The 144,179-nt window shown below is 41.2% G+C and overlaps 4 protein-coding genes and 1 long non-coding RNA gene across 5 annotated transcripts; 1 reads left to right on the top strand and 4 right to left on the bottom strand.

Annotated features, from left to right (window-relative positions):
* Positions 1–653: 653 nt before the first annotated feature.
* On the bottom strand, positions 654–6,074 carry zgc:112294 (transmembrane protein 17A). The gene is made up of 4 exons (XM_061816053.1): positions 5,966–6,074; positions 5,084–5,190; positions 1,368–1,481; positions 654–962 (listed from the first exon to the last, which is right to left on the bottom strand). Exons 1-4 carry the CDS (start codon positions 6,072–6,074, stop codon positions 654–656), a joined length of 639 nt encoding a protein of 212 aa, XP_061672037.1.
* Positions 6,075–7,244: 1,170 nt separating this feature from the next.
* Positions 7,245–10,817, bottom strand: selenoe (selenoprotein e). The gene is made up of 4 exons (XM_061817687.1): positions 10,431–10,817; positions 9,377–9,453; positions 8,376–8,454; positions 7,245–7,698 (listed from the first exon to the last, which is right to left on the bottom strand). Exons 1-4 carry the CDS (start codon positions 10,536–10,538, stop codon positions 7,555–7,557), a joined length of 408 nt encoding a protein of 135 aa, XP_061673671.1. The 5' UTR covers positions 10,539–10,817; the 3' UTR covers positions 7,245–7,554.
* A 7,231-nt stretch (positions 10,818–18,048) lies between these two features.
* On the bottom strand, positions 18,049–64,016 carry gak (cyclin G associated kinase). The gene is made up of 29 exons (XM_061816948.1): positions 63,610–64,016; positions 61,369–61,430; positions 61,229–61,288; positions 61,023–61,137; positions 57,107–57,249; positions 55,955–56,080; positions 48,889–48,978; positions 47,370–47,505; positions 46,628–46,740; positions 43,857–43,962; positions 42,406–42,523; positions 36,916–36,965; positions 36,681–36,829; positions 33,377–33,499; positions 33,161–33,294; positions 32,895–33,089; positions 30,575–30,692; positions 30,203–30,282; positions 28,121–28,314; positions 27,891–28,055; positions 25,456–25,622; positions 24,168–24,369; positions 22,909–23,082; positions 22,700–22,837; positions 22,251–22,337; positions 21,872–22,123; positions 21,635–21,783; positions 20,170–20,346; positions 18,049–19,049 (listed from the first exon to the last, which is right to left on the bottom strand). The coding sequence occupies exons 1-29, from the start codon at positions 63,749–63,751 to the stop codon at positions 18,948–18,950; spliced, it is 3,867 nt and encodes a 1,288-aa protein (XP_061672932.1). The 5' UTR covers positions 63,752–64,016; the 3' UTR covers positions 18,049–18,947.
* A 13,525-nt stretch (positions 64,017–77,541) lies between these two features.
* aacs (acetoacetyl-CoA synthetase) lies at positions 77,542–137,986 on the top strand. Its single transcript, XM_061818070.1, has 18 exons — positions 77,542–77,994; positions 79,031–79,134; positions 79,810–79,930; positions 81,367–81,480; positions 86,686–86,783; positions 88,891–89,005; positions 93,320–93,401; positions 97,375–97,528; positions 102,771–102,851; positions 102,980–103,104; positions 113,374–113,438; positions 118,225–118,347; positions 129,112–129,225; positions 129,642–129,767; positions 131,733–131,802; positions 133,724–133,782; positions 134,428–134,630; positions 137,342–137,986. The coding sequence occupies exons 1-18, from the start codon at positions 77,865–77,867 to the stop codon at positions 137,477–137,479; spliced, it is 2,022 nt and encodes a 673-aa protein (XP_061674054.1). The 5' UTR covers positions 77,542–77,864; the 3' UTR covers positions 137,480–137,986.
* On the bottom strand, positions 136,603–142,585 carry LOC133499756 (uncharacterized). Its single transcript, XR_009794728.1, has 3 exons — positions 142,468–142,585; positions 137,279–137,445; positions 136,603–136,943 (listed from the first exon to the last, which is right to left on the bottom strand). It is a non-coding gene; the product is annotated as an uncharacterized LOC133499756 (long non-coding RNA).
* Between the last annotated feature and the right edge of the window lie 1,594 nt (positions 142,586–144,179).

Below are 144,179 nucleotides of genomic sequence, written 5' to 3'. Positions count from 1 at the left end.
CCACCCGCGGTGGTGATGTATGGTGACGGAGATAGAGAACAACAGAGAGCAAATGCTGTTCTATTGCATGGCAGAAATGACTCATGTATTCATTCTTTGTGACATTTTCTTACAAAGTATTCACCTTTCACATGGTAGCAACACAGTTATCCATCCATCCATCCATCCATCCATCCATCCATATTTCACATTAATCTATGTTACTGTCTGTTCTTTTGGTAGCTAGATGAGTGAATGTTATCGTATGTTAGCATATGTTAGCTCGTTGGTGACAATGTTCGAATGTTAGCATGTGTCATTTCAACACTAGCCTTGAAACTTTCCAGCATTTGGAAAAGGTTTGATTTGTTCTCATTAGATAATTTCTGAAAACTATATGATCTCAAAAAAATGATTGTGACTTCAAAAGTTTGATCAAATACAAGTAAAAATATTGAATTCAATAAAATTATTAAGATTACTAAATATCCAACAACCCCATAAAACATAAAAAAATAATTAACCGAATAACTAACTTAAAAACCAATTCAAACTAAAATAAAAATAAAATAAGTAACTTCACTTTAAAAATTAGAAAACAGAAAGTGAATAGTCCCCAAAAAGTACAATAACCCAACCCGTGGACTAGGGAAAGAAACGGAGTGAAGTTGACGTCAGCGACAGGTGATGGGTGACGCCACGTGTGCGGGCGTGACGGCGCGGCGGTAGGCCAAGCCGGCGGTTCCAAACCTGGACCTCACCTTGGTCAGCTGGCCGAGGTGGAAGAGCACTGTCAGCTTCCGGCTCATCCTGTGCACAGCCAGCCCGGCGGCCAGGCTCTGCGCCAGCAGCAAGCTCAGGAACAGCCAGTGTATGGCGCGCTCCAAGGGCAGCACCAGCGCGGCCTCGTCCGTCACCATGAACAGCAAAACGGGAACCTGGAACAGGAACGTCACCACGCAGAAGCACGACAACGCCGAAACCTGGAAAGCACCAATGTCTCTGTCATTGGACGTCACAGGACAGTTCAAAGATAGACTTTTCAATTCCAAGATGTCATCATAACAACTATTATTATTATTATTATTAGTAGTAGTAGTAGTAGTAGTAGTATATAAATCCCCTAAATAAAGTTGAATTTAGTACGGAAGGTCAAGTCAATAATTGCTTGCATACTATAGAAAGTAAGCACTATACTATGTCAACTATACAGTGTAAAGCACAGTACAGTAAGTATTTCAAGTACAATACAGTAAGTGCATTCAGTAGTTCAAGTTTATAAACTACAATAAATACAAATACAACTGAACATAAGATACACAAAGTGCTCTGTGCACAGTAACATACAGCATCAGAAGTACACAACATTGATGAAGTGAAGTGATTACGTTCTCCTGGAGGTTTCCAAAGTATCCGAGGTAGAGTCGTAGAAGTTCAACGAGCGTGATGAGTACAATTCCGGTGATCAGTAGCCCTTGGTAGTATCCCGGAAGGTACGCAAACTGAAAAGGAAATGCACATGCTTTTTTTCCCATCTTTCAGTCCAGACAGCCTTCACAATTGGGCCACGGACAACAAAAGTAGCCCATCCTTGAGCCGTCACCTTATTGTGGTGGAGGGGTTTGTGTGTCCAGATGATCCTAGGAGCTAAGTTGTCTGGGGGATCCTGCCCCTGGTAGGGTGACCCATGGCAAAAATATCGTAGGTGAGGGAGCAGACAAAGTATGACTCCAAAACCCCTATGATGAGTACAAAAATTGGATCTTGGTTCCCCTTGCCTGGAAGCGGGTCACCGGGTCCCCCCTCTGGAGCTAGGCCTGGAAGTGGGGCTTGAAGGCGAGCACCTGGTGGCCGGGCCTGCACCCATAGGGCTTGCCCGGGCAAAGCCCAAAAGGGTAACATGGGTCCCCCTTCCCATGGGCTCACCACCTGTGAGAGGGACCATGGGGGTCGGGTGCAATGTGAGCTGGGCGGTGGCCAAAGATGGGGACCTTGGCAATCCGATCTCCGGCTACAGAAACTAGCTCTAGGGACATGGAATGTCCTCTCATTGGCAGGGAAGGAACCCAGGTTGGTGCGTGAGGTCGAGAAGTTCCGACTAGATTAAGTCGGACTCGCCTCTATCCACCGCTTGGGGTCTGGCACCACTCCTCTTGAGAGGGCTTGGACTCTGTTCCACTCAGGAGTTGCACACGGTGTGAGAGGCCGAGCAGGTGTGGTTATACTTACTGCCCCCGGCTTGGGGCCTGTATTTTGGGGTTTAATAAAATACGCATTGGACTCAGTGGAGAACAATACATATTTAAAAAAACCATCTGTCACAGAGAGGTTTACCGAAGTTTAATGTGTGGCCGCAACACGCTTCCGCGTCCACAACCCATTTCCCAGTTCAGAACAGATCCAGCAATGAAGTATTTGTATGCGTCCAGACGTTTGTACGCTTTCAAACTTTTGCGTGTAAATCTCTACGACTTACTCACCAGACACATGCGTAGACCCAGTTATCAAAGACAAGCAGAAGCGGGTTAACAGTCCCATTTTTTATTGCCGAAAACATTGACTTCGGCATTAAATATGGGTCCTCTATGCCATGTATCTCTCATTTTTCCACGCACCTTCATTTATTATCACCTTCCAAATGTTTAACGGTATCGGACAAAACTCTGCGCGTTGTGCTATAAGACAAATTTTCGTTTCGTCTCAACGGACTTAGCATTGAACAATGCTTTGTTTGACCAGTGTAACGGTCTGAGTGCTCCCGGTGCTGAAAAGTCTCCTTGTGATTAATGCACATGCGCGTATATTTTGCAAACTTAACCCAGTCAGAAACATCCCCATCCATGCTTCCCCTGTTAGTAATGCAAGCGCATTAATCACAAGGAGACTTTTCAGCACGGGGGAGCACTCAGACCGTCATGCTGACAATATTGCCACGTGATGTCAGTGACGTAGGTGGACGACCTCTAAAGGAGGATCACACTCGTCAGCCTCCCTGGTAAGGTCTATTCAGGGGTACTGGAGAGGAGGATCCGCTGGGAAGTTGAAGTCGTATTCAGGAGGAGCAATGTGGTTTTTGTCCTTGGCATGGAACAGTGGAACAGCTCTACACCCTTGGTAGGATCCTCGAGAGTGCATGGGAGTTTGCCCAACCAGTCTACATGTGTTTTGTGGACTTAGAGAAGGCGTTTGACCGTCTCCCTCGGAGAGTCCTGTGTGGGGTTCTTCGGGAGTATGGGGTACCGAACCCCCTGATACGAGCTGGTCGGTCCCTGTATCACTGGTGTCAGAGTTTGGTCCGCATTGCCGGCAATAAGTCAGACTTGCTTCCGGTGAGAGTTGGACTCCGCCAAGGCTGCCCTTTGTCACCGATTTTGTTCATAACATTGATGGACAGAATCTCTAGGCGCAGCCGAGGCGTAGAGTGTGACCAGTTTGGTGGCCTCAGCATCGCGTCGCTCCTCTTTGCAGATGATGTTGTTCTGCTGGCTTCATCAAGCCGTGATCTCCAGCTCTCATTGGAGCAGTTTGCAGCCGAGTGTTCAGTAGCTGGGATGAGAATCAGCACCTCCAAATCTGAGACCATGGTCCTCAGTCGGAAAAGGGTGTCGTGCCCTCTCCAGTTGAAGTATCTTGGGGTCTTGTTCACGAGTGACAGAAGTATGGAGCTCAGTGTCGAGCTGCTGCTCCTCCGCATTGAGAGGAGCCAGATGAGGTGGCTGGGGACTCTGATTCGGATACCTACCGGATGCCTCCCAGGTGAGGTGTTCCGGGCATGTCCCACCGGAAAGAGACCCCGCGGACTATGTCTCTCAGCTGGCCTGGGAACGCCTCGGGATTCCTCCGGAGGAGCTTGAAAAAGTGGCTGGGGAAAGGGAAGTCTGGGTATACCTGCTGATGCTACTTCCCCCGCGACCCGACCCAGTAAATATGTAAAAAATTGATAGATGGATGGATGGATGGACAATAAAAGTGGGCCAAATCAAATCTCATCACATTTTAGCTTTAGTGGACCTAAATTGGCGACTCTGACATTTCAGAGGAATACTGGTTGAAATGAGGTTTGTGTTCCAATATGGACGTATAGGGGACGGCCCATTCTTTTCTTTTTTTGGGGGTGGGGTGGGGTCCTGTTCGACTGTTAAATCAAGAAAAATGGAGAATCTGCATCTCTTTTACGCTGGACAGTTTTACTGTGTCAAAGTGGAGTTCCTGAGCTTCCTCTATGTTTTCTTCGTATTTTAATTAGGGTTTTATTGAGGATCAGAGTCGATCAGTTGAACAAAACACAATTTCTAGAGGGGTGAGAGAGAAAAAAAGACAAAGCGCTAACTGTCAACAGAGTGAGAAAGGTAAATCATTCCATAACTACACCTAAGAAATATTAAATATGGATGTTACTTGAGAGCGTAGCGCTACACCACGTACAGGGAGAACAGGACAAGATAGGACAGGACAAGGACAGGAAAAGAATCATACAAGACAAGGATCGTGAAGCCCGCTACAAAACAGGAATGTGGTAGGACTGACAGTGAATTTTAGAAGTCTATAAGATGAGAAGATAAGTGGATAGTGTAGTGTAAGTGTAAGTGTAACGTGTATAAGCACTTTGTGTATACATGAGTTATGTGTTCCAATAAGTGACTAGTACCACACCCAATGAAAGAATCCCAGAGGTGTGTGCCTGCGAACACATGCAAGGGAATTCACACCACTGTGCATGCAAAAAGACAGACAGAAATCTCCTATAATCGCTCTGACTGTTACGGGTACGGGAAGGGAAAGATCAAGCAATTGATGACAGAACCGGGACCAGGGATCCATCTGAGTGCAACCATGTGGACAGGACACATCCTAAGTCAAGGGAACCAAGGTGGTCTGCCGGCCCCTCTGAGGTGCCCCGACAAGAGGCCACCGGGTGGTGGCCGTGGGGACCAAATGACATCCCTCCAACCAAGCCCATGGCCCTCACCCACAGGAGAACAGGAAGCCCCCCAAAACCCATTACATTCGACTTTGGTTCTTCGTGGCCCAACTGTACATGGCTTTTCATCCAAATACTGCAACACAGTCGTAGTGTAGATCCTAGTTACAGTGGTCGAGTAACCTTGACTTCCAACATGCAGATGGAGGAAAGCCACCAGCAGGGGAAATAAAATACGTTGAAGTAGATTAACATCTGCAGAGGAAGGTCGCACGCCACCTCGTTGGCCACTGACAACAACAACAACAACAACAACAACAATTTCTTTGATTTGGAAATTCACATGGTAAAAATGTTTTTTTTCTTGTAAACTTGGTATTCTATTCAAAGAAATTTTTCCTGAAAAATATTGAAGTTTATTCTCAGAACTTTTTGCTTTTTTTTCTTGGAAAGAAAAAGCATTCTTTTTTAATTTTCAAAAATCCATTTACTCTTGGAGTCTTATGAGTTTTCAAAAGAAATTTAGATTTTTCAAAACTATAAGTTTTTAATCTTGAACAACTAGACTATTTTGAAAGCTAAAATTTTATTTTTGAAATGTTTTTTGTCAGAATGCCTCTATTCTACTACTAATGATACTGAAATATTACTGTAAAAATATATCTAAAAATCCTTATATTTACATAGTTGACTATTAATAGTACAATTAAAAAAATCTCAAAATATATATTCCACATTAAAATGAATTAAATCTCCAAAACTTTACGTATTTATGCATTCTCAATTTATTACATTTGATATATTTTCAATGTATTATTTATCTTTTTATTGAGAAAAAAAATATTTTGCAACATTACACTTTTAAAAAATTGAACTCTTTTCATCCTTAAAAATATGACTCGTTTAAAAAAATTTGACATCTGAGAGAATACTACATACATTAAAAATATGCTAGAAAAATAGAACTCTTAGAAAAAGACTGAAAATAAAGAAAATTCTAAAATGAGATTTTTCATCTGACTAGAAAGAGGACTTTGCCAATCGAGCACCAACCTGAATGTGGACGTGAAAGGTCACGGCGCTCTCTGTGGACGTGCTCACTCAACACCGAAGTTCCCACGTAGGCCAGGCCCGCGCCGACATTGTCGCTGACGGGCGAGTAGAAGATGGGCATCGTGAGCGGGAGGGAGCCGGGGACTCGCACAAGTGGACGCTTCAGAACCAAACAAAACACATGCGCCCACCCTGCTCATCAGATTAGCGAAGAGGAGGCGGGCCATTTGCGGATTAGTCCAAACTGTCTCACGAGTTGTCACAAAGAAACAGTAACGATGAGCTCGCAAATCTCCGTCGCTGCCCAATGAAAAGAAGCAACGTGGACAAGATAGAAGACAAAATGCAACAAAACCAACCAACGCCGATCATGCGTGGCTTTCCAAATCAGCAACTAATGAGCCAATATGGCATCAAATTGAAATGTCCAAAATAAAAAAAAAAAAGAAAGAAAATACAAGTGAGCAAGTGGGTCCAGAGAAAAAAATTCAAAATCCTCACACAGGCCAGGTTGGGACTAGAACCCTGGTCCTCAGAAGTGTGAGGCCAACACTCTACAGCTGTACCACCATGCCACCTCTTTATTTACTTAACTTTTAACAGATTTTTATTATTATCACAACGAGAGTGACTCATGTAGTTGTACATGCGCCCGACTTTGATGCAGGCGGTGTGGGACCGATTCCTGCTCAGTGACAGTACTGATATGTGCCCTAGTGACTGGTGTGACCGGTGACCAGTTCTAAGTGCGGTCCCCCTTTTTGCCCGAAGTTAGACTGGAGAGGCTGTGCCACTCCAGTGACCCTTGTGAGGATAAGCAGCTTGGAAAATGGATGGGCATTCATGACTTTAGTCAACGATTTATCTACTCATTTGAGTATTTATTTATCTCTGTATATTTTCTTGTATTTGATCTCTCATGGTCCTCCAGTTTTCATCAGTTTTCTTAGTCTTCGGGTCTTTTTAAAGTTTAACTCAAGAGTTATCTTCTGGTTCGGTCCTACATCCTGTAGAGTCTATCCTACATCCTATAATTTGAGGAGCTTTGTACAAGGTGGCGAGTTCGCCCATGCAAATGCATTTCAAAACGCATTTATCCTACTGATGTGTCTACTTTTCTTTCAAAATAAGCAACTAAAAAAAAATTATAATTTTTGCTAGTGTGTAACTTTTCCTGAAATCAAACTCTTTCTCTCCAAAATATTTTCTTTCCAAACAACTCAACTCAAAATTCCATCTTTTATCTGAAAATATTTACTGATTTATTTATCCATTATACATAATTTTTTCTTCTTTCAAATGAAATGAATTATTTGAAATTCCACATCTTGCATATTCATGTATCGACTTAAAAAAAAAAAAACTTTGGGGATTCCTCTTGGCTCCTGAATGTATGTGTGATTCAAAATCAGGAATTTTCTTGCCTTTCTTTTTCTATTTTTATTGAGGCAGACAGGTGATGAACGGCTGCACAATGCATCCGGCCCAGCGAGCCGTCAGAACGGAGCCGGGATTTTGTTTTTCTGGAACACCTTGAGGCTCCGTTCGTCATCAATGGCATGCGCGGGATGCAAGTGGCAGGGTCGGGCCGTTAGGGGGCGTCACAGCTCGTCCCGGCGGCTGTGCAGGGGAAAGTTCTGGAACTCGTCAGGCACCTCTTCGCCCTTCTGGGAGCGCTTGTAGAAGCCCAAGGAGTCCAACAGGGCGCCTATCTCCGACGCCTTCATTTCCTTCACCCTCACCGTCTGCAACACAAACAGCAATGAGACGGATGTTTACGTGCAAATAAAAACAGCAAACTCGAGACTTTATTGGGATTGAGCGTAAAAAAAAATATTTTGGAGAAAACAGACCAAAAAAAGGATTACAATTTTTTTTTCGGGGGGGGGGGGGCAGTATTAAGAATGCTAAGGTTCAAGAATTATTTTTTTTTTAAATGTATTGTTGACAAAAAAGAAAGTCACTTGTTTTTTTTTTATTTTTGAGAGAAAAAGGTGTGTATTTTCAAAGGAAAAAAATATGACTTTGAAGAAAAAAACATTTTCTGATTTTAAAAAAGTGGACACTGCACATTTTAAAGAAAGGAGTTGTACAGTTGGTGGTGTAGTGACTGACAACTTTTTTTGTGCAATATTACTATATGTTTTAAAAAAAATACTAAAGAAGAAGAACTTTTTCTCGAAAAATGTAGCCTATTTGGGAATTATTCTTATTATTAGTTTTCTGGAAAAACCTATTTTAAAAATGCTACTAAAATGTCCTAAATTATGCTATTATGAAATATCTCATATTTATTCTATGATAAAATTCTGACTTTATCAAAAATAAAATCAATTTTAATTGTCATAGTATTCGGATTTGTTGAGTACCAACCAGTGGTTGCAAATGTTAAATTAACCAAAGTGTAGATGTCAAAGGTCACCTTTACGACCTCATCCTTGTCATTATAAAAAACCAGTCGGGGGTCCACCTCCTCCGAGGAATCATACTCCAGGTTGTGACTGGGCGAGGAAACTATGGGTCAAGGATGTCAAACACAAAAAAGTACATTTTTTTAAAATAGCGAAATGGTTTTTGGAAACATCCAAGATTTGTCGCCAATGGAGGGAACAATACATTATTTTGAAAACTGTAAACATTTTTGATCACATTTTTTTATAGACAATGCTAAACAAAGCTAAGTCATGTGTTTTGTGATTATCAAAGATTAATTGGAGACTTTGCTCATCCTAAAATGTTTTTTGTAAATATCAGGGGTGAAATTGTCCTCAAATGTTTCTGTAAACAAACAACTTGACATCTCTCACCAAGCTAACATACATTTTGTGAACATTGAAGAGTTCGCATTAAATGAAGGTAACATTCTGTACTTGTTTTCATCAACAGAGCAAAAAAAAATCAAAAACAATTTGATCTCTTTCACCAATCACGCAAAGAAGACATTTTTGAAAACTGACACCAGAGGCAACCCAGTTGTTTTTGTAAACAAACCATGCTCGAAATCTTGACATCTATGAGTTTGTAAACAAAGACAATTGAGTCTTTTACTAAGCTAAGGTACATTTTTGAAAACATTGAAAATGTATTTTTCAAGGAAAATATACTCCTGACACCAGAGTTAATCAATATTTGTAAAAATCAAAGACTATTTGTAGTCTTTCACCAAGGTAACGTACATATATTTTAGTCATGAATTAAAATTTGAAATCTAAAAAGTCTTGGACAAAGCTCAGGCAGACGCTCTCCTAAACATCAAAGACGATGGCGTCTCCAGATTTAGATTCGGAATACCTGATGAGCCCCAGAAGGAAGATTCCATTTTTCAAGCAAAGTAGCATGTTACTGTCGTAATCTCGCAAGAAGACATTTGCAGGGAGAGGAGGACATGTGATGCTATCTGATGTGACACGACGCAAAGGATACTACAATGCCCAGCGCTCCAACAGAAAGTGATGCAGCTCAGGCATTTTCTTGATGCCTCATCCAACCACGCTGGGAGCCTAAAAATGAACAAAAACAAAACAACAAATTGTCATCATTTCTGACAGGATGGAGAATTTGGGGGGAGGGGGGTGGGAATAATCCCCCGCTATTTGCAGAATCTTATGCTAATGTGCCTTTTTTTTTTCTTGACGGAATCCCCATCTTATATACATTATTATAAATAATGCGACAAATTTTGCATGTGAATTTTTCAGATCCTTTTCATGAATTCATTTTGTCAATAATAATTTACAATTACAATGCCAGTTGAATCAATTACCACTACAATTACAATTTAATCAATTATAAACAATGTTTAAGATTTAGAAACTATTTCATTAAAATAAAGTACTTGAAATATTGCACATGTATTTTTTGGTGTTAATGTATTTTGTATTATCTTATTAAATCATTGCTCTCGTTCTTGGAAATAAAACATGCATCACTCATACTACTTGTGTGAATGTGTATAAATATACATTTTTAAAATATGATAATAAAAATAAATGGGCGACATGGTGTATCAGCTAGTAAAGTGTTGGCCTCATAGTTCTGAGGTCACGGGTTCAATTCCTGACCTGCCTGTCTGGAGTTTGCATGTTCTCCCTGTGCCTGTGTGGGCTTTCTCCGGGCACTCCGGTTTCCTCCCACGTCCCAAAAACATGCAACATTAATCGGACATTCTAAATTGCCCGTCGGTGTGATTGTGAGTGCGGCTGTTTGTCTCCATGTGCCCTGCGATTGGCTGGCAATCAGTTCAGGGTGTACCCTGCCTCCTGCCCGTTGACAGCTGGGATAGGCTCCAGCGCTCGCCGTGACCCTTGTGAGGATAAGCGGCAAAGAAAATGGATGGATGGGTGAAAATAAATATAAATGTTGTAAATTCTAAGTCCTGAAATTAAAAATACATGACATTACTTTATTAATAAAATAAAACATTTTAAATTCACAATTTTCATTTTATTTTATTTTATTTTTTTCCTGAAGCACTCACCAGAAGTTTTCCCCTGGCGATGGCAACATGGCGGTCCGGAGCGTCGTCATCGTGTCTTCCTGCCACTGCAACGGCGGCAAAGCTGAGCGCCAACAAAGCCGACCACATCGTGACTTCTCCGAGCTTTCCCGAATCCGTCTATCTTGCGCCGAACGCTTCCACCTGGACCTCTCTCACACGGAATAGCCCACGTCGCTCTCATGGAGGGGAGGTTGGATTTCTTCTAATCAAGAAAGTACAAACTAGGAGATTTGGACCATATGGAGAACATTCTCGTCAGTGAACGCACACGACTTCTTTAGTCGGCTTGGCTTCGTTGACCTTGAATGGCTTTAGTTGGTTATTGTTTTAGAAGTCACTCATCAGGCCCCAGTTGGTGGTGTCTTCCACATATGATGACGCCACCGGTGTCATCTGGGTTCTTATCTGCTTTTCCCACTTTGGAAAGCGACGTGGATTTGGAAAATATAAAGCAAAAGCAGCCTTTAAAGATCTTAAAAGTACATTTCTTTTGTAAACATCAATGACAACTTAATCTTCTGTAAAAATCCTGCTGCTTATTTATTTTTACAATCATTTTTGTTTGTTTGTTGGAGCCCCATGTCTGGACAGAGAACAACTTTGCCTTCAAAGAATATTTCACAGACTTTTATTTCCTAAATATCAAAGACTATTCAGTCATCAACTAACATGTTTTTGGAAAGATCAAGGACAACGTAGTTGTCAATGAATCGAGGGTTGACTTTTTGCGAACAAAGAAATTGCAATCGTTTGGATTTTTTGGTTAACAAAATAATTTAGTCTTTTGTGACTCAGAAGTACAGTGAAGAAAATAAGTATTTCAACACCCTGCTATATTGCAAGTTGTCCCACTTAAAAATCAGGGAGGGCTCTAAAATTTTCATCGTAGGTGCATGTCCACTGTGAGGGAGATAATCTAAAAAGAAAAATCCAGAAATCACAATGTATGATTTTATTAACGATTTATTTGTGTGATACAGCTGCGAATACGTATTTGAACACCTGTCTATCAGCTACAATTCTGACCCTCAAAGGCTTGTTAGTTAGGGGTTATATTAAAAGTTCTGGCTAAGAATGTCTTGGAGGTGAAAAGAGTATCAGATCAAGTGATAAGATGAAACTTGATATTGAGGGTATTATGTATAATGTGATTAGCAGCTATACCCCACAGGTAGGATGTGACCTCAAGTTGAAAGAAAAATTCTGGAAGGAACTAGATGAAGTAGTCGTGAGCATCCCAGACATAGAGAGAGTTGTGATTGCTGCAGATTTCAATGGACATGTTGGCAGAGGAAACAGGGGCGATGAAGAAGTGATGTGTAAGTACGGCATTCAGCAAAGGAACTTTGAGGGACAGATGTTGGTGAACACTTATTTCCAGAAGAGACAGGAACATAGAGTGACCTACAAGAGCGGAGGTAGAAGCACGCAGGTGGATTATATTTTGTGCAGACATTGTAATCTGAAAAAGGTTACCGACTGTAAGGTAGCGGTGGTGGAGAGTGTAGCGGCCCACCACCATCCTATGCTGCCGTGTAGGATGACTCTGGTAGCGGGTAAGACAAAGGTGGAGAAGAGAATCAGGTGGTGAGAGTTGAGAAGGGAAGAATGTTGTGTGGCCTTTCGGAAAGAGGTGAGACAGGCTCTAGATGGTCAGGAAGAGTTCCCAGAAGACTGGACTACTACTGCCAAAGTATTCAGAGAGGCAGGCAGGAGAGCGGTGAGCAGACGGCTCTCTGAGCATCGGAGACCAGCGAGGGAGCTGGCTCAGGGGTGTGTGAAACTGCCGCTGCACCTTTTGGATCCGGACTGGCGCCGGCTCCACTGAACGAGAATTCGAGCAGGGTCATTACCTCCTGAGGCTGGTGGGTAACCAGCTGGTGGGTAACCATCTGGAGGGCTCCTTCAAGTTCGCCTAGACGTCGACCTTGGAGCTGGAGAGCGTGGCGCACCGGATCTGAGTCGGCTTGGTCCATGTTAAAGCCAGATCGTTCTGTCAAAGCCAGAACTCGGGGGTGAACCCAAATGCATGACTCACGAGGTTTAGGACCAGTTTAGGAGGCATCTTTATTCAGTCCAAGGTCAAAGCACAGGCAGGCAGTCTACGGAGGCAGCAGTAGCAGAATCGGCAGGTGTGAGAGACAGCTCAGAAACGAGGTGGATTTCGGTACACGGGGGAGCAAGACCATGGACAAGGAACTGCGGGAACGTGCTTTAAGTACAATGAGTTGGCAAAGGCCAGACTGCTTCCGTGGCCATACTGTATACCTGTGAGCCGTAATTACTGGGACGAAGCACTGGTGTGCGCATCAGCTGATCGAGGCAGGTGTGCACCGCTAAGCTAGAACGAATGGTCTGTAATGTTAAGCACTGGCGAGGTCAGGGATGGGGTCACGGACGTTTCTTCTGGGTCTGGCTGTGAAAGCTGGCACATATCCAGATTTTGCTTGGATTTCAAAAATGTTCTTCATTTTCATTTTTTTTCAATTCATGTCCAAAACATGTGTAATAATAATATTACTTCACAATGGAGGGTTTATTGTACATATGAATTTTGGGGAGAGTCTTCCTAGGTAGAAAACTTCTCTCTTTAACAACCTTGCTTCCTTGGTACCACTATTTCCCAGGTAACAACCTTCATTACTTCCTGAGTAACAACCCCCCATTTCCAGCATTGTTTACCCTACTTCCTATGTAAAAAGGTCTCTTTAGTGTTATTTCTAGGGTAACTATTTATTTGCTTCTTGGGTGAGATGCTTCCTTATGCCACCATCTGGATGACTTTCTAGGTAACAATCGTGCTTCTCACAGGCATTTGATTTGACTGAATGAAAAAAGACTGAAAAATAGCCGGTGGCCTGGGGGCTGCAAGCATGATCAAAGGATGATTACTGTCGGAATAATTGTCAATATAATTATCATACATCTGGTTCCAATAAAGAAATGCTTAACGTGGCAGGCGCCTAGCACGAGATAGCAAGAACAAAAACATCTAATCATCAGAACTGTTAGAACCAGGAGCACCTTCTGCCAGCTAAAGAAATGATAACCAGACAATGCAAATTTAACGTGCAAGTTTTATAAATTGTATTATGAATTAAATATATCTAGTACATCTATATATAAATGCTATTCTGTTTTGAAAATGTAGACGATATGATCCTTCATTATTCAGGTGCATACCTTTGTCCTGAAAATTACAAATTCAAATATGAATTCAACTAAGTAAACAACTAGAAGTGAAACTAAATTGAATTCAGATTTGCGTCATGGCATGCAAGCGCGCTTTCATAGCATCCATATCGTATCCATTCAAAAAACATTTTGATTCTTGCTTTTGTAAGCCACAATTTTAAGTGCTTTGCTTCCTGTCCAGATTCCCTCATCCCTGTCTGTGTGTGTCCCTCCACAAAGCCAGAGGCCAAGACCCGTCCAGCCAAATCTATCCAAGTGGAAACCCATAGAGGATCTGGCGCACCATTGGGCGGCTAAGACAAACATGCCACTCTAGGCTATTGTAAAAGCAGGGGGAGATTTAAGCCTGGTTTCCACTACAGTACAGTAGGGCGTACTTACAGTGCCTTGTGAAAGTATTCGTCCCTCTTGAACTTTTCAACCTTTCGCCACATTTCAGGCTTTCACAAGGCACTGCATATTTTGGGGCGTGACATTGTGAGAAATGTGTATGTGTACCACACTGAACCAGACCACTTGGTTGAAACAAAGCATTAGTGCACTAGGATCAGTTTGAGGCTAAAACATCCCATTCATATTGTTTTTCCCCCGTTGTGTATCTTGTCATGTGTTACGGTTCTGTTCCCGAGGGTAGATTATCAAGTACAGGAGACCACCACATATTTGGAAGGTCTCTCTGTTGGAACCTTTTAAATAAAGCTGTAAGAACCTCCATCCATCCATCAATTTTCTTAGCCGCTTATCCTCACGAGGGTCACAGAAAGTGCTGTCAAGGGCAGGAGGCAGGTTACTCCCTGCAATGGTAGCCAGCCAATCGCAGGGCACATCAAGACTAACAGCCACACTCAAAATCACACCTTGAGCCATTTTAGTGTCCAATTAATGTTGCATGTTTTTGGGATGTGGAAGGAAACTGGAGTGCCCCGGAGAAAACCCACACAGTCATGGGGAGAACATGCAAACTTCACACAGGTGGTCCAGGATTGAACCCGGGACCTCAGAACTGTGAGGTCAACTTTCCAGCTGCTCCACCATGCTGCCGCTGTCAAACCTTGAAGATACTTATTTTTTTTTGGACGCAGAGCATGTACGCTTGTAGATGAAGCTAGGAAGATACAGTCCAGCTAGCATTTCGCAAATGGACTAACACCAAATTATTCTGATATCTGCGCACACAGTGACCACAGTTTATTGCTTAAAGATCAGAGTGAAAAAGGGTTTTATGCCAGTCGGTGAAAATTCATATCTGCATTGTGAAGGTTTTGAAATGTATATGTAATTTATAGCAAGTTAACCATATATTGGCTAAAAATGTGGTTTTATTGAGGACGCCTGAGTGTTCATGATGAGACATCTTGGGTGGAGTTCTTCTTTTACAGGAAGTGATGCCGTGTTTGTCAAGCATTAGCCTGCCTCATTTACTGATTGGGGAGCTCCAACTCTGAAAGCAAGCAGGATTTGGATCACGATCGGAATCATCTTTATTTAACAGCAAACCACTTAAAAGTTGCATATTTTGGCTATTTGAAGCCCCATAGAGTGACTCTAAAACATGGACTAGGAATGTCAATTTCTTGAAAATAAATTAAAAAGAGTGTCAGGAAAAGTCCTCTCCGGCATCTACTTCTTCTGACCCATTTTTGCATCACTTTCTCCACATTTGTGTCAGCGATTCCGCTGATTCACAGGTGTCAAAGTCAAGGCCAAGGGGCCAGATCCAGCCCACCATATGATTTTATGTGGCCTGCGAAGGCAGATCACATGCGTGTCAACTTCCATTATTGTTGTGAAAATCTGTTCCAAAATTTCAATACGGAACATGCCGAGTGAAAAGCTTCATGCCGAGTTATTCTTTTGTTGCTTGGAAATATTAAGCAACTCCTATCACTGCCGCTCCATTAATACCGCCAATTGCCACAATAGAACATTGTAAAATAGCAAAATACGCAGCAATAAACCCAACAATGATACGTGCATGTGCTGATGCTAAATTAACTGTGTGCATACCATTTCTTGTCATAGTTGAAAATAGCTGATGATAGCCATAGACTGGGAAAGGCAAGATGACTCAGGGAGTTATATTTTAAAGTATAACTGCAAAATAATTACCTCAAAAGGAAAGTGGTTGTTTGTCATGGGATTCTCAAGGTAGCAATAAGAATTTTTTAAATTGTCGAAATCTGACATTTACCGGTAACTGTGTGGGAGTACATACAGGTTTACAGGTCATAAAATGTGTCTGAAAAGTAACATTTGAAGAGTTTGTTTTCAAAACGCGACATTGGCATTTTTTTCAGATTTACGAAACTCGCGCCAAAATTATCCAGCTCCGAATGGTAGTTATGGGATACTCTGATTTTTGTTGAAAGTGCGACATATCGTTCTATATCAGCCAAGGAAGATCGCGTTTTATTTCAAAATGCGACATAGAGATCTTATTTAGAGCAAAATGTGACATAATTTCGTTCAATCAGCGTGCGCTGCTGAAGCAAGCAGCATCCAATCAGAATACGTCTAGAGGGAAGTTCCGGTATCTTCCACATCATCATCCAAAATGGCTGCACCCACGTTTGATAGAGATGCTAATGCAGTGTTTGATTTTATGTACGAGACACCGGAGAGAATGAAGCTGAACTATTTTGTTTATCAATGTTTAATAATATCGAATAAATGAATCCGTGATTGTGCTGGTTTACTTGCAGGCTGTCCCATTGTGAGGGTGCTTTTCCTATTTAATTTTAATTCTTTATGAAATTATTGCAATTTAATACTTCAGTTCTCATCCAAGTACCATTGTATCTGAATGTAATAAACACTGTTTTGTCTATGATTGTGTAATGCTTGAACAGTAATTTTGTTGTTCAAAATATTTCACCAACGATCATTAATGAATGAATAAATTTTTATATTTCTATGCAATCTTTTTTTTCTCGCCATTTTTTATAAGGAAAGTTATCAGCTATGACTTAAGAAAAGTTGACATTAAAAGGAAATCAACACCCTTGGAGTAGACTCAATTTCTGTCTATGACCATTATGAATACTGTTATTATTACTACAGACTTATATCCTATTCTGCAGTGTTCTTTCCCCCGACAGCGACAGCTATAAATAAAATCAAAAGAAAGCAGACTCAATGAGTCAGATTTCAAACGGTGAATTTGTGAGTTTGAAACTGATTTCATTGTAGAGATGTGTGTATGAGATCGACTACCTATTTTTTTTCTGCTGGTATCCCTCGCAACCCATATTAACCTTGGTAGACTGGTTTGAAGCGGTTTACTTTCTTAATGATCTCACATCAACTTATAAACAAAATTAATCAACTGAGTGACACAATGCCTGCAGTTGTCGGATTGCAGAATCGCATACAGATACACAAAATTACAATGATGTAAACTCAGCCTTTCCAAGACCTCATACTGAACAAACAAACAGTTTCTAAATAACTGAAAAACAGCTTTTTAAAAGAAATTCCCATTTTTTCATCTCCCTTTTCAACGTCTGACATTAGTGAGCGAATTGTGAAAATTGTGACTGGTGACCGACCCTTATTTCTGATACCTCACTCTCTAAATGTGGTGGTCATGGTCTTAAATATTATTTTAAAATGCTTGAAATGTTGAAAGGCAAATTGTTTTCACGATTGCCTATCAAAAGCAACTGATTTAAAAAAAAAAAAAATACAGCTGCTCCTGGAGGTTTAAGTCGAAATTTGGTTATGTCTCACTTTGCCAAGAAGAGAATGTTTGGATATGTCTCATTTTGGAGAAAAAATGAAATTTGTCATCAAAAAAAACTGTGAATATTAAAGCCAATATTTTTTTGTAGTATGGTGTTTAGTTACTTTTTAGCATCTCTTTCCATCCCCCAATAGTTAGAAACATAAATTGAGTTTATTGTTTTCACTTCAATACCAAGCCCTTTTCTCAAAATGAAAAAAACGGATATGTCTCATTTTGAAAACAAACTCTTCATTTGTACCTATGGGAAAAAACAAGTCACTCAAAAAAAAAGTATTTCCCTCAGAACTTTTAATCACCTTTTTTTTCCTACCTTCGTATTTATCAGTTATGCCATAATTTGCCTGGTCAAGTAAAACCATTGATAATCTCCATCATTATATTGTCAAATCAAAAAAATGTCAACAAAAAAGCAAGTAAAAAAAAAAGCTGTAAAATAAAATAGGATGAATATATTTATATAATTTGTATCAAACTTTGGAATGAAATCAAAGAGGTGATAAGTGATCAAAGAGGTCCCACTCACTATTATGATAATCTAATCATTGCTTTTTTTTTTTTTTTGCATGAATAGAATGTCAAAAACAACAATGAATAATAATAAATAAGAAAAGTGATCGGATTGGTCCATGAGGTAAAATGTGAACTAAAACAATGAAGTCAATTATCAACAGGGTGTAATGTCATTCTTAAAAATCACACACATACACAGACCTGCCACGCAAATATAACCCTCACAAAGTCACTTGATGGATGCTTTATACGTACAATAATTACCCCCCAAAATACAGAAAGTGGATCAATCACGCACCCTGTTCCGGTTGATGGACGCCAATCAAAAAATCATCAACTCAGACACTAGTAACCAACGTTAACCGCAGAAGCTAGTAAAAAGCTGTAGTGCTAACAGGCACTAGCACTAACCAAAATCTCACCACAGTGCATCTTTTAAGAGCCTAATCGTTAGTAGTTAGCAACGAAGCATAGCACGAGTAGACTGCTTAAAGAAAAAAGAAAAAGAGCACTTTTGTTCATGTGGGTTTTGCTTTGTTGTCAGAAATGAGCACAAGGCTAACTAATTTAGGTATGAGTGCAAACAAAGCAATTGCAATTTCAGAAGCGGTCCATTTGTTTGGCAGCTATTTTGTACGCTTGTCCGCAATACTGACAGGCACCAACACATCAGTTGTTAGCATTTTAGCATATATTTTTTTTTTTTCTTGTCTGTGAAATTTGCGATGGTTCGTCAGCATTCCGGAATTCCTTGTTCTCTCTTTGATTGTCACTCCTTGGATTTCTGCAGCAAGTCGGCAGTGAAGAGGGATTTTTTTTTTTTTTCACAGGTGTAACGATGTGTAGAGAAAGTGAAGGGAGGGAAAGAGAGGACACCTCCCAGAGGCTGTGCAACTACCCCCCTCAAAAAGGAAGGCCCAATGTGGGTTCAGTCTTGTCCTGTCCAATCAGGCCCCAGGGGGGCTCAATATTTGTTCAAATCCAGTCCTGGCCCGGACTGGCTTCTTTGTTGTGTGGTTGTCATTTTTTAAGTTTTGTTTTTCCTCCTAAAAGAGGGCTTTGGATCCCTGGTTCTCAAACTCTGACCAGGCGTCATTCAACTCCATGAAGATCATCTTAGCGTAGTGCTCGTAAGGCTTACCAGTCGCCTGCAGGGGACGCAGAAGAGCAGAGAAAAACCAGGAGGCATGAGACAAAAACATCAATGGAGGAGTGGTCGGCATCTTTTACAAAATTTTTTACCAACATCAAGGCTGCTCTTAATTTGTAAAGCGGTACCTCTGAAGAGAAGCCTACCATAAAACGCGAACAACTGCCCCCATTATTTAGTCTGTTTAGCGTTGTGCTATCTGAGTGACCCAACTACAGTATAACCTCAATTTAACCTCGACCCCCCCCCCCTTTTTTTTCTCTCCAACAGTATTTATTTCATCAAATCCATAACTGAAATTTTCATCACTCTCTAAATAGACTGCAATATTGAGCAACAGCCCAGCCAGATGAAGATGCCGCTTGTATCCGGAATATTGTTCTTTTGGTCATGACCCACAGTTCGTGAACATAAGTGAGGGTAGGAACATAGCCCCTTCTTTAGCACAACAGAGCAATATAAAGTCCACATCACTGCAGACACTGCACCGATCTGTTTGTCGATCTTGCGTTCCAATCTTCCCCCACTCTTGAACAAGACCCCAAGATACTTGAAGCCTCCCACTTGGGGCAGGATCTCATCCCCGATCTCGAGAGGGCACGCCACATTTTTACAACTGGTCCCAGATTTGAGGTGCTGATTCTCATCCCAGCTGCTTCACACTCAACTGCAAACAACTTGAGAGAAAGTTGGAGATAACTGCTTGATGAAGCCAACAGAACAACATCATCTCCAAGAAGCAGAGACGTAAATAAGAAAAGACACGTAATACTGGGGCCACCAAAACGGACCCCGTCTAGACCTTGGCTGCTCCTAGAAATTCTGTTAAAAACAGATATAGTGACAAAGAGTAGTCTTGGCGGAGTCCAACTCTTACCAGAATAGAGTCAAACTTACTATTGGAAATGCGGACCAAACTCTGACACCGGTCATACAAGGACATTAGAGTCCCTTAGTAGTTTCAGGTTTTTTTTTTGGGGACGTAGCTGACGCTTCCGCATAACTCCGATTATGGTTTCATATGCACAAAAGAAAAAAAGGGACCTCTTGTAACTTGAATATCAAGGTACCACTAGACAATGTCTAGCAGTGCTATATGGAATATGACCCAAGCGCACCTTATCTGGATGGACCACCAGGACGGCCTTCCTGTAGAACTTTTTCACCTGGTCGGGTGTCACCAGGTCAGCCATGCCCACCGGCCTCCAGCGGGTCTCACCCTCCCATAGCACTGTGTGCAGTGTAGACAACAGTGCACGGATGTTCCTCTCCTTGCCCTCAATCCAGTCCAAGATCTAAGGAGAGGGAGCAGAGAATGTCACGTGCATTGGAAAAGTGGCCAGAAAATAACTACAAACTTGAGAATGGCAAGCTAATACCAAGAGATTTAAATTAATACCTACTGAATTTCCACAAATAAGGCACACTTGAAAGTCTTCTCCAAAGTTTTCTCCAAAATGGAGAAGGTGCCTTGTAATGCGGGGCGCCTTATATGTGCACCGACGTCCAAAACTGGGAGCATTTCCTGACGACACGCTACTTATATAAAGTGGATGTGTGAGAGAACAGTATGCGAACTGTGGAAGTGGGGGAGGACGCTAAATGCAGTCCCGCCCCCAAAAGGTATATCATTTGTGCTAAACAAAATTGCTTTGGCTAAGGACCCCAAAAATGGCACCAATGAAGAGACACACTTACGAAGCACAGGCTAAACTGCAAGCTATCAGTTACGCTGAGAAACATGGAAATCAAACAGCATTCAAGATGAACGAATCCGTCGTGCTAAAGTTGAGGAAGCAAGAAAATGAGTTTTGCCAAGTCAACAAGATGAAGCTGAGTTTCCACGGACACAAGGTGAGGTGCCCTGAGTTGGAAGAGCAACTCCAGCAATGGATTAATGATCAGAGAACAAAGAACCACTCTGATCTTGGGCGGCCACTTCAACAGCTGGAAATCCTTCCAAAAAAGAGAATTTTGATATCAACTTGGAGGGTACGTATAATACATGGGTGTGTATTATATAGGAGAAATGACTGTAATAATTAATTTACAAATATCCAAATAAATTCCCACTGAGCGACACTGACTCACCTCATAATGAGTTCAATCAATTCCAGAACTGTCATCTTTTCTCATGACACACACTTTCTACTACCTACCACGTAACATAATCTGTTTATACCATACACATACAGTATTCAAGGGTGAAGTGCCTAAACTTGCCGACTTCCAACATGTTGCCATTTATCTCCTTAATAATTGACATGACAAACACATTCATCGTTTCATGCGTATCTTCCACTCAAACGTGGTGATGATCTAAAATGCAAAAAATTACAACAACTCCGCCATGGACAGGGATCTGTTGGTTATTACATTGGTTACAAACCTGAACCGGTGGGATGAGTTAGACCCTCTTCCACACCTACTCACTAAAAAAACGTACCTGACAAACACATCCACTTGGGGAAGTAAACAGTTGGATTGTGGATGATGAATACCATTGTGCAATGCAGTGAAAGTAACCTCGTGCGCTGACAGGAGAATGCGACCGCACCACAGTTTGCCAATTAGGTCACAAACCTGCAGTTTCAGGGGATCCATTTCTTTTGTGATCTCCTCTCGTCTCATTTCAGCAATGGTCCTTGGCCCTTTTCTATCTGTCTTGGAGGAAAAGCCCTGAGTGGACAGCAGGTCCCCAAAGTCATCCTCCTTTACTTTGGGCTTGGGGCCTATGTCACGACAACATATGGCACAGCACAAAAACATTTTCAGATAACATTCGTTGCACAAATGAAGGACGTGACGGACGGGAATTACCGAATCCAGGAGCCCGAACACCTCTCTCCTCACGCCCTCCGATGACACTTGGAAAGTTAAGGTTGTAGTTGGGCTTGTTGACTTGGGGGCCAGCTTGCTGGGAGGCTGCTGATGCTTTGGATGCAGACCCTGATCCAGACTGCCAGGGCTTGTTCTGGGGGGCTCTGCTAGGCTGCCAGGATGACGAAGAGGAAGAAGACGATGACGACGGTGTTGCTTTGGTAGGCCTAGAGAAGTTACTGTTACTGGAACCTGGAACAAACAGGTTTGATCACTTTAGGTTTCATGACCAAATACAGATCCTGGAATCGTATTACAAGATATCTGAATTTAAGTGATGCGGGCACGGTAAAATTTAAGGGGACATGTTAATACTTACTTGGTGAATTGGAGCCCAGGTTCCCTAAGTCGGCGAAGGGATCGAAGGTCTGAGACTTGGCCTTGGATATGGAGGACATGCTAGAAGCTATGAGCAGATAAATACAGCAACATTTAATAAACAAAACATGATCTATTATATTTAAGTACCGTATTTTCCGCACTATAAGGTGCAACTAAAAGCCTTTACTTATCTCAAAAGCCGACAGTGCGCCTTTTAATCTGGTGCGCTTTATATGTGGATCATTATGGAGCCTTTAGCGCAGCTCCATCAAATGGATGCATAACGTAACCCCAGTCTCGACTGTATCATCTATTCTATGCGCCTTATAATGCGGTGCGCCTCACACATGAAAAAAGTTTTAAAATAGGCCATTCATTGAAGGTGTGCCTTATAATGCGTTGCGCCTTATAAGTGCAGAAAATACAAGTACATAATCACATTGTTACCTGTACTGTTGAAGGTGGGCCTTCTGGCAGTGGAGCTCATGCCCGTAGATGTGCTCGCCGCCCAGCTGTCCCACCCTCCCAGAAGGTCTGGGTGACTGGCTGATGATGACATCTTGGGAGAGTTGTTCACTAATTTATCTGATATAAAGTCCAAATATTAACAGCAGGCTGAAATCAGAACAATAACGTACAATGTATGGTGGACTCACTGAGATTTAAGAGGCTAGCATTGGAAGTTGGAGCGGCTCTGCTCGGTGCCGAGCTGTCGGAACCTATCAAGTCCCCGAAGAGGTCTGGGCCAGAGGCCTGCTGTGATGAACCCACACTTGAGGCCACACTAGAACTGGACCCCATTCCGAACGGGTCAAACGGGTCGCCCACGGCTGCAGAACAAAGAACATGGTGCCGTTTATACCCATGTCAAGCATCATCTAAAATTGGGCATTTTACCAACACTTCCAAGTTAAATATTCCTTGAAAGTCACATGGAATGAGATGTCAGCATAGTGATAAAAAAAATTAACTCGGAAATCGTCTCGTCAAATCAAGAATCAGAACTCAACTACTCAAGACTGTCTACTCCCTTTCCTAAACCGCCAATTCCACTTCCATGTATTAGCATGAGTTACCGTAATGTGTATAATGCGCAAAATTTCCCCAAAATATTTTCAAAAAGTCAATAGAGTGCATCATATTTAAGTATAGATTACAAATAAAAAAATCATATTCTATAGCCATATACAGGTACATGGGTGGTAAAAAGGTATACATTTACATTTCAATATGCTATTCGATGTATTATGTTACACATTTACACGTATTACGGTAATGCACGCTGCCAATGTGAGATTCCTGACCTGCTCGCGGGGATTGGCCATTTAATCGATATTTGATCAATATTTGTTGCGACTGCACCAAACATCAGAAACGGCTGTCTCTGAGTTTGTTTTAACTTAAGACAAAAAATGTCGACTACAAGGGGTAGTTATGCAGCCCCTATTAAAAGAAAAGTGGCATCACTCCTGCCGAAGAACACATATACATACATACACACACTAGCCAAACCTTGACAGGTGGACCGTGAAAAATGCTTACTCGAAACCGGTCCGCGGTGCAAAAAATGTTGGGGACCACTTATCTAAACCATTTAGTGACCTACAGATCTGCAGCACAACTTCAAAAACTATTCTAAAGTTGACTGGAAGCCAGTGTAAGGACGATCATGTGCCAATGCTGCAGGTGTATTGACAGCGCTACATCAAAGCCAATTCAGAAGTCAAATTTCCCTGGTGTTGCACAATTCAACCAAAACTTTCTGGAGAAATATACTTTTAAAATGACATAAAATGGGACTTTGAATAACCATGGATGAACATTTAATTCAGCAATCAATTTTTTTTGAAGTTGCACAACTGAGAAATCAATCTAAATCATCTGAAAAAAAAAGTCAATAAGACATGGAACTTACGTTTGGAGGTGCCAAAGAACAAGTCCTCCTCAGCTGCCATGTGTCCAGCTGGTGACACAAACAGGTCGTTGAGGAGGTCACTGTGGCTGGACGAGGCCTTCAGGCCTGCTGAGGACATTGACGGAGGGAATTCGGGTTCAGAGTTCAAACCTAACAGGTCGGCTGTGTCATTGGCTGGAAACTCCTCAGAGGGGGTTGGAGCCTGAGGACAGAAAGGTGAAGTGAAAATGTAGTCTGCCACATCAGCTTCTCATGCTAGCCGCTGACTAGCCATATACTTTTGCACTTGAGAACAAAATATAGTGTGATCGTGTTTTAAAACCAGGGGTGCACAGTGCAACCAAAGGAGTACCAAAGGTGGTGGCTGTTACCAATCTAATGGACCAGGGTTGGCCAATCGGCAGTTCTTGAGCCGCATGCAGCTGTTTGCCTCCTTTCGTGCGGCTGTTGTGAAGGCGCGAAAGCATATTTAAGTTCTGTTAATGCCCACGCACGTGCTTTGCTTGCGTTTTTCATGGTATTTGCGTGCACGCTTATCTTCAGTTTATTACGGTTGTTACAGGTATTGTGACAACAACCTCAGTGTGTGTGTGTGTGTGTCGCTGTGTGAGTGAGACAGGACTGCTCAGCAGGAGGGTGAGAAGGGAAAAAAAAAAAAAAACGCATGGAAACTGTGGAAATGTGTTTTTACTGTTAACTCTGAGCAGGACGACCTTGGCGTCTACCCAGCGTCACGTGAACACAGCAGGAAACGTTAGCATAGTATTTTTGCAAAACTGGCTTTCACATTGAATGGAAATAGCAGTTGGATGGTGATTTTTGGATAAAATAATTTGTCCATTTCGCTCTCAAAATGCCAGGGAAACATGCACAATTTAACGAAAATATGTGGATGAGCACAAGACTTTTTTACCAGAGCCGGAGTGCTGGTTTTAAAATTTTTTGGGGGGTGAGCGCAACTGCCAGCCATTTTGCCTTTTGTTTCAGACGTCTATCTCATTTCACAGCTTCAAATCTTCACTTGAGCTCACTCCATGCTAATATCGACCTGGAATTTCAAAAGGGACAAAATTGTGTATCTCGCTGCGCGGTCAAAGGATAGACACTAGTGAGGATATATTGTATTGAAAATGGATGGACGGAGGAACAATATGATGTTCATTTCCAAACTTAGACCAATTTTATGTAAACAAAGTGCTTTGACACCGATCTAATGGGACTGGTCTGGAGTGTGAAGTGGTAAACTGCTACGTTAGCTCCTCCCTAGAAAACACCCTATTGCGTGTACCTGGAAGTCGGCTTCAAAGAGCGGTTCGCTCGTGTCCCGCGACAGAGGCTCTCCGCTGGGGGCCGAGTAAGAGTAGGACTCTTCTTCTGACTGGTCACTCAGGTCTTCTTGGTCATTCGTAGATCCCCCCATTTGCTTCCCCGTGGCCTCCTGAGACCCGCCAATATCTTAATGCAAAAAAAAAGACAAGCGCGTTTTTTCAATTCATGTACTCCGTTCCTGATAAGACGAAGTCGGGTTCCAAAGTGGTCTTCGCTAAATTTCCACTGGGATTTAAAATGAGGAATGTTTGAAATATTCCAAATTGGAAACTTTCAATGGAAATCAATGAGTTAATTGGGAATTAACAGACATCCAATCAAAATACATTGGTCTGCTTGCCGATTTATGAGGGAATTATGATGCATTAATTACTTAACTTTTGTTTTCGCCTATCTTGAGCACCGGCATGTTCGAAGCTTGTCCTTACCTTATATTATGGCTCGCAACACAAACCAAAAAAACTGACCAAGGAACTGCTGAGATGTTGAAAAAATAAGAAAATTGTCTTGTATGTGAAGGTTCTAATGTACTTGTATAACATTTGGTTGTTTTAGGCAGAATTATGCTAAAATTCTTAGTCCTGCACCGAGTTGTCGATCAACTCCTTTCACACTGTGGATGTTTAATGATCAATACGTAGGTATAGAAGAGGGTCTCTCCCAGTTTGTTTTTAAACAACTGTAAAGAAAAAATACCGTATTTTTACGACCATAAGGTGCAAAATATTAAAAAGCACAGTCTCAGTTGCGGGTAGAATTTCAGTATTCAGCACAAATATATGGCTCACAGTATTAGGCGCAGGAGTGGCGGCGCTCATGAGACAGTGAAGCACAACAGTACATTTATTTTTGTAAGTAGAAGAACAAGCTTATACAGCAGTGGAAGCAAGTCACCAATCAACAAGCCATCCTAACCATTGTGTCCCACCAAACCAGAATAATTACACCATGGCAAACAGATGAGCACAACCAGCAGACAACAAGACAAACAAAATGGTGAGCAAAGAAATGATTGACACAAAACATGCACTTCAAACACTGTTTACATACGTTTAGCGCCACAAAACATCTAGCTATATAACGACACTAGCTTAAACATACAGTAGCAGGCATGCACCTATTTAAAAGGGCGCTGGGAGCAAAACTGAGGTTGGTTGTACTTTATTAAACTATTTTCCTCTGCAACTATACAAGATAGCTATATAGTGAAACTATCTTAAAACATATGATAGCATGCACGCTATTTAACTGTACTACTGTAATTTGCTTATCGAGCTAACTGGTCTACGGCCATCAACATGGGTCTGCACTACATCCTTGAAAATCTCGACAGTGAGGGAACCTATGCGAGGATCCTGTTCGTGGACCTCTGCTGTGCGTATATCACCATCATCCCTGAACTCCGATCCAGCTCAGCATCTTTCCTGCCATCTCCCAGTGGATCTACAACTTCCTGACGGGCAGGACACAGCAGGTGAGGGTGGGGGACACCACCTCATCCACACAGACTATCAGGACCGGGACACAAGATTGTGTCCTCTCCCGTCTGCACTTCTTGCTCTACACAAACGACTGTACCTGTCAAACTTGTCAAACTCACAGATGACACCACACTCAAGGTGCGTTCGAGCAAGCTGGCCTCCTATTTACGGTCCCTCTTTTGCTTTCTCCATGGCAATTGCTGTGTGCAAGTATCAAAGAACGCTGTTTTGTGATCACTGTATTAGTCATAGGGACGAAACGTATCACACGCGCTAAAATACAGCCTTTGTCCTGAATAATGGTCGCCACAGAGGACCGATTGAAGCCTCACTCTTTACAGATGTTCGTTGATGTCTCGCTTTTCATGATCTTGAGCTTTGTTTCCATAGCTGGACTAGCATTGAGAAAATACACAGCTTTCTTCTTTGGGTCCAAAATGTGTAAAAAGGACGGCGAAAAAGGGAAAGATTATCCCGGCGCACAAACACAGACAAGCATTACGCATTAGCTCGACAAATTGGCGAATGAGGGATGGGTGTCGTAAAGTCAAAATGTCGTATGTCGAGTGCATTGTAACTCGAGGAATTGCTGTACACTGGAAGTCGGACAAGTTTAGGCAACTGACTCTTGAACAGTGTATGTAGAACAAATAGTGTTGTGGTGGACAGTAGAACGTGTGTGTTCAGAATTCTTCAGTGCTTACATTGTCACGAAATACAATATTCGGTGGGTCGTGAAAGACCTGTCAAAATGCTCTAAATGGGCTGGCAATAAGGGGAGCAGTAAATATGTTTAAAGCCTTGCTGATACTGAAACTTTTTTTTTTTTTTTTTAAAGAAAAACTGCCATTGAAAGTTTCCAACTTAAAAAAAAATATTTCTGTAACCCCAAGGATGTTAAATGAACTCATACCTTCCCAAGCCAACGTCTGGAAGAAGTTATTGGCGTTCGTGTCACTGCTCATGGGAGATTCCATTTCTGTGGTGGTAACGTTTTCCGGCTTTTCCTCAGGCTGCTGTTGTAAACTGGAGTCATAGAATGCTGAGGATCCGGGCTGACGAGGCAGTTCCGGTTTACCTGGAGATCATGAAATGTAAATGAAAACTTCACTGCTCTGAAAACATGTTACTACCACCACTCACCAAACTTGCTGAGAATCTCCTGCTGCTCATTGCGAGATGAGAAGAGGATTTTGGGGTTCAGGCCCTTGGTTTGGAAGTCTTCCCATGGTGGGGTCTTGGCACTAGGTCGGTCCCGGGGCTCTACTTCGATATCCAGGTTGACGTGGAAAAGGTCTGGATATTTCTCTTGGATGTCGCAGGCATCCAGGTCGTACCTGACGAAAGGAACGGAATCGCAATGAGAGCACTGGTTCTTAAACTTTTTGGGTTTATGCACCCCTTTCCCAAAGATCACCCCCCACCCTCTGGCTTCCCTCCCGTACAAGAATACATTTTATGAGGATAGTTATTTTTTCAAATTGGAATCTTTACAAAAACACATTTATTTTGTCAGGATTAAAAAGTTGCGGGTGGCACGGTGGATCAGATGGAAAAGCGTTGGCCCCAGACTTCTGAGGTCCCGCCTTCAATCCCGGACCTGCCTGTGTGGGGTTTGCCTGTTCTCACCGTGCCTGCGTGGGTTTTCTCCGGGCACTCCGGTTTCCTCCCACATCCCAATAATATGCAACATTATTTGGACACTCTAAATTGCCTCTTGGTGTGATTGTGAGTGCGGCTGTCTGTCTCGATGTGCCCTGCGATCAGCTAGCAACCAGTTCAGGGTGTACCCTGCCTCTTGCCCGTTGACCGCTGGGATAGGCCCAAGCATCTCCGCGACCCTTGCGAGGATAAACGGTTAAGAAAATGGATGGATAGATAGATAGATAAAAAGTTGCAATATGACAAAGACAAGACTCTACAATAACCTTCACGGGGCAACACAGATTTGCATCTTACGAAGCAATTTCTTCGTTGTCCGGGCGCTGTGATTGTGATCACTGCCATGCTGATAAAGCCAGCCTCCTTTCATCTTCAATGCCTTTGCTGATGGAAGGTTTTCGTTCAAAATCCCATGACATATGACCTCATTTATTCTTTCCTTTACACTGATCAGTCATCCTGGACACTTTACAGAAAAACAGCCCCAAAGCATGATGTTTCCACCACCATGTCTCAGAGTAGGTATGGTGTTCTTTGGATTCAACCCAGCATTGTTTCTCTTCCAAAAGTGTGAAGGTGAGTTTTTAACCAAAAATTTCGCTTTTGGTTTCATTTGACAATATGGCATTCTCCCAACCCTCTTCGTGATCATCCAAATGTTCTGGGCCTGGACATGTACAGTCTTAAACTTGGGGACGATACATCTGGCACTGCAAGATTTGAGCCCCTGGCGGTGTGGTGTGTTCCTTACCATAGTCTGTTAGTTTGGTCCCAGGTTTCTGTTGGTCATTTACTCGGTCCCCCTGTGTAGTTCTGGGATTTTTTTCCTCACTGTTCTTTTAATCATTTTGACCCCACAGGTTGAGCCCCAGATTGAGGGAGATTCTCAGTGGTCTTTTATGTTTTCCCTTTTGCAATAAATGCTCCAAAGCTAATTTCTTCACACCAAGCTGCTTACCTATAGCAGATTGTGTCTCTACAGCCTGGTGCAATTTTGTTTTTGGTATCCTTTACCAGCTCTTTAGTCTTGACCGAAGAAGAGTTTGCCTGAGGTTCTGGACATGTGTCTTTTAAATTAATGAGTTCCAACACGTGGAGTGGAGGATAGTGGAGCACCTTATAAGAAAAAGTTACAGGTCTGTGAGAGAAATCTTGTTTGTTTTTAGTTGCCCAAATGCTCATTTCCCTCCATAATTTGCACAAATATTAAAAAAAAAATAATAAAAAATAAAAAAAAATAAAAAAGTGATTTGGGGGATTTTTTCCCCTTATTTTGTCTCTAATAGATACCTATATTGAAAAACACAGGCCTCTCAAATCTTTTTAAAAGGGAGATCTTACACAATTAGTGGGTGACTAAAAACATTTTTGCCCCATTGTGTTTTGCAAATATTATATGTTGAGTCACTGTCGATGTTTACTTCATACGAAAGCCGTGTATACTATGATCATGCTGTACCTCCTTCAACTAACCAACCAACCAAAATGCTCCAAATTGAGCAAATTATCTGCTGGTGGGACCAACTGCAGAAGCAAAAGCATTCTCCAACATTTAATACCTACTTGGCAAACTTCACAGTGGTGGCATTTCTGGGGACAAAACCTGTGTGGAACTGGATCTGAAACATTTTCATGGAGGCCATCTGAAAGAGCAAAAGGAGTGAAGTGAATGCATTATTGACTCCAAAAAGGAAGAAACTCAGCCCCCGCTGAACGGAGTTCCACCAAGAGACAAGAACTTTGATCGGCATATCTATCTTGAGTAATTGCACAAAATGTTTTACCAAACTATCTGTGAAGAGACATAGGAAGTCTGCATTTTAAAGCCCATTAATTCTCAATGCTTGTACACACGTTAACTATTCTTGCAGATTTTGTAAGAAAATAAGAATCAATTATCTTACAAAAATACTAAGCAGGGGAATTAATTTATACCTTAGCCTGCAGACGTCCTCCCAGTGTGGACCTGGCATGGTAAATTACCACCAACACATCTCCTTGCACAGTCACATTCAAGGGAATCTCTGCTCTTCCGTCCTCAATTTTAAAATCCCTACAAATGAAAAACAAGCGATATATACAAAGTGGGACAAACTCAGGTATCTAGTAGTCCTATATTACACACCTTACAATTACATTTAACCGTTTAATCTCCTAAATAATTGCAGTCTGCTGTCAACAGCAACATTGCTCAAAACATTCCACAACAGTGACAAATACAGCACCAAAACAACCCCCATCAACATGAATTTCTTACGAACACAGCTGGCAAGATGAACTTTTAAATTGTAGTCGTATTAAGCAAAGGTCAGGCTTCCAAAATAGGATTTCAAGAAAAGATTAAAGCTTCAAATATGGTTTTGAAAGTTGGTTAAACATATTTCATATAATCAATATCAGACCTGCCAATCTGTACAAATTCCCTTCCAAAACAATTTGTCTAAATTTTCACATTCTTAAAATTTTGTCAAGAACATTTATGTGAGATCGTCAATTGTTATTAATTATCCCTTCAATATTTGTCATTTTGGTTTTATTTCATCATCCTTATCATGGTGGACAGATTTGTAGCCTGAATCAAAGTACCAACGTTCCCTCACCAAAATGTGTGTCCGTGGATTGGTTCATCTTTGCCAAATCTGTTTTCAACTAAATTGAAAAACAATGCAAGTCTAATAGAAAAGTATTTTCAGATCTCAAATGTCAAAATTAAAACTCAGCACTCTATTTTGCCATCAAATAACATTGGTAATAGACTGAACTGGATAGTTTATTTATGGACAATAGCTCTGGTTTCTGTTATGTGCACTATACCTCTATGCATAGAAGTAAATGCAAGAAAAAGAAATGTAATTACATCTACCATAATATTTATAATACCTACAGTGCCGTGAGATAGTATTTAACCCGCTCCTGATATCTGGTTGTTTTTTTTTTTTTTTTTGCACATCTATCACACACAATTTTAATATTGCTCAGAGACAACCCAAGGAAATATCTAATGCAGTTTTCAAAAGAGCCTTTGTATGCTTTGCTGATTCTCCCATGAGCGCCATTTTTGGCCAGTGTCTTTTGTATGGGATAGTCACGAACACTGATTTTTAACTGCGGCCAGTGAGCCCTTTAGTTGTTCATATGATGTTCAAGGTTCTTTTGTGACGTCTTGGATGAGTCGTTGTCACACTCTTGGAATAAGCCACTGTTCCACGTTTTCTCCATTTATGGATAATGGGTCTGACAGTGATTTGCTGGAGCCCCAAAGCCTTGGAAATGGCTTTGTAACCTTTTCCAGAATCATCTTTCCCCAAATTTGTGGTTACTTACAGTGACTTTACGATTTAACAATGGGAAGGGGCAATTACTTTTTCACAGAAGGTCTGAAAGGTTTGGATTTATTTATTGTGTTCTTTTTGTGCCTTAATAAATTGAATTATCATTTTTAAACTGCATATTGTATTTCCTTGGGTTGTCTCAGTGAAATTAAAATTGGTTTGATGATTTGAAACCTGTGTGTGTGGTTGATAAGAAAAAAAAATGCAGGAGGGGGGCAAATACATTTTCACAGGACTATTTATATTTCTTTTATACACAATTACTTCTGAAATGTTGCAAATTCCCACATTGTGGGACTAATGAAGGTTATCTTTACTTACGGATTCTTTATACTAGTGTGTACGGCAACAAAGCTGACATCACTGCGTGTCTCCTGCACATAGTTTTCCTTCATTCTCGCGTGCAACCCACGGGCTTAGTTTTGAAAATGTACTGGGGTTCCTTCTCCAACTCCAACGACGGTTCTCTATGGCTAGTATTGGCTCGGATGTCACAGGGTTGGTTTTCCTCAGCACATTGTGATCATTTCCAGTTGCGTTTTTGCTTTTCTTTCCATAACAAGGAACAAAACAACAACAATAGCGACCGTGGAAGCGTGCCTGCTTGAACAAATTAACCTAAATGACAAGTTGGTAGGTCTAATTTTGCTTTCTCGCGGTGCTGCAACTTTTTCCCCCCCTTTTTTTCCCTAAACTGCACAGGGCAGGTTACGCACAAACTATAGAGAGATGCTAAGCGTGGGAATGCGTTGGTTATTGCTTAAAATATATATTTTTAAAATTCTGATTTTGTGTATATTTTGTCCTTGCAAACTTTGTGTGTGTTAAAATACATTTACAATGTCTTTAAAGTGTGTTTTATGTTTTTCCTTATTTGAATCGAGAGGAAGGTGCCAGAAGTGCAAAAAAAAAAAAAAACATACTTCATCTTGTCATACTCCTGCGAAGTGGTGAGGACCCTCTCATCGCCAACATAAACTTCGCAGAAGGGCCGACAACCATTGCGCTGCTTGTTGAACAGTGGCACAGGTGTCATGGTGATCGCGTGGATGATCACAGGCTTGCAGTGCGGGATGATGGGCTCCTCCGCCATCATATCACACATGTACTCAATGTACCTACAAAAAAAAATGTAGCATTAATTCCATTCTGGATTAAAATGGACACAAAAGTGACGTATTGTTGGCACCTCTTGTGTGAGGGGGCTATTCCAGGCGGACATCGTTTCATGGAGAACATGTAGACCGCCGCCTCGGCCGTAGTGAAGAGGCGACAGAAGCACAGGAAGGAGCAAACAGCCACAGCGGATGCCGCTCTGCCATCCTACAGGAAAAGCAGACATTAGCCCCATACACACAAATTACAATAATAGAGTGGTCAATGTCATCCTCTTCTACTTCTTTACCAGGCAGTGAACCACGCAGATGTTTCTCTGGTCCTGCTTAAGCCACTGGTGCATGTTCTTACATACACTGTACAGACTGCGTAGGTTAGGCGAACGGCGCACCTGCCATTTGCATTCAGAAACCTAGGAATGGAAAAGATAGGCAAATAACACACACAGCTTTGAACCATCACCTTATCATGGTGGAGGGGGTTGTGTGTCTCAATGATCCTAAGAGCTAAGTTGTTTGGTGCTTTATGCCCCTGGTATGGTCCTCTATGGAAAAAAAGTACTAGGTGAGAGACCAGACAAAGTACGGCTCAAAGAACCCTTATGATGATGAAAAACACAGGATCATGTTTTCCCTTGTCCTGATGGGTCGCTGGGGCCCCGACTCTGCAGCCATGCCTGGAGGTAGAGATCGAAGGCGAGCGCCTGGTGGCTGGGCCTCCCCCATGAGACCGGGCCGAGCATTGCCCAAAAGGATAACGTGGGTTCCTATCCCATTGACTCACCACCCGTGGGAGTGGTTGTAGGGGTTGGATGCATTGAGAGCTCTGCTGTGACCTAATGAAGGGAGTTTGGCAATAAGATCCCCGGCTATAGAAGATGGGTCTTGGGAGGTGGAAAGTAACCACTTCCTGAGAACTTTTCACCAGATATAGTCAGGCTTGCTTCAACACACGGCTTGGGCTTTGGTATGAGTCCTTCCGAGAGGAGTTGGACTGTCTTCCATTCTGGAGTTGCTCATGGTGAGAGACACCAAGCAGGTGGTAGAAAGGCCCAAGGGATGGATGAGATCCCCCGGACCAAGCACTAAGTAGGTGACTCACACAGTGGTGTAAAGTACCGTGTAAAGAATAAGATAAACAGTGCCCTCCGTAATTATTGGCACCCCTGTTTAAGATGCGTTTTTAGCTTCTAATAAATTTTTTGCCAACAAAACAGCACCTAATCTTCTCCTATAATGTTTCACAAGATGGGATAAGACAGAAAGAGGGATCTTCAGCCATTCCTCTTTGCAGAATCTCTCTCAATCATCCAAAGACCTGGGTCCTCTCCTCTTCAGCTCACCCCACAGGTTTTCAATGGGGTTGAGGTCTGGGGACTGAGATGGCCATGTGAGGAGCTTGATTTTGTGTCTGGTGAACCATTTCTGTGTAGATTTGGCCATATGTTTAGGGTCATTGTCTTGCTGAAAGACCCAGTGCCGACCCATCTTCAGCTTTCGGGCAGAGAGCAACAGATTTTGATTTAAAATGTCCTGGTATTTCAAAGCATTCATGATGCCATGCACCCTAACAAGGTTCCCAGGGCCTTTGGAAGCAAAACAGCCCCACAGCATCACTGACCCACCCCCATACTTCACAGTGAGTATGAGGTGCTTTTCAGGATGCGCATCTTTCGTGGCACGCCAGACCCACTTAGAGTGTTTGTTGCCAAAAAGGTCAATCTTGGTCTCATCTGACGACAGCACACGGTTCCAGTTGAAGCCCCAATACCGCTTGGCGAACTCCAGACGTTTGCGTTTATGATTTGAGTGAGGTTTTTGAGGAAAGGTTTTCTCCGTGCATGCCTCCCAAACAGCTTGTTGGCGTGTAGACAGCGCCTGATGGTTGATTTGGAGACTTTGTGACCCCAGGATGCTACCATTTGTGGTAATTCTGTAACAGTGAGCTTTGGAGATCTTTTGATTTCTCTTACCATCCTCCTCACTGTGCGTGGTGGCAAAATAAACATGGGTCCTCTTCCAGGCTTGTTCACCACTGTTCCAGTCGTTTTGAACTTCTTAATTATTCCTCTCACAGTGGATATGAGCAGCTGCAGTTGAGTGGCAATCTTCTTGTAGCCTCTGCCTGACCTGTGAAGGTCGACGCACATCTGCCTCACTTGTATGGTGTGTTCCTTTGTATTTCCCATGTTTAAGAGTGGATAAGAGAAATGGCCTCTGTATCACGTCATATTTATACCCCAGGGAAACAGGAAGTGATGAATTACTAATTAAATGTTCCTAACTACTCTGGTAAACTTTGTAAACTACTGTAGAACTGACAGAAATGCTTCAATTATATTTATTTCCTGGGAATTGTTAAGGGTGCCAACAATTGTGGAACTGCTGACAGATGAGTGATGCTCCCAAACAGTTTAAAGGTTAACATTATTTTGCTCCCAATATTTAAAATGATTAGCCTTTTGTGTACTGTATTGTCTGTGCTTTCATCCTTGATGAAGGTGTGCCAAGGTGGAATTTTAACATTAAACATCGTCACATCCTGCACTTTCTATTTTGACTTCGCAACATTTTTCAGACCAGACCTTTCTCGCTCGAAAAGAAAAAATCTCATCCAATTTTACCAATTTTTCTTCTATTTTCACATACTCCGACAGTTGTTGCATCTTAAAATAACAGCATTTTTTTTTTTTTTTTTTTACTTCCACCGTGATTATCAAGAGTAAAAATAATCGGCATGATTAGCTCATCTTCGCGCTACGTTGCCCAGACCGCTTTGCGAATTTAAGCACTGGTGGTGGGCAGCACATAAGCATGATGTCATTGTAAACCATATTGATTGGCAGCGTAAGAACTTTACACCTTTAAGAGGAGAGGGAGTATGGCCAAGCAACAGCTCATTGTTAGAAAGTTTGTTGTGCGGCCTAAGTGTTCAATCAAAAACAACTATAAGAACCCAGTGGTGACTTCTTTTCCTCAATGCCTATTACCAATGGCATTACAGTACAAATGTGAATTGTGCCATTGGATGTATCAGCCAGTCATTCCTCACCCATTGAATCACATTGCAAAATGAGACAAACTGAATAATTGTATGTTGTACTTTCAGTTCAGGTTGGATTTTTTTTTGTTTTGTGCACAACGCAGAATGTCTGTGCGCTGAGACCACATCAGTAATGCATAACTGCGCAAGGGCACAACTTAGAGGGAACATTGGTCGTTAGCAAGTCAGTCCATAATAGTCAGTTTCAGTGATCATGAGTGAATCACAGTTGACATGAGCAAGTCGCAGCAGATTGTCGTGACTCAGTGAACGTTAAAAATTATCCTTAGTCATTCACTGTATAATATTGAATTACAGAGGTCTTTTGCAAGTAACGGTGGATATCAATGAGTTACACTGGCTGTAACCAAGTTTAAGTGGGGGTTACTCAATCACTGTGGACCTTAACAAATCACAAAAGACAGTTTAAGTCACAGTGGACCTAGGCAAGTAAACTGGACATTAGCGAGTCACAGTGCGTGTTCGTTAGTCAGTGAATATTAGTATGTCACAGCCATCTTTCCTGACAAGATGCGCACACTCACTCATACCCGGTTGTGGAAGCGGGACGGCCTGTATGACCGCTTGGAGAGATTGTAGACTGCATAGTGCCCTGGGTGCCGCGAATCCAGAAAGAGGCGCACATCCTCAATGTTGTTCTTTATTGCCGACTCCACCCCCTCAGCCGGGAATGACATGACTGCCCACAGACACTCATATGTTACATTTACTTCACTAGTAGAAAAGTGAAATAAAATGTCGCACAGTTGGGCTCCAGTTGCTCACCTGCTATTCTGGAGGTTATGTAGGACATATCCAGATCACCTTTGGCATAGCTGCAAATAAAATCACGGGGATGGGGAAGTGAAAACATGCATGGTGAGACACAATATAACTACAACAATTTTTAATGTCTAACCAACAAATAAAATACGAAATGGTTAAAAAAAAAAGTCATAAATCCTCATTTTTTTACTTGACATTGGTGGGTCAATTTGATTAAGACCAACTAAGCTGTTTCCTACATTTTTCTGTTTTTCTAAATCAAAGTCATGCCAAAATGTTAGGACATTGTAGATAGTAGAAATCATACATGCATTGACCAACTTCTGTTATTAGTCTTTAAAGGAGACATATTTATTATTTTTTCCCCACTTAAGTGCAACAGTAACAGTTCCTGTTCGGAGTAGGAAAGTACAAAATTAATAGTGTCTTCTCTTTAGGAAAATATAACAGTTTGTCATTGTGGTAAATGCAAGCTATGGGTTTTCTTTAGAGGAAAGTGAAGGAGTCTTGGTTTGAGGAAAGTGCTGTTTTATAACACACACTACATTTTTATCACACACACACACACACACACACAACACACACACACACCACACACACACACACACACACAGTAGTGTTCAAAATAATGACAGTCCAATGTGACTATTCAAATATACAGTATATATATAATCCATGTTTACAGTAGACATATTTATTATTGGTACACGTCAAAGAAATTACCAGTATGTGCAGTGGATTTTCAGAAAACCAACAAGACCCAGCATTCATGATATACGCTAGGGATCACCAACCTTTTTGAGGCTGGGGGCTACTTTGTGAGCACCGATCATACGAAGGGCTACATGGCCTGCTTGCGGCAAACTTCAAAGTCAGCGTTTTAATTTTTTACATTACTTGGCATTATTTTTAAAATTTCATTCATGTAAGCAAGTCAGATTCAAAATTTAAAACATAGAAAAATAATTTGGGCAGCACATTGGCACAGCTGTAGAGCGTTCTGAGGACCAGGCCTCTCATCCCACCTCAGCCTGTGTGGAGTTTGCGTGTTCTCCCCGTGCCTGTGTGGGATTTCTCTGAGAATTCCAGTTCCTCCCACATCCACAAAACATGCAAGATTAATTGGACACTCTAAATTGGCCCTAGGTATGATTGTGTGTTCAAATGTTGTCTGTCTCCATGTGCCCTGCGATTGGGTGGCAACCATTTCAGGGTTTACCTTGCCTCCTGCCTGATGACACCTGGGATAGGCTCAAGTACTCCTGCGACACTTGTGAGGATAAGCAGAATAATGGATGTATGGATAATTTGTGACCTGTGTTATTTTTGGAACCTGCCTCGCAGGGACCTTAAGTGGTACTTGCGGGCAATCAATGGCCTACAGGCAACACGTTGGTGACCCCTAAAATACACACTTAGGGCTGTGGAATTGAGCAATTTGTTGAAAGGACTGTGTTAAAAAAATAGAAGTCTGCCATTGACTTAAATTAAAAAATATTTTGTACAAACATTTTTGTTTCTAGGATTTACCAATCCTTTGAATCACTGAACTAATATTTAGTTGTATGACCCTACTGCTTCACATCTGTGTGGCACCTTACAAATGTAATTCCACGCCAAGATTTTTAACGACATTCCACAATTAATTTACATTTATTGGTTTTGCTTCAGAAAGAATTTTTAATGTCACCCCATAACTTCTCGATTGGATTAAGGTCTGGGGATTGGGCTGGCCACACCAAGACGTTAACTTTGTTGCTTTGGAACCAAAACTTTGCATGTTTACTAGTGTTTTTGAGGTCACTGTACTATTGAAACAATCATTTTCAGCAAAAAGCAACATGATCTCCTCAAGCATTATGACATAAGGAAACAGATCCACGATCCTGGTATGCGATAAATAGTCCCAACACCATAGTAGTAGAAAAACGCCCATATCATGACGCTTTCACCACCAAGCTTCATTATTTTCATTTTGTACTATGGCTAAAATTCTGAGTTTGGGGGTCACCTCAAAAACTGTTGGTGGCCCCTGGGTCCAAAAAGAACCATTTTACTCTCAGTCCACAAAATGTTCCTCCATTTTCTTTAGGCCAGTTGATGTGTTCTTTGGCAAATTGCCTTTCTTTCTTTTTTTTTTTAAATTTTTTCATGTTAAACAGGGACTTTGCAGGGGTTCTTGTAATTAGATTAGCTTCAACCAGGCATCTTTTCACCGTCACAGTACTTACAGGTAACTGCAGACTGTCTTTGCTCACCCTTGAGCTGATCATTAGCTGAGCCTTTGCCATTCTGGTTATTCTGCAATGCATTTTGATGGTTGTCTTCAGTTTGCTGCCACGTGTCTCCTTTTGCTCTCCATTTTCAGGCATTAGAGATCATTTTAGGTGAACGCCCAATAATTGTGTGCACCTCTTCATAAGGTTTCCTATCTCCAATCAAACTTTTAATCATTTTTCTGAACAATGTGTAACGACCCCTTTTCCTCAGGCTTTCAAAGAGAAAGACATGTTTAACAGGTGGTGGCTTCATCTTTAAGTAGGGGCCACCCTATTCACACCCGTTTTTCACAAGATTGATAATCTCATCGATTGAATGCCACAGTTTTTTAACACACACCTTTCAACAAATTGCCCCATTGCACCGCCTTAATAGTGTGTATATCATGAATGCTGTGACTTGTTGGTTTTCTGAGAATCTACTGGACGTATTGGTAACTTGGTGGCTATAGCAATAAAAAAAAAAAAAATCTACTGAAAACGTGGTTTAAATCTGGTTAGTCACTATGGACTGCTATTATTTTGAACACTACTGTACACACACACATACACACACACACACACACACACACACACACACACACACACACACACACACAAGTTTGTTTCTTTTAGAGAAATCTAACAGGAACAGTTCCTCCTCTTTTTAGAGAGTGTGAAATTAGATTTTAGAGGAAAGTGCAGAGTACCATCCCATTTTAAGCAATATGCAATATTAATAGTTTTCATTTTTAGAAAGGACAATAGTGAGAATTTGCTTTCTTTCAAGGAAAGTTCAACATCAATAGCGAGTCTTTTTCGGAAAACCCAATTTAGGTTTGCTTTTTGTGAAAGAGCAACTGTAATTGTATTATTTTTAAGGGACAAGTTTTTTTTTTTTTTTTTTTTAAAGGAACGTGTAAGTATAGCTCTTTAATTTCTCTTTAGTAACATTTATTAGTAAACTTCCTGTCCTTTACATAATACTGTATTCCCCATGTGGGATCTTTCCTCTTTACCGTACCACAAAAAAAATCTGAATACATCTACTGTTAAACGGACTTGTTTCAAGTGTGAGTCTAAAATGAAAACAGACAACACTGCTAATTAACCTCTGCGTCTAACACTGCTTGACTTTGGGTTTTGAAGGGATTGTGCATATTTGCCTGGGTAACTTTCCATAATATGTCCCCTTTAAGTAAAAAGTGGGTATTGTAATCGATTAAAAAAAAGCTCATTAAACGTATTGTCTGGACAGTGCATGTGATTCTGCTAGTGGAAAGTCAAGTGAGTATGGAAAATAGGATATTAGAACGAATTAGCAGCGATTACAGACAACACAAATTTAGTGGAGTTATACTCCTATAAATCAAACAAAAACTACAAAAGCTTGGCTGAGCCTCATCGTTTACCTTGGGTTGCTAGAGATGGAGACAGTGAGAGATTGGACACAGAGGAGAAAAGAAAAACAAATAAACAAAATGACCAAAACAAATGCAAGGAGTGAAAACAATGAAAACAGCCAAAAAGATGGAATACAGTGGAATAGTCAAAAACCTCCACTCTCATATATAGGCTTGCAAAAATTCTAGGAATTTTCAAATATGATAACGTTTGTTGCGAATTAACAGGAATTTAAGGGAATAAAATGAGAATTTACAAAATTATTACATTTTATTTAAAAGGTGTTATAACGCTGATTTACCACATAGCTTGAGTTTGTCTGTTTTTTTGCTTTTTTTTTTTTTTTTTTTTAATAAATACATGGCACTTGTCATTCACTCCATGAACTCTCTCATCCCCTCTCAATTCCGAAAGTCTTCTCTACCTATTGCAACACATGCCGTTTATACACTTTAGTGACGTGCCATAGAGAGTAACTATAACCCATGCAATCGGAGGGTACCTAACGAGCCCATGTTATTTTTATGTCCCTGGGCAAGACAATTAACCTACTTTGCCCATGAATAGTTGCAGCAGACTGCCCGAGGACTGCTGTCACTACATACCCAAATATCCTACCACCACTAAGATGCGTCTGTGGCGTGAATGAAAACATGTCTTTGCGTCCCATGAAAATCACGACAAATGTTATTTATTCATTATAACACCATATATATATATATATATATATATAGTTGATTGAGTGTGAGGTGTGGATGAGAATTTCTTTCATGCCAAACCGTTGGAAAAAAACGTAATTGACAAAAAGGTACATCAATGAGAGTACGATGTCAAATTTCAGTTGATGAATATGAATGTCCATGGCAGTGAATGAGTTTCAAGGTAGTGATATGCCCCTGCAAGTGGGGAAGGAAAGCTTCCACATTTCAAATCAAAAGACATCTGTATATCACCTTTGATAAATAAAAATGAAACACAAAGTGCTTTACAAAAAATACAACAGAAGTGACAAGACGTGTCTCCCCACCCCCACAAAAAGACACACCCACATATGTACATACGATTTAAATAAATGCATGCAAACTGAGCATAGGGACATGGCTTGGGACTGACAAACCATGTCCACAAAGGCCAGCTTTAGGGGGCATTCACAAACCATTCCTGTGGGTTTTTCTTCTAGCTCTTGGAACAATTAAAAGTCTGGCCAGCCAGAGGACCTCAGTACAAGCAAGGGCTGATATGATAAAAGCATGTGAGATAAATAAGACCATGAAGACATTTAAAACTAATGAAATAATCTTGAAATCAGTTATGAGTTAATGCAGTGATTTCGCCTGCCCTCTGGTCCATGTCGGCACATGCAACAGAGTTTTGTAGTAATTGTAGATTTGCAAGAGATTTCCTAAAACCAGAGAGCTTCACAACAAAAAAGTATACATCAGCACCTTCATGTTAAATATTTGAAAATGACATTTCCATTAAATTACCCTTAATTCACAGTTAATCCCACCAAAATTTGATGGAAAGTTTCCAAAATAGCAATATTTTCAAAATAACCCATCTTAATTTAACTTTTAAAATTCTGGAAAATTACTGGATATATTATTGTAAATTTGGATTCCCAGTACTTTTCAAATCCGTCAAAATGCAATTGTAATCAAAACACAATGGCCAGCAATAAAGTATCAAAGAGATAACCATTTGCATTCGGTTACAATGACAGGGAATACAGTGGTGACGTCTATGTCATGTAAATTGATATGTCAATTATTATATTTATTAAAAACAGACATAACTGCATGTTATCTGGAAAAAGGAACTATCATACCTGGCTACGGACTGGATAACCTTGGAGGAGGTATCCTTGATGTTGGTCAGGAAGCGCTCAGTTCCTCCTTTGAGGATGTCCAGAAAGCCACTCCCCGATTGGTCAGGATCATATATGCCTTTATGTTAAAAAGAAATTAATTAGGAAAGACACAAAACAGACCCCTTTAATATTTATAGCATGAAAATTGACATTTTGTTTTAGTTCATACATGTTGAGAAAAAATATTTAAAATGTTTTACGAAAAAAAAAAAATCCAACAAATTTTCAAACAAAATGTTCATTTTAACATTTAATTAATTTAGAATTAATTAAGATTAATGTATTTTACAAATGACAAGTGAAAGTGTAAAGCATACAAGCGCATTTAGTTAAAAATGGAGACACGCTAGTCACGGACTACCTACTATGGCATCGCTCGGTGTTGCAGGTATTATATCTACAAGACCAAACAACTGTTTTAAAAAACTAAAACCACCAAAAAAAATAAAGGTTTTACTTCAGAAATAGACATGCGCCATATGTATCTTATGGCCAGTAACGTCATTGCTTTTGAAGCCAATCACAAGCTGATACAAATGTCATACCAAACTTGTTAGTACGCCTTCCATCATGTCAATGCCAATGTCTTCTCGTTAACTTGCAGCTAATACTACTGAGGACTGTGCTTGAAAGTAATCTTAAAATATGATAATTGCATCAAAGAGTTGAAGTGAGCCACTTACCTGCTAATTTTTAATCCTCAAACCACAATGCAATCCTTTTAATTGCTTAATTAATATTGACTTTAAATACCCTGAATAAAAAACATTACCTTCAACCTGGAACTCTGGAAGGAAAAAAAAATGTACTCAATCCACAATAAACAAGTCTACTTTTGTCTTCAAACTCAACACAAAGTATACTAATAAAGTGCCACTGCATTTATGCTCACGTTATAATCTCAACATGTATATACATTTGATTTATTCTTTAAATGTTTATAAAATGAGGTATCTTGTTTTTTGAGCCAATATACAGTAAGTACAAGTCATAAAATTATTACATACAAACAACATTTTGGTGTCACCCCCCCACCCCCCGAGATTAATATAATTTCCATTCACTTGAATGAGGAATAATGATTTTATAGGAGTAAAATTGACAAAATCTTGATCAGAACAATCTGATATAATTCAAGGAACTGTTGCTTAGTATTAACTGAAAACTGGCTGTCAGATTGTACATTTCACAAATCATTATTATACGTGCTGGAGTGTAATTTCATGAAGTATAAATGTGACATTTCTTAAAAGTCTTATCCATGAATTTTACCCTCACACAACAAAGATTAATTTTTTGAGGTGACGCTCATTATGAAGGATAATTATAGCCTCAATTTGGTAACACTGAAAACCTTTTAATGTATTATGCTGGGTGAATTCATAGACCAAAAAGAAAGTGCCGCTCACCTGCATTGCTGTGTAAGTTGTGTTGTATCTGTGAGGGTGCCACCGGTGCTGTCATTGTTGTAGCCTCTGCCCCATGACTCCCAAAACCTCCATTCTGCTCCAGGAGCTGCAGACATTCATATCCGTCATAAACTGGACGCCAACAGTAGTAAGTGGTCAACATCACGCTCTTTAAAAAGAATATTCCAAATACGAACAAAATCCCAAAATTATGATCCAGAGTATCTACTACATTTTCCTCCTGGTCATCCCTGTGGTCAGTAGATGTCTGATGAGGAAATGCAGGCGGAGGCGGAGGACAATAATCTCCTTATGGCCGGCAGGGAAACCCCTTCTTAACGCTAATGAGGTTAGTCTTCTTCCCCTCGACACAAACATGACGCCTTTATTCTCCTCAGTATTGTGCTAGCGGGTCATAACGCTATCAAATGGAGGGAAATGCCCAATAAAACAATGCTTCTCAAACTGTGGTCTGTGAGTTTTCGCCTAATGCTAATTGAACAAAACCTCATAGAAGGGCTACTAAAAAGTAATGGTGATGCGGTGGTTGAACAACAAATATTTTGAAAACAAAATGTGTCGACAGGCAATATTAACATTAAACAAAGACATTTTTTAGCCTTATATGAGAATCACCTTTATTTGCCAAGTACATACAGTGGTACCCCTATTCACGAAATTAATTTGTACTGGAAGTCGTTTCGTAACGTGAATTTTTCATAAGTGCAAGCGCTTTTTACAGGTAGACAGCCTAAAATGTTCCAGCACAGTTTGGAATGCTTGCTATGCAACCATAGTTGACCACGCTTAGTCCCGTCGACTGACATTCCCTATCCATAGACGTAGCCCTTTGTCACTTGTAATTTATTTAAAAAAAAAAAAAAAAAAAAAAAAAAAAAACCTTCCCAAAAACTGTTCAATTTTTTACATTTCAAGTAATTAAAATTCTTGGGAAACTAGAATGGCATTTCAAATAATTTCAGGGGGAAAGATGATTTGAGAGACTAATATGAGTTATTAGGTTTGCTACGCACAACACTTTAAATTTCTGCTTCAAGGCAAAACTGTAGTTTGTCATTAATTGAAACTGCATACCTACATCTGGTGTCTGGTGAGTCAAGAAAACTAAGAATAGTTATATTTACTTAAAAGTACCTTTCAAATGTTTTTAAAGTGTCAGTTATGAAACTGTTACAAAAATATTTTTTTAACATGGGCTTTATTTCATTGTTTGTACTGGTGCTGTAAAAGCATATATTTTGACAGTCCTTTCCAATTAAATAAGCAGATGTCGATATCATGGCTACAAAATGGCAGCTTCCTGACCTTGAAATCAGCTTTATATAAATCGCAACATTTGTGGAGGATTTTCTCATTAGTGACTGAATTTGTGGTAAGGATTATGACTTAAAGTGCTAAATGTGAGGCACCATGCCAAGGGGGTATAAAGAGGGGATGTGGAGGGTTTTCAATGAGTGATTCGTTTTCATCGAAGTCTGTCTGGGTAACACTGTTAACTCAATCATGTTTCCATCTTGCTTATAATGAATGATGCTAAAATACCAAAAAGCGCAGCACCATATTATAATGAAATGAATGAACGAATAGATGAATGATGGAATGAATGCTGGATAAACCTTTGGTTGCCACATTCAGCAACAGCTCCTTTTCGGCTTCCATTGTGACTCTTCTATATTATCCGTGCAGCTCAATGAAGAGCTAATGGACCTTTCTGATGGCGATTTTAAGCTCCGCCCCCTGAGCCATGTCCAACAAGTTTACAAAATGGCGATTGAACACAACATGTTTGAAGATAATATTGGGGTATGTTTTTTACCAAATGTGTCAGACTTGTTCAAGAGAGTTCTACAGAGAGGTCTCAACTCTTTCACGCAAGGATATGTACATGGAGTTAAGATTTTGGATGGAGCAGGACGCAATGTCAGAGTTACAGCAAAATGTTGGCGATCGATGCAAAAAAGTTTGACGCCTCACAAACTTCATATTGAAATCCAACACGATAAAATAGTGGAATCGTACTGCACATGTAAAGCAGGGTGCATACTTTTTACTTCACAAGTAATAGCATTGTAGTCTTTATAAGTGAGTGGGCGTATTCATTTGACTTGGCTCGTTATCAAACCTGGTGCTCTGTCTTAAAAGTCTGATGTGATACAAATAGGCAGACAATAAAAATAAAATAAAATAAAAAAAATAAAAAAAAATAAAAATAAAATAAAAATAAAATAGGCAGACTTGCATGACATCGCACATTTACTTATAACTAACCCGACTCTTTGGCATAAAACATTACACACTTCATTCAGCAGGTCAGCGATACACTAACAAAGTGAAAGTTCTACTCCTGCAATGTGTAAAGCACTGATAATTCAATCAAACTCAGAGAAGATACTTACCTTCTACACTTATATGTTATACTACACTTACTTTCAAACATACAGCCTTGTGTTTGTTAATATTGTTCACATTCAGTTGTACTTGCAGTCTTCCACAAGCCTTAATCCATGGCTTGGAAACAGCTCATACACAAAGCTCGTGATATGAAATGGCATTTTTGATTGGCCATTACAATCCTGCAATTAAAATTTTGAACCGGTGGCAAATGGTCAGCCACTCATGAATAGTAGTACCAAACCCTGGCACACTGCATGACAGTTTGATCAAGTGTAAGGTTATACTGTTTTTACCCCTCTTGCGGTTTCTGCATCAAAGCTATAGACATTGAATAGGTATGGAAAAGGTGACACTACCTCAATGATAGGAGACTTTGGGTTGACATTCCGTGCCGCAGCGATTTCCTGAAGCTGGTTGACCAACTCTGTGATTGAGAGACGCTCCACTGGGTTCACCTTCAACATGGAGCCTGGAAAGAAAGTCGAGTGAAGAACATACTCTACTAAGGCCTGTCATACACGATGTGGTCGAACCCAACTTGACCAGACCATTGCATAAAAAGAGTTGCAGACAAACCCATGCACATTGAGTGATTGGATATGTGGACAAACTGAACAGTGAGCCTGTATTGGTAATTGATGCTGAATATATATTTTATCAAGTTTCTTAAATAATAAAAACAGAATAAACCATTTAAAGGAGACTCGCTGACGCCATTGATTTGAACAAACCCAGCAGAGTACATACCGTTCGTGAACATTTAGGTCACAATCTTTGCTTTTTAATTCACAAGCACACAATACATTTTTAATACAGTTAAGTATTAATGTAAAACAATATTTGAAACTTTACATATGCACATGTGGCTTGGGGTCATTCGGTGTTTCGTTTGTGTAAAACCCAGCAATGTATTTTTAGCGTGGGTAAATGCACCAACGATTCAAATTTCGAATTGCGGAGAACCAACAGCAGACTGATAGGCCATTAATGAAAACAGTTGACAAACCACGCACATTGGGGGACAGTTCAGTCAGGTTCGGCTGCACCACTCTCTGTGCCTTATATATTTTGAGTATTCAGTCCAGACTTGTCGCTTACGTAAGAGATCATGGTAGACTGTGTACTTGGTGTCATTCTGCGGTATGGAGTACTTCCCGTTGACGATCTGCAGCTTAGCACCCTCCTCGAATGGGTGCTGCTTAAAACACAACAGGTAGAGGATGCAGCCCAGGGCCTAAGGGGGATGGTACAAAAGAGGGACAGGAATTTATTGCTTTAGCGATTATAATTTTATTATCAATACTATAATTGCGCCCATCAAATCCCAGTTGGACATAGATCACTATCTTGTTTTGTCTTTCACGGTCTCTCTCACTTTAATATAATGAAGGGACCTTTAGTCTGATCTTTAGTTAGGGGTGACAACTTGTAGGACTTGTACCTTTTCCTCTCTTTGCAAAGACTTTCCTATCTTTTTGTAATAATCTATAAAGACAAGATTGTCTCCCTGCTTACGGTGTCAGAAAAACATTTTGCTCCAAGAGTACTTCCATGAGTTTTTATTAAAATGCCAAAATTATGATTTTGTGACTTTTTTTGGACTACTCACTTTCATAGCACTGGTTTCCAACACATGACAATTTGAGTGCTCCTTTTGGATTGACTTTGGTCCAAAAGTAACCAAATGTAAAAACAAAGAATTGTTCCGTAAAAAAAATAGCAACATGACACATGGCCACCATCTTTGTTAAATTTTCTTAACCAACTTAGCAAACCAGAAAAGGGTTTCCCTGAGTAGCAGACAAAAGGGTCATTGATGTTTGAGAAATAACTAAATTATATTGTTCTACAGAAATTACTAGGCTTTATTTCTTCAGGTGAGATAAATCTTTCTGCCAAGTAAAGTGATTATTTCTAACAAGAAAACTAAACTTCTCTGGAACCCATCATCTGCTTATCAAAATTCTTGAAGCCTTCTATTAGGTTGAAGTGGCCATTCCAAACAGACTAAGCTATTTTGACAGACTATAATTTTTACATTTTTTTCTGCACTTTGACTGAAGCACACATTTTTGAAACTGCTTTCCCCAAAGACGTAAGCATCAGAGCACCATTCATTTTAATGTGGAAAGTTGAGCTACAATGAGTGATTTGAATTACAAGCCTGATCACAGAACTGATCAAACTTGAAAGTGGAGGTACACTTTGATAAAAAGGTGGAATTTTTACAAACAACACCTAAACAGAAATGGAGAATAAAGTCAGCTGGGCAATTTTCTGTATTGGTATTTGAAACCTGAGCCACAATACTGGCGGTATGCCACTAATAACAGCTAGCATCATGTGACTGTTTTGTATGAACGACAAGCAGAATGGTGAGACGAACACACCCCTGCAGTTAACAAGCTATGGAAGTAAAATGTCAGATCTACTGTCCTTGATCAGATTTCTGCATGAAAACAACTGTCCACTCATTTTGAGTCAAAGTTCTGTTGAGATTTCGGTGCTTCTATTGGCATGTGAAATATGGGTATCGGTTACCCATTTCAACATGAACATTAAACATGGTGCTAAGCTAACAAGACAAGACGATTGGAGTAAAAAATAGCAGTCTGACCCAAATATCTTGCTTCTCATTGATGGGGTGGTTGGAGTACAGGTCGATCATTTCCGGGGTCCTGTACGCTGGAGTGGTGTTCCTCGTGATCTATATACATAAATATACCATGGGGAGGGACACAAACACGCAGGATTGTTGACAACACAGAAAATGCTCTACAGGGCCACCAAACATTATTCACAACTTCACTTTTTCCACATTTTGCTATGTCACAGACTTACTCTAAAGCTAATTTAAGAAATTTTTTAAAAATCTACATAAAACATCACCTAATGACCAAATGAAAATATTTTCAGACACACTTTTTCTGAAAATTAATAGAATAGAGGATTGTACTGATGAAACCATTTTGATCAATCATTCCCCTAATAATTTATGTATTTGGATTCAGGTCTATAGCAAGACCCCCACAAAATGGAAATTCCATCCCACCTTGTTCCATAGCCAGATCTTATTGAATTCCTGGTGAAACAAACTGATTTGTAGTTCATGGTGAACACTAATGAAAACTCAGTAGGCAGAAGGGGGGAAGGTTGCAAATCCTTAATAACTGGCCAAGTTATACATTTTACGATTTAAAAATCCAAAAGTTACGGAAAAATAGACATTATTAAAACAATGGTAGCTGTTTAATCTCTACATCGAAACCAACTCCTCAGAAAAGCATCAAATCTCCACAGTCCAAATAATGGGACTGTTATTGTTCGTTGTTAGTGCCACGCTCTCTCTCCAACAAGTCAGCTGGCGGCTGTGTGTTTTCTGGCTCAAGCGCACAGGCTTGAACACTGTACATCATGCTATATATGTTTCGTTTGTTTGTAATTATTTTTTCACAAAATTCGGCCACAAAATGCCAGATAGTAGATATTCTCTGTTCGGTGAAATGTATCCACAAGCAATGGGAGGGTCAGAACAGGAAGCACTGCAGGCGTGTCAAACGCTGATTGGCTGTCAGTTTTCCAGCCGGACTCATTGGAATGCCTGAGCGAGATAGGAATTTTGATAATACTTTTCCAATTTAGAGATCTTTCTTGGTGAAATCTGCGGTTAACTCTGGCATTAAAAGAAACACTGAACCCTCATCTACTAACTTTTAATGTGTGTTCCCATTCCTATTAGTTTCCACAAAGTCTACCTTTAAGAGCCTTGCTGTTTCTTTTGTGGCTCCAATGCTACCTTTGAAAATGAAAAATTGCCCAGTCGAATTTGAGTCGCCCATTTCCTGGCAGTTCTGTTTACAGGCATATTCCTTTAAAGAATTAAAAAAAAAAAAAAAAAAAAAAAAAAAAAAAAAAAAAAAAACACAGATCAGCTTTTTGGAGCTAATTGGCTGCATCATTGAAGTTCCACCCAGCAATTCTGTTTCTCCCTCCCCGCTCATTCCCTCCCTTTTGACAGTTTCTACACCGTTGGGAGTGTGCGTGTGTGTGTGTGTGTGTGTGTGTGTGACAGCCCAGTGACTGAGGAAGAGGAGGGAGCTACAGTCACTTTTGCCGACTGCGGATAAATGGCCCGGTGACTGAAGAAGAAGAAGCTGATGGATTGGCGAAAAACTTAAGCGTAACTTCTGCCATCTTTGATTATATCCAGAAGTTTATGTGGCGCCATTATGGCATGGATGAATCAGTGCCGCACGACATGATGTGGTAAACATCCGTAAAACCGCTTCAATAACTTAAGGAAGCGAAATGTGTGATGAACCTTAAGCTTCAATGAAGGATCCACTTCTTCGAGGACGAGGCTTTTCGGCAAGCAAAGGCTGGTTTGAAAATTTTCAAAAATGTGCGACCATGTGGTGGGTATATATGAATGGTAACTATACAGTAACAATAGTGGTTTATAATTTACATTATTATAAATTTATAGTACTGTATATATAATATTCACAAGGTTTTGCAATTAAAGGTTTAACTAAATAACTGTCTCAGATATGCAAACAAATACTGTTTAGATATTTGAAACATTGTTTTAGCTACATTAACATACATACCCCGCTACTTAGCAGTTTTTCGCTTTTCGTGGGTGATTCTGGTCTAAATTAACAGCGAAAAATGAGGGATGACTGCATTACCGCATTGAGGAATGTGAGCGAATGTGCAAGAAGCCATCCTGTTCCAAACATTCCGCTATCATCACAGTCCTCAAGAAACATAGAATCTAGGGTCTGAATGACTGCAGGCTTGTTGCCCTGACATCCATGGTCAGGAACACCTTTGAAAGCCTCGTGCTGAACCACCTCAAATGCGTCACAGATCCCCTGCTGGTCCACCTGCAGTTTGTTTATAGGTCTACGGATGACTGAGTCAACATGGGACTCGACTTCATTCAAGAACACCTTGATGGCGTGGGGACCCATGCATGGATCCTGTTTGTGGACTTCAGCTCTGCATTCAACATCAACATCCCCAAACTACTCTCCTCCAAGCTTGTCCATCTCAGCATCTCGCCAAAATTGAATAAGGTTGCGACGTAGGCAGTATGTGGACCCGGGAAGAACGGTGAGTACGTAATCACAGCATGTGACTAAAATGGAGCAATCACAAGAGATGGTCTCTGCAGCTTTCTCCACTCAAGTGAGTTTTTTGGATGTGTGCGACAAGCTACGCAGAAATGCGTAGGTCACATGATGCAGTGCGGGCATTGTCAGCCGTGTGAATATAAATAGGCCTTTAGATAATACCATGGAAAATCCTCTTGAATCCTTCACATTTGGTCACCACCCCTTCCTTCAGGTAGGCACTATTGAACAATGCAAACTTACATACTGGAAGCAGACATTCCAAAAGCTTCTGCTCTCTCGTCATTAAGTTCTTAATTAACTTACAAATCCATTGCAACATGCTGCCAATTTTGCCTAGAGTTGGTTCTCAAATCTTCGTCAGGGCAATTATACGTTAACCATGCACTCACTGTTGTACAGTAGTCTCGCCACTTTGCATTATTTGCTTATCTGTTGTTGACCAACACTGGCCACCCATGTGCCTGAGTGGCATCTCCCACATTAGCACAATAGACATTCTCCCAATTATCATCTTACTAGTCACTTAAACTGGATCAATTTCTTGAAGTATCTGCTCCCTTTTCACAATGGTCATTGTTCATCCATCCATTTTCTTCACCGCTTATCCTCACGAGGGTCGCGGGGAGTCCTGGAGCCTATCCCAGCTGTCAACGGGCAGGAGGTGGGGTACACCCTGAACTGGTTGACAGCCAATCGCAGGGCACATAGAGACAAACAGCCGCACTCACAATCACACCTAGGGGCAAATTAGAGTGTCCAATTAATGTTGCTTGTTTTTGGAATGTGGGAGGAAACCAGAGTGCCCGGAGGAAACCCACGGAGGCACGGGGAGAACATGCAAACTCCACACAGGCGGGTCTGGTATTTAAGCCGGGACCTCAGAACTTTGAGGCCAACGCTTTACCATCTGGCCACCGTGCCGCCCGTCATTGTTCATTATTATTATTATTATTTTTTTTTTAATGGTGTATTATTCCTTGGTAACCTTTTTATGTCTTTAAGTCTCAAAATGATTCTCTATTGTGTTGTCGTACTACAATGGCCCCAGCTATCCATCCTTCTATTTCAACACCACTTGTACTGGGGAGGATCACAGGCCGCTGGAGCCTTTCCCAACTGACTTTGGGCGAAAGGCAGACTACACCCTTTACTGGTCACTAATTTTTTGCAAGGCACATAGAAATGGAAAACCATTTGCACTCAAATGCACACTGTCACAATGTGGGAATTGAACCCATGCTGTCCACAGCAAAGTCAGGCGAGTGTATATCGCTTATCCTCACGAGGGTCGCGGGTACGCTGGAAGCCATCCCAACTAACTGTGGGCGAGAGACAGGGTACACCCTGAACTGGGACCTGGCCAAACTCACATTCATACTTACGGGCAATATAGAGTCTCCAATCAACATACCATGCATATTTTCAGGATGTGGGAGGAAACTGGAGTACCTGGAGAAAACCCATGGAGGCATGGGGAGAACATGCAAATGTCACACAGGCTAGTCCGGATTTGAATATGGGTCCTCAGAATTGTGAGGCAGATGTGCAAACCAGTCATCCACCATGCCGGACGAGAGAATATGTTCATCCAATAAAACCTTTAATACATGTAAATAGCTGTTATTAGCGTGATGAATGCACATGTTAACAGGTTTACAAACACAATCTCTGGGGCGCATCTCATGAGTTTAAAGCCGGAATGATGGCAAAACATCCTGGACTGAATGGGCTTGGTTATTCAATCAATAGCCTCTGGTGTTTGTCAGAATCATTCATTTTTCCTACAGATGCAGTAATACAGGCAAAGAATATAAATCGATAAAAAAATGATGATTTAATGGGAATCAACCTTCCAATAACATTATACTGTATGTCTTACAGTGAAGAAAATAAATATTTAAACACCCTTCTATACTGCAAGTTCTCCCACTTAGAAATCATGGAGGGGTCTGAAATTTTCATCGTAGGTGCATGTCCACTATGAGAGATAATCTTAAAAGAAAAATCCAGAAATCAGAATGTATGACTTAACGATTTATTTGTGTGATACAGCTGCAAATAAGTATTTGAGCACCTGAGAAAAAAATGGTAATGTTTGGTACACTAGCCTTTGTTTGCAATTACAGAGGTCAAACGTTTTCTGTAGTTGTTCATCAGGTTTGCACACACTGCAGGAGGGATTTTGGCCTACTCCTCCACACAGATCTCTAGATCAGACGGGTTTCTGGGCTGTCTCTGAAAAACATGGAGTTTCAGCTCCCTCCAAAGATTTTCAATTGGGTTTAAGTCTGGAGACTGGCTAAGCCACATCAGAACTTTGATATGCTTCTCACGGAGCCACTCTTTGATTTTCCTGGCTGTGTGCTTCAGGTCATTGTCATGTTGAAAGACCAAGCCACGACCCATCGTCAATGATCTGACTGAGGGAAAGAGGTTGTTCCCCAAAATCTCACAATACATGGCCGCAGTCATCTTCTCCTTAATACAGTGCTGAAAAACACCCCCAAAGCATGATGCTACCATCCGCATGCTTCACAGTAGGGATGGTGTTCTTGGGATAGAACTAATCATTCGTCTTGCTCCAAACATGGTTGGTGGAATTATGACCAAAAAGTTCAACGTTGGTCTCATCTGACCACAAAACTTTCTCCCAAGGCTCCTCTGTATCATCCAAATGGTCATTGGAAAACTTAAGATGGGCCTTGACATGTGCTGGTTTAAGCAGGGGAACCTTCCCTGCCATGCATGATTTCAAACCATGACGTCTTAGTGTATTACCAACAGTCACCTTGGAAACGGTGGTCCCAGCTCCTTTCAGGCCATTGACCAAGTCCGGTCGTGTAGTCGTGGGCTGATTCCTCACCTTTCTAAGGATCATTGAGACCCCACGAGGTGATATCTTGCATGGGGCTCCACTCCGATTGAGATTGACAGTCATGTTTAGCTTCTTCCATTTTCTAATAATTTCTCCAACAGTGGACCTTTTTTCACCAAGCTGCTTGGCAATTTCTCTGTAGCCCTTTCCACCTATGTGGAGTTGTACTATTTTGTCTCTGGTGTCTTTGGACAGCTCTTTGGTCTTAGCCATGTTACAAGTTTAAGTCTTACTGATTGTATGGGTTGGACAGGTTTCTTTATGCAGCTAACGACCTCACACAGGTGCATCTGATTCAGGATCATACATGGAGTGGAGGTGGACTTTTAAAGGCGGACTAACAGGTCTTTGAGGGTCAGAATTCTAGGTTGATAGGTGTTCAAATACTTATTTGCACCTGTATCACACAAGTAAATTATTAAAAAAAATAATCACACATTGCGATTTCTGGATTTTTCTTTTTAGATTATCTCTCTCACAGTGGACATGCACCTACGATGACAATTTCAGACCCATCCAAGATTTCTAAGTGGGAGAACTTGCAATATCGCAGGGTGTTCAAATACTTTTCTTCACTGTACATTTCAACACTCAATCTCAAAAATGCATTTGGATCATTCATTGCTTTCTTTTATTGTAACTACAAATCCCAAATCCAATAAAGTTGGGATGTTGTATAAAAATATAAAAACATAATAAAATGATTTAGAAATAATTTTCAACTTATATTCATTGAATACTTTAGAACACAAAAAAATCAACTATCATGAAAACTTGTGGTTATTAAGATACACCCAGCTGTTATCCATCCATCAATTTTCTTAGCAGCTTATCCTCACAAGGGTCACAGGGAGTGCTGGAGCCAATCCCAGCTGTCATTGGGCAGGAGGCGATGTACACCCTGAACTGGTTGCCAGCCAATCGCGGGGCACATGGACAACAATTTGCACTCACAATCACACCTAGGGGCAATTTAGGGTGTCCAATTAATGTCGCATGTTTTTGGGATGTGGGAGGAAACCCACGCAGGAACGGGGAGAACATGCAAACTCCACACAGATGGGTCCAGGTTTGAACCGGGGACCTCAGAACTCTGAGGTCAATGCTTTCCAGCTGAGCCATAGTGCCTCCCCTGTACATGTTCTTGGTTTGAATAATGTTTGCAAGCGGGTTGCAAAAAACGTTTGGGAACCACTGCACTAGACATGCACACGCATTTTAAATTTTATACCTCCAACACATTCCTCCAAAATGTTTTATAAATATTTTGATAAACATAAATGGTACTAATGCCATACCAGATTCAATAATTGTACTTCTATATGTAATTAATGATTCTGTATAAATCTAAATAGTAAATATAAAAAGTATTAGCATTTTATCATCTGAAAAAGTGTATGTAAAATATATAAATGTAATAATTTGGAATGGGTTAACTTATAATACTTGTCCGATTATTTTATCTTCAATCTAGCATCATTGTATTCTCTAGAAGCTTCTGCTTGGTCAGGGCTTTTAGTTCCACCTGCTACTTCTTGGTAGACAGCCTCTGAATGCAGTTTAATTATTTTTGAAAAAAATATTATTCATTTGACATGATTCCCAAAACAAAAATGTCGCTGATGGCAAAGAACCGCAACTTTGTTCTGGATATGAACCACACATACCTCGTCCTCCACCATGGACCTCTTCTGTGCCGACCAACTGTAGTCGGGGTAATGTGCCACAGTGGTGGCACTCCCAAAGTCGCACAGTTTAATGGTTCCTTGGTTACTAATCAGCAAGTTCTCAATCTGCAAGAGAGCAATAACACTGATACAACCAACTGGCTACATGTCGACGATGGCATATTCTCCAGGTAAAAATGTAAACATGAATTTATGTGCTGAATTGAGCAAAAACTATGACTACTTGTGTACGGGTCATGTTTTAGTTTTTAATGTTTAATAATTTGCTTAAGTTAAAAAAAAACAAACAAACATGTATTTATGAGGCACTGTGTGTAGAAGGGTGAGAGGAAAATGAATATAATGCAATTTGAAATTAGCTGATGGTAAGGTGGTGTAATGAAATCTCGAGCCAAATACCGGTAGCATAGCTGCAAATCAATCATAATTGTCTGTTGCCACATCGTGTGTTTTATTCATGGATTATTAACAAATTTAAAGTGTTGAAAATAGCTCAAGACCAAATGTATTAACTCTCTTGGACACTTGAACTGTCTGAAAACTGTCATATTAGCCACCTCTACATGATGTGACAGTGGGAACTATGTGGAATTATATTGCCTCAAATTGGAAAGGCTGGATGTTTTGTATACAATAACAAATGCAAAAAGTTGGTTTAGATACATTTCAGAAAGCCTGTTTTGTCAAAAAATGGATAGCCGGAATACTTCGGTGCAGAAAGAGGCATCAGCCTCAAAGGTAAATTTGTATGAATTCACTTCATCACAATGCAGATTTAGCTTATTCAAGCATGATGGCCTTTGTTTTTTGGAATTTCCTGAAAAATATTCATTTTGGATATGGAAACTTTCCACTTGACAGTGATGATGATGTATACGTCAGTGGTCACCAACCACAGGGCCCCGGACCGGTACCAGTCCGTACACCATTTTGTACCAGGTTGCAAAGAATGAATAATAAATAATAAAATTGTTTTTTCATCCAGGTGTCTTATTTTGAAACACAACCACTTCCGCCCTTGCCTCATTTCTATGCATAAAAAATAATGCCTACTCGAAACCGGTCTGCGGTGCAAAAAAAGGTTGGGGACCACTGGTATACATATCAGTATTGCTAAAATACGTGCCCGACCTTGAGGTCTCTGTGCATAACTGGGGGCTTCTGCTTGTGCAAGTGCTGCACAGCGCGGCACGTCTGGTAGAAAATCTTCAGCACTGTGTCGCAGGACACGGGGGCCCGCTGCTCCACCCGCCGCAGGAAGTCCACCAGCTGGCCTGAGGGTGAGAAAAGATGGGGAAAAAAGTTTGGTCCAGGAGTTTCTTACACATCCAGAAGAGGCTTGGATGCTAACTCCAAAGGGAGAAACATTTACACCTTTATACCTGGATACCACCGTTATTAAAGGAAGACCCAAAATTCAGATGCACAATAAACCCTCCATGTGAAGTAATATTATTATAACATATATTTTGGATATTAATTAAAAAAATGAAAATGAAGAATAATTTTGAAATCCAAGCAAAATCTGGATGTGTGCCAGCTTTCACAGCCAAACGTGGAAGAAACATCCTTGACTCCGCCCGTGACGTTGCCGGTGCTTAGCATAACAGATCATTCGTTCTAGCTAAGCCAAGATGCCAACGTCTTGTGCAACAAAACTGAGAAAACGCACCCAAATTTCTCCTTCTTTAACCTCCCATTGAGTTAATTTGACAGGATAAAGCTGTGGCTGTCACAGTTGAAGCTCGTTCACCAGCAGGGGAAATTTGCATGCATCTAATCATTACTGGTTATTAACTGCTTAGTTATAGCCTCTCGTGCTAATACTGTATAAGCAACAACATATTTTATGAGGCGGCACGGTAACGCAGCTGTTCAATCCCGGACTTCAGGGTGTGGAGTTTGCATGTTCTCCCTGTGTCTGCATGTTTGTAAACTTGCTTCCTGCCCATTGACAACTGGGATAGGCTCCAGCATTCCTGTGACTATCGTGCAGCTAAGAAAATGGATGGATGGATATATACGTGTAAGCACACAACACTTCCCAGTTACTACTTACGGGGATGCGTGCATGCAAACCCATCACGCCATCCCCGCCGCGGTCGAACGCGAGAAGCTTGGTGCTTGAAAAGTACAACTTGGGAAAGAAAAAAAATAAGTCTGGCCACCTGCTATACATTCTCTACATCGAAACCAACTTCTAAGAAAAGCATCACATCGCCGTGGTCCATTTCATGGTACTGTTATTGTTCATCGTCAGCGCCACGTCCCTCCCAACACATCCACTTCCGCCTGTGTGTATTCTGGCTCAAACGGTTGAACATTGTACATTGTTATTTTTTTTGTTTGCTCAATGCCGGGAGTAGTAATAGCACGGAGCATCAACTCGTTGTTAACTCGCTTTGTTGGCTCGGAGCACACAACAATTCCTGGTTACCATTTACGGCGCTCCGGGTGTGCAACCCCCTACCCCACCCCGCCCCCCCACCGCCCCGGTCGTTGGCGAGAGGCTGACTGCTTGAAATGTACAATTTGGGGGGGGGGGGGGGAGTCTGGCCACGCTTGCTGTATAATCTCTACATCAAAACCAACTCCTCAAGCAACAAATCTCCACGGTCCATATAATGGCACTGTTATTGTTCGTCGTTAATGCCACGCCCCCGCTCTAATAAGTCAGCTGGTGGCTGTGTGTATTCTGGCTCAAGCGCCCAGGCTTAAACATTGTATGTCATGCTACTTTTGTTTTGTTTGTTTATAATTATTTTTTTCACAAAATTCAGCCGCAAAAGGCCAGATAGTGAACGTTCTGTTTGGTGAAACGCATCCACGAGCAATGGGGGGTCAGAACAGGAAGCACGGCAGGCGTGGCAAAGGCTGATTGGGTGTTAGTTTTCCAGCCAGGCTCATTGGAATGTCTGAGTGAGAGAGGAATTTCGATAATACTTTCCAATTTAGAGATGTTTCTAGGTGAAATCTATGGATAACTCTGGCATTAAAAGAAACACTGAACCCTCATCTACTAACTTTTAATGTGTGCTCCCATTCCTATTAGTTTCGACAAAGTCTTCCTTTAAAAGCCTTGCTGTTTCTTTTGTGGGTCCAATGCTACCTTTGAAGGTGAAAAATTGCCCAGTCGAATTTGAGTCGCCCATTTCCTGGCAGTTCTGTTTAAAGGCATGTGATTTGACTGAATGAAAAAAAGACTGCAAGCATGATCAAAGGATGATCACCAATTTTAACGTGCAAGTTTTATAAATTGTATTATGAATGAAATATATCTAGTACATCTATAAATAAATGCTATTCTGTTTTCGAAATGTACACAATTCATCGTTCATTATTTAGGTGCATACCTTTACTCTGAAAAATTATACATTCAAATACAAATTCAACTAAGTAAGCACCCCCTTTGACCATTGTGAGCAACATCAGCCGTATGCACTGTGGTCACAGCAGTGTCATCCATTGACGCTACATAACTCATTAAAGATTCAGATTACAGCTTTTACATTCCATCAGAACATTTTTGTTTTTGCAAACCTACAATGAAAATGTCAACAAACAAAAAATACATTGCTAACCAAAGCAAGCCGACTATAACTATAAATTTGAAAGGTTGCTTCCAACTTTGTTTCAATTTTTTCTTCTAACCCACAATGACATCCTCATCTGTTTTTCTTGGTGTGAAACTGAATTATTGCTTGCAGAATATCTTTCGCAATGCATGTTAAAAGCTCACTGATGCTCCCAAACCGTTTTAAAGGTTAATGTTATGTTGCCGCCTATATTTGAAATACAGAATTACCTTTTGTGCAATGTATTGTCTAATTTTATCCTTGATCAGGCTGTGCCAAGGTGGAATTTTAACATTATACATCATCTCATCCTGTACTTTCTACTTTGGCTTCAGACCAGAGCTTTTTTACTCAAAAAAAGAAAACCTCATCCATTTTTTCCACTTTTTCTTCTATTATTCACATACCCCGACATTCATTAAAGCAACAGCACTTTTTTTATTTTTTACTTTTTTTCTTGTGTGGGTGGACGATGTTTGTAATTATGAGTGTACCCCATTAAGAGCCAAAGGGGGGGCGGAGTCAGGTAAACTAGCAGGAGACTTGTGCTTTCTTGTTTTTGGAAAAAAAAATAAAAATAAAAAAAAAAGTCAGGCTGGGGTTCACTGCACTGGATTGGTTTTCATGTGCACTGAGAATGTGCTAAAAGTGTGCAGTTCCATTGGTCTGGAAATTTTTTTTTTTCTTCTTGAAATTTAAAAAGATGGAATTCCACCTAAAACCAAAAAATCACGTCTGTGTTTATATATAACAGTGACATGAGAGAAACACCAGGTGTTTTGGTGCAATATGACCTCAAAAAACATCAAATTGGCAGTTAACATTATCCCCTAATTTCTTTTTGTTCTGGTTATCCATAATACAATGACAGAAAAATGCCTGCTTTTATTTGTTGACGTCCGGCCTCTTTTTCAGCCCTGCTTATAGTTCTAAGGTAGAAAATTGCATGGTTGCCTAATTAGGGCAGCACTGAATTTACAACAATTAGATTAGATTCTAAAAAAAAAATCTGTTAAATCTTTGCACTGGTCCTCTTTTGCTATATTGCGAGACGCGCAATGATTAGAGATGAAAGTCGACTTTCGTGAAAATTCCTGAAAATCTAAATGCAAGCACTGAGGGAGTGAAGTCCTGGTAGGGGGAACCGGGGGCATGCGCCCCCCCCCCCCCCCTGGAAATATTTGAAAAAAATGGATGGCTGTGGTGCATTCTGGCAATATCTGTGAACAAAATTCAGACAAAAATTGGACAGAAGTTCCCCAAGGGCCAAGCCTAGATTTTTTTTTTCCGCATTCTATTTTTTTATGGCATGGCTTTGAAGCCTTGAAGGCAGCCATAGTAAAATGGCTGAGTGAGCTGACAGGAAGTGAGTGAAGGTTCCGCGTTGCTGCAGCTGGCAAAGAATATTGTCACCGTTGACTCTGACCAGAACGTTACGACTCAGTGCTCAGTCGGGTTCATAATAAATTTACCTCTGCACAGCTCAGTAAGGATGAGGAACTCAGCCTGTCCGGTGTCCGACTCCTCTTTGCCAATAGAAGCCGCCGAGCAGAACTGGACCACATTGGGATGTCCCGACAGCTTTTTCTGCAAAGTTGGGATGTTGAGGAAACTTTTAAAAAAATAAAAATTAATTAATTCTGAGAGATTATGTCAAATGAAAGTGGCTGTGTTGTACCATGAAGCAAACCTCCTGTATTATTTCCTTGTTCTTTTCATCCTCATTGGACAAGAGCCGCTGGGAAGGGGGATGTGGAGGGGAAACATAAGTGTCAAAGATGAATGGGTAAGAAAGTTTGGAGTCATGGTTCCCCTTACCTTAAGAGCGTAGTCTTTACCACTGCTGATATCTTGGGCTTCGTACACAAAGGCGAAGCCACCTGAGGAAAATTCATTGAATGCATTAACAATTCTCCCTACTTTCTCCTATGTTAATTCTTATTAACCACTTGTGTTTGCTCCACAAGGAAGAAAGCCACCTTATAAATGATCAGTGGCTAACTAAATTGCTTTAATTCTTGTTGCTAACTTCTTTGTTTCATTTCTAATTGTCACCCAGATGTGTGGGTTTTTACTCTCTCTCTTTTTACTGCTTTAATTCTTCCAACTCGGTTAAGTTTGTTTCAAAAAGAGGAAATGCAACCTAAAAAGGTTCTGTAGTTAATTTTCTTTGTTGCATTTTTTCTAGGAGTGTCCCGATCCGGTCTTTGAGATTAGAAATCTGTCCGATGTCACCCAAAAAACAACTATCGGATTGGACTAGATCTATAATTTCTGATTTTACTACTATTATAAAAGAAGTGCATTCCATACTCTGCTCCGGCACTTTTATCCAGCAGCACCAAGAGATCTTACACAGCCAACATGATCACTTCAGGTAACTATGATGCCAACATATAGCAAGGAGTAAGCCTGCTGTTTGTTTAATGATTTATTGACACTCTATTTAAAGTTTAGAATAAAAGAACACACATGGAAAAAAAAAAAAAAAGAATTGCAGTACCCATATTTAATGTTCAAAATTAGCTGAAATTTGTGCCAGCAAGAACTGAATTTGAAATTTCTAGCCTTCAGAATCAGTATCAGCTTTATTGGTCAAGTGTGTAACAACACGCAAGGAATTTGTCTCCGATAGTTGGTGCTGCCCTGATCTGACATTCAGAAAAAAGAACAAACAACCTAACAAGAACAAAGAACAACAGACATTCAGTTACAGATTTGCAAGATGCAGTCTTTGTCATTTAATTGCGTTTTAAAAAATGAATTTGAAAATTAATTTGAATATGTATTATTTAATCTGAAACACTCGGCAGGAAAATTTTCCAGCCCGGGGCCTTGGGGGACAGCTGAGTGTAAATTAATCATGAAAAGTTTTTATGATAGTTGAGGATTACCACCACACTGCCCCCCTGAGTGGGAGGACTACCTTGCTCGGCTAAGTAACGGAATGGGGTGCGGTGCTATCTGAATACAAGATTTTATTGCAGTACTGTAGTCTGACATGGTGCAATTGTGAAATTGCAAATTAATCTTGTAGTCTGAAACCCGCACGACATATTGTCTCTCAGTGGTCTTCTCTACCCCATGGAGCTGAATTTTTTTTTTTTTTTTTAAATAACTACCTGTATTGGGTGTCTGATATTTACAGTCCTATGTCAAATGACATGGGGAAAATGGTACAAATACTACTATATAAAAAGAAACGACCTTTTTGCTTCAGATATACCGTGCAAGACGGTGACATGGAGTAAATGTCCTTCTCGGAGCTGATCAATGACATCACTGATCGGATCGATGAATGACATCAAAACTCATCAGTCGATCAGCAAAAAAAAAAAAAAAAAAAAAAAACAATCCCAATCATCAGCCATTCCATTCGGGCCGGTCACGTCTAGTTTAATTACAGGGCGGCCAAGTTATGAACATACATTTTCTTACCACCCCGCAGCATCGGTAAAATTAACATTTGGCCCAACATCAGCAATTGAACCTCTCTCCTAAAAGTTCTTGATTATCCGATAAATGGTTGATCGAGCTGCAATCTTACCTGCAGCAATATATTTGCCTGTAAAACCCTTTTGGAGCATTGCAATGATGACTGCACATGTTTCCTAGCCGGTAACCATGGTTAACAGAAGAACAATGATTTCAACAACACTTATTAACTGCTTTCCTTAATATAATTCCCCCTAACAACGACCCTGAGATATTTTCGCCACACGTTGTGACTGTGAATTCGTATTTGTGGTAGCAACGGCTGCAGATGTGACCAATGCCCAGGAAAATGTCACGTGATTGAAACAGTCAATAGCTTGACTTTCCTGTCAAGCTCAATGTTCTGGATAAGTGCAATCTCCAGTTTGGAAGTCAAGTAGACATACAAACTTTATTGAAGATAAAATTAAAACTGTGTAATTATGCCCGAATTGAGTTTATTGATATATTTGGACTTCAAATGAGTGTTAATGTTACTGGTTGTTGTCAAATTAAGCTACCCCGCCGCTAGTTAGCCCAAGCTAACCATCACGAAACATTTACTGTTATTTCTCGTCCTGTTACCTTCAGCAATCACTCTCTTGATCCGGAGTTTCATTTCGCCCAGCTCGACCATCTGCCCCACAAAGTCGTTCTGGTCCCTGGTTGCCGCTCCGACCGAGCCGGGCCCGGCGAGGAAATCGAGCGCCGATTGGAACAGTGACATTTTCTATTCCCCCCCCCCACTTCGACTTCTTCCACGGCGCACTGAAGTGCCGGCCAGAGATGTCTGGGTTTGGGGGAGGTGAAGGGGGATCGAGCCGACCCGCTGGCGCGTTCAGTTAGAAGAGTTTTAAATCTGCTAACATTTTCTTCCTGCTGCCTAGATGACGAAAAGAGGCCTCAGCCATCACACTATTCCAGACGTCGCCGACTTCCGACATGGGTTGTTACGTCACTGCACTTGCCGATCACGTGGGAGGGTTCGGCGCCGATTTCAAAGACTCACTGTGGCGTCACGATCACGTGAATGGGAGTAAAAAGAAAGTATGGGAAGCCTTATACTGGATATGTGTTGCAGAGATATAGACAGTCGAATTTTGCCTAGTGAAAAAGGAACTTTGGAGATATCCGTATCTACATTGTTCTTATCCGCAGTTGGCATCTGATGTCACTTTTGCGTATCATGTGGAAGGGGTTCACCATTTCAGCTACTTTATCTACGGGGTACACCCTAAATTGGTCGCCAGGCAAATTTTTTGAAATTATACCACATGTGTTTTGTTTTGCAACTACAGTACTGCCTAAAAACATACCACGAGCCCTCCATCTATTGTATGTTTGGCTTTACAACATGCAGCATCATTATTTTCGATCTTGGTTACACCTCGTTCCTACATGCTGACAGACCTCTCAGTTATTTATTTTTTATTTTTTTTGCTACGCCATCAAAATAAACTGGCAATTTCCCTACTCCGCTAACGAAAAATTTTACAATGAATGATTTTTTTTTAAAGTAAAGAAAAATGTGTAATCTTAAAAATGTTTACAACATTTGACAAATTATATATATGACATCATATACCGTATACATACATGTACACACCATATACAATTTGTTTCAAAGATATCAATTGTCCAAAATATACTTTTCTTTTCTGTTGTCGATATATGTGGAATATGCAGAGGGCCGAGATTACTTTCAAGATGTCACTGTCACAAAAAGTACATTTTATTTGCTTACTATTTTGCTGCAGTACTGTACAGTTACTCCCGTTATAAGAGCTGGTAGAAGGGCCAAATTTGCTTGTACAGAAATCAATGTAAATCTGTTCAAATGTGTGATTGTGTCAAGGGCCAGTGGGTGGACCCAAATGTAGGACTCCCAGGCAACGGCATAATGTTCAGAGTGGCTTTATTCCAAAACAGGTAGATACCAAAAATGGAGTCCAAAACAAGGTGGAGGTAGAAAAAGAAGTGTGAAGGACCAGGAAGTGGCAATGATTAGTAAAGGGGAAGTCAGAAAGGCACTACAAAGGATGAAAAATGGAAAGGCAGTTGGTCCTGATGACATACCAGTGGAGGTATGGAAGCAATTTGGAGAGATGGCTGTGGAGCTGTGGGAATTATAGAGGAATAAAGTTGATGAGCCACACAATGAAGTTATGGGAAAGAGTAGTGGAGGCTAGGCTCAGGACAGAAGTAAGTATCTGCGAGCAACAGTATGGTTTCATGCCGAGAAAGAGTACCACAAAGGCATTATTTGCCTTGAGGATGCTAGTGGAAAAGTACAGAGAAGTTCAGAAGGAGCTACATTGTGTCTTTGTGGATCTAGAGAAAGCCTATGACAGAGTACCAAGAGAAGAACTGTGGTACTGCATGCGGAAGTCTGGTGTGGCAGAGAAGTATGTTAAAATAGTACAGGACATGTATGATGGCAGCAGAACAATGGTGATGTGTGCCTTAGGTGTGACAGTAAAATTTAAGGTGAAGGTGGGACTGCATCAGGGATCAGCTCTGAGCCCCTTCCTGTTTGCAGTGGTAATGGATAGGCTGACAGATGAGGTTAGACTGGAATCCCCTTGGACCGTGATGTTTGCAGATGATATTGTGATGTGCAGTGAAAGCAGGGAGCATGCAGAGGAACAATTAGAAAGATGGAGAAAAGCACTGGAAAGGAAAGAAATGAAGATTAGCCGAAGTAAAACAGAATATATGTGCGTGAATGAGAGAGGTGGACGGGGAAGAGTGAGGCTACAGGGAGAAGAGATAGCGAGGGTGGAGGACTTCAAATATTTAGGGTCAACAATCCGGAGCAATGGTGTGGTAAGGAAGTGAAGACATGGGTCCAAGCAGCTTGGAACAGCTGGCGGATGGTGTCTGGTGTTCTATGTGACAGAAGAGTCTTTGCTAGGATGTAGGGCAAAGTTTATAAAACAGCGGTGAGGCTGACCATGATGTATGGGTTAGAGACTTTGGCACTGAAGAAACAACAGGAAGCAGAACTGGAGGTAGCAGAAATGAAGATGTTGAGGTTCTCGCTCGGAGTGAGCAGGTTGGATAGAATTAGAAATTAGCTCATTAGAGGGACAGCCAAAATTGGATGTTTTGGAGACAAGATTCGAGAGAGCAGAGTTCGATGGTTTGGACATGTCCAGAAGGGAGAGAGTGAGTATATTGGTGGAAGGGTGCTGAGGATGGAGCTGCCAGGCAAAAGAGCGAGAGGAAGACGAAAGAGAAGGTTTATGGATGTGGTGAGGGAAGACATGGGGGCAGTTGGGTTAGAGAGGAAGATGCAGAAGATAGGCTAAGGTGGTAAAAGATGACACGCTGTGGCGACCCCTAACGGGACAAAGCGAAAGGAAAATAACGAGATTTTTCAGATTACGAGGAAGACTTAAAATTATATGATCGAGTGCCTGATTGTGACTCGGACAATGAACTTGAACTTTCCCTCCCGGTGATGAATCTTGAGGAATTTGTTACGCGGCCCCACGCTTTCATGGCTCTGTGTGCCTTCTCTAAACCTTTTTTCAGAACCCGTTTGGCCATCTATACGGGCCCTCCGCGTGGGGGCCAGAGGAGACGCCAAAGCAGGGTGCTGGCTGGCGCCTCCCGCTGCACGTCGACCAAGACAGCCAAGCCACTGCAGACTATCGCCCACTCCGCGCCGACAACCAAGCCACAGGGGCACCCCGCTTTAGTTAATAATAAATATAATATAATAAAGCCCAGTGAACATCATGTCATCATCTTGGAGTCCTGCATTTGGGTCCGCCCCCGCACCGCTGGTAAATGACACTGAAAGATTTCAGTTGGTGTAATGTGAATAGATTAGATTATAGAGTATTAACTTCCATGTGGTATCTCTCATTATGTGATTTATATACTTGGACCTGTATGTAATCTAATAAAATGTGTATTTTCCTATTTCTTAAACTCTGATATATCTCGATGCCATGTACATGAATTTGCCTGTAATCACACTTGAGCAAACTGACACTAGGCTTTTTCAATACCAATAACAAAGCAGGACATAGCAACGACGAACGTGTTTCAGCGTTGTATATAGGCATGACCGCAGTAAATGCCCCAAAGACGTCTTTATGTACTTGAGACTCCATAACCCAGCAAGCAGCTTGAAAGGCAAGCTGGCAATCTTATCGGTATGTTTTTGTATGTGGCTGTTAAAACGTCACGATGGAGACTCAACTGCCTCTATCTCCATGCACAGCTTTTCTATGGTTTATTTCCAGCTGCGTTTCCATCTGTGATAGACATAATACATCGATCATGCAAAAATAATTTGAAAATAGGGCCTACCATTTATGTCCAAAGAAGAAAACACCTTTCTGTTGGTTGAGCTATAACTACTTCACTCACCCGAACTGGTTTAATTTTGGACCCTCTGGGTTTATTCCTGCTGTAGCAGAGACTTGCAGCTTTGCTTACACGGCATGTGAGAAAAGTAATGGAGTTTGTACCCCTGTAGAGTTTTAATCAAACCAATAATATGGGAGCACTTTCCACCCAGACTGAAATAAATGAAGAGAACATGTCGGTAAAATATAAAACGTCAGTAAAATATATAATGTTGGCATTTATGTGCATGTTTACTTTAGGGTCTATCCTGTTGGCCAAGGGTGTCAAACTCATTTTGTCACGGGCCACATAGTGGTTATGGTTTCCCTCAGAGGGCTGCGATGCGGCCGCAATACCTCGTTATCATTCATGGTATGAAAATTTGAAATTCTGGTACAGATTTTAACAAGAATAATGGAAGTTAACACGCATGATTTGCCTTCGTGGGCTACATAATATAAGGTAGTGGGCCAAATCTGGCCCCCAGGCCTTGAGTTTGACATCTCTGCATATAAGCTGTCAATAACCTGTGGACAACGCAATAGCTGTGTCTGCAAGTAGGAAACAGCATGACAAGCCTTGAGAATAATATTCAAGTGTTCTTATCCATGATTAAACACATCATGTGAATACAAATATTTTGGGCCTACATTTACGTGTACAGTATGTACATTCAGACCGTTAGAGGACACGCATAATGCCATAATTTATGTAAATTAATTATCCACTATGACCATAGATATCACTTCGAATCGACATGTTTATGTAGTGTAAAAATGCAAATATACCCTGCTTTGCATGACCAATAGGCATCAGAAATCTTATCGCATTCGATGTGCAACATTATTTCATTAGGTAGTGGATTCTTTCGCATGGAAGGCCAACACATTGTGGAAACTATAACTGGCATTCCCGTTTGGGAAACCTTGAGATTATGAAGATAACACTGTTGAAAGTAATTAAGGCCTTCCTGTACACTCCTTATCGATATTTCTGATACCATGGGCAGAAAGGAAACAGAAATACGATCGGGAATTCGCTCTAATGAATCGCTCATAAGATGCTTTGGTCGCAGTGCGTCCGCCATTTTGATTGGTAGCTTGGGGTGCTTAACAACAGTATCTAATTAGGCGTGGCTGAGGTGCCCTGCTCGGATCTGTGAATTGATGACTTCCTGTGTATGCTGTGCTACCAACCATAGCTTGGATTGATGACATTATTTGAAGCTAAAGTTGCTGAAATATTGTTTTCTTTATAGCTGGTGTCTTCAGATAAAAATCATGTACTACATATCATTCATCCATCCATTCATCCATTTTTCACACTGCTTATCCACACTCACGTCATCCTGCCACTTATCTCAGAGTACACATGGAAGTGGTTTCCAGCCAATTGCATGGCACATGCAATATAGACAAACAACTATTCCCAACTACAGACATTTTGGAGTGTATAATTAATTGAAATATTATAATTGGAATGGGGCGGCACAGTGGCTCAGCTGGAAAGTTATGGACAGTTATGAGGTCCCGGGTTCAATCCCGGACCTGCCTGTGTGGAGTTTGCCTGTTCTCACCGTGCCTGCATGGGTTTTCTCCAGGCACTCCGGTTTCCTCCCACATCCCAAAAACATGCAACATTGATTGAACACTCTAAATTGCCCCTAGCTGTGATTGTGTGTGCGGCTCTCTCTATGCGCCCTGTGATTGGCTGGCAACCAGTTCAGGGTGTACCCCGCCTCCTGCCCGTTGTCAGCTGGGATAGGCTCCAGCACTCCCACGACTCTTCTGAGGATAAGTGGCTAAGAAAATGGTTGGATGGATGTATGGATGGATGGATGGATAATTGGAAAATTGGAGAATAATTGCCCGGAGAAAACCCCCACAGGCAAATTCAGAATGTGCCAACCCCACAGAGAGAGGCCTGATTGGAACTCAGGACTTCCGAATTCTGACACAGATGTGTTAACACGAGTTGGGAGGTATAGAAGTCCCTGTCCTTTTTTTTAACTGCACTTTACTACTCTACTAACGTTGATTTTGTGTTGAATATGTGGAAAACAAAATGGATTGATGGATGGATTCTGTCTTCTATATAACTTACTTTTTATAGTACAAATAATCTTAATCATCTTTTCATTTTGCCCTTCCTGTTTGTATTTTTGTCTGTTCTTGGCACTATTTGGCCTCGTGGCACAACTGGTTAGAATGTCTACCTCATGGTTCTGAGGACCGGGTTTCAAATACCGTGTGGCGTTTTCATGTTCTCCTGTGCATGGGTTTTCTCTGGCTACTCTGTTTTTCTCCTCCTTCCCATAAACTTGCATGGTAGGTTGATAGAAGAAATGTGAGAATGTGAGTGTGAATGGTTGATTGTTTATATGTGCCCTGTGATTGGTTAGCAACCAGTTCAGTGTGAACCCATTTTTAATGCCTGAAGATAGCTGGGATAGGCTCCAGCATGCCCATGAGTTTAGTGAGCATCAGCGATACAGTAAATGGGTGGATAACCTGTTGTCCCCAGAGAAAGCAAGCCATTCAAATAGAGAGTATAAAAAAATTCTGCAGTCACTGATGGTGTAGTGGTACACATGCCTGACTCTGGTGTTGTCAGTGTGGGATTGATTCCCGCTCAAGGATGGTGTCAATATCTCCCCTGTGACTGACTGCTGACCAGTTCCGGGTGTAGCCTGTCGTTTCCCCGATCCTGGCAAGGATAGGCTCCGGCTCTCCCGTGACTGTTGTGAGGATAAGTGCCTTGAATAATGGATGGATGTTTTTTATTATCCATCCATTTTCTACACCACTTATCCTCACTAGAGACACATTTATACTGGAGCCTATCACAGCTAACTGTGGGCAAGTGGCAGTTAGGCCCTGAACTGGCTGCCAGCCGACCACAGAACACATACTGGATAAGCAAACAATGCGTCACATCCATACCTCCGGACAAATTAAAGAACAGGTGTCAAACTCAAGGCTCAAACTCAACCCACATCTGGCCTGCCTCATCATTTAATGTGGCCCACGAAAGCAAATCATCAATTTGTAGTGTGTGTGCGTAATAATATTAGGTCACCATATACTGTATTTAAATGGGTTCACAGTTGTAATGGCCCTCCAAGGGAAACCATAAATACAATGTGGCCATTGACAAAAATTCGTTTGATACTCCTGATTTAGCGTCTCACTTTACCTGCCATGCATGTTTTTGGAATGTGGGAGGAAAGCAGAGTACCCAGAGAAAACCCACACAGGCACAGAAAGGCACATGTAAAGTCTATACAGGTAAAGGTGGATTTGAACCCAGGACCTCAGAACTATAAGTTAAACACTCCTCCATTTTACGAACTTGAAAAATGTCAAAATACTTTTAATTATTGTAACATGTACAAGTGTGTACATTTGTATTTTAACTGAGGGAGTAGCTGCTATGTTTTTACTTTTACCAGGGTTGCTTTTTGCACAAGTATCAGTACTTTTACAGTCACGGTTGGGGTTTGTGAACGTGAGGAAGGCAAGCCAAAGGCGAGAAGGACCCAAGTCCAGTGAAGTAGGCAGGGAAGACAGGAGTCCAGGTGTCTCAACAAATGGCACAGTATTTCATTTTTAAAACATTGCATACAAGGCACACGGGAAAAAGCAAACCAACCAAAGAAACACTGAACCAAACCTTAAACTAGAACCAAAACATGAGTGGTAACAAAGAATTCCACAGATAGACAATGACATGGGCACAGACAAAGAGACTGACAGGTAAGTGATGGGTGAATGACGCCTGTGAAGCGTGTGGCACACTTGCCCAGCCCAATTGTGTTGACCCAGCAGGTTAGTGTGTTATGTGTGGCTATATTGTGACATCTGGTGGACTTAAAAATATTCGAAGGCTGGATGGATAGAATAGAGTGCGTTGAATAAGACAGAGTGGACACCAAGAGATTAATTTAAGTGCTGAATTTTCATTCTGGGATAGGCTACAGCACTTCCGCGAACCCTGTGGGGATAAGCGACTCAGAAAATGGATGGTTGGATGTACAGTATTACCTGCCATGATGTGCATCTCGCGAGCGAGCGGAGCTGCTATTCACAAGGGAAAGAAACTCTTGTGTGACAAAAGAGAGTCTCGCTTCCCCATCAAAGCAATTGAAGAGTTGCCTCTGACAAAAAATAAACAAACAAACAAACAAACAAACTTAAAGGGGGTTGAGTACATTACTGACTGCTTTCCTTTTGATCGCAGTACCTGATAATTCCAGATATGTTTCAAGATCTCCACAGGTCTGCCTTAGCTCTCGGCCAACTCTTCTGCTTATTCTTTTCACTCCTCTTCCTGAAATTTTATGGGGAGTACCTGCCTGAGGGAAATTTCTGACTGTATGATTGGCTTTCAACTTACATATTATGACCCCAACCGTGCTCACAGGAAGCTTGGATATGATCCTAAAATACTTGAACTTGGGGAAGGATCTCATCCTCGACCTGGAGCGGGCACGCCACCTTTTTCCGACTGAGGGCCATAATCTCAGATTTCGAAGTGCTTATTCTCATCCCAGCCGCTTCACACTCGGTTGCGAGTTGCTCTAGTGAGAGCTGGAGGTCACGGCTTGATGAAGCCAACAGAACCACATCTGCAAAGAGAAGAGATGCGATGCTGAGGCCACCAAATCGGACACCCTCTATGCCTCGGGTGCATCTAGAAATTCTGTCTATAAAAGTTATGAACAAAATCGGTGACAAAGAGCAACCTTGGCGGAGTCCAACACTCACCGGAAATGAGTCGGACTTATTGCCGCCGATGCGGACCAAACTCTGACAGCGGTCAGACAGGGACCTAACAGCTCGTATCAGGGGGTTCGGTATCCCATACTCTTGAAGAACCCCCACAGGACTCCCCGAGGCACATGGTCCTATGCCTTATCCGAGTTCACGAAACACATGTAGACTGGTTAGGCAAACTCCCATGCACCCTAGAAGATCCTGCCGAGGGTGTAGAGCTGTTCCACCGTTCCACGGCCAGGACGAAAACCACATTGCTTCTCCTGAATCCGAGACTCGACTTACCGATGGACCCTCCTCTCTAGTATCCCTGAGTAGACCTAACCAGGGATTGTGATCCCTGTATAGTTGGAACACAACCCCCGGGCACCCTTCTTGAAAAGCGGGACAACCACCCCAGTCTGCCAATCCAGAGGCACTGTCCCAAATGTCCACGCAATGTTGCAGAGGCGTGTCAACTAGGACAGCCCCATAACATCCAGAGTCTTTAGGAACTCTGGGCGAATCTCATCCACCCCCAGGGCCCTGTCACCAAGGAGCTTTTTAACCATCTCGGTGACCTCAACCCCCAGAGATATAAAATCCCACCTCAGAGCACCCAGACTCAGCTTCCGCGTGGGAAGGCGTGTTGGTGGAATTGAGGAGGTTGTCGAAGTATTCTCCCCACTGACTCACAACATCCTTTGTTGATGTCAGCAGTGCCCCGTCCCTACTTTACACAGTGTTGACGGTGAACTGCTTCCACATTCTGAGATGCCTATCAGCTGCCTCGGGAGTCCCACAGGCCAGGAATGCCCGATAGGACTCCTTCTTCAGCTTGACAGCATCCCTCACTGTTGGTGTGCACCAACTTGTTCGTGGGTTGCTGCCACGACAGGCACCGACCACCTTACAGCCACAGCTTCAGTCGGCCGCCTCAACAATGGAGGCGCGGACCATTCGTCCACTCTGACTCAATGTCTCCCGCCTCCTCTGGGATGTAAGCAAAGTTCTTTCGGAGGTGTGAGTTTAAATTCCTTTTGACAGGGGAATTTGCCAGCTGTTCCCAGCAGACCCTCACAATATGTTTGGGACTGCCACGTTGGACTGGCATCTTCCCCCACCATCGGAGCCAACTCACCACCAGGTGGTGATCAGTTGACAGCTCCGCCCCTCTCTTCACCTGAGTGTCCAAGACATGCGGTCGCAAGTCCGATGACGCGGCCACAAAGTCGATCCCCGAACTGCGACCTAGGGTGTCCTGGTGCCAGGTGAACAGCCTCATCCCTGAACATTGTGTTTGTTATGGATAATCCTTGATGAGCACAGAAGTCCAGAACACCACTCGAGTTCTGATCGGGCGGGCCGTTCTTCCCAATCAAGTCTCATTGTCAATGCCCACGTGGGCATTGAAGTCCCCCAGCAGAATGATGCAGTCGCCAGAGTGGGCGCTCTCCAGCACTCTCGCGAAGGACTCCAAAAAGGGTGGCTACTCTGCAGTGCTGTTTGGTGCATAAGCACAAACAACAGTCAATACCCGTCCCCCTACCTGCAGGCGAAGGGAGGTCTACCCTCTCATCCAGTGGGGTAAACTCCATCGTATAGGCCCCAAGCCGGGGAGCAATATGTATACACACCTGCTCGGCGTCTCTCCCCGTGGGCAACTCCAAAGTGGAACAGAATCCAACCCCTCAAGAGGAGTGGTGCTAGAGCCCAAGCAGTGCATAGAGGCAAGTCCGACTGTATCTAGTCAGACCTTTTCGACCTCACGCAACAACTCGGGCTCCTTCGTGCCAAAGAGGCGACATTCCATGTCTCTAGAAATAGTTTCTGTAGCCGGGGATTGGATCATCAAGGTCCCCGCCTTTGGCCACAGCCCATCTCACACTGCAACAGACCCCTATGGCCCACCTCACAGGTGGTGAGCCCATGGGAAGGGAAACCCACGTGACCCTTTCGGGCTGCGCCCGGCCAGGCCCCATGGGTGCAGGCCCGGCCACCAGGCATTCACCTTCACGCCCCACCTCCAGGCCTCACTCCAGATGGGGGTTCCGGTGACGTCCGGGTAAGGGAAACCAAGATCCAACTTTTGCAGTCATCTTAGGGGTTTATGAATCGTACTTTATCTGGACTTTGTATTGGTCAATTTTGGTAAAGAGGGAGATAAGTCAAAAGGCGAAACTCTCAATTTAGCAGTCGATCTACGTTCCTACCCTCACGTATCGGCATGAGCTGTGACTGAAAGAACAAGATCCTGGATATAAGCGGCCAAAATTAGTTTCCTCCGCAGAGTGTCCATGCTCTTCGTTAGAGATAGGGTGAGAAGCTCAGTCATCCGGGAGGGGCTCAGTGTCGAGCCACTGCTCGTTCGCATTGAGAGGAGCCAGATGAGGTGGCTGGGGCATCTGATTTGGATGCCTCCTGGACTCCTCCCTGGTGAAGTGTTCCGGGCATGTCCCACCGGAAAGAGACCCATAGGAAGACCCAGGACACGCTGGAGAGATGTCTCTCGGCTGGCTTGGGAATGCCTCGGGATCCCTCCGGAAGAACTGGAAGAAGTGGTTGGGGAGAGGGAAGTCTGGGTATCCCTGCTGAAGCTACTTCTCCCACGACCCGACCCAGAAAAGCAGTACATCATGGATGGATGGATATGCTCCTGTAACCAATGCCATCGTGATATTCTGCAGCAATTAGTTTGCAATGGGATTGGCTGGGAACCAGTTCAAGGTGTACCCTGCCTCCTGCCCAATGACACCTGGGATAGACTCCACCACTCCCGTGACCCTTGTGAGTACAAGCGGATCAGAAAATGGATGGTTGGATAGTTTGCAGTGGTCTTGAGACAACTCTTACACCTAATGACATGTGCCTTGACTCACACCTTGGCAATGAGATATTTTTGGACTGGATTAGGACTGAATCATGCACAGACAAGGGGCTGGTTTACTGTTTGTTTATTGATAACTTTTAGGTGTTGTCTTGGCTTTCAATGCCTTTTTGCAACGCCCTTTCTGCATGTGTTCAATACTTTTTCCCTTGGTTATTTCAGATTTTTACACACAACTTAATTTCTGGTCTTATTTGTTTCTTTCTTTCTTTGTACGCATGGATTAATTGGGTTGTCCCCAACATGTGATGCAAGTTTTAGGTCAATAGGACCTTTGAAAATATATTTAATGACATAAAACGTGTTAAACATTTCAGCCACTGCATATGGTATCGTATGTTTTGTTCCGCACATGACCAATCAAATGTGACCTTAAATGTGCATTGGCCTCTGTCCACAAACACATTTCTAATTGGGTACAACGGGCACAAACAAAAAAGAACTTGTGCCTAAAATGAACAACACAGTTGAAATATGGGAGAATAAATGCAGCATGCTTGAAAAATATATAGTTCATTAAATAATCGAAAGATAGTTTGCATGGGCTTGTTAAACATTACACTAATATTGCTATCCCATTATTTAGTACCCATATCACATTTTTCCAAATATCATACAGCCCTAGCTACTTTACCATAGCATTCCCCTTTGTAGCTGAACACCAGGAAGTAAAAAGGATCTGTGATTGCTCGATGTGAATACTTCCAATTATTTATTTTTACTATATGGTGTACACAAGCGTTGTGGCTTCCGTCACAACAAAGAGCTCTTTCAGACGTTTTATTCGGGTGACAGAAGTCTTTCGGTCTGAAGCCGAAAATGCAGATTTGCGCCATTTTTGGCAGAAATATTTTGGTGGATGAAATTTTAGTACACCACTTTTGAAACTCCAGGATACAAATGATTAAATATTTAACCAAACTTTGAGCAGACTGCAACACTATCAAAAAGAAAGAAAGATGAAAGAAAACTTTTGAATGGAGCGTGCCAGAGGGGTTTATATGCACATTTCAGAACATCACTCCTGTTCAGAATAAGAGCCCAATGACCTTATGTTCGTCGTTACTTCCACATTCAATCATATAGCCAGTAAAGTTAACTGTAAGAGGTGTATGATGAGTCACTCCACTAGATAACAAAAAAAAGGAAAATCCATGATGCACTGATTCCGCAATAAGTGAACGTTGCTCTATTTGTCTTCCACATATCCGATATTTGCAGTTGAATTGTCGATATTGATCTCATACACGTACTGGGAAAAGTGACTTCATTTGTCCCAGAAAAAATGACGTACATATCTGAAATGCTAATTGTGGCTTGGAAGAACGTAGTTGTAACGTAGTCATCGTTGACTTTGTGCAACATATCCAGTTCTAGCTGTTCAATGTTACGAGGGCTTGGCTTCCAGCTGAGCACAATGCGTCTGCTTCGTCTCCCTGCTCGCTGATAGGGCACACCCCCCTTGTGTGTCACGCCCTCTTCACTCTCCGATTGGCTGGCGCCGTAGAGCCATGGCAGAAAGGCAACCAAAACTGGGACGATTCCGCACCTCCCCTCCTCCGCCTCCTCCCCCTCGTCCCCGCGACATGGAGCCATCTGTCGGCTGATGTGGAACCAGAGACTATGGGCCAATCACAGCCAGGCTTTCTCTCTCGACATGCTGGTTGCGTGGCGTGCGCGTGAGAGCTGGCGTGCGTGTGGACGCTGTGGAGACGTTCAAGACCTTGATGATAAGCAATATAGGAAATAGGGCACTACTGTATATACAGTAAAATTGCTATAAAGAAACAAAACTATGTATCAAATATATGTCATTATTTTTTGGACTGTTCTATTACTTTTATGTTTTGCTGTACATTTAAAAATGAATAATACTTACGGAAAGCTAATCAATAGTGTTTAAAATAGAAAAGAAAAATATTTTAAAAAAACAACAACTTTCATTTTTATCTAAATGTAGAAAATCAAGAATGGAATTTCTTTATGAACAAGAATGGCATGAAAATAATTTATTGAACGTGTTACACATTTATGTAAACACAAGGAAATATTTGTAGTTCTGTTTTTACAAAAGAAAATAATAAAAAAAATCAATCAACATTAAATTGTTTTTTTTTACCACCCAAAAATGAATAAAAACAGTTTAACAACGTTTTTTTTGAGGGGGGGACAACATCTACACTAGCTGCTCTGTAAACATATACAGTATCAAAATTATGTACAGTTGTGTGGAAAAAGTGTTTCTCCTATCTTTTTTGTATGTTTGTCACATTTAAATATTTCCCTCCATCAAATTTCAATATTTAAATAATATTGTAAAATAATATTGAATATTTTGGTTTCACTGTATCTAACAACTATGGCAAAGTTGGTTCGACAGTGTTCCAAAAATAACATAAGTAGTCAATCAATGGAAACAATTATACAACTATTATTCTATTACATAATAACTATATTATATATTATTATTCATATTTATAATGGACAGACTTAATGATTAGAAACGAATAAACCTTCAATAACGCAGTGTAACTGAATAAAACGGCTTCGCGAAGAATGTACTGAATACGGTATTCGTTACACCGTAGTACTGTACTGAATAAGACTGAATAGGTTGCTTAAAAACGTTTTGCTTTTGAATGCGCACTTGTAGTGACGTCACACCTACACATGTCACGTCTCGCGAGTCTTGCCGGACACTTTTTTTTTTTTTTTTTTCTGTCTGCTGCGTACACGCGCGACAACACTCTCAAACCGGCAAGGTGACAGCAATCCTATCTTGTTGCATTCAGGCCGGCTGACCGACGTGAGTTGAAGTGAAGTGAACGGACGCTAACATGTCCAAAGACAAGAACGACACAATTATGGAGGCGGAGAACAAGGTGCTGTGGTACCCACACTCCAAGAGGGACACCCGGATGGACCAGTTCCGGCGGCAGGTGAACTACGAGCAGGGACTCAACATGGGTGAGTGTCGCCCGGGAGGCTGGCTGGGTGGGGACGTTCAAGTGGATTTATTTTACCTTTCATCATTATGGGATTACTGACCGGAATGAAGCTGCACAAAGGGAGCTCTTTGTACCGTCGCCAAGGTCAGCCAGTGTCAATAAAACCAGGTTTCCGCTACAGACAAGCATTAATCCTGCTCCTGCTTTATAGTTACGTTGTTTAATATATTAAAAACAAAATAAAATAAAAATCCCATAAGAAATACACTAACCTGTTCCTGAGTCAAACTGTTGCCATCGAAAAAAGCTTATTGAATGTACTCCGCAAATTTGTGGTTTCATATTTGCCTAGTCACAGATGTTTTTGGGGAACCTATGTTCTCTTATTACCTGACACTGTGTCTCAAATTTTGGCCCACAACATCAAGAAAAATAAAATAAAATAAAAAATAGCTCAAGTGCAATGGCTAATAATTCAAAGAACACAAGTTGAGACAGTCCTAAATCAAGTCTAACTAGATGGAAATAATCACTTCGTGGGCCATTTGTGTTTGTTCCATAACACATCAAGGTGGCGCCAAAGTCCTGGCTAATAAGAAAGGAAGTACAGGTACAGAGTTCCCTGCGAAATTGCAGTTTATCGTTCACGCCCCTGCTATAATTGTCTTTTATGATTAAGATATTTTATGGGTTGTTATAGTAACTATAATTGCTTCCTGTTATGCCCTTGCATGTGGGAAAGGAAAGCCACACGTGTAGAGAGCAATAAAAGACAAATGCAATGCACACACGGAAGCTGTTGTCAGCCACTGCCCACGCTGACACACTCACATGTCGACTTGTCAGGTCAAAGCCACTCTAGGAGGCCCCGCCTCTGAAAGACACATGCATGTACATAGAAAATAAATGACAGCTTTTAGCACTTAGCATTCGATTTTACAAACTCTGCAAGTATAAAAGCGCCACACCTTCCTTTGCTGCTTTTCAGTCATAGCAAAATTACACAACGGTGGCTTGTCATTTTAACCCATGGTGTTTGTGTCTCTTACCACAAGCCAACTACCAGGACTTGTACCAGTGGTCAGTGGACCACTACGCTGAGTTCTGGTCTTGTGTGTGGAGCTTCTGTGGTGTGATCAGCTCCAAACCTTATCACGAGGTGAGTAAGTTTGAATAAAATTTAGCGATACGTGTATTATTTTGTGATAGTGCGTGCTTTCAAAGAGAAACAGCACATAACTCAGTTATTGCAGCTTGCTCCATTTAAATAGAACAATGACAATGGACATCCAAGGTTGTGCGGGAAGGGCGACCCATCATGACAGCCCGTTTTTTTTTTTATTGTACTGTTGCTTTAAAATGGCGGCTGTGTGTACGTGTCTCTATGTGTTGCAACTTATGTCTATGTTTGCGTGTGTGTCTGGTCGTCCGTGTGTTGTGGGTACGTTTGAATACATGTGTTTCTGCACGTCCTTATGCGTCTGTTTGTGTGTGTTCATTAGTGTTTATCTGTGTGTCCTTCCTTGTGTGCGTGCGCGCACGCGTGTGTGTGTGTGTGTGTGTGTGTCTGTGTGTGTGTGTGTGTCTTCGCATGTCCATGCATTTTGTCTACATCTGTATGGATGCGTATCTGTTGAATATTTCTTCCTGTGTGTCTATTTGAATGGAAATGGACTCTGAACGTCTGTGTTGTCTGTGTGTGTGTATACAGTATATGAGTGTGTGTCCATGGATCTGTGCTCCATTTATTTGTATGCCACATGTGTATTTGTGTCCGTTTATGTGTTCATGTGTGTTGCGTGTACAGTCATGTTTGTGTGTCTTCATATTCCAGGTCGTGGATGTGTCGAAGCGAATTTCAGACGTTCCGGAGTGGTTTTCAGGTGCTCGCCTAAACTACGCGGAGAACCTCCTCAAACACACTGAGCAGGACAAAGTTGCTCTTTATGCTGCAAGTAAATACTACACGCTGCACACACGCTTGAGAAACACACTTCATTAGAAACAGCTTTGATTAAATGAATGCCCTAACAATGTCCATCCATCCATTTTCTTTGCCACTTATCCTCATGAGGGTCGCGGGAGTGCTGGAGCCGATCCCAGTTGTCAACGGACAGGAGGCGGGGTACACCCTGAACTGGTTGCCAGCCAATCGCAGGGCACATGCAGACAGACAACAGTCAAACTCACAATCACACCTAAGGGCAATTTAGAGTGTCCAAATAATGTTGCATGTTTTTGGGATGTGGGAGGAAACCGGAGTGCCCGGGGAAAACCCATGTAGGCATGGGGAGAACATGCAAACTCCACACAGGGAGGGCCAGGATTAAACCCTGGTTCCTCAGAACTGTGAGGCCAATGCTTTCCAGCTGCTCCACCATGCCGCTGCCCTAATAATGTAAATACCGATATAGTTATACTGTATTTTCATAATTTTCATTAATTGTAGTTTCATTGTTTTTATTTGTATATTTAGTTATTTTATGTATGTCTTTCACTGCATTGGGGACAGTTCCTCTGGATTGGTGGACTAGGCTGGTGATCCTGTTTTTTTAAGAAGGGGAGACTGGCTAGAGTGGGCTCACACTCCCGAGCCTTCCTGGTAAGGTCCATTCAGGGGTTCTGGAGAGGAGGGTCCATCTGGAAGTCGAGTCTTAGATTCAGGAGGAGTAGTGTGGATTCCATTGTGGTTGTAAAAGAGTGGACGAGCTGTACACCCTCTGAAGTGTCCTTGAGAGTCCATAGGGTTTTGGCCAACCAGTCTACATGTGTTTTGTGGAATTGGAGAAGGTGAAGGAGAAACCAGTGCACGCTGTCAACCGGTCCTAACCCCGGATAAATGCAGAGGGTTGTGCCAGGAAGAGCATTCGGCTTAAAACTTTGGTAAAGAAATATGAGTGTTAAGACAGTGGGACACAGTGGAAAACTGGTTAGAACGTCTGCCTAACAGTTCTGAAGACACGAGTTCAAATGTTCTCCCCATGCCTGTGTGTTTTTTTTTTTTTTTGAAGCAGTCTGGTTTCCTCCCACATCCTAAAAACTTGCATGGGCAGGGTTAATTGAAGACCCTAAATTGCCCGCAGGTGCGATTCTGAGTGCCAACGGTTATTTGTTTCTATGTGCCCTGTGATTGGTTGGCAACCAGTTCAAGGGTGTACCCCGCCTCCTGTCTGAAGAAACTGAGAGAAGCTCCGGCACTCCCGCGACCCTTGTGAGGATAAGCAGCTCAGAAATTGGATAGATAAGAAGGTAGTGTGATCATAAACCACTATGGGTCATATTGGTGTAACCTGATTTATTTAATTTCCGTGACCTTGGACAATACTGATATAAAATGATCACATACAAATGGCCACTCTTCATGTAAAAAAACTTAACATTTTTCTTTCAGCTGAGGCTAACGAGGAAATCATTAAAGTCACCTTCTGGGAGCTGAGGCGTGATGTGGCATTGTTTGCTGCTGCTATGAGGAAGATGGGTGTCCAGATAGGAGACAGAGTCGTGGGTGAGTTTTCAAAATGCTGATGCATAACAAACAAAACAACATAACAGGAATGAAAGCTGATGTTGCCAAATTGTTCTACATGGTAAAAATGTATCCAACAGAGCACACACACAGAAAGTTGAATGAAACTGAAGCAAAAAAAAAAGAAAAAAGACTGCCATTGAATCCTAATGCTAAAAACAAAACACCATCAATGTTGTCGCTGAAAAATTGTCCAACACATTTGAAATGTGTTCAACATGTATCGTCCAACAAATTGCGAACATGCTGACTGGGAATGCTAATGCCAAAAACAAAACAAAAAATGCCGTGATTGACTAAAGGCTCATTTCATTTCGCTAGATCAATGATTTCCAACCTTTATAGAGCCAAGGAACATATTTTACAACTGAAAAATCTCAAACAAAAATGAGGCAATGGGGACCAAACTCTGACATCGGTCCCACAAGGACCAAACAGCCCATATAGGGTTAGGGTTTGTTCCGCCATATTCCCGAAGCACCCTCCACAGGACTCCCCGAGGGATATGGTTAAACACCTCCAAGTTCACAAAACGCATGTAGACTGGTTGAGGTGAACTCCCATGGACCCCCGAGGACCCCTCTGAAGGTGAAGAGCTCGTCCACTTATTATTCGACCATGATAAGGTGGCGACTCAAGGAGGGGACTTATTTTTCCAATTTACTAAAATTGTCTTCGTAGCCATAGATAACACGAGGAGTACTGATTGTGAATATATTTTTGGGAAGTTGTTTATGCCCATGTCACCAAATATTACAATCTTGAGGATAGTGGAATGCTGCATTTCCATAGAGACAAGTTTCTGTGTAATTGAAAAGCATTCAATTGATGAGCATTCTCATATAATATCAAAATAAGGTGTCTAGGGTATTTTTAGTCCATTACGAATGAGATAAAGTGAAACCCATTTTGTGCATAGTGTATTGAACAAGTGTCTTCCATGGAGCACTTTACTGTATATTGTATAAGCCAGCGGTCCCCAAACCTTTTTTTGCCCCAAGATATACTTTTCAAGCAGCCAGCCTCTCGCGATCTACCGACGGGGTGGGGTTGGCGGTGGGGGTGCTGAGTGTATTGTATTATTGCCGCGAGATGCGCGGGTGGGGGCATCGCAGTGACTGCTGTGGAGAAAGCAAGAGACAGACAGTAAATAAGAAGCCAGTTTGTTAGAACATGGCTTTATGTACATATGCACAGCTTTATGTGCACATACGCAGTGACAAGTCAGAAGAGGGCAGGATTGTCATTCAATATACCCGTGCGATCGACGTATTGGGCACACCTGAATCAAGCGACGAGATGCACGATAGCCGGATGTCTATTTTTGGGGGGATTTCCAACAAATATTTTTCTGTCCTCCTGCCTCACTCTTTTAATATCCTCGGTCCTCCATTGAATTTATAAGGGAGGAGCTACCATGTAAACAGAGGAGTGACAAACTAGGACCTAAAGAAATTACAAACGTGGAAATAAGATGAGCCCATTAAAGGGCTACTGACACGTAAAAGCATGATTTTTACTTTGTTTTTAATTTAAAAAAAAGGCAGCCGGAATGGACCCATCCGTTTTTTTTCACCACACGTCATGATGCTCTTGTATATGGATTATTGCATCTCCCGCCATGAAAATCCTCTCGAGGCTTTTGTGTTGAAGAATCAGGGAGTGACGTTTTTTGGAGTAGCGGGGTCGATTGTTTGTATTGATTTATACCTACTGTACCTACCGGCGAAAAATTTCTCGTTTTTTCATCGTGTTAGCCAAAATGCCGGCTTGTCGTATTGCTGGATTTTGCTCGAACACACGGGAGAATGGATTCACTCTTTTCCAAAACACCCGTTTTGCGTGAAAAATTGATTGCACAAGTGCAAAGGACGAGAGCTTTGTGGGTTCTAAATGACAGGTAGGTGTGTATAGAACTATTAGGAAAAAAACAATAGTTGTGGGGGACTAATTTGTCTCACAGTTTATAGCACGTTATGTGTGAATTTAGAATAAAATCCCTCACTGGCAACATATAACAAAGCACTTGTATTGCGTTTAAGACAATTTAATCACACACACAATACAACACAAAACAATAAAATAGAAGTACAAAGACAGTTTAATAGCGTGTAACACGAGCTAACTAGACATATAGTCACCAAACTCGAAAAACTTCTCCAAAAGGAGCAATAATAAAAAGTTCCGACGGCATAATCCTTCTCTCAGAACGTAACAAAAGATCCGCGTCATATCGATAGTGTCCGTTTACTAGTTTTTTGGCTGCAGGATGAATAAAAGGATCCGTCTGTGTCCGATGACATAATCCTTCTCTCAGAACGTATCAATGTATTGACATTGACGTGAATAAGATTATATGTCGTTTTCATAACAATATTTGAAAATGAATATATGGATGTCAGTAGCCCTTTAAGAAGCTTACTCAGAATGCTAATTCTAAAAACAAAACATAAACATTAATACCATGGTTGACTAGGTTTGACATGCCTGAAGTATAACTGACCGATCGACAATGACCGTTTGAAACAACAGTCAAACAAATCAAGACGAAGCTGACTTGGACTGCTAATGTTCATGGTCATGCAGTAGTTTGAGTCAGTTGTGATGTTGAACAAATTTCTGCGTCTTAATTGATAACAATGTTAATATTTGTGTAGGGTGGGATGACACCACCTGCCTGACTGCATCTCTTATCAAAAGAAAACTGGATCTTACACCACCAGTGAGCAGGGACCATAATCAGGAGATCAAAGGAAAATCAAGAATATGATTGTTAAAATTGGATGAAAACTACAATTTAAAAAATAGGTTGTAATGTAACAAATTTAAGCAATTTAGGATTAGGGTTTAAACAATGGATAAAAAGCATTTAATTTATTTAAAGCCTAGACTATAAGGGAAAACCAAGCCTACTTTGAAACACGAAATCTGGCTTCAAGCCCTACTTCAAAATCATACCTACCTTAAAAGCCTAATACAGATTTGAAACCATAACCCCTTTTTAAAAAACATCACATTGGCGACACACCCTGATTTGTAACCTCAACCCTAGCTTTAACCCTATTTAGAAACCTATACCCTAGTTTGAAAGCCAACTTTGAAATCCTAACCCTTTTTAAACAATTTAATGGTGGTTTCCAACGATATTTTGAAACTCGAATCCTTGTTTAATACACCAAGACTGGCGAGAAACCTTAATTCAAAACCTTCTCACCGGTGTGAAACCCTAATTTGAAATACAAATCTTTGTTTGAATCCTTAACCCTGGTTTAAAAACCCTAGTTTAAAAAATTTAACCCTGGCTTAAAACCCCAGCTAAACTTTGTTCAAATCCCTGACCCAGAATTGATACCCTACTTTGAAACCTTACCCTGACTTCAAACATTATCTTCAAACCCAAACCCTGGCATGAAATCCTCATCCATGGAGAACAGTTGTTTGTTTTTTCCTATGGTGAATGATATCTTTATTTGTTTATTTTATTGTTCATCTTTTTTAGGACAACTGAATGTGGTGTTGATGACCAATCCTCTTAATAAAGGGGGAAAAATGTGTACATGTAATGTAAGAGAAATGCACAGTGCGATATGACTGCAATGTTCTTGTCTCTCCTGGTCACTACGGAGATGATATATAAACACTGAGCTAACACACACACTCATGCATACACGTACACATGCATACTCACTTGAAGGTGGTGGCGGTATGACTGAACTTTTCCCTGTCAGGGTTTGCCACAGCAAGACATTTATATGATGTGCTTGGCAAAGTTTTCTCACCGGATCCCGTTCCTAATGACACCCACCCATTTTTAACCGTGCTTAGGACCGGTATGGGCTGGTTATTGGGGAACCAAACTGAGTGTGTCTGCATGAAAGCCAGCAGCATGGATCACTACATGACTAGTGCGGACACACACATGCACACACACACATGCACACACACACATGCACACACACATGCACACACACACACATGCGCACACACACGCACACACGCACACGCACACACACACACACACACACACACAGACACACACACAGACACACACAGACACACACACACAGACACACACAGACACACACACACCACACACACACACACACACACTGATGTTATTAATTGTCAATAAGTCATTTATCACACAGTTGTTACACCCTTGAGATTGCGCAAGGGTTTGCCTTTTATTGGTTGTAGGGCTAAAGTTGATGAACTCAGTTAAGATACTGATACTGAGAGATACTATCAGCCAAACAGCTTCTGTTAGATTCAAGTGCACCTTCTTTATTACTTCCACCAAACACAACAACATCCAAGCAATGAAAAAAAAAAACGTTTAAAACGAGTAACCCAGACTTTAAACCCTAAAAACCATTATTTGAAACCCTAACCCTTGGTCTCCTCCCTTCTCTGAAACCCTAACCCATTCTGAAATCAAACTTTGAAACTCTAACCTAGGCTTCCAATCATATTTAGGCCTGTTTGGACAAACTTCCAATCAGGGTTCCTGTTACTGTTTTAAATATTGACTGATGAGTGTTGTTAACAAAAGCTGTTCATAAAAAGGTGAAATACTCTCCAGCTATAGTTTTCTATCACTGTGCATCAATTAGGTATGCGCTATGTCTTTTTTTCTTTTTCGCTGCTAAAATAGGCTGAAAAAACGTAGTGCTCGCAGGTGGTAGCATCAGCAAGGCAGTCCCAAAAAATGGGTAAATTGGCCAACATTGAAATTAATCTTTTAAATCACAATGTGGTGTCCTACTGTGAGATTTTTTTTTTCCTTTCATTGGTTTGTTACGCCAATATAATGTCAAATCACCCCCCCCCCCACACACACACAGTAGAATCAGATTTTCGTGTTAATATGGAAGGCCAATGAGCAGCTGTAGTCCTCCCCTTTACCCTTCCTCGTTAGATTTAATGAGCAATAAACTATTATCGGATTTATATAGTATTTTATTTCTTTAAAATACTGTTTTCACTTATTTCTCTCTTGCAATATGTTTATTTTTAATGACACACTGATAAAAAAGAAAAGTATATTTCAAATTTTGGGCCCTGAATGTATTCATTGCATTCCCTTTTTTGGGTTACAAATTGGGTTACGGAACTAATTAAGTTTGTGACCTGAGGTTCCTCTGTACTTTGTGTTAATTCCAGCCTGTATTTTTGTGTGTTTAGGTTACTTGCCAAACAGCATCCATGCTGTGGAAGCTATGTTAGCAGCTGCCAGCATTGGAGCCATTTGGAGCTCCACGTCGGTTGACTTTGGAGTCAATGTAAGTGCTTAAGTTTTTTTACATTTTTATTTTACTGCATTTTTTGCTCGTTTTTTTCTGTTTTGCTCACTAAACTAAGTAAATAATGCATATTTATCTTGTGTGTTGATATACACCTATATATAACCCTACCTACAGTATATAAAAATACAGATTTTATATGACTTTTACATGAGTCAAATTTTTACATTTATAATAAATACAATTTATAATAAAATATATTATTTAGTGTTTCTGTGACACCACCTCTTCTTGACAAGCCATTGGCTGCTCAACATCTGTATGGGCAGCCATGTGTTTGACCCAGCAGTCCTGTCGTCCTTACCTATCTGTTTTTATTGCTTTTACTGATACTTTTTTCCATTTCTTTTAACGTGTCTGTGTATTATCTTGCTAGTGACTCAGCGATGGTTTACAATAACTTTTGTACATCTGATTATAACTGAGGGTTGTAACGCTGCTGAAGATGAAGTTGAAGAATGCAGAGTGGGGAGTTCTCTCTGCCACTTCCTTATCTCCTGACGAATATCGATCAATGGTGACTTATAGCTGAGGTCTGAAGACGTGACACAAAAAAATGCATGATCAATTATTTTTTTTTTTTTGGGGGGGCGGGCAAGTACGATGTAAGGTGAAAAACATCTTCCACGTGCACAAAGTGACATCCCCCACCACACATTAAGCCCCCGGATATATGGACATGCATTTTGTTGCTGCACAGCAGTATGTTGTACGTTATCGCATTTATTAAATCATAAAAAGACGGATAAATAGTTGGAAGAAGTAGTTTGCTACAGAATGAGGATGCGGGAGTAGTGTAGTATTTTAAAAGCTGCTTCCTTGTTTGAGTGTCCCTCGTCATATACTCCCTGCATTGATTTTGCCCACAGTCTTCACTTTTTTTATCCACAGGTACAGAATATAGTAAAGTATTGTTGGAAAACACAATACTTGTTATATGTTTACTGTATAATGTACATTATTTCATTCAGGGATGTCAAACAAAATTTTGTCACCAGTCACTCAGAGGACAGTTATGGCTTTAAAACCATATAAATATTTAAATCATCTGATCATGTTGCGTATACACAACAAATTGATGAATACGTTTGGAAAACAAAAGTAAAGATAATAGTATTTCAAGTTAATATACAGAGATGTTTAGAAACCAAAAGTGTTTGGTTTGAAATTTTAGTGCAGATTTTGATGCAAATGATTTGTTTTAGCGGGCCACATAAAATGTGTGCTGATTGTGGGCCCAGCGCCTTGAGTTTGACATCTGTGCTTAACAGTAAACCGGATTGTAACACTGCAGTGGTTAGAGAATATATATGTATGCTGTATATTTAACTATTCAAAGTTTTTCTCATTTTATTTATGTTACTAGTTCCAACAGCACTTTTATACACTACAATACTGTATATTCACCCACAAGGCGTTGGGAAACTGAGACAAGGACAGACAATTCGTCAAGTTGACCCAACAGATGCTTTGGTGTAATGTGGAATTACAGCAGTAGGCAGTGCCAAAGATTGTAGGTGATAGCTTTAATTTACATTCAAGGTATACTCTCAAACAATATGATTACACCAATTGAAAGTTCAAATTCACCACAGATGTCATTTTTCTTTGTTTTTGTTCACAAAAATCACTAGCTCAAAGCTAAAACAATAAAAAGCATCAGTGAGGAGGTAACGAAAACTAACAGTTTAAAATCACCACACTGGCTTGAGCCCCTTTTTGAACTGCTGCCCTATCCTAGAAACCCGTAACTGTGGCATGCGACCCAAGTTTTTGGAGCCCCATTCCGAAACTAATTTTAACTCTTGTCAAACAATATGCTTGCCTTGAAACCGTAATCAGAAACCATAACCTGTCTTGAAAACCCACCCCCGTCTTCATACTGTGATTTGGGTTTGAAGCCCTAATTTGAAACTCTAGCCCATGCTCGAAAGCCTAATGTGGCATGAGACCCAATTGTTGAAGCCTTAACCTTGGATTGAAACCCCAATTAATTAGAACCTCTAAATTTGGTTTCAAACTCCACTTTCCAGCCCTAACACTTAAAAACACTCTCCCACTTACTGTATGTTTGTCCTCTTTTCAGGGCGTTCTGGACAGGTTCTCTCAGATCCAGCCGAAGCTACTGCTTTCTGTCGCTGCTGTGGTTTACAACGGAAAGACTCATGATCACATGGAGAAGCTCACCTGCGTTGTCAAAGGTTTCAAAGACCAACCATGACTTGAAACCCTACTTTAAAATCTTAACTGTAACCCTTACCCTGGCTTATAAACTTGGTAAAACTCTAACTCTGACTTGAAACCTCATACTCAAACCCTAACCTAGCTTCAAACTCAATTTTGAGACCTTGAATCTCACTTCAAACCTTAGTTTAAAACCTTAATCTGTTTATAAATTACTTACTTGCCCTGCCTTGAAATCTGAATTTTAATCCCCAACCCTATTTTGAAACCACACCTAACCGTTGTTTAAAACCCCAACTCAGATTTGGAATACTTGTTTGAAAACCTAACCCTGGCTTCAAACCATACTTTGAAACCCCTAACTGTGGCTTCAAACCCCTATCTTGAAAAATTTACCATTGTTTAATCCTTACTCAGGCCTTAAACCCTAACCCTATCTTTAAACCTTCAAACCATGTCTTTGTGGCTGAAAAGAAAAACCTACTTTGAAACCCCCCCTTTTTTTCTTTTGTGCCCTGTTCGGCTGTTGGATCAAGCAAAATGGAGTATCTGCATCCCCTTTATGCCGCAACAGTTTTCCTGTGTCATAGTGGAGTTTTTAAGCTTCCTCTGTGATTTCTTCATATATTAATTATATATATATATTTTTTTTTTACTGAGGATCAGTGGATCAGTTGAACAGAACAGAATTTCTAGAGGTGTGAGACAAAAAAAAGACAAAGAGCTAACTGTAAACAGAATGAGAAACGCAAATAATTTCATATCGACAACAAAGAAACCTTAAATGTGGATGTTGCGTGAGATTGTAGCGCTACATCATGTGAAGGAAGAACAGGACAAGGTAGGACAGGAGAAAAAACATGCAAGACAATCATCGTGAACCTGACTATACAACTGGAATACCGTGAGACTGACTAAGTAAATTATAAAAGTCTATAGAACAAGAATATACGTGGGGTGATACATAAACTCTTCATGTATACATTAGTTATGTGTCGCAATAACTGAGCAGTCCCACACCCAGTGAAAGAATCTCAGGTGTGTGCGCCGACGGACACATGCAAGGAAATTCACACCATTGTGCATGCAAAAAGACTGACAGAAATCTCCTATAATTACGGTGTCTGGAATGCGGATGCAAAAGACCTCAACTAATCAATCGAGGACCAGAACCGGGACCAGGGATCCACCCGAAAGCAACCTTGTGGACAGGGAATGTCCTAAATTGAGGGACCCAGGGTGGCCCCTCGGGACTTCTGAGGCAGCCCAACAACTGGCCACGGGCCTGTAGCTCCAGGGACCCAATGCTGCCCCACATGCCACACCCATCCCCGCCCCAAGGAGAACAAGAAGGTTCTCACCTTCTATCCCGAAGCCTACTTTAAAACACTAATCCTGGCTTTAAAATCTACTTTGAAACATTAACCTTTGTTTAAAACCCTAACATATGATTGAAACGGTAATTTTAACTTCTAACCCTGTCTTAAAACCCTCATTTCAAATCCTAACCACCCTTAAATGTCAAGTGTCATCCTATAAACATTCTAAAATAGATATTGTAATGAAAAATACATATAACATTATTCACCTCAATGTCTATATGAAAAAATTAGGTTTGGTAAACCAGGGGTTGTGGGTTCGTATCCCACTGGGGCCTCTTTTCCCTGAGAAGGGTTGCATCAGGAAGGGCAGGCGGCGTAAAATTGTGCCAAACAAATATGTGCGTTCATCTGAGATGACACGCTGTGGAGACCCCGAAAGGGACAAGCCGAAAGAAAGCAGTCTATATGAAAAAATAAATGTGAGCGGACAGCGCTTCATCCCTGTGCAAAGTTGCGGAAGTGTCATTCGACATCCAAGTGGTCGCCATCTTCTGCATCAGTGGGAGACAAACACGCCCCTTCTGACACGGAAGCTCTTTTCGAAGAAAATAACATTTCACAACCGAGTGAAGTTACCGGGGCAATATTACCCTATTGTTTTTATTTAGATAATATGCGGATCACGGCCACAACACCTCCCCGCCCGATCCCCCTCCGTGCGGCGGTGATAAACAGCGCCCGCGAGCAACGACGACGCTGCGGCCAAACTGTCTCCCCGTCCGATCCACTTCCGCAGCGGAGATGAGCCACCCCGGCTGACAAGGCCGGTGGCAATCCACAGTGCCTGTGGAGGCTGTCCTTCAGCGGCTGCTACACGGAAGCCTTCCGATGCGCACATCAACACATTAAGCACTCCTGATTTACGGTTCACCCCCCCCCCCTAACTATTGTTTATTTTTTAGTAGCTGTATACACACCTACCTGTCATTTGGATCCCATGAAGGTCTCGTCCTTTGCACCTGTGCAATCCATTTTTCATGATGAACCAGGTCTCTTGAAAACTTATGAAGGGTAAACCCATCCTCCCGAGTGTTCGAGGAATATCCAGCAATGCAACAAGCCGGCTTTTTAGCTAACACGAAGGAACAACGAACAAACTTCCCGCAAGTAAAACTAATAGAAACAAACGAGTCCACTTAAGGGCGCTCCTGCTCCGTACGTCACTTCCTGCTTCTTCTTGAAAACAAATCCCTCGAGAGTATTTTCATGGCAGGAGTTACAAAAAGCCATATATGTCAAAATCACGTTTTGTGGTGAAAAAAGGCATGGGTCCATACCGGGTGCAGTTTTTTCATTAATAACATGCATTACATGACAGTGGCCCCTTAACCATTGTATAATCCTCACTCCACCTTGAAACCCTAACCTTACCTTCAAACCCCACTTTGAAACCCTACCTGTGGCTCGGGGAAAAAAAAATACTTTGAAACCCTAATCATAACTTGAACGCCTAATTTGAAGTCTTTCCCTTTGTTTAAAACGCTGTGGCGTAAAACCTTAATTTTAAGCCCTAATTCTGGCTTGAAACCATACCTTGAAAACACAACTGGTTTAAAACCACTCCTTTGAAACCGTAATAGTGACTTCAAACCCAACTTTGAAATCTTTGCAAAAAACGTAATTTTTGCATTTGAATGAAGACTAAGTCCATATTTTATTCTGACAAGAACTGCAAGGCAGAAAAGCAATGCGACAACTTCTTTTTACTTGTGCACCTTTTTGACTTCCTGCCAATGGACAATTGTAGAGTTGCCATTGTAGCCGATCAAATGTATACTGAACAGTCTCCCCCTGTGCGCAAAAGAAAGTGTTGGATGAAGAGAAGCATAAATTGTTCATGGCAGTCTGCAAGAGCAGCATGTGAATTGGATAATTACTCAAGATACACATTGTGGCAGACGGGAGGACATGAGGACAGTGGGTGTTCGAGAAGAAGAAGCATGAGATAGGCTTGGATGGAAAAAGATGACATGCTGTGGTGACCCCTAACGGGACAAGCCAAAGGGAAAAGAAGAAGACACATTGTGGCAGATGATTGATGAGAGATCGTGAGCTACCACTAACTAACAGGTCAGCTAATGTAACTTGCTGGCTTAGTAGAAGCAGATGTTCCCAGCCAGCCAGCCAATGTGAATTTCCGCATTTTAATGCACCAAGACGGTGGAAATAGACCATCGCTACGATGCAGCAAAGGAGCTTTGTTCAAGTCTGCCATTTTAAATTGAAACAAGGTGTTTTGGCAACCAGCGCTCACACCAGCCAAAATCGGTAAGCTATCTTTAACGGTGTTGTGAGAAAATGTGTCACCTCGAAAAACTGCGAGCAGCCCTAAACCACGGGGGCTATAAATAGCTTTCAAATAGTCAAATTGGATTTTTCCTTTGTTGGACAATGACGTTATGTTGGAATAGTAGAATTGTGATTCGCTTTTCATTCATAATTGTCATTGTGAAAAGCAACTGGAGATTGAGAGAGCTCTTTTTCAAATCCTAACCCTGGCTTAAAACCACACTTTAATGAACAAACCATGTTCACCACCCCTACTTTTAAACCTCAATACTGACTTTGAAACCTACTTTAAAACATTAATCCTTGTTTGAAGCCCTTATTTACTGTTGAAATCCCAACTGTGGCTTGAAACTCGAATTTACACACTTAACCCTTGTTTAAAACCCGAAGGCAGACTTTGTTGAAACCCTAATAACCTGGCTTCAAACCCCACTTTGAAACCCTAACCCCAGCTTCAAATCCTAATTTGAAACCTTAACCCTTATTTAAAACCCATATCAAGGCTTAAAACCCTAACCCTCCACTGTATTTCTTGAAATCAAGTAAATAACAGCAACGCTTTGTTTGATGACTGACTCTTGTTGGATTCTGCTAGCGTGTGTGGAATAAAAATACTCAAGGTGTGTGTTGTGTGCATGTATTTGCGTGTGGCCACTGTAGGCCTTCCTGACCTGCAGAAGGTGGTGGTGATTCCCTACGCTCGTGACAAACAATACATCGACCTCTCCAAGATCCCCAGCAGGTACTCTCTCTCTCTCACACACACGCACACACACAACCACACACGCACACGCACACACACATGCACGCATAGACACATTTATACGTATTGGTAATAACAGAAGACACTACATATTGTATGTAACATTGATGATAATTTCTATTTGTTGACCTTTGTCAATATATGTCATAATTGAGATAGCAGATTTTTCTTTGAAATTATACAGTTTGGGTGAACATTTTAGTTTTTAAATACACACTTAAATCTCTTCAGTTATACGACCTGTTTGTATGTGTTGCTGCTCTGTGTGTGTCAAGTAGCAGTAATTTGAAAGTTTACAATTACTGTTACATCTATTTGGCTGTACTTTGCTACAAAAACTGGCTCTAGGGACATGGAACATCACCTCTCTGACTGGGAAAAAGCCTGAACTGGTGTGCGAAGTTGAGAATTTCCACCAGGATATTATTGAGCTCACCTCGACACAGCTTGGGATCTGGTACCTATCTTCTTGAAAGGTGTTGGACTCTCTTCCACTCTGTAGTTGCCCACAGTGAGAGACGCCGGGAAGGTGTTGAGTATACTGATTGCGCCAAGTCTCTGTGCCTGTATGTTTGGGTTTACCCCAGTGGATGAGAAAATAACCTCCCTTTGCCTTCGGGTGAGAGGCGGGTCCCGACAGTTGTCTGTGCCCATGTACCACACAGCAGGTCAGAGTAGCCACTCTTCTTGTAGTGTTCCAAGGTGTGCTGGATAGTGCCCCTACTGGGGACTCCCTCTTCTATTTGGGGACCTGGGCAGTGACAGTGAGACCTTGAAGGGTGTGATTGAGCAGAATGGCCCCCCCAATCAGAGCATGGGCAGTGTTCTGTTCCTGGACTTCTGTGGTCATCACAGATTGTTCATAAGGATCACCATGTTCAGACATAAGGGTATGCATCGCTGCGCAGGGCACCAGGTCACGCTAGGCCACCGTTTGATGATCTATTTTGTGTGAAGCTGATGGGATGAAAATCAGCTCCTTCAAAATTGAGGCTTTGGTATTCAGTGAGAAAAGGGTGGAATCTCTTTTCCGTGTCAGGGAAGACATCCTGCCCCAAGTGAAAGAGTTCAATTATCTTGTTCATGAGCGAGAGAAGAATGGAGCGGTTGATGGTCAGACTGATCGTTGCAACATCTGCTATGATGCGAACTTTATCGGTCTGTTGTAGTGAAGAAAGAGCTGCGGCAAAAGGGAAAGCTCTCAATTTTCTGGTCGATCCACGTTCCTACCCTCACCCATGGTCAAGAGCTGTGCGTCATGACTGAGAGAACAAGATCCCGGATCCAAACAGACGGAATAAGTTCTCTCTGCAGGGTCTCCAGGTGCTCCATGAAAGATAGGGTGAGAAGCTTTGTCATCCGAGAGGGGCTCACTGTTGGATGCTCCTCTGCATTGAGAGGAGCCTGGTGAGGTAGCCTCAGATTAGGATTACCCCCAGACGCCACCCTGGTGTGGTGTTCTGGGGATAACAGGACATGCTGGAGACACTATGTGTCCAGGCAAGCCTGGGGGTGCCTGGGATCCCGCCGGAACAGCTGGAAAAAGTGGCTAGAGAGAGGAACGTCGCTGCTTAAGCTGTGGGACCCGTGACATGACTGCAGATAAACACAAAATGGATAGATGGCTGAATGGCTGAAAAAGGTCGAAAGTCTAGATTATTCTATGCAATGGGTTTTACTTTCTGGAAGGAATTCCACAAGATATTTAACTTTTTCACAAAATTCCAATTTCTTTCATATGCCTATCTGTGGTGTTTTTCATTATACGTTAGCATTTAGCTTGTGGGTAATGATATGGCTCAGTGGAACATTTTGATGTTTAACTGTTCAATATTTGTTTCATTTTTACATTTCAATGAGGAGTGAGCAATAACTTGAATCAAGCGCACTTGGCCTCTTATTTGGTGTGCTATATTTCCCCTTGAAAGTGATGCAATATGTAAGAATGAAAACAGGCACTAAGGAATACTTCAAAATGTACAGTGCCTGGTGAAAGTAATTGGCCCGGTAGAACTTTTCAAACTTTTGCGACATTTCAGGCTTCAAACATAAAGATATTAAGATAAACACTTTTGTAAAAAATCAACAACAAGTGGGACACAATCGTGAAGTGGAACAAAATTTATTCGATATTTTATACCTTTTTAACAAATAAGAAACTGAAAAATGGGGCGTGAAATATTATTCGTCCCGTTTACTTTCAGTGCAGCAAACTCACTCCAGAAGTTCAGTGAAGATCTTTGAATGATCCAATGTTGACTGATGATGATAAATAGAATCCACCTGTGTGTAATCAAGTCTCGTATAAATACAACTGCTCTATGATAGTTTCAGGGTTCTGTTTAAAATGCAGAGAGCATTATGAAGACAAGGAACACACCAGGCAAGTCCGAGATATTGTTGTGGAGAAGTTTAAAGCCGGATTTGGATGCAAAAATATTTCCCAAGCTTTAAACATCTCAAGAAGCACTGTGCAAGAAATGATATTGAAATGGAAGGCGTATCAGACCACTGAAAATCCACCAAGACCCGGCCATCCCTCTAAACTTTCACCTCAAACAAGGAGAAGACTGATCAGAGATGCAGCCAAGAGGCCCATGATTACTCTGGATAAAATGCAGAGATCTACAGCTGAGGTGGGAGAGTCTGTCCATAGGACAACAATCGATCCAAATACAGGACCATTCTGGAAGAAAACCTGTTGGAGTCTGCAAAAGGGATGGAGATTTATCTTCCAACAGGACAATGATCCAAAACATAAAGTCAAATCTACAATGGAATGGTTCATAAAAAAATATACAGGTGTTAGAATGGCCAAGTCAAAGTCCAGACCTGAATCCAATCGAGAATCTGTGGGCAGAGCTGAAGACTGGTGTTCACAAACGCTCTCCATTCAACCTCACTGAGCTCGAGCCTTTTTGCAAGGAAGAATGGGCAAGAATTTCAGTCTTTCAATGTGCAAAACACAGAGAAACATACCCCAAGCGACTTGCAGCTGTAATTGCAGCAAAAGGTGGCGCCATAAAGTATTAATGCAAGAAGGGGACCGAATAATCTTGCACGCCTCACTTTTCAGGTTTTTATTTGTTAAAAAAAGTTTAAAATATCCAATAAAGTTCATTCCACTTCATGATTGTGTCCCACTTGTTGTTGATTCTTGACAAAGACATTTAATTTTATATATTTATGTTTGAAGCCTGAAATTTAGTGAAAGGTTGAAAAGTTCAAGGTTCACTGTATCTTTTATAGGCTTCACGCTAGGCTTTACACTGTCAGAACTTTTGGTTTCGATCACTACATGCGCTAGCACTAGCTTGCTAGGCTATGTATCATTTTGTTGCCTGCTTGCGTAGCATATTATATAAAAAGGACATGAAAATACCTCAAGCAAGCTTTACATGAACTTCCTTCCTGACCTGAGCACCGGTGATTATTTCTTACAATATAGTCGGCGCGATCCACTCGTGTTGGTAACGAATGTCTCCGGTTGCACTTGATTGTAAAAAATGGGATGCGGTGGTTTCGCAATACAAGATATTGTTGCAGTAGTCCGACATTGTGCAGTTGTGAAAGACCAAATTTGTCTTGTAGTGGAGAACTGGCCATTAGGTCTTGTCTCTCCCACGCTGCCGAGTTGTTTTTTTAAACAACTTTATTGGACATCAGATATTCACAGTTGTACATCTAAAGAAGTGAGAAGGGTACAAACTAAAACTGCTTTTGTATTCAAATATACTGCACACGAGGACGACGCGGAATAAATATCTTTTGCGGATTGGCGAAGAATGACATTATAGTCAATTGGCATAAAATGCTCATATTGATATGACCCAACAAATCGGCGGCGCAAAGTTTTCTTCACACATTCATTGGCAATCCTCTGTTAACATGAATGTCGATGTTTAAATAATCACAAAACTGTATTGTGATGCATTAATATTGTACTCTCCAGTGTGTTTATCGACGACTTTCTGGCATCTGGTCGTGGTGATGGTGATCAGCTCCCCCAGCTGGAGTTTGAGCAGCTACCGTTCAGTCACCCGCTTTTCATCATGTACTCGTCGGGAACCACAGGAGCTCCAAAGTGTATGGTCCACTCGGCTGGGGTAAGAACATCACTGGAATTTTAAACTAGAACATCACTGGAATTTTAAACTCTGGCTTGATACCCCAATTTGAAATCCTATCAATTGCTTAAAACCGTGTTTTGAAATCTTGACCATAACTTCCAGCCATACTTTAAAACCTAATCCTGTCTTCATGGTGTTGGAGCTTCCAGCATAATTCTTGATGCAAATATTTCACGTCATTGCCTGATTTACCATCAGATGGCAGCAGAGCTCCATCACCACACTGAAGGAGGCTTGAATGAAGGACGTAGTAGATTGGCCTAGCCCCACGCACACACACGCGCACACACACACGCGCACACACACACACACACACCTATATTTTTATATATATATATATATATATATATATATAATATATATATATATATATTCGCTCAGTGAAAAATTGTTTAAATTGAAGCACTCTTTTGGTCTCTCTCTCTCTCTATCTATCTATCTATCTATCTATAAATGGCATTTTGTGAACACAAAACAGTTATATAGTGGCCATAAATTAGTATTGTATGTTGTTAGTATATAGTGTGTTCTAGCCACAAATTGGTATATTGTGGGCACAAGTTAGTATTTCATGACCCCAATATAATATTTTGTGGCCTCTGGTTATAATGATAGTATAGTAAAAAGTAAGTAAGTATCTTTCGGCTTGTCCCTTTCGGGGTCGCCACAGCGTGTCATCTCAGATGAACGCACATATATGTTTGGCACAATTTTTACGCCGGATGCCCTTCCTGACGCAACCCTTAGTAATAATAATAATATTAGTATTGTGAACACAAAATAGTATATTGCGATGATACTTCAGTATTTTTTCCCTCAAGTGAATGATATTAAACCTACAAGTTAGTGTTTAGTGTGTACGTTATAATTTTGTAGCCACAGTTTAGTATATTGTATGCATCTTATACCTACTCTATATACAGTGGGTACAGAAAGTATTCATCCATCCATCCATTTTCTTTGCCGCTTATTCTCACGAGGGTTGCGGGGACTGCTGGAGCCTATCCCAGATGTCAATGGGTAGGAGGCAGGATACACCCTGAACTGGTTGCCACCCAATCGCAGGGCACATTGAGACAAACAGCCACACTCCCGATCACACCTAGGGGCAAGTTAGGGTGTCCAATTAATGTTGCATGTTTTGGGATGTGGGAGGAAACTGGAGTGCTTGACGAAAACCCACGCAGGCACAAGGAGAACATGCAAACGCCACACAGGCGGGTCCGGGATTGAACCCGGGACTTCAGAACCAATGCTTCAGGCCAATGCTTTACCACCGTTTAAAATTTGCACTACGTTATATTTCAGCCATTTGCTAAAATCAATTTTCATTTTTCCTCATTAATGTACACACAGCAGCCCGGATTGACAGAAAAAAATTTAATTGTTGACATGTTTGGCAATTTGTTAGTAGTGTATAGATAAACTGAAGTAACCCTTGTGAGGATAAGGTGCTTGGAAAATATATATGAATGCATGGAATATCACACAGTCATAAATATTCAGACCCTTTACTCAGTACTGAGTAGTAGCACCCTTTTGAGTTAATACAGACTTATGTCTTTTGGGGAATGATTCAAGTTTTTTCACACCTTGATTTATTATCCTCTGTCACTCCTACATGCAAATCCTCTCCAATTCTGTCAGGTTGGATGGCGAATGTTGGTGCTCAGCCATTTTCAGATGTCTCCAGAGATGCTCTGTTAGGTTTAAGACAGGGCTTTGGCTGAGCCATTCAAGTCATGAAGTTGTTCTGAAGCCACTCTTTAGTTATTTTAGCTGTGTGTTTCGGGTCATTATGCTGTTGGCAGGTGAACCTTAGGCCCAATCTGATGTCAATATCCCTGGACTTGGCCGCATTCATCTATTCAATAGCAAACGCCATGCAAATCATGCATGTCTTTCACAGAGGACAGGCTTCCTTCGGGCCGTTCTGCCATGAAGGCCCGACATGAGGAGGGCTCCAGTGAACTTTCTCCCATATCCTGACTGCATCTCTGGAGATCATCCACAATGATTTTTGAGTTCTTCTTTACCTCTCTCACCAAGGCTCTTCTTCCTCGATTGCTTAGTTTGTCAGGTTGGCCAGCTCTCGGTAGTGTTCTGGTCATACCAACTGTCTTCCATTTAAGAATTATGGAGATCCCTGTGCTCTTAGAAACTTTTGAGTGTAGCAAATTTTTTCGTAACCTTGGCCAGATCTTTTTTCACTTGCCACAATTCAGGTCTTCAGGCAGTTCCTTTGACCTCATGATTCTCATTTGCTCTGACATGCGGTGTGAGATGTAAGGTTTTATATAGACGGTGGTGTGGCTTTCCTAATCATGTCCAGTCAGTATAATCAAACACACTGGACTCCAGTGAAGGTGTAGAACTTTCAAAAGGATTTTAAGAAGATATAGACAACACCTGAGTTCACTATATGAGTGTCACCGAATAGGGTATACGGTATTAGGGAATACGTAACACTGTGATATTTCAGTTGTTGTTGTTTAATAGAGCTGCAAAATTTTCAAAAAATTTTTTGCTGTCAATATATTGTGCTGTGTGTACATTGATGAGGGGAAAACTGAACTTCATGAAATGAACATGATTTTACCCAATGGCTGCAATGTAAAAATTTTCAAGGGGATTTGAATACTTTCCGTAACGACATTGACACACACAAAAAAAAAATCATCTGTGGGTTTGTGTCATTCAGAAGGTTGAAGCCCCACAATGCTGTAAGTTTCTCCTTGAATGGAGGCCCGTTTTCTTCTTCGTTGCTGTCCTCATTAAACTTTTTCACCATCCCCTTTGCTGGTTTTCCTTGCCCTCTCCCCATCAATTTGTGTAGGGCTTTCCGACGTCTCACTCCCAAACATGGCCCATTATTGGTCATTAAAGCTACCATGAAAACATTTGGGTGTTCCCTAATTACGGTGTAGTGGCACTGGGTTGGTGTTTTTTCCACCTGTGTTATGGCTCTTAATGTAATAACTGTCTGTAGAAAAAGACTGCATCTGGCACGGGAATGGAAGTAGATGAAACAAGCGGCAGCCCTGCTTATGTCCAGTGGTGATGGCTTGCGACTATAGGAGGAGGTGGGGGGAAATTGCTGTCGATATGTTTTTGGGGGACTGGGGAGATGATGAAAAGCAGTGAGCATTGTGTGGTGCCGGATTCACTGGGGAAAGATGCCAAATTAGTGAAACGCGCCAACAGGCTTGGTACAAAGCGTGCATGAATAAAAAGGGATGAAGAGCCCAGTGACTAAATCAGGCTTAAAAGTTACCTTGAAACCATGCTTTGAGGCCTTAATCTAGGGTTGAAACACTACTATACAGTTCTTACTGGAGGTGCAACCATTAACGTATTCATTGACAACTATTTTGATAGTCGTGAAATTGTTTGGGAATGTAGTTTAACTTAAAATTGTTTTTCAGCCTTTCAACAGTAGTTTCAGATTTCTGGAGTCCTCCATTAAGCAGGCTGATTATCTTTGCGTTTAATCAAAGTAAGACCTTTGCAAACATCAGATTTTACTTTGGAAAAGAGTGATCAACATTTTTGCCCATTTCGGACATCACTGACCAAAACAGTCACTGAAACAATTTGTTTTCTGAACTGTCAATTTTAAATCATATCCTCTTTTTGACTCTTTTTTTACCCCAATGCATTGACTTAATCTATTATCAAAATCATGGTTAGTAGCGACCCTAATCCTTACCCTAATCTATAAACCCTTGTTTGAAATCATTATTTTGAACCTTACTCTGACTTGAAACCGTAACATGATAAACTTTACCCTAGTTTGAATCTCTATTTTGAAATAGAGCGCTGCCTTGAAACCATAATTTGAAGCCGTAATTTGAAATCCTAACCTAAGGCTCAATTTGTAACCTTAACCATATTTGGAACCCTACTTTCAAAGCCTTAACCTGTTTTGTAATCCTAGTTTGAAACTCAAAATCTGATTTAAAACTAAGCTATATATAATCAAGATATTTGGGGCCGAATCAGCGAGTTTAAAATGGCCTTTTTTGTTTTTTTAATCGACAGTGTTTTTTTCGTTTATTCTTTTTCATTTACAGTACGTTTTCGTTGTTCTCTCTTGTTGTTGTAGTCGGCATGGAAACAAATGTATCCGGTCTCGTTTGAGTTGACAAGGTGAAGCCCAGTGATCATAAAACATGGGATGTATATATGCAATACAAGATTTTATTGCAGCAGTCTGACAGAGTCCAATCATGAAAAAACTAATTTATCTTGTAGTCCTGATCCAGGCATTACATGTTGTCTGTCCCACGCTGTCGATACTTTGTTTTTAAAAAAAACTTTAATCGCTTATTATCTTCCACGCTTTGTATTGCTCAGTATTGGTTGCCCAGCTGCTTGGACAGTAATATGAATTTGTCAAGTAGAGAGATCACAATTCAATAAGAATGCAGAACTGGGCTGTGCCACCCACGTCTGTAGACTCATCCAGCTGCAGTGAGAAGCACTTGACGTCTGCTTGGTCAAATCCTCAGCCATGGCTTTTCTGCTTCGTCTAATGGTAGTTATTGGTTGCTTGTTTACCATGTTTTAGACTTTTATGTGGTCCACCTCCCCCACTCATTTTTATACCCTTAAGACATAATTGGTAGGCCAACTCGCTGGCATGCTAGAGCGTGTTATGTGCACAGGCACAGTGATACATGTCGGAAAAACCTACGATTGGTCAAACCACCTGTCAGTCAATCAACGTGATACAATAGACCTATTGGGCACACCTGAATCAAGTGACGGGATGGATGACAGGCTGGCGTTTTTTTTTTTGTCACAGGGTCTTGTCATCGATCAACACTACCGACTATTCGATTGTGATCGACGCATTGAGTACCCCTGCTGTACACAAAGATTACGTGGAGTAAATGTCTTTTGGGAAGACAATCAATAATGTCATTGATCGGATCAGTGAATTATAACATTAAAATCGATCAGCATAAAATGTTAATTATCTGCCGATACAGATCGGCCTGATCAGATTGGTGTAAAGTCTACTTGAAACCCTAATCTAAAACATTAGCCTTTTCTTGAAAACCTACTTTAGAATCATAAACCCGTATTTAAACCCTAATCATGCAGCAGTAATTTGAAACACTAACCAGGGTCTTTTGTGTCTCCTTGTGTGTGTGTGTGTGTGTGTGTTTGTGTGTGTGTGTGCGCGCGCGCGCGTGCGTGTGTGTATGTTTAGGGCACATTAATCCAGCACCTTAAAGAACACCTTCTCCACGGCAACATGAGCAGCAGTGATGTCATCATTTACTACACCACAGTGGGTTGCCACAATGACCGTGCATCATTGCAATATTTTAATTTTTAACATGTTAATGCAATGTACATTTGTATGTGTGTGTGTGTGGGGGGGGGCATGTGTGTGTGTCTATGTTTGTGTGATTTCAGACTGGTTGGATGATGTGGAACTGGCTAGTGTCGTCTCTGGCTGTGGGTGCTTCAGTGGTCCTGTATGATGGGTCGCCCCTCATGCCCACACCTGATGTCCTCTGGAATTTGACAGAGACTCTGGGGTGAGTAATCCAACTAGGTGTAATTAGAGGGTTTTCCACCACGGTGTTCCACACGTACTTTCGGGTGGCAGACACACACATGGTCAACGATGGCACCACTCGTAAACATAGCGCTCCATGTCACATAACCAAAGCAAAGCCTATAAAAAAAACCTTGATGAAGCCTTGAATGATGATTTTGGCTTTAGTTGTTTGTATGTTTGAAGTGTCAGTAATTAAAATGATGCATAATTGTTACGTTACATACACAATTTTCATTTCCACATGTATGTTGGTTCAAAAATAGTATCTGATCCTGTCTTGAAAACTATACCTGGGACTTGAGACCTTATTTGGAACCTTAATTTTTACCATAAACCCTGGCTTGAAACCCAAACTCCAAATTCTAACTTCAAATCATAAACCTAATTTGAAAAATTACTTTAAAACCCTAACCCAGGTTTAAAAACCTAAACAAACCTTGAGACCATAATTTGAAACCTTAGTCCAGGTCTGGTGCAACAACTGTGATTGTTGAGAGACACTGTTCGCCTGACATTGAGTACATGTCCATTAATTGCCGGCCCTTTTATGTCCCAAAGGAGCTAACTGTAGCCATCATCACAGCTGTTTACATCCCAGTGGATGGTAACGATAAAGCTGCACTCAGCAGTAGGCCCCCTGAAATCATTCACAATATAGCCGGGGACTTTAACAAGGCCAATCTGAAGACTGTACTCTCAAAGTTTCATCAGCATGTTAAATGTCCAACAAGGGGTGGAAACATTTTAGACCATGTGTACTCCAACATCAAGCACAGCTGCAGAACCACACCCTCCCCCGCGTTGGTGAGTCAGACCACAGATAAAGTCTACTGGACTATATCAAGTTCTGTATAGAAACTGTGTGTGAGGAAAAGCATGTTTTTTTTTTCCAAGTCAGAAACCCTGGATGACCAGCCAGGTCTATTCACTGTTCAGGGCCCATGACAATGGGTTCAGATCAAGTGACGATTGTTTTATACAACACGGCTCAAGCTGTACTGAAAAAATCAAAAATGCAAAAAATTAGTACAAGAGGAGCATAGAGCCCCATATTGCCAGCAACAGACCTCGGGAAGTGTGGCATGGTCTACAGAGCCTCACAAACTTCAGAGGCTGTGATGTGACACCAGGAGACACAAGCGAGACATTGACAGAGGAGCTCAATAGTTTCTTTGCTCGTTTTGAATCATCTCAGTGACACTCAGGTGCTCCAGTGCTCCTCCCACACCCAGAAGGCTCCAGTAACTCTCCACTTACTCTTCAGGAGCACGATGTGAGGCTTGTGCTTCTTGCCATGAACCACAAGAAGGCTGCTGGCCGGAGTGGAGTACCAGGCAAGATGCTCAGAGCATGTGCCCACCAGCTGTCCAGCGTCTTCTTCAAGATCTTCAACCTGTCACTGACCCAAGCAGTCATACACACTTGTTTGAAATCTACCACAATCATTCACATCCCCAAAAAATAAATCCTTAACTAGCCTCAATAATTATCGCCCTGTTGGCCTCACACTTGTCATTATGAAGTGCTTTGAGAGGCCGGTTCTGAAGTCCTTCAAAGACTCCCTGACCCCCTAACTTTGACTTTTACCAGTTCTCGTAGCAGGCGATTATATCAACAGTGAACTCCTTTGGCATGGCTCTGCACGCTGTGTTGAGTCTCCTGGAACAACCACAGAGCTGCGCTAGGATGCTCTGTTGTAGATTATAGTTCGGCCTTTAACACAATCAATCCAGACATTCCGATGATTAAACTGGACATCTTGGGCCTCCCTCCTCTCACATGCACCTGGATCACAGAGTTCTTAACCAACAGATCCCAGACTGTGAGAATTGGCACTCACCTTTCCTCCATCCATACACTGAGCACTGGCTCAACACAGGGCCGCGTGCAAAGCCCCCTCTTGGACTGTCTCTACACCTTCGACTCCAGCCTAGTCCACAAAAATAACATGGTCAAATTCGCTGACGACACAACAGTCTCAAAGGGAGGCAAGACACCCTACAGAGAGGAGTTCCAGAAGCAGACAACCTGGTGTTCAACAGTGTCTCTACTTCCTGAGAGTCCTGAGGAAAAACAACCTGGACACAAATTTGCAGCTGGTTTCTATTGATCATCTATCGAAAACCTGCTGACGTGCTGTATCTCCATCTAGTCCGGGAGCTGCATTGAGTCAGACAGAGGAAGGCTTCAGAGGACAATAAAAGCAGCACAGAAGATCGTTGACTGCCCTCTCCCCTCTGCAGCAGACACTTATTCCTTTTGGTGTCTCAGAAGAGCTCAGAACAGGACACTACACATTTGGAAGGCAATACAGATGCGTAAAAGCAAGGACTAACAGACTAAGGAACACCACCCTGAACTCCAGTCTTTCCTTTAGCCGCGCGATGAATGCAAAGGCACTCTGATTTCAATATCTTGAGCAATACTTTTTATGCATTCAATTTTACACATTTTTATTCGTATTTATTATTTTCATTTATTTTGCTTTTATGTATGCACTGACACAGGAGAGGCTCTCCAATTTCATTGTATAGTTTCGTATGATGATGATAAGTTAACGGCATGGCGATATAAAAAAACACTAAAGACGACAAGAATGACAACCAGAGCAAGACTTAATGAGGCCCGTCGGTGCTGCTCTTATAAAGCAGCTGATCCCAAACTCGGCGCTCTGTTTGTTTACTTTGAATTGGCGCCTAAAGGGCGTGCTTAATCTCATCTGCTTCACTGGAGCCTCTTGGCACTGCTGTACACAGGTGGAAAAATTACTCAGGCACACTCTATACTTACTTAAATATAAGTACAGATATTTGTGGGTAGAAAAAACTTTTAGTCAACATGTCAGTTTCCTGATTTTTCTTGGGTGTGCTTAAAACTAGGATTTTAGCAACCGGAATTAGTTGCCACACTCCTACTACAATATGGAAGAACTTGAGCTCCTTTGCTCGTATCAGTTTTTATTTGGCTTGATTGGAACATACAGGTAGCTAACTAGTTATTCATGAAAATGGAATATCCATTTGGATAGTATCCTGGAGTTGTCGCTTTATAGCACCTTGTTGTTGGTTGTGAGTGCACACATGTCACACTGAGAATGAAGGAAAAGCGAGGACGGCGTAAAAATTTTAAGTCCGATGTCGCAGCCAAAGTGTGGACAAAGGGTTCTGACTTCACACCACCTTATGGACCATTGATATAGGCCGGTGTGAGCACTTCCGAGCCCCTCGTTGTGTGCTGTGAGTGTGCGCACGTCACACAGAGAAAAAGGTGTGAGAGCGAGGATGGGAGAAAATCTTTTACAGGTCTTCTTCCATCAGAATCCCCGTTTTTGTACTGTTTTATGGATAACATACAGTGCTGTGAAAAAGTATTGCCACCCCTCTAAAATTCTCATTTTTTTTCATTAAGGGAAAAAAAACTTCAAAATTACCTTACCCTGTATGAAGAAGAAATGGCTCGAAAACCTAAAAACCTGTTGGGCCATCCTCATCTGAGACAAGTGAAATCAAATGTTTTCTGTAACTGGCAATGAGTCTTTCTCATCTCTGTGGCAATATTTTGGCCCACTCTATAATGGTTCCATCAATCACTGTCACGACGAGGCTTGAGGGCGGACCCAAATGCACGACTCCAGATGCAAGCAGGTAGAGTACAAATGCCTTTATTCAGTCCGAGGTCTATGATCAGCAAGTCAGTCCGTAAGAGCAGCAGTAACAGAAGAGGCAGGCTTACTTGAATGGTCCGGGGACAGGCGAGGGTCGGTACATGGCAGGTCAGGTATACAGGAGAACGTTCAAAGCAGGCAGAAGTATCGAGGGAGTCAGGCTTACGGGGTGAGTCGGAGAACAGGCGAAGGTCGGTACACACAGGTTGTCGATCAGGGATACGAGAGTGCTGGAACGGGACATGAAGCTCAACGATCTGGCGGCTGACTAGTTGTCCCCCGTGTCCTATAAGTACCGGGTGTACTCAGCCCAAACCAGGGTGCAGGTGTGTGCCGACTAATTGGCTGACCACACCCAGCCTGGGGAGGATGCCAGGAGCATGACAATCACAACAAGTTGTCCAGATATTCATCATCACATTTCACCATTGTGTTTGACTGTTGGTATGATGTTCTTTTTCTGAAATGTTACATTAACAGTAGATGTAACAAGACAGACCGCTTCCAAAAAGTTCAGTTTTCATTTCCTCAGTTCATATAATTTCATATAATCAGAAGGAGCTAGATTGTGTCTTTGTGGATCTAGAGAAAGCCTATGACAGAGTACCAAGAGAGCAACTGTGGTAGGAACATGCAGGAGTCTGGTGTGGCAGAGAAATATGTTAGAATACTACAGGACTTGTATGAGGGCAGCAGAACAGTGGTAAGATGTGCCGTAGGCGAAACAGAAGGATTTAAGGTGAAGGTGGGATTGCATTAGGGATCACCTCTGAGCCCCTTCTTTTTCGTTGTGGTTATGGATAGGCTGAGAGATGAGGTTAGACTGGAATCCCCTTGGATCATGATGTTCGCAGATGATATTGTGATATGCAGTGAAAGCAGGGAGGAGTTGGAGGAACAATTAAAAAGATGGAGGCATGCACTGGAAAGGAGAGGAATGAAGATTAGCCGAAGTAAAACAGAATATATGTGCGTGAATGAGAAAAGTGGAGGGGGAAGAGTGAGGCTACAGGGAGAAGAGATAGCGAGGGTGGACGACTTCAAATACTTGGGGTCAACAATACAGAGCAATGGAGAGTGTGGTCAGGAAGTGAAGAAACGGGTCCAAGCAGGTTGGAACAGCTGGCGGAAGGTGCCTGGTGTGTTATGTGACAGAGGTATCTCTGTTAGGATGAAGGGCAAAGTTTATAAAACAGTGGTGGGGCCGGCCATGATGTACGGATTAGAGACGGTGGCACTAAAGAGACAACAAGAAGCAGAACTGGAGGTGGCAGAAATCAAGATGTTGAGGTTTTCGCTTGGCGTGAGCAGGTCGGATAGGTTTAGAAATTAGCTAATTAGAGGGACAGCCAAAGTTGGATGTTTTGGAGACAAGGTTCGAGAGAGCAGACTTCGATGGCGAGAGAGTGAGTATATTGGTAGAAGGGTGCTGAGGATGGAGCTGCCAGGCAAAAGAGCGAGAGGAAGACGAAAGAGAAGGTTTATGGATGTGGTGAGGGAAGACATGGGGGCAGTTGGGTTAGAGAGGAAGATGCAGAAGATAGGCTAAGGTGGAAAAAGATGACACGCTGTGGCGACCCCTAACGGGACAAGCCGAAAGGAAAAGAAGAAGAAGGTCCAACTCCTGGTATTTGTGGAAAACGTAAGGCACTGAAGGCAGTTTAACTTAACATTATGGTAGATGTTTATATCATGAGTAGACCTGAAAAAATGTCTTAAGCTATGCCTGAAAAGACAGAAGGTGTTTTTGGATTAAAGTACCATTTTCAGATCATTTTGGCCATTTACATCTGTCCTTCAAAGATGAATCACTCTAGAGATTTTGTCCAGTCGCTTCCAAATCTTGACTATATATACTGGACAGACGCCGTTTATTAAAACAAAGTGATGAATTTTGCCAACATCCAGTCTTTATTTTCATCTTCAGTAATTTAAACTAAGATGCCTTAGGTCATGACCATAAAAGATGATATAATATTCTCCCGAAAGTCTGGGAAATCGTTCAGATTTTCTTTTTTTAATTTGCAAAAGTAAGATGAGACTGTACGTTGTTTTTGCCATTTTTCCCCAGTCTCTTCCTTATTGTTGTGTCATGAACACTGACCTTCATTCAGTGAAGCAAGGGAGCCCTGTAATACTTAAAAAGTTTTCTTGAGTTCCTTTGCGGCATCCAAGAAGAGTCACTGCTGTTCTCTCTGGGTAATCTTTGTTAGCCAACGACTCCTGGGAAGGTTCACCATTGTTCCATGTTTTCTCCATGTGAGGATAATGAATAGCTCTCCCTATTGTTTGTTGAAATCGTAAAGCTTTAGAAATGGCTTTTGCCACCATTTCCTGACTGAAAGACAAAAAATACTTATCTGAGTCTTAGCTGGTGCCAAACTTTAAAAATATTATAATATATAACTACTATTTTTATGTTTTACAATATTTACTCTCACTATAATTTTTAATGTAACTGTGGTGGATTAAATGGCAAAGCTACCATTCATTGTTGCCAGCGATTGTCTTCATGGCCACTTCCATTCGATTGAATGGAAGTGAAAGATGAGCTCAAAATAGCTCACATTCTTCATTAGTAGGCCAAGAATTTAACAGTTAGTGAATTGCGCTTTGCAATAACTTATACACACTGAACGGGCATTTGCCGCACCCGCGCCACACCAACATAGCACATCTTAGTCCTCTTCAATGGTTAGAGAGTTCTCCACACCACTCTCACGGGACGGGTGTTGCCGTGGCAGCTCAGACCGAATCCAATCGAGAGTCTGTGGGCAGAGCTGAAGACTGCTGTTCACAAACGCTCTCCATCCAACCTGACTGAGCTCGAGCTGTTTTTCAAGGAAGAATGCGCAAGAATTTCAGTCTCTCAATGTACAAAACCGATAGAGATATATGCCAAGCTACTTGCCGCTATAATTGCAGAAAAAGGTGGCGCTACAAAGTAGGGGGCTGAGTAATAACGAGTGGGGCTGAGTAAGCACGTCCCCACTTTTCAGGTTTTTATTTAAATAAATTTCATTCCTCTTCACGATTGTATCCTACTTGTTGTTGATGCTTGACAAAAAATGTAAATTTTCTATCTTGATGTTTGAAGCCTGAAATGTGGCGAAAGGTTGAAAAGTTCAAGGGGGCCGAATATTTTCAGAAGGCACTGTACCTGTTTGTCAGGGTTGGAAGAAAAAGTAAAAGCCTCCAAAGAAAAATAAATATCCAAGTCAAGTAAAAATACCTGAAAAATCTACTCGAGTTCAGTAACAAAGTATTTTCACTTTGTCCCACTCAGAGGATTTGGGGTATGGTTTGGTGGAGCTGTTTAAATACGACATGAAGCGTGAGTGGGATGCGGTCACTGGACCGTTGGGTGGAGATAGAAGAAGAGAAAACAAAAACCCAATTGGGGTCATCGACTTTGTCGCCAAGCAAACAATAAAAAGTCAAAGATAATGCCGCTCGCTCTTGTGTAATGTTTCCTGTGATGAACTGCTACAGCTTCAATTGCTATGGTAACCGGTAATGGCAATCCTCCCCCCAACAAATAGAGAAGAGGAGACATACGTCCCTGAGGGGAGGCAAACAGGAATGTGAACATGGAGTGATGGGGTTGACTCTTTAGGTTCAAATCTATCTATTTTCATCTGAGCGCTTGATGGGATGAAAGTGCACAGGTAGCCACGAGTTACATTACAAAGTGAAATACCATCAACGTGAACACAATCTGTTCACGGACACTGGATTAACCAGCCATCTTTTAGGCGTTTTCTCCCTGGGGAAAATTGGTTCATTCGGTTGAGGTGATTCCCGTAAATAGGCTTTGTGGAACCTCAAGGAATTATTTGAAAATTCAGCTCCCAAAGCCAATTTTCCTGGGCTTTATGACATTGGGTAGTCCTGTTTATTCTACGAAGATCCACAAAAGTCTGTAGAGGTAATGCCTGAAAATACAAAGGGAAGTCAAGAATTTAAGTTAAAAGCGACCACTTGACAATTATTTTGGGAAGAGATGTGAAAGTTTATGGTTATTGCCAGTTTTCGTAAACACCGGATTTGTTGCTGCTAAGGGTAACCGACTAGTCTTTGGATTTATGAGGGTACTTATGGCAGCAGGGTGGTACAGCTGGTAAAGCGTTGGCCTCACAGTTCTGAGGACCCAGGTTTGATCCCAGCCCCGCCTGTATGGAGTTTGCATGTTCTCCCCATGCCTGCGTGGGTTTTCCCCGGGAACTCCGGTTTCCTCGCACATGCCAAAAACATGCAACATTAATTGGACACTCTAAATTGCCCCTAGGTGTGATTGTGAGTGCGGCTGTTTGTTTTCGATGTGCCCTGTGATTGGCTGGCAACCAGTTCAGGGTGTACCCTGCCTCCTGCCTTTTGACAGCTGGGATAGGCTCCAGCACCCGCCATGACCCTCGTGAGGAAAAGCGGCAAAGAAAATGGATGGATGGGGGTACTTACTGTTTCACACATAGCTAGGCAGCTTTCGGTGCTTTTTTCTTCAATAATTAAAATTTCCATCTAAAACCTGCATTTTTACTTGGTTTGTCATTGTCTGATGATCTTAAACATTATGTGGGGAAACTTCAAAAAATAAAAAGAAAATTGAGAAAGCGGCAAATACTTTTCATGACTCTGTACTAAGCAGATGGAATACCCTAAATTGCAGAGCATGGTGGTCAAGTTCGATGACTTGGAATAAAGCAGGTCTTGACCAAACGTGTTGCGTGTGACAAAGACCCCTCCCAAAAGATCACGTTGTGTTTTTGTGGAAGATTTTTCACCCTGTTAAGAGATTACCATCAACCTGTGGGGCAAAAATGCAACTCCAAGTACAGTAGCTGTAAATGCCAATTATAGCATGTAATAAGGCGAGTGGACAAGTGGAAGTCCAAATCAAAAACCGGAAACCTTACTGTGAGTTTAAGACTCTCTGAGGCTCTGACAGATTTAGCCCCAATTAAATGCTCCAAACTCTTTTAGTAGGAAGAGAGCGTTAAAAGGAAAAAAAAAATGTTCTTGTCAGCCTCTCCCACAGGGCTTTACCTGCCTGCTGTTGCGGCACTGCGATGTGGGAAATATATCTGCACCCTAATTGGTTTAAAAAAAAAAAAAAATCTCCAGTGTTAAAAGCTCCTATCCATCTTGTCATGGCGGCTTCGCCTCACTGGGGTCATTTCTGCCAAAAAGTACACACACCTCCACCCTGCCTTGTTAAAGTTACGTCATTGCGGTAATTGCATTGCATTGCAGGTTTTTTATTTATCTTTTAAACAAGTGGCTCGCAAGCTTCACAAGATCCAATAAATCCAGAGATCCATATTTCCTGGGGTGATGTAAAAGGAGTTCATTAGTCAGCAACGTTTTGCTTTTTTTTTTTTAAATGTGGCTTGTCTCCTGTCATCGTTCCAGTCGGTGTCAAAAAGTCGGAAACATTCTTTTGCTGACGGCAACATGCCATTTGGCGTGCGCTGCCTTAAATTGTCACTCTTTTGCTGACCACAGCATGCATATTAGTCAGAACTCAGGAGCTGAAATGACATCGAGGAGGTGGCTTCTCTGGGCATCTGATGGGATATTGAAACTGTTCACAAATGTTTCCTAAAGAACCCCACAAAAAATGGAATTTGGGAACGACTGTCCATATTTAATGACAGATGACATTTTGATTATGATAATAAGTAGTGTGTCAATTATGATCACACATAGTGACTTAAAATTTGTGCTGTACTCACTAATAATAATGAAACACACATTTGTCAACATTTTTATGGTTATAATTAAAACATCCCATACGACAGACCTATAATGCCCCTTGCAACTTCTCGCACAGACTCCTTCATCATGCCTGCAAAAATTTTCACACTTTTTTTTTCTTTTCTAATTCTCTACAACACTAGCAACGCTGCATCATTTCTGTAATAAGGGGCTACTTTCTGTTCACGTGTGCATGAGAGAGAGAACAATAGAGAGACGATAAGTATCATAAACTATCCTGGCCCCAGTTGTGTTACTCACAGTAGCTATCCTAAAATGGTCAGAACCACATCATTTTTATTTGTAATTGTCCCAAACCAGTCAATGAAACTAAAACAGGTAGCTAAACTATTATATTGCCTTACCTGTCTTTGAGAGTTTTGTGGTGACAGTTGAAGCTTAACATCATTCCTGTTGTTTCTTTAATGTGCAAGATGAAAACCATACAAGCTGCCATCTTCTTATTGCAGACTTCATGGACAACATAATCCTTGAATCTAGTTTATATTCTTTGGAATTACTTCCATCGCTGTTTGTACAGGTGGCTACGTCACACTGGCAAGTCCACAACAATGCACACTACATGAGTTGTACTTCAAATCAAAGTCAAGACTCTTGGCTACCAAGTATAAAGTCAAGTCTTTCTTAAGTATTCAGCAAGCAAGTTGCAAATCATTAAACTAGAGTTGACTCGAGTCACCCTTCTCCGCTACAGAGTTCTGTGACTGTTGGCATCAGAAGTGGAATGCTTTGAGTTAGTGTTTATGCTACATGACTTATAAATAGCTTATCTTTTATCTAAATAATACTTTGTGTCATATTTTTCAGCATCAGCATCTTCGGCACTGGAGCCAAGTGGCTGTCTGTGCTGCAGGAGAGGAACCTTAAACCTGGTTAGCAAAACACGTACACAGACACATACATGGACATATATGTACACACATAAAATGTTTCAAAAATCATTTGATTGCTGTGATTGCCTTAAAAGGTGATCCAACAAAATACAGTATTAAGTTATGGGTACCATCTTTTTTATGTAGGCCTCTTTGAGTTTGTTTTTTGAAACAATTGCGTTTAACTACGGTTCAAAAGCAATGTCTGATTCCCATTGGTGTATTTATTGTTACTTTTGTCACATTTAAAGGGGAAATCCAGTGCCTTGCATGAACAGTGTATCCAATAGGTCATGAAATATGTACCCTATTTTGACAATGTGATGTTAAATCCTTTCTCATTTAATAGTGTTTTGAAAAGAGTTTTATCAACAATTAAAACTTTTCAGGGGCGCTGCCATTTTTGCGAGTCACATGACCTATGTGCACGGATGTGACGTGTACCGTGCAGCAACAAAGGCTCGGTTACATGGGACACCATTATGCCCAGTGCTGATTTCTCGGATTTATCCTCATCTGATGAAGAAATAGCAGTATTGGTTGCTTGGGAAGACGGAGGAATACCTCCTTACAGATTTGAACCTGTGACTGTAAATGTTGAATATTCAGATGGAATGATGCAGAGTCTGATTACTGGAGACCTACGTGCGGGACATAAGTGTGTAAACAAAGGCCCCTGGAGCTCCGGGCCGGCAGCCCTGGATGGTTCAGAGGGAACCGCGGAGTCTGACGGGCAAGTTCCAGTGGCGGGCCGTGAGCCGAGCTTCCAGGTGGCAGAGGTCGTTAGTCCCGGAGGGCGAAGGTCGGCTCACGGCCTGCCACCGGAACTCGCTTGTCAGAATCCCCGTCATTTCGGTCCGAAGAACCATCCCAATATTCAAGATTAATTACAGCTACAGGTTCAAATCTGTATGGAAGTATTCATCTGTATTCCCAATCAACCGATACTGCTATTTCTTCATCAGATGAGGATAAATATGAGAAATTGGCGCTGGGCATAAATAGTGTCCCGTGTAAACGAGCCTTTGTTGCGGCACGGTACACGTTACATCTACACACGTAGGTCATGGGACTCGCGAAAATTGCAGCGCCCCTGAAAATTTGTAATTGTCGATAAAAATCTTCTCAAAACACTATCAAATGACAGAGGATTTCACATCACATTGTCAAAATAGGGAACATATTACATGTCCTATTGGATACACTGTTATTGCAAAGCACTGGATTTCCCCTTTAAGTAATTTCTGTGACTGTGCTTGCCTATTTAATGGAGGGGTACCAACAATTTTGTCTCAATATCTACACTAGTACACAGACACAGCAGATCAAAACAGTCCACAGTGAACCAGTGCCAGTAAATTTGCGTTTTAACAATAAGAGCAGATGGACACGATAATGATGATGATGATGACAACGATCGGCTTTGAGTGCTAACGTCCTTTCGGCCATTTAGGCGGCAAAAGCAACAGTTTGCTGTGCTTGACACTAAATCACAGGCATAAAAGAACCTGTTATGCTCTTTCAAATGAGTCACCGGGAGCACTGGCTAATTGCTTTTAGTGTTGCGGCTCTCAAGAGATGGAAAATGGGCCTGCGCTCGTAATCAGAGCGCTGTCAGTGCTTATTAGCCGCCCCGCTAATCTTACGACACTTTTTTTCACCACAAAGGCCGATGCGCCATCCTCATTCTCTGCTAACAGCCGGACCGTTGCCCTTGTTTTGGCCTGAAACATCGGCATAAACGCAGCAAATTGGTTACATAAATTGTTGGGGACGTAATGATTCACCGGTGCCTCTTAACGCATGCACTTTTAGTTGTGGTTGATTAAAACAGAGGAACACATTCAAGATCCTAGTGAATCATTTTGAGTTTTGGTGTCAGACGTGGGATGATCAGCCGCATTTGGGAAAGCAATATTAAGTGATCTGCAGATCATGTGAACGAGCCTCTGTGGATAGACCCAGGTTGGAATCTGGGTTGTGACATTTGGTGTCAGAAGTGTGATAAAATGAAACTGTGTTGAATTACAAGCACATTTAGCTTAGACAAAGGACCCCAAGTGTGACAGAATATATCATCACAGCAATTGTGTACAACTTCTCAGCGTTGTATCACAAAAAGTGGACTGAAGCGGTAGCTTCTTTCACGGTGTGCCGAGTTGAAAGGATCCTGTGGTCGGGCTCCTGTGTGGGACAGCAGAAGTAAATTGATAAGTTGTCAAAAGTGGGAATGTTCCCTGTCAGGTAAAGTACTGTGTCTCCCATGTAAAAGAGCCAGATTTTTCATTCAGCTCAGGTTGGAGTCCAGGTTGTGACTACCATTCTACAGATGTGTGACAATTGGTGTTAGGAGGGTGATAAAATGCATCTTAAATTTACAAAGATGACTTGCAAGAAAGGCGAAATTGACAGAATGAGGGATTCCTATGGTTGTACATGAGCCAATCTTGCCCAAGATGTGTGTACTCCTGCAAAGATATCTTACTGGTGGTGTCACAAGTGCGATGAAATACATTCAAGATGATTGGCATAGAGGAATGGGAGTGAAATAGGGAATGAAAGAATGTGCCATAGTATGAATGAGGGAGGTTTATATTCCACAGATTTCTGGTGTCAAAAGTTGGATGTGCCAAATGGTGTCAGAAGCGAAACAGTCGGCTGTGATTTTTTTTCCTGGTGAGTTAGAAGGTTGTAAGTACAACACGTGTAATGGGGTTCCTATGGGAAAAATGTGCCATCCTGAGTCCGTCCTATACACACTTTTTCACCATAATTTGCTAGTAAATTCTATAAAAATAAAAGAATTTTTTTCTCAATAATTCTCTCATAGGTGAGCTATACCTATGATCAACAACACAGGCATCTCTCATCTTTTTAAGTGAGGGAACATGCACAATTAGTAGCTTACTAAACACTTACCTATCCATTTCCATCTATTTTCCGTACAGCTTAACCTCATTAGGGGTGCTGGCATGCTGGTGCCCATTTAAGCTGACTCTTGGCGAGAAGCAGTTGCCAGCCAATTGCAGGCCACATATTGTATTGTAAATTGTATTTTATACATAGAACAAAAGCTCTGCAGGTTTTAGAAAGCTTTGTTTTAATGAAATTAAATAATTTGCTTTGGCAACCATGATGATCTCTCCTAGCACACTAGTGTGCCATGGCTCCTTGATGGGGAATCACTGTCGAATATGATCGAGAAAGGTTTTGCTTATATGTGCCCTGCGATTGGCCGGTGACCAATTCAGGGTGTACCCTGCCTCTCGCCCAAAGGTAGCAGGGATAGAATCCAGCATGCCCGCAACCCTAATGAGAAGCTATACAGAAAATGGATGGATGGCTTTTTTTTTTTAGATATTTTGGCCCACTTTTCCTTGCAGACTTTTTGATTTCAATAAAAATAGAGGGTTTTCAAGCATTAAAGGTCTTTTTCCAGGTCATGCCACTGCATTTTAATCAGATTCAAGTCTGGACTTTGACTAGGGCACCCCAAACCCTTTTTTTCAGCCTTTCAGTTAAGGTTGACTTGCTAGTGTGTTTTATATTGTTATCCTGTTGCAGAGCTCAAAGTTAAACTTGGAAGTTATCATGAACACTTACTTAACTGAGGCAAGGGAGGCCTGCAGTTGTTTAGAAGTTGTTCTGGGTTTCTTTGTAGCCTCCTGGATGACTCATTGCTGTTCTGTTGGGGTAATCTTTTTAGCCTCGGAAGGTTCACCCCGTTTCCTGTTTTCTCCATGTGAGGATAATGGTTCTCCCTATGGTTCATTGGAATCCTAAAGCTTCAGAAAAACTTTTGTCACCCTCTCCACTCTGATATATGTCACTTTATTTCTTGAAAGTTCTGCAATTTCTTTGGATGGTGTCGTTTTGTTGCAGCTTTTTTAGATCTTTTTCAGATTCAGTTGCAGCGATTTCTTGATTGAACTTGACTGGAGGTAATTAAGCTTGGGTGACAGCAGTGAAAATGAACTAAAAAATTATAATTTGCCACAATTAATTTATGATTTAATAAGGGTGTAATCATTGTTTTGTCACACGGAACTTTCAATATTTTTATTACTTAAAAAATAAAATCCCCATTTTAAAATGTTCTCTATTTTTCTGATATTTACATTTGTCTGATGACATGCTGTGGTGACCTATAATGGGACATGACAAAAGAAAAAGATGATTTACATTTGTCTGATGGTCTTAAATATTAAAGTTGGGAAATTATGCAAAAATCTAAGAATTTGAGAAGTGGAGGAGGGGAGATATTTTTTCACGGCACGATCTGCTTCTTCTTGTGAGTTGTGTGTGCAGTTGAAAGTTGGATCACAAGTCAGAGGGGTAAAATGCTTTGGTGGTATGAAAAGTCCTTTTTTTTTTGCAAAACCACAGTTATCAATGCTTCCATTGGGTAGTTTTTCTTTCTCTAATGAAATATGTCTCCTATCAGTCCTTGCAATGCTGTTTCATCCAGTTCTTCCAATTTGGTTGCTGAGCTCTCTGATGTGTGCGTCAGTGTAATCGGTGTACTGTAAAATTGCGCACTGACAAAGGATCTGCGTTGTTTGCTACTAAAAATGATATTAAAATGTATTTTTTAATTAATTAATTTTCGTAATTAATTTGTGATTAATGTATGCAAGATCCACCCTCCATCTTTAATATTTGCCTATACTGTACATGATTTAAACAAAAACGCGTGGCAATGATCTCCCTGCACTTTACCTTCAAGTGTTGCCAGTTTTTTTTTTCCAATCATTTATTCTTTTTATTTTTAATCTCTCCTTTGCAGCCGAAACCCACAACCTGCAGTCTCTGCACACCATCTTGTCCACGGGGTCCCCCCTCAAGCCTCAAAGCTACGACTATGTGTACCGCTGCATCAAGAGTAACGTGCTGCTGGGCTCCATCTCGGGTGATTTCCCCCCCTCCTCCTTTTCTCCAATAAGTGGTTCCTTCACACACAAGCTTACAAAAAGGATTGACACATAAAGGGAAAAAAGTATAGATATGTACATTTTTTCCACACACACACCCACAGAGGACCTATCAGTCCATTGTTGTGCTGGCAGTGTGGCAGAATGCTATCTGTCTCTCTGTATGAGCTCTGAAACATTTAACATTTACTGACTGACACATTACGCACGCACACACGTTTCACATATTCAATGGAGTAGGCATGAAAGGATGGACGGTAAAAGGCTCTTCCACATCCACAAATAGAATTTCCCTCCCACCAAACAATACATGGAACCATATTTTTTCTGGGTTATTTTCAGGTTTTTATACTTTCTCCTACACATAATGACAAAAGGTCCAAGAAGCTAATTTAGCTAGTCCATCTCACTTGCTGTATCATGGTTCATCTTTAGTGCACTCAATGCATCACGGATTTGGTTAATCATTTTTATATTGTCGATAAATCACTATATTATGGATTTCTTTCTATTTGTTATTTCTGTGAAAACATTAAAAAAAATTATAAGGAATAAATATCTGTACAGTACTGTATAAGAGCATAGTTGTGCTGAGCGCAGAGATTCCGTTTTTGTGTTTACAATGCTCACACTCACAGCAGTGGTGTATCATTACTTTATCAAAAAATGTGACCAAAATAGACTCACGTCTTATTGCAACACTTCATTTCAATCCCATGATACCGCCCAAAGTTTGTTTTTTAAAGGGTGGCTCCGGCTCAGTTTTGTTTGAGCAGTTCGTCCAGTGACCAAAGGGTCAATGGTTTGAATCCTGCTTCCGACTGTCTGCTTTTGAAGTGTCTTTATACGTGACATTAAACCATAAATTGCTCCCAGTGACAGCTGCGCCCTAAATCGTGAATCCTTTTACAATACAAAAACTGGGCATTTGAACAAGAGTGTGTTTACTTTTTATATCCATTACAGCCTTGTTTTTGTAATCTGTTTGATGAGGCTACCGTATTGTTTTGTTTAAAACAAGTGCAAACAATATAGTATAACACCATCTCTTGTATATTTGCTTTAATTTAAATCTGAAGTCACTTGGGAGTTAGTTCTTGTTTTTGTACTGAGTAATTTCTTACTCTGAATTATTTGAAGGACTACTTTTTATGTTTACTTGATCAATACTTTCTGATTGCTTGATATTGTTCTAAAGTAACAGTACACTTAAGTATAATACTCTACCCACCTCTTCTCTTTTAAGCTGCATGCTGACAGCAACACTAATATACGGGAGGTCATAGTGAACCTCAGAGTCTTTTGCAAATCCACCCCTTAGAATGGGTTTTACTTACCCACATGAATTTTGGTAGACATGAGTCGACCAAGAAAAAAAAAAATTCAAGAAATTATGTCTGAAAAGATATATAACAACAGATACAGTTTGCCCTTGCCCAATCGCTGTTCACTGTATGCAGCCCCGCATAGCTGCAGATTTTGCTCTCCAAGTTTTATTTATATTTTTTTTAATTCACTGTATTTTCATGATCGTAGACGTCTTAAATTTTTTTCTAAATAGATCAGGAAGGGCATCCGGCGTAAAAATTGTGCCAAACATATATGTGCATTCATCTGAGATGACACGCTGTGGCGACCCCTAAAGGGACAAGCCGAAAGAAACTTACTTTTTTATGAGGTGCCACATTAGATTTGATGCCTTACAATGTGGTGCATCATATATGCAGACTCAGTTCCAACATTTGCAAATGTTGTTTTGTGACATGTCCATCTAAGTACACTTAAACACATTAGTTACACCAATAACGTAGAATACAAACTAGATTGCGCACTCTGCATCCAACAATGGTTCCGCCATGGTCAACGGGTTCTGACTTCCGGTCAGGGCAAAAACCACATATACACGTTGTTATGGAAAACGATGCGATAAATCTAAATACTTGGGATGTTTTCGATCCATAAAGACATGAAAAAATGAATATAATCTAATCTTTTGCAGCATGCCCCAGAAGGTTTAGATGATATGTTGACACACACATATGTAAGAGGAGGTACAGACCTTAATAATATTCCCCATGCCAAACATGCCAACTGCCACGCCCATCTCTCATCTTAGTGTAGCAGGCATTTCAACTGATATATTCCACAAATGACGAGGAATTTTTTGTGCACTTTTTGTTCAAGAGGATGAACAATGTTGGAAATGTTATCAATAAATTCCACAGTATTGCTTTCAGGTTTATAAATTAATCATCCGAGCCATTTACGTTAGTTTTGTTAATTCAAATAGGCCTAGTAAACGTTATAGCCATTATTCTTTTCTTCATAACTTATGATTTTCTTTCACTTTTATTATTTTATAGTAATACAATACAACAGGAAACTTTTATTGCACACCAAAATCTAGTATTTTTTTCAGCGGTATAAGGTATATGAATGTGAACATAAAAATGTTCACAATATAGGTATTCACTTGTACTAAACAATTCCAAATACTATTATTTAACAATGTAAAATTTCCAGCATTAAGTACCTCAATGATACCATCCATTTTAAGGACATAAAATATACAAAACATCACTACACATTTACAACCACAAACGCTTACAGATAAGCTTCTCATATAATCTTACACCATATAAATGAGCAGTAGCAACACGATACATTTTTCATTGATTACAGATATACACAATAAAAGACCAGTTACATACATGCTTGTATTGTTCCAAGATAAAAACAGATGCCATCGCATCAGCTTCAAATGTCCGTGCTTGGAGAGATAGAAGTCCTCTTCTCTGAAGTGTTCAGAACAAACAACATCAAATCTTGACAGCACCCATTGCTTCTTCGTCACTGCATCAATGCGTTTGATGGCACGCACCTATATTTGCCTACAATGGAAATCTGATGGTATTCTAGGGTAATATAAAAAGTTCTCAAGATATCATTTCTGTAGCAATGTTACATACATCACTCTATTAGCCCTATCCAATAACTGTTACTAAAAATAAAGCTGGGGCTAATTATGAAAAGAAGTCATTCATACATTTCAGGATAAGTAATCTTACCTAAGCTTCAAGTTCAAGCCTACGGCCTCTGGAAGGTTAACGTGAAACACAACCTGTGAAAGGTTACTTCTTTGTGAGCACCTGCACGGTTTTGACAGCCAACAGCGCAGCATGAATTAACCATATTGACACAAAAAAAGCTAAACCTAGTGTATTCCAACTAAATTTGATGTTATTATGTTTCACAATGTACAATTGTAAGGATGTCAACGCTATAGTGAAATCGTACCCAAAGCAATGTTTTGCCCTGACTAGAAGTTGAAGCCGTTTTTATTTTACGTCATTGGGTTACATTGTTAGCATGCATGCAAGCAAGGGTTTTAGCGTGTATACATGCGACCATATGATGGCGCTCACGTAGCAGTGAGGAACAATTGAATTCCACATCTGTAAAGCACATGAAGATTACATTGCCCCAAACACTACCTGTGTAGGCAGGTTATTACTGACGATGTTGTACACACGGTGTCGCATCGAAACTAAAATGATCACACCACAGCAACCAGAGTAACATAACTAGCAAATCATAAAATAATAAAAGAGTCTTGAAACAATTGACACAAAACATGCACTTTAAATGTTATTTACATCCTAAGGACCTCCTTAGTGTCCTAGGTATATATAATTTGACTATACCCACAAAAAAGTCTTGAATAGCCATACTTAAAAAGACACAGGAAGTCTATTCTGGATTGAGGTGGCAATTTTAAAGTCAATTTGCCCTGAACTTAATTTTGATAGATTTTTACACTTTGGACCTCGGGAGAGGTGCTCTCTTCAAGTGACATATTAGTTACATTTGCACTCATTTACTGTACATGTTCATTTTTCACTAATTTCAACAGTGGGCCACGCCCATTTGCTTTTTTCGTCATTGTCAAGAACAGCAGCAGGCTGCGATGCTATTGGCTGTCAGCCTACCTAGCCTTGACTCCCAGGGCCATGAATGTGTGTGTGTGTGTGTGTGTGTGTGTGTGTGTGTGTGTGTGTCTGTGTGTGTGTGTGTGTGTGGGAGGTGTGTGCGTGTGTGTGTGGGAGGTGGGTGTGTGTGTGTGTGTAAGGATTTATCCAAGCATATGTAGCCAACTGGTGGTCATTGTGACATATGTGGCAAGACCCCTCTGGCCATGTCACCCTGACAACACATCCTCTTTGTACGTGTGTGTCACATCCATGCATTTACCAGTGTCGTGTGTGTCTTCACCCTGTACAAGTGTGTTACAGAGAAATCACTTCAGCAGGTGATTTGAGAACCCCATTGCTTCTCATTGGGGGATTTTAACACATTCACTTCTGTTACCCCATCCTGACATAAGATGGTCTGGCTCTCCATATGTCATTCTTCCTCTCTCCTGTCATCTTGTTTTATCCCATATTTATGAGACTTTCCCCATTCTCCAAACTATAAACCCATTACCTATAACCTACTATTGACTGGTTGCTTGACCCACAGTTTTTCAAAAGTCAAGCCCCTGGCGATAGTTTGACTGATCACCTTGAAATGTGGGAGGCATGTCTATCATAAAAAGACCAACAAAAAAAAGTTTCAAAAAGTCATGCCTGACAAGAAATGGGAAGTTAGCTTCTTTGTTCTTCTTCAACAATTTAAGAACCGTTTGGGCCTTTTATATGGGTCCTAGGGTCTCCTGCAGATTTTGGAAATTCAGCCCTCAAAACCTGTTTTACCAGGCAGCACAAAATTAGATATAAAAATTACGTAGTTATAGATTAATATCATGAATGGACCAATGGAAAAAAATCTCAAGAAGCTATGTCCAAATTAGTTCATAGCAGCCATTTTAAGATAATTTTGGCCATTTCTAGTTGTCCTTCAAAAGCACGCTCCTAGAATGTATTATTTTCTTTAATTTCAGCCACAAAAGCCCATTTAACTCAGACATGGTTACCAAATTTTAGGTTCCTATCATGAGTATACCCACAAAAAAACCTCAAGAAACCATGCCTGAAAAGACAGGGAGCCTGATATGTTAGATTGAACCAGCAATTTTAGAACAAGGTAATAGCATTATGTAAATATGACTACTCATCCAAGGGGAGAAGGAGACTTGGTGGTGGAACCCCAAAATACAGGGAGTCATACAAGGAAAGAGATTAGCGAAGAAGAAGTGGGACACTGCGAGGACTGAGGAGAGATGAAAGGAGTACATCGTGATGCAACGTAGGGCAAAGGTAGAGGTGGCAAAGGCTAAACAAGAGGCATATGAAGAGATGTACACCAGGTTGGACACGAAAGAAGGAGAAAAGTATCTCTACAGGTTGGCCAGACAGAGGGATAGAGATGGGAAGGATGTGCAGCAGGTAAGGGTGATTAATGATAGAGATGGAAATGTGTTGACTGGTGCCGGTAGTGTGCTAAATAGATGGAAAGAATACTTTGAGAAGTTGATGAATGAAGAAAATGAGAGAGAAGGAAGAGTTGAAGAGGCAAGTGTAAAGGACCAGGAAGTGGCAATGATTAATAATGGGAAAGTCAGAAATGCACTACAAAGGATGAAAAATGGAAAGGCAGTTGGTCCTGATGACATACCGGTAGAGGTATGGAAGCAATTTGGAGAGATAGCTGTGGAGGCTTTGGCCAACTTATTCAACAGAATACTAGTGAGCGAAAAAATGCCTGAAGAATGGAGGAAAAGTGTTCTAGTTCCCATTTTTAAGAACAAAGGCAATGTTCAGAGATGTGGGAATTATAGAGGAATAAAATTTATGAGCCACACAATGAAGTTATGGGAAGGTGTAGTGGAGGCTAGACTCAGTACAGAAGTAAGTATCTGCGAGCAACAGTATGGTTTCATGCCGAGAAAGCGTACCACAAAGGCATTATTTGCCTTGAGGATGCTAGTGGAAAAGTACAGAGAAGTTCAGAAGGAGCTACATTGTGTCTTTGTGGATCTAGAGAAAGCCTATGACAGAGTATCAAGAGAAGAACTGTGGTACTGGATGCGTAAGTCTGGTGTGGCATAGTACAGGACATCTATGATGGCAGCACAACAATGGTGAGGTGTGCCTTAGGTGTGACAGAAGAATTTAAGGTGGAGGTGGGACTGCATCAGGGATCAGCTCTGAGCCCCTTCCTGTTTGTGGTAATGGATAGGCTGACAGATGAGGTTAGACTGGAATCCCCTTGGACCATAATGTTCGCAGATGATATTGTGATATGCAGTGAAAGCAGGGAGCATGCAGAGGAACAATTAGAAAGATGGAGACATGCACTGGAAAGGAGAGGAATGAAGATTAGCCGAAGTAAAACAGAATATATGTGCGTGAATAAGAAAGGTAGAGGGGGAAGAGTGAGGCTACAGGGAGAAGAGATAGCGAGGGTGGAGGACTTCAAATATTTAGGGTCAACAATCCAGAGCAATGGTGTGGTAAGGAAGTGAAGACATGGGTCCAAGCAGCTTGGAACAGCTGGCGGAAGGTGTCTGGTGTGTTATGTGAGAGAAGAGTCTCTGCTAGGATGAAGGGCAAAGTTTACAAAACAGTAGTGAGGCCAGCCATGATTTACGGATTAGAGACGGTGGCACTGAAGAAACAACAGGAAGCAGAACTGGAGGTAGCAGAAATGAAGATGTTGAGGTTCTCGCTTGGAGTGAGCAGGTTGGATAGGATTAGAAATGAGCTCATTAGAGGGACAGCCAAAGTTGGATGTTTTGGAGACAGGATTCGAGAGAGCAGATTTCGATGATTTGGACATGTTCAGAGGCGAGAGAGTGAGTATATTGGTGGAAGGGTGCTGAGGATGGAGCTGCCAGGCAAAAGAGCGAGAGGAAGACGAAAGAGAAGGTTTATGGATGTGGTGAGGGAAGACATGGGGGCAGTTGGGGTTAGGATTAGAAATGAGCTCATTAGAGGGACAGCCAAAGCTGGATGTTTTGGAGACAAGATTCAAGAGAGCAGACTTCGATGGTTTGGACATGTTCATAGGCGACATGGTGAGTATATTGGAAGAAGGATGCTGAGGATGGAGCTCCCAGGCAAAAGAGTGAGAGGAAGACCAAAGCGAAGGTTGATGGATGTGGTGAGGGAAGACATGAGTGCAGTTGGGGTTAGAGAGGAAGATGCAGAAGATAGGCTAAGGTGGAAAAAGATGACACGCTGTGGCGGCCCCTAACGGGACAAGCCGAAAGGAAAAGAAGAAGAAGAAGGTCCAACTCCTGGTATTTGTGGAAAACGTAAGGCACTGAAGGCAGTTTAACTTAACATTATGGTAGATGTTTATATCATGAGTAGACCTGAAAAAATGTCTTGAGCTATGCCTGAAAAGACAGAAGAAGGTGTTTTTGGATTAAAGTACCATTTTCAGATCATTTTGGCCATTTACATCTGTCCTTCAAAGATGAATCACTCTAGAGATTTTGTCCAGTCGCTTCCAAATCTTGACTATATATACTGGACAGACGCCGTTTATTAAAAACAAAGTGATGAATTTTGCCAAAATCCAGTCTTTATTTTAATCTTCAGTAATTTAAACTAAGATGCCTTTGGTCATGACCATGAACTCTCTCACAGAATGTCAAAACTTCCCTCACATGAGAAGCATTGAGATATGAACGTCTGTTATAGAGATAAATACAGTATACACAAGGGAGTGTTTTACTGTAGATGATCTGGAGTTTCATACCGCACATGACATCTAAGGGAGCAACAGTGCCTAAAATGCATTTTGTGTGCCTGCCCATACAAGTCAGCAAAGTAATGAAATAATGGTGCATCTTCCCACTCTTGAGCTTGGCGTTTAATCAGAACTTTCCTCTGGATCCCCTTGGGATCTCATTAAAGCTCAGTATGAGAGCCTGATATAATAAAAGTGAGAACCAGATTGATGAGAAGAAGACAAGATAGAAAGGAAGCAAGGAAGGGCAGAGAGCAGCAAACAAGATGAATGACGGAGGCTGCCAATGCATACCAGGTAGATTTGGAAAAATGAAAGAGGAGATAAATGGGGGTCATCAGAAACACCACATTACATATTGCAAAGTGCAAAGAGACAAATGGAAAAAAAGGAATCAGTCCTCAAAGCCAGTTTCATTTAGCAGCAAGAGATTTGGTGGGCATGTCTAACATCAGTAGACCCACAAAAAAAATCTCAAGAACTCATACCTAAACAGTAGGAGTGTAACGGTTTGTAGAAGTCACGATATGGTACATACCTCGGTTTTCGGATCACAGTTTGGTCCAAATTCAGGACTATAGGAACAAAGCAACAAAAAGTCCCAAATGCATAATTTGAGGTTTCTTGTCTTTATTTTCAGCAGACAGTAGTCTCGTGTTAGTAAAAGAAATAGAACATTAACAACAACCTGAGACAAATGTTATAAGCTACAGTGAAGAAAGTAAGAAATCATGGAGGGGTCTGAAATTTTCCCAGTAGGTGCATGTCCACTGTGAGAGAGATGATCTAAAAAGAAAAATCACGTGATTTTTTTTTTAACGATTTATTTGTGTGATACAGCTGCAAATAAGTATTTGAAGACCTGTCTATCAGCTAGAATTCTGACTCTCAAAAGACCTGTTAGTCCGCCTTTAAAAGTCCACCTCCACTCCACATATTATCCTGAATCAGATGCACCTGTGTGAGGTCGTTAGCTGCATAAAGACACCTGTCCAACCCATACAATCAGTAAGACTCAAACTTTTAACACAGCCAAGACCAAAGAGCTGTCCAAAGACACCAGAGACAAAATAGTACAACTCCACATAGGTGGAAAGGGCTACGGAGAAATTGCCAAGCAGCTTGGTGAAAAAAGGTCCACAGTTGGAGCAATCATTAGAAAATGGAATAAGCTAAACATGACTGTCAATCTCAATCGGAGCGGAGCCCCATGCAAGACATCACCTCATGGGGTCTCAATAATCCTTAGAAAGGTGAGGAATCAGCCCAAGACTACTCGACAGGACTTGGTCAATGACCTGAAAAGAGCTGGGACCACCATTTCCAAGGTGACTGTTGGTAATACACGAAGAGGTCATAGTTTAAAATCATGCATGGCACGGAAGGTTCCCCTGCTTAAACCAGCACATGCCAAGGCCGGTCTTAAGTTTGCCAATGACCATTTGGATGATACAGAGGAGTTATGGGAGAAGGTTTTGTGGTCAGATGAGACCAACGTGGAACTGTTTGGTCATAATTGAATGATGAGTTCAATCCCAAGAACACCATCCCTACTGTGAAGCATGGGGGTGGTAGTATCTTTGGGGTGTTTTTCTGCACATGGGACGGAACGACTACACTGTATTAAGGAGAGGATGACCGCAGCCATGTATTGTGACTGTCAGGTTCAAACAGCCTAGGACATTTAAAGTAAAATTAACAAGGAAGGAAGACAAGAACTTCTGGCTTGCGAGGAGAATGTGGGATGTGTCTCTTTCACAATCTCCAACCCGTTCTGCCCACATCTCCACGTCTCACCTTTTTATTAACTTTGCAATCCAAAGCGTAACAAAAACAGCAAACATGATAGAAAACATAACCGTAAGCAGGTGTGATATGCAATGCAAACGTGAGTCACGAAAACAAAGTACTACGGCAAATAAAGAGAAACGAAATGCAGCGCGTTCTTCATTAACGTGTTGAGCGCTTGTGTCGCATCTTGGTGTCGTCGTCTCCTCGTCTCAGTCTTGTGATGTCATCCTCGTCATGCTGGTCGTGATGCCTCAGTCTCTGTAGTGAAGCGCTTCTCGGACGTAATGTTAGTGCGTATTTCTCCATTGCATCATATTATTCAAGCATTATAAGAAACATTAAAAGAAACCCAAAGCCAACTGTGTAGTATTAAGAAAAAGAGCATTTAAAAGCAAACAAAAGTAAATATGAGATAACTATATACAATTAATCCAACATTGAGATTTTGGGGAACACCCTCTTTCCCTCAGTCAGAGCATTGAAGATGGGTCGTGGCTGGGTCTTTCAACATGACAATGACCCAAAGCATACAGCCAGGAAAACCAAGGAGTGGCTCCGTAAGAAGCATATCAAGGTTCTGGCATGGCCTAGCCAGTCTCCAGACCTTAACCAAATAGAAAATCTTTGGAGAGAGCGGAAACTCGGTATTCCTCACTGACAGCCCACAAACCAGTCTGTTCTAGAGAAGATCCATGTGGAGGAGTGTGCCAAAATCCCTCATGCAATGTGTGCAAACCTGGTGAACAACTACGGTGAAACGTTTGACCTCTGTAATTGCAAACAAAGGCTACTGTACCAAATATTAACATTGTTTTTCTCAGGTGTTCAAATACTAATTTGCAGCTGTATCACACAAATAAATTAAAAAATCATACATTGTGATTTCTGGATTTTTCTCTTTAGATTCTCTCTCTCACAGTGAACATGCACCTAGAATGAAAATTTCAGACCCCTCCATGATTCCTAAGTGGGAGAACTTGCAATATAGCAGGGTGTTCAAATACTTCTTTTCTTCACTGTATACTCTATATCATGAGTACATCTACAATCTCTCAATAAGTCATGCCTTAATAGACAGGAAGGCTGCCATTTTGCTTTGAAGTTGCCATTCTAGAGTCAGTTTGGCCTTTTTCGGTTTCTGTCAAAGAAAAACTCCACCAGATTTTGTCTGATTGAACCCGCATTTGAATCATTTATGTTAAATAACCAATTGCGATGAAATGTTTTTTTGTTTTTTTCCTGTATTAACTCAGGTGGCACTGACATCGTGTCATGTTTCATGGGTCAGAACCCAACAGTTCCAGTGTATCGGGGAGAAATCCAGACAAGAAACCTGGGCATGGCTGTGGAAGCGTGGAATTTTGAAGGTAAGCAATAAGTGTAGTAGATGAACAAAGATCCAATTGTTTACAAGGCCTGCAATTTTAACCTTGGGCAATTCGCTGTCATAACAGCACACATATGTTGTCCTGTGAGGACTTTAGTCCAAGCTTAATTAGGGGAAACATTCCCGGGTAAACCTGTCTGGGGGAAAAAAAAATAAATAAATGAGTTTTCAATCTAGCTTTCAAGCTATTCCAGAGTTTTTTCCCAATTGATTATTGACTAAGTACCCTGTTGGGCAGTGGATCATTTAAAGGCACTTTGTGGGGATAGAGTCCGCTAAGCCCCTTCAACTGAGGGAGTAGAAAGGGATATACCACCATTTGTGTGTGTGTGTGTGTGTGTGTGTTGTGTGTGTGTGTGTGTGTGTGTGTGTGCGTGCTGTGTGCGTGCTGTGTAGGTAAGCCTGTTTGGGGAGAAAGTGGCGAGTTGGTGTGTTTAAAACCAATTCCGTGCCAGCCCACGCATTTCTGGAATGACGACAACAGCATCAAGTACCACAAAGCCTACTTCTCCACCTTCCCAGGTCAGTAGAAAGTTTTGAAGTAGTTTTCAGATTATGAAGTTCTACAGCTTCCTTGGACTTTGGAAAAAGAAGACTGGTACCAGAGCCCGAGCCGTGTGGGTGAGCCAATGGAAAAAAGGACCCACATTACCATTTTGGGTTGTGCCCGGTTGGGCCCATGGTTGCAGGCCTGACCACCACCTCGAGCAACACCTACAGGATGGCCTCCAGAGGGGGGGCCCGATGATCTGTATCTGGGCAAGGAACCCTTGATCCATTTGTATTTTCTTCATTGCTCTCATCATAGGCTGTTTTGTACTCCTTGAACGCAGACAGCTAGTTCCATTACATCCATCCGTACGCAGATCTATGTGAACATTAATCCGTGGCAGCCTAAGAAGTGAGCGCATTGGCCTGATGTTCCACCTGTGCGCTTGAGACCAGTTTTGGCTCATGCTCAGGAGTTGATGACACCAGAAAAAACACTTCCGCCAATCCTGCTATGAAGAAATAATGATACTTGTACTCCATTACAATCATCTGTACATGTGGTGGATATATTACAGTATGACGGGTGTATTCCATTCATAAAAAGTTCACATAATAACCACGTTTACAGTGGCCATCAAATCCTCTGAATCATCCATCCATCCACCCACCCAGAACTGAGATCGCCAGCCAGTCCTAGCCGCTGAATGATGGTTGAATGTGTTATTATTATTATTGGGGAGGTGACCTCCAAGTGCCCACTTCATAGTGCAGATCTGTGATTTACCCTCCCCTCCACCCGCAACCCTCCTGGAGTCTATTTAACAACATAATTGCCATTTCGGGTCTCCTTGCAGTGCCATATAAATCTATTTTGTACCCTTTGACTCAAATCATTTTCTTGTTCCATCATGTCAAAGATTGCCAGTCCGCCACTCATATGGCGCCTTTAAAGAGAATGGGAGGAGCTGCTTCGATTGGGACTGGCGTCACGTCGGCTGTGTTCACCCCCATAACAGGGCAAATGTCACCATTGCAGATGCACACGGGTCGACTGTGCCATGAAGTTCTAAACATGGAGTCTTACAAATCTAAATATCGCTCGCTACTTTTATTCATCAATAATTGCTTATTTATCAACTATTTCGAATGCAAGACTATGACTTTGAATTCCACAAATGCTGCTTGCACCAATCCAGTTAAAATGCCAGTGTCGTTAAATCTAGTTCACCAATCAAACAGCACAAGAAAGTCACGTGACCTCACACGTCTTACATTGGGCTTCCAGGGCACAGGCATTAACACTAGATAAGCCAGCCCGGCTCATTGTCATGCCGGGGTCACCACCATTTGGGGAAGGTCGTCGTTACGGCGAAGGCAAAGCCGCGCTACTCTTGTTTACATTTAGCTGAACAAAAACAACAGCTTTCATGTATTGTGGTAAGGGTATGGGACTTTCCGCCTAACATGGATATTTAAGGTCACTTTAACCCTATAACTATTACAAATGTTGTTGTAGTTATGACAATGCACACACACACTGCAACATCAGAATTTTCACATTCCCATTTTATTTTGTAATTTTTACTTAACAACAATCCTGCAACATTGAGTGCGCCAAAATTCTCCACAGTGGTGTAAGATACTCATTGCAACTTGTGGGATATGCTTTATTGCAGTTGTTACTGCTAAGAGTAGCCACTTCAGTGATTAGGTTGATGGGCCAATCACTTTTTCCACACAATCACAGTATTGGACTAATTTTTTCACTTGAAATTAATAATATGATTGGAAATGATTGTCACAAATGTGCAAAAAAAAGGAAGGAAGGGGGTAAACCCGTACCACTGTAAACATTTCCGTGAGTCATTTGTGCACATAAAAATGACCAAAATTGAGTCAGTCCACTCTTGGCTCTAGTGTTTATAATTTTTAATTATAATTTATGACTTGTATGTTTACAAGAATAACAATTTGTGTTATGGTTTGTGTTTTTAGGCGTGTGGGCCCACGGTGACTACTGTAAAATCAATCCCAAGACGGGAGGGATTGTCATGCTGGGCAGGAGGTAAGTAAAGTAAACTTGTCTATATTTTGAAAGGCTTGAGCTCATGCAAAGCCCATTAGACTCCCGAAATGTCATTAATTCTACTTTTGAATGCTTTAAACAAATGTCAAGCACCATAGATGGACTCCCTTTTTGTATTCTGACTCAGCACACTGCCTAAATTGCTAAAATAAATTTGGCTGTCTTCTTCCAAGTTTTTAGTTTAAAAAAGCAAACATATTAGTCCTTTTTGTTTTGCAGTGCTGAAGTCACGTGTACAGCAACAAAAACTACGCCCCTCACTTTGGTTTGGGCAGCGTGGCTTCAGTTCCCACTCAGTGATGGTGCGAACGTGAGTGAGAATGGTTGTCTGTGTCTATGTGTGCCATATTTGAATTGTTGATCACTTCAGGATGTCGTCCGACTTTTGCCCAAAATTGGCTGGGATAGGCTCCACTGTACCGCCACCCTAACCAGTATAAGTATTATTGAAGATGGATGGATGGATGGATGTATACAGTGGTACCTCTACTTATGAATGTCTCTCGTAACGAAAGCTTCACCTTACGAAACGCCTTCTGCAAAAATATTGTCTCTAGTTATGAAGAAAATTCAGGATAATGAAGGCAAAAATGGATTCGCAGCCCCCAAATTCCACCGAACATCAACATCTTGTATCTTGGTTTGGAACTGATTAGGCTATTTACATGCAAAAACTTGTGAAAAATTCACGTTACGAAATTCATTAATTGTTAAGGAACAAATGGTGTGACTAATACATAAATTTAAAATACATAAAATTAAAAAGTAAAAAGTAAAATTGAAATGTGAGAATAAAAGTTACTAAAATCTTAGTCAAAATACACAAAACAGACAAATGCTAAAAAATGCTACAAAGAATAGGCATTTTTTAAAAATTAAATACATCTTTATAAATAATAAATGTAGGTGAGTGGCACCGTGGACAACTGGTAAGAACAGCTGCCTCACAGTTCTGAGGACTGGGGTTCAAATCCCGGCCCCACCAGTGCGGAGGTTGCATGTTCTCCCCGTCCTTGTGTAGGTTTTCTCTGGGCATTCTGGTTTCCTCCCACATCCCAAAAACATGCATTAATTGTAGACTCTAAATTGCCCTTAGATGTGTAAATGCTTGTTTGTTTCTATGTACCCTGCGATTGGCTAACAAATAGTTCAGGCCTTTTCTGAGGGTACTCAGAACTCCTCCGGCAGTCAATATATACAAAAAATATTACAAACAAATTAAAAAAAAACTAATGAAAATTGTACAATACTGAAATATTAGTTTGGAAAAAATACCTAAAAAATGATGACAAATATTGGAAAACAACAAAAAGTTTCCGAAAAAAATGTAATAGAACTCAACTTTATAAACCAAAAACTCGTGCAGATGAAACAAAGCATTGTACTTAAATAATTAAAAACAAACTATCAAAGTAAATGGCCAAAATTTAAAATGAATACATTTTTAATTTAAAATGTAATTAATTTAAAATATGCTTTGGACGTAACGGTGGCGCAGCTGTATAGCGTTGGCCTCACAATTCTGAGGACTCTGGTTCAAATCCTGGCCTGGGCTGTGTGGCGTTTGTATGTTCACACCATGCATTTCTCCGGGCACTCTGGTTTCCTCCCACATCCTAAAAACATGCATTAATTGTAGACTCTAAATTGCCCTTAGGTGTGTAAATGCTTGTTTGTTTCTATGTACCCTGCGATTGGCTGACAACCATTTCAGGGTGTACCAATGACAACTGGGATAGGCTCCAGAAATCCTGGAATCCTCGTGAGGATAAGCGGCTTAGAAAATAGATGGCTGGATAAAAAAATTCTTTGCCCTGACCGTACTATATTTTCTGCATCTCGCCTTAGTCTTAGGTGTGTATGCATATCAATGCTTTTTGTCTGTGTATATGTTCCACAGTGATGGAACGTTGAACCCCAATGGTGTTCGCTTTGGCAGTTCTGAGATCTACAACATTGGTGAGCCTCAAGGGAATTAAGTCTGAAGATTTATTTCAAAATAGGGACAGTGTATATTATTAACCCTCTCTGGACCAAATAAAATTTTGCAGAGAGAAAATGATACTCTGGACTTAAAATTTTCGATTATATTAAACCTGTTGCAAATTTGCAACCCCTGCCTGGAAAGGGTTAAAACATTATAAAAATGTAAAAATACAGGATTTTACACCATAGCTAAGGTCCATCTTTCTGACCTTGACAGGTGGATAGTTACTAAAAAGAAAATAAATATGGCACAATCAAATCACAAGAAATACTTGAACTGCAACTTGTGATAATTTTGAGGGAATTGTGAGCTGTCCCAAATAGTTAGTGGGAGCACAAAACCAATACAAACCAAAAAATGTCAAGAAAAGCCTGCTCGAACAGCTCAACTTGATTTTGGGTTTATCCGAGACACTTTGAATACACACACACATTTGCCATGAGTTTGAATGTGACATATTCAGGTTTATAATTAACAGTGATGAGTGACTGTTACAAGGTCACTAAATGTAACTTTGCAAAAGTAAATAAGTGATTGTAACTAACTACGTGACTAAAGAAAAATAAGATAATCCATGGGAAAAGAGTCATCACGCTTGGCTTTTGTACCTACGGCAGTGGAGGCCTTCGAGGAAGTATCGGACAGTTTGTGCGTGCCGCAGTACAATGCTGAGGGCGAGGAGAGGGTACTCCTGTTCCTCAAGATGGCACCCGGGAAGCCCTTCAGCACTGAGCTGGTGGCCAAAGTGAAGGCGGCCATTCGGAAAGCGCTGTCCGCCCGTCACGTGCCCGCCCTCCTGCTCCAGATTGCTGACATTCCCGTAAGTAATAGTACACTCAAAAGTATTTAGCACAAGCATGACAGAGGTCTCTACCATAATGAGTTTTATTACATTTAATATTACAGTTTGAATATTAAAACAGCACTAAATTATACCACAGTAGTGAAAACCATATGGATATAAAAAATGACACCTTCAACTAAAATGTCACAAATGAAATTAAATTGCAACTATTTTTGGAAAGGTTTTCATTTTGATTGAATTTATTCCCTCGACCCTGAACACGATGCACAGGCTGAAATGAGTATCTAACACGTCACCATTTTTCTTACTAAATACATTTCCAACGGTCTTATTTGATGTGAACATTTTTACCAGGTGTTGGAGATGGAGTAGGAGATGTTGCAAGTTTCCTTGGCAATATGTTTTGGATCATTATTGTGGTGAATTGTCCACCCTGGTTTCATTTTCATCCTCATAGATGGCATCAGATTTTTTTGAGAATGTGATTTGCCCATTCATCCTCCCTTCAATTCTGTGAAGTCTATCAGTACCATTTGCTGAAAAGCATCCCCATACCATCATGTTCCCCCCTCAAGCTTCACTGTTGGTTGGGTGTTTTTAGGGTAATGTGCAGTGCCACTTCTCCTCCAAACGGCATCCAAACAGTTCAGTTTTACTCTAATCAGAGCAGAACCCATTCTCCCATATTTTACTGTTTTTTACAAATGTTGTTTAGCCAACTTTAAACAAGCTCTGATGTGCTACTTTTTTTTTCTCAGCAATTGGGTCTTGCGTGATGAGTGTGTATACAGGCCATTGTCAGCCCGTAGTCACTGTTTTCTTTGTGACCAAAGTACGTGCTAATTCCAGGTATTTTTGTAGCTCTCCAGAAGGTAGTCCTTAGCTCTTAGGCAACTCGGTTGATTTTTCTTTGCAGTCCTCCATAACAAATCTCACAAGAAGCACCTGATTGAGGATTGGCGGTGATTGGCTTTCCACTTTTGATTTATGGTCCCAACCGTGCTCACAGGGACATTCAGAAGCTTGGATATGTACTAGTAACCAATGCCATAGTTATGTTTTGCTACAGTTAGCTTGCGATGGTCTTGAGACAGCTCGTTACTCTTACCAATCGATCATCAGATGTCTTGACTCACACCTTGGCAATGAGACCTTTTTGTAGGCCATCAAATTAGGACTGAACCATTTTATATTCATTTGCACTGACAAGGGGCCAGATTCCTGTTGGATTATTTTTGGTGTTTAGGTATTGTTTTGTTTTTTCATGGGTTTTGCACTTCTATTTCTTCATGTCTCTAATATATTTCCTTGTGTCCTAACACATTTTTACACACAACTTAATTTCTGATCTTACCTGTTCTACTTTCTTTGTATGTAGGAATTAAAGATGTTGTTCCTAACATCTAGAAAAATGTTGAGATCAATAGCACCTTTGTAATTATATTTAGTGAGAAAATGGTGATGCGTTAAATGCTTATTTCTGCAGCTGTAAATGGTGCAAAAAAATGAATGGCTTATTTTATCGGTTCCATTTTGTGTTGTCCAAATTATCTCGCTTTTTCATCTAATTCAATTAATTATTTTTTTTAATTGAATTTATTTTGTGTATTAATTTATTTGAACAAACATTGATTGCTAAAATATCACAACAACATTGCTGGATCAGCACCTTCATTTGAAACTACATTAATTTTACTTTTTATTTGAATTATTTTAATTTTATACTAATGACTGTTGAGAAAAGGCAATGAAAAATTATGATAATTTTAACAAAAGTGTCAACAACAAGAAACATTCCATTAAGCAATTGGACCAGAAAAATAATGGATCAACATCTTTATCATCTGAAATGGGACTAATGACATTTGTTTTGAATTTAATTGTTAATTAAACATTCACTGCAAAATTAGGTTTAAAAAAGTAAGAATAAGAAATACCAGATCAGCATGTTTCTAACAGCACTGATTTAATTTAATTTTACAAACTTTTACTGCAGAATTAAAAAAAAAATAAAAAAAATATTAGATTAGCAACTTTCTGAAAACTATTTAGATTTTATTTAAATTGAATTTAATTTGATCATAGATAAACTGCAAAATTGAGGAAAGTGTGAGAAATTAACAAAACTGACAAAAATATCTCGATCTGAAACTGCTCTGCAATTGAATGTATTTTTTATTTTCAATTTAAATTTAATTCAACTTGAACATAAATGGACTAAAATTAAGGATACATAACCGAAAGTTTTAACAACAAAAATGGAAAACCAGCATCTGTATTTGAAATATTTGTAGAGGGGTTGCGTCAGGAAGGGCATCCGGCGTAAAACTGTGAAAAACAAATATGCGTTCATCTAAGATGACACAATGTTGCGACCCTAACGGGACTAACTGAAACGAAAAGAAGAAAAAGATTAAAATGTTTTGAATAAAACTAAAACAAAAAATATGGAATCAGCATATGTATTTGGAAGATTCTTAGTAAAATGTTCATGTGTTGTAATTCATGTAATGCAGTTTTCAATTTAACTTAATTTCAAGAAATGCTCAAAATTGTAAATAAAAGTGACAAAAAAACACAAAATCAGCACCTGTATTTGAAATGTCGTTCATAAAATGTTCTTGTATTCTAATAACTTGAGTTTTCAATTAATTTGAGCGAACCTTCAAAATTGTTCACAAACGTGACAACGCAGCCATCATGTCTTTTCCCTTCTTGCTGTTTAGTACACGCTGAGTGGTAAGAAGGTGGAGGTGGCGGTGAAGCAGGTTCTGGCGGGTCGGGAGGTTTCCCAGCGTGGGGCTTTCTCCAACCCCGAATCTCTGGACCTCTACAAGAACATTCCGGAACTTCAAAACTTTTGAACCACGAGGAAGAAAATGTCGAAAATGACGATAGCAAAAGACAATTCCGTGTGGCTGCTTGATTAACGAGAGAGCAGTAAAAAAAAAAAAATGGATGCTAAAAAACAAAGGAGTTACTCTAAGCTTTTGGCATTAACATTAGCACTTTGCTTTGATGTCAGCCACAATTTTCCTCATCTGGTGTGAAGTCCCAAAACCGCAGAATGCCAAATGTACGATAAGGGTTCTACAAGGACGGTACAGTACTTAACCTATGAACATTAATTCTAATCGCACTTCATAAAAAGACTATGAACAAAGTTTTGGGGCTGTCTAATCCTCTCCTGGGAAATGTTGGAGAAAATGTTTGATATTGGCATTAGATTGGATTTAACATTAATACTTATTGCCGTCCCAAGAGATTAGATGGACAAAAGTATTAGGACGATTTCCACTCTTCTGGGAAAAAAAAAACCTCTCAATCACAATGAGGATGAAAACAGTTAAAAAAAAAATAAATGATACACCTCTAATTCTCATGATTGCTGCTGTATGTATGTAATTTATGGATTAAAGTGTTGGGACAGCCTCTGCTCTGAAATGCCAGGTAAAAAAAAAAACTTGAACACTCATGGTTTACAACGGTGGAGGGCTGGCTGTGAAACTATAATTCTTATTATTGCGCTTCATAAAATACACAATTTTTGGAACGAAAGTATTGAGACTTCCACTCAGAAATGTCAGGTGGGGTGGACTCACATTTGATAATGTAATGGTTTACTACAATGGACAATTTTGACATTATTTTCCGAGTATTGCAATGCATAATTCAAAGATTTTCTTCTTCTTCTGAGAAATGCCTAGGGAAAACAAGACCTCACATTTAACATTCTAATACTTAACAGCAATGAAATTTGCGATTGGACTTCAGAAATTTTGTATTTGGACTAAAGAACTTTGACAGTTTCTACTCTTCTAGAAAACAACATGCAGAAACTCAGATTTGATGATCAGATGGGTAAAAACAAAGTGTTCTAATTCTTATTATTGCTCTTAAGAAATGTAGTCTACAGACAAATGTCTATAAAATACTTTTGTCCATGTAGGTTTGTGTAAAGAGAGGTTTTAAATGTTTTTGTTTTTTTTAATCACAAAATGATGAAGGAAAGTGAGCATGACTACTGGTTTGGTTCCATGAACCAGGTGGACACCGAGAGTGCATCATCTAAACTAAATGCGTCAATATTTTTGTCCAAAATATGGGAATATGAGCATGTGACTTCATTCCATAAAGACGTGTCAGTCAATGCAAAACGTCAAGACATTTCTTGTATTTTTTTTGTCGCTGTTGTATATTTGTTATAAGGCATGGTACAAAATACATTTTCTTGAAATAAATATATTAATGTTGTCCTTGTGTGTGTTGTTAAAATTGCATTCACATTGATTTTATATCAAATACACTTGTAACTTATATTCAGTAGTCTATCCATCCATCTGTTTTCCACCGCTTAACCGATGTCGGGTCGCGGGGGCACTAGCTTTAGAAGTAATACCCAGAATTCCCTCTGCCCACCTACTTCATTGAGCTCTTCCCGAGGCGATCTCAGGCCAGACGAGAGACGTAATCCTTCCAGCGTGTCATGTGATGTCCCCGGCTTCTCCTCCCGGCGGAACGTACCCAGAACACTTCACCAGGGAGGCATCCCAATCAGATGCTCCACCAACCTTTAGGCTTCGTTCTTTACCACAATAGACTGATCTAAAGTCCGCATCACTGCAGATGATGCAGCGATCCACCTATCAATCTCCTGTTCCATTCTTCCCTCACTCACGGACAAGCACCCTAGGAACTTAAATTTCTGCACTTGGGTTAGGGTTAGTTGAACCTTCCGGAACTCCGGGAGAATCTCATACACAGCCTGGGCCTGGTCACCAAGGAGCTTTTCAACATCCTCGGTGACCTTGCCCACAGAGATAGGAAAGGCTGCCTCAGAGAACCCATTCTCTGCTTCCTCTTGGGAAGGTGTGTTAGTGGAATTGAGGAGGCCTTCAAAGTATTCGTCCCCCCCGACTCACCTCGTCCCTAGTCGAGATCAGCAGTGCTCCATCCCCACAGTTTTTGCTTCAGCGACCAGCATAGCTGCATTCCACTTGGCTTGCCAGTACCAGTCAATTGCCTCAGGAGTCCCACAGTCCATAAAGGCCTGACAGAATTTCTTCTTCAGCTTAATGGAATTGCCCACTGTTAGTGTCAACCAAGGGGTTTGTGGATTGCGGCCAAATCAGGCACCGACTGCCTTACTTACAGCTACAGCTCTGGTCACCCGCCTCAACAATGGTGGCATGGAACATGGTCCAGTCGGAGTCGATGTCCCCCAGCTCCCCTGGAACATGAGCAAAGTTCTTTCAGAGGTGGGAGTCGAAACTCCTTCTGACAGGGGATTCTGCCACATGTTCCCAACAAAGCCTCAAAGTATGTTTGGGCCTGCCACATCAGACTGGCATTTTCCCCCACCGTTGGAGCCAACTCACTACCAGTAGGTGATTAGTTGACAGCTCTGCCTCTTTTTTTACCCAAGTGTCCACGACATGCGGCCTTAAGTCACGGTTACGCAACCACAAATTTGATCATCGAACGGTGATGTAGGGTTTCCTGGTGCCAACTGTACATGTCATGTGGAGACTGTTATGCTTGTACAATCCAGGGGACAGGAGGGCATTTCTCCTAATTACGCCCTTCCAGGTATCACTGTCATTGCCCATGTGAGCATTGAAGTCCCTGAGCAGAACAAAGGAATCCCCTGTGGGAACGTTCTCCAGCACCCTCTAAGGCGTCCAAAAAGGGTGGTTACGCTGAACTGCTGTTTGGTGCTTTGGCACAAACAACAGTCAGGACCCATCCCCCGCCCAAAAGCAGAGGGAGGCTACCCTTTTATCCACTCGGGTAAACCCCAACATACAGGCGACAAGACTGAGTGCAGCAAGTATACCACACTTGCTTGCCGACTCTCTCCGTGGGCACCTTCAGAGTGAGAGAAGGTCCGACACCTCTCAAGAGCACCTGTACCAGAGCCCAAGCCATGTGTGGAGTCAAGCCCGGCTATATCTTGTCAGAACTTCTCGACCTCACACACCAGCTCGGGATCCTTCCCTGCTAGAGAGGTGAAATTCCATATCCCCAGAGCCAGCTTCTGTAGCCAAGGTCCCTTCCTTCAGCCACTACCCAGGTCACAGTGCACATGACACCTATGGCCCCTCCCACAGGTGGTGAGCCCATGGGAAGGGGGACCCACGTTACCCCTTCAGGCTGTGGCTCGACGGGCCCCATGTTGTGCAGGTTCGGACACCAGGCACTCACCCTCGAGCCCCTCCTCCGGGCCTGGCTCTCGTGCAGGGCCCAGGTGACCCACATCCAGGCAAGGGAAACCTGGATCCATTTGTATTTTAGCCATAGGAGTCTTATAGCCATCCTTTGTCTTGTCCCTTACCTAAGACCTGTTTGTCATGGGTGACCCTACCAGAAGCGTTAAACTCCAGACAATTTAGCTCCGAGTATCATTGGGAGTCGGACACACAGACCTATCCACCATGATAAGGTGACGGTTTCCAGTAGGGGTTATTCAATTGCATAGTTTTCATATCTATCATATTTATAATGCAGTTATTTTTTAAAAATATATATTTTTAGTGCTTATATTTCATAATTTTTATTTCAGTGTATTAAATTCTCATTTGTATTAATAGAGATGATACTATTAGAATATATGTTGAATGAAAGATTGTCATTGATTAAATTTTTTAAATCACAAACGACATTTTAAATGGATTTGATTTGTATTTATTTAATTCACTAGTTAAGATATAAAACATTTTTACTGAAATTGTTTTCAAGCATTTGATATATCAAATGGTATAATTAAGTCAATCTTGATTGAAAATACTAAACAAAGCCTTCCATTAATAAATAACTACATACATTAAATAAGTATTTGACTGAAAAGCATTTTAATGCAATTAATAGCTACATGTATTTAATATTTCCAATCAGAATCAGAATCCGCTTTATTGGCCAAGTGTCTAAAAACGCAAGGAATTTTTTTAATCAAATTTATAACTTTTGTAATGCATTTCATAAATTATATATATTCAAATTAATATTTTTAAATATATTTAAGTATCACCAATTTAAATGTATATTTTGTTTTGTAAAGGTAAATCATTTTAGCTCCTAAAAAAATTTCAAAAATGTATTTCTTTGGTGGAGATTGGTTTTGCCCCTGGAAGGTCACTGAGATTATAATTTGTCCCCAAAATAGTCCATGTATGTTTTGGCCTTCTTCATGTTCATGAATGAAGACATTATGTGTGTGCGTGTGCGCGTGTGTGTTTGTGTGCATGCATCAGCCAATTATTTTGATGGACGTGCCTTCAAACGGACTCTTAAAGAAACTACAACTAACCTTAAAAAGTACAGGTGTGAACACTTGTCAGTCAACAAGAGCAAAAGAAAAGTTCCACGTGTACTTCAAAGGTCAAGTGTCATGAAATGGATGATTTATGGTATATTATTAATGAAAAACCCACACCCAATATGGCCCATGTGTTTTTTCACCACAAAACATGATTTTGACGTATACAGCTTTTTGTAACTCCCGCCATGAAAATCCTCTCGAGGGATTTGTTTTCGAGAAGAAGCAGGAAGTGACGTACAGGACAGCGGCGCCCCTTATGGACTCGTTTGTTTCCATTAGTTTTACCTCAGGGAAGGTAGCTCGTTGTTCCTTCGTGTTAGCCAAAATGCCGGCTCATTGCATTGCTGGACATTGCTTGAACACTCGGGAGGATGGATTTACCTTTCATAAGCTTGCAAGAGACCCGGTTCGTCGTGAAAAAAGGATTGCACGGGTGCAGAGGATGAGAGCTTTGTGGGTGTCAAATAACAGGTAGGCAGTAATGTGCCCCAGCTCGACGCTGTTCAACAAGTACTGCGGCGGCTTTGAACATACCCATAAAAGCAGCATGGCTCGGCTCCACCTCCTCCTTATATGCAACCAGGGCGCAGAAAATCAGCCACACCGGCTGAGGCATCGCGTTCGGTGGTCACTGCTTCTGCGAAGGCTGCGCGACGGGAATGAGGTTTGACCGTGATCCCATATCATCTCAATATGGCTTGAAACAATAGTGTGATATTGCCCCGAGGGCTCGAAACAATAGTGTAATATTGCCCCGGTAACTTCACTCGGTTGTGGAGTGTTCTCCTTTTCGAAAAGAGCTTCTCTGTCAGACGTGGCACGTTTGTCTCCCATAGTTAGGGTGCACCGCGTGTTTTCACTGGTGAATGTCTGGGTGACGTCACGGACGGAGAACGCAGCCAATATAGCGACCACTTGGATATTGTAGAATGACACTTCTGCAACTTTGCGCATGGATGCTCTCCGCTCACATTTATTTTTTCGTATGGACATTCAAGTAAATAATGTTATATGTATTTTTCATTACAATATCTATTTTAGAATGTTTATAGGGATGACACCCGGGCTTTAATATGTTAGCGTTATCTGTTAGAATGAAGGGAATTATAGGAGCTCGTGTTTAAAGTGCCATTCCCTCCCAAAAGTGTTGTGATGGAACATCGTGCTTTATGAGATTTGGGGTATTAAATTGTACAATAATGACTAATGATGCCTTGGTGGGATTTGGGAAACAAGAGGCTCGTTCAGCGCCTTTATTACGCTATAGTCGGAAGACAAATTGACAATTCCTACATTACCACTTTTACCCATAAGCTTTATAGGGAATCCTTTTTCAGTAATTTGAGTGTTGTCTGACTGTGTAGACAGTACATACTGTAGGTTCTCCCCTATATAAATATATATGGTAGTTCACCATAATAAAAATCCTTATACAAAGATTAGGGACTGTTTGATTAATCGTTTCAACCCTAAAGTGTTCTACATATACACATAAAAATCTCATTATAGTGATTCGGGAGTGAGGAATGAGTGAACAATTCTGAACACTATTGCGTTGCAGATAGATATTTTCAACCTTCCAGCAGTCTCGGCATACATTTTTTTGTTGTTTTTTACTCCTAAATTACTTAGAATACATTCACACTTTGTTCACGGCAGCCACAGCAAGCCCTGTTTGCCCAATACATAGTCCGCTGTGGGATTATGGCCATTCCCCCCGCCCCCATCTGTATTGAAGAAAGTACTGTATGCTTACCGAAACACTTGAGTACCTCCAAGTTGTATTGCATATTAGGTGTTTTATGTTATTATGTGTTGTTACACACACTGCATGTTTTTGCATGTTATGTACGATCATGGTTATTTATGTGCACCCCAATTTCTTGATACTGTAATCGCTACCTTTTTCATTTGCCAGCATTTTCTGACGACAATTCCATTGTGTCCACGAGGGCCTGAAACAAGTTGCATACAAAGTTAACCTGTTGACAATTTAGTAGTAGTCTTAACTATTTCAACGGCTTTCTCAAAGTAATATCACTCACTCTATTTGATGACTTTTCTTAATTTTGAACAAATGTATTTAAAACTAACCATCCATTTTCTGTCCCGCACCTCCTCACAAGGCTGGCAGGCTTGCTAGAGCCTATCTCAGCTGTCTTAGGACGAGAGGTGGGGTCCATCCTGAACTGGTCGCCAGCCAATCGTAGGGCACATATGAACGATCAACCATTCGCTCTCACATT

The sequence above is a fragment of the Syngnathoides biaculeatus genome, chromosome 4 (genome assembly GCF_019802595.1).
Source record: "Syngnathoides biaculeatus isolate LvHL_M chromosome 4, ASM1980259v1, whole genome shotgun sequence".
Lineage (NCBI taxonomy): Eukaryota > Metazoa > Chordata > Actinopteri > Syngnathiformes > Syngnathidae > Syngnathoides > Syngnathoides biaculeatus.
This window is presented reverse-complemented; position numbering and strand designations above follow the sequence as displayed.

Coding starts and splice junctions, on each gene's coding strand:
- zgc:112294 (XM_061816053.1), bottom strand. CDS start 6,074: ATGCCCATCTTCTACTCGCCCGTCAGCGACAATGTCGGCGCGGGCCTG. Junction 5,191..5,965: donor AGAGCGCCGTGACCTTTCAC/GTCCACATTCAG, acceptor TGTTGTTGTCAG/TGGCCAACGAGGTGGCGTGC. Junction 963..1,367: donor TTGGAAACCTCCAGGAGAAC/GTAATCACTTCA, acceptor GGTGCTTTCCAG/GTTTCGGCGTTGTCGTGCTT.
- gak (XM_061816948.1), bottom strand. CDS start 63,751: ATGTCACTGTTCCAATCGGCGCTCGATTTCCTCGCCGGGCCCGGCTCG. Junction 22,124..22,250: donor CCTGGGCTCCAATTCACCAA/GTAAGTATTAAC, acceptor TGTTTGTTCCAG/GTTCCAGTAACAGTAACTTC. Junction 19,050..20,169: donor TGGTGGTCCATCCAGATAAG/GTGCGCTTGGGT, acceptor CGTCCCCTGCAG/GCGACTGGTAAGCCTTACGA.
- aacs (XM_061818070.1), top strand. CDS start 77,865: ATGTCCAAAGACAAGAACGACACAATTATGGAGGCGGAGAACAAGGTG. Junction 86,784..88,890: donor CGGTTGACTTTGGAGTCAAT/GTAAGTGCTTAA, acceptor TCCTCTTTTCAG/GGCGTTCTGGACAGGTTCTC. Junction 97,529..102,770: donor GTATGGTCCACTCGGCTGGG/GTAAGAACATCA, acceptor GTGTATGTTTAG/GGCACATTAATCCAGCACCT.